The sequence below is a fragment of the Leucopleurus acutus genome (assembly GCF_964270905.1).
Source record: "Leucopleurus acutus genome assembly, chromosome: 16".
Classification (NCBI taxonomy): domain Eukaryota; kingdom Metazoa; phylum Chordata; class Mammalia; order Artiodactyla; family Delphinidae; genus Leucopleurus; species Leucopleurus acutus.
In genome coordinates, this window is record NC_139158.1 from 37,889,130 (window position 1) to 38,029,309 (window position 140,180).

The window sequence follows — 140,180 nt, forward strand, 5'->3', positions numbered from 1 at the left end:
TAAAATTTACCACCTCAGCCATTTCTAAGTGTCCAGTTCAGTGGTAATAAATACATTCACGTTGTTGGACAACCATCCCCACCATCCTCTCCAGCACTCTTTTCATCTTGTAAAACTGCAACTCTGTTCCATTAAATACTAACTGCCCATCCCCCTCCCCCAGGCCCTGGCGACCATCCTTCCACTTTCTTTTTTAAATTAATTAATTAATTAATTTATTTTTGGTTGCATTGGGTCTTCGGTGCCGCGCACAGGCTTTCTCTAGTTGCGGTGTGTGGGCTTCTCATTGCAGTGGCTTCTCTTGTTGCGGAGCACAGGCTCTAGGCGCGCGGGCTTCAGTAGTTGTGGCACGTGGGCTCAGTAGTTGTGGCGCATGAGCTTAGTTGCTCCACAGCATGATCTTCCCGGACCAGGGGTTGAACCCGTGTCCCCTGCATTGGCAGGTGGACTCTTAACCACTGCGCCACCAGGGAAGTCCCAGCCTTCCACTTTCTGTCTCTATGAATCTGACTCCTGTAAGGACCGCACAGAAGTGGTATCGTACAGAACGGTCCTTTTGTATCTGGCTTATTTCACTTGGCATAATGTTCTCAAGGCTTATCTATGTTGTGGCAGGTGTCAGAATTTCCTTCCTTTTTAAGCCTGAATAATATTTCACGGTATGGATGGACCACATTTTATTTATTTATTTATTTTTGCCGTACGCGGGCCTCTCACTGTTGTGGCCTCTCCCGTTGCGGAGCACAGGCTCCGGATGCGCGGGCTCAGTGGCCATGGCTCACGGGCCTAGCCGCTCCGCGGCATGTGAGATCTTCCCAGACCGGGCACAAACCCGTGTCCCCTGCATCAGCAGGTGGACTCCCAACCACTGCGCCACCAGGGAAGCCCCGACCACATTTTATTGATCCATTCATCCACTGATGGACACTTGGGTTGTTTCCACCTTTGACTATTGTGAATAACGCTGCGAAGAACATGGGTGTACATGAAAGCAGAAAACATTTAAAGAGCAAAATGCTCTTTGACAGTATTTGAAAACCAAAACCAAAACAAAGCCAACCTAATGCAACTCAAGGCTGAATTCCACACGGAGATAATTCGAAATCAAAGATAGTCCCTCTCGAGGCTGAACCAAGGTGTCAGCTTAACTTTAACGGGTGCAATAATTAATACCTAACTGGCTGGTCCCAAGTGTAATGTGGGGGTAAATAAACCTTTCACTTTCTGTTGGTGCTGGAACCCTTTCTGGAACGTTTCTGGTAGAATTAAGTCCCAGGAATAATGATCAACAGTCCCTGGGGGCTTCCCGCAGGCAGGCATGGTTCCAAGCACACTACATGGATCACTTTTTGCTCGTGACAACCTCCTGAGGTAGGTACTAAAACCCCTATTTTCCAGATGGGGAAACTGAGGCACAGAGCCTGAGGCCCTATAATAAGCAGGCGGCGGATACAGGATGTGAACCCAGGCAGTGTGGGTCCCTCTGCAGCCCCAGTGAGCCCAACACCCTGAGAAGGGACATTCGGAATAGGAACAGTCCTGCAGGGTGACTTAAACCTCGCTCAGTGTCAGGAAGGCAAGGACACTCTTGACTAAGCACAGGGCTTCGGGCAGAGACCAGCTTCCTGGTGGGAATTCAGAAGATGCTTTGATCAAGAATCCCCTGCCTCATGGAGCTTTTGCACACTCCTCTCTTCAGGGGACCCCTTTCTGTCCCCATCTCAGGTCAACATCCTACCTGCCTGAGGGCTCAGCTCAGCTGTCCTCAGATGCTGAGAGGGGGTCATCCGCCTCCCTCTGCCACCCCACCCCCTGCAGAGAACATGCCTCCCCAACTTCCTGTGGAACCACTGTGCTCCCCTGGCCGCCCTGCCCACCTGCCGGCATAGAACCCACCTGCCGCCCACTGCTGGTCTTACCCTCTACCATCTGGGCACCACCTGCCTCGCTGTCTGTCTAGCCTGGGAAGAGTGGGGCCCAGTCCATTCTGTCCCCCAGCAGCACAGGCCCCGCCTCACAGAGGGCTCTGGACAAAGGATGAATCGTCTTATCACATGGCTGGATGTTTACGCTGGAGTCTTTCTCCCCATCCAGACGCGGCCAGCCCTGTGTCCCCCAAGCCTAGATCCGACCCAGTGGGCCAGGGCTGAGCAGAGAGGGTCTGCGGGACTGAACAAAGCTCCCAGGTGCATGGTCCTCTCCCCCCAGGAGCCAGTCTGGGTGGGGCCGACACCACCATACTCTCTGTCCTCATGGCCCATCATGTCTCCTCCTGCTTCCTGCGTAGCTCCGTGAATCTGCAGGACCTGACCATCCAGCTGGGAGAGTCTGTCCTGTACACCAATCCCCAAGACTCCGTCTCCACAGCCGTCATCAGCATCGTCCGGCACCCCTCCTTCAACGGGAACGTGCTACAGGGCAGCGACGTGGCCCTGGTGAAGCTGGCATGCCCCGTGCCCTTCTCCTGCACCATCAGATCGGTCCCTCTGGCCTCACCAGGCTCCTACTTCCTGCTGGGCACCCTCTGCTGGGTGACTGGCTGGGGGGACCTCAGGCAGAATGGTGGGTGAGAGGCAAGGGGCTGGGGCTGGAGGGAGCTGCCCCAAGGTGGAGCAGAACGCACTGCGAGGAGGCAGTGAGTCACCCGCAGCTTCTCTGCCCGACCCTGTCCCCAAGGGCCTGGCCCAGCCCTCATCTTGCACCACCACTCACTCGGGTCAGGCATCCGCCTCACCGCCCACACGACGTGCAGCTGGCCGCCTGGGGAGGGGGCGCATCCATCGCTGCTCCTAGCCATCCCCAGAGAGCAGGCGTGGTTGCACACCCCACCTGTGGTCCCCGAGGACCCCTTCTCCCACCCTGACGCCCACTCTGCCCTCAGTGGCTCTGCTGGAGCCCCCACCGGCTGCAGGAGGGGATGTGCGCATCGTCAGCCTGCAGGGTGCCGCAGGTTCTACCGCCCAGAGCCCATCGCCAAGGAGATGCTGTGTGCTGGCTATTTCCAGGGCCAGAAGGGCTTCTGCGAAGTCGGACCCCTGGCCAGTGCTCCTGGCCCGATCCTCCGCAGGGCCTGGGGAGTCACTGGCTCCCTCTGGGCCTGTTTCCCCTTAAGTACAGTGGGGTGAGGCCCATTCACAGAGGATCTGTGATGCACCTCCCCAGTGCTTAGCCAGGCTCCCCAGGTCCCCTCTTACCCTACGTGACCCCAAGAGGCAGGCTGGGTCCTGGACTTGGGCCAGGGGGGACATATTACAATCTTGCTCCATGAGGTTGGGGGCTTTGTCTCATCCCCGAGGTAGAACAGTGTCTGGCTTGGAGTCAGAGCTCGATGAATACTTTTTACAAGAATGGGTCCAGAGTCATTCTGACAATAAAAAGCCAGAAAATTCGGGCTCCGGCTGTCACAGGGAGGTGAGCAGGTGCCGCAAAGACACAGAGGAGTCCAGGCTCAAAAAGGCCACGTGACTAGTAAGGGAGGCAGCATACATCGGAGGAAGCATCCAGGCTTCAGAATAATAATAAAGTGATTGAATTTCAGCGATGCTGTATACTAGCTGTGTGACCTTCAGCGAGTTGTTTGACCTCTCTGAGCCTCAGAGGCCTCAGCTCTTAAAAACAAAAAAGAGGCAGATAGAGCTGATATGCAGGGCTGCTAGGAGGACCAGATCAAGGACAGAGATCCTGCCTGGCTACCTGGAGCCTCAGAGAGCTTGCCCTGTGCGTCCCCCCACTCCCCGCCCCAGCATCCAGCCGTCTTGGTCCCTGTGCTCCCCGACTTCAGCCTCAGTCTGAGAGCTCGCACCCCCTGCAGCGTAGACCTGAGCCCCACTGGACTTGTCTGCTATTCTTGCTTCTTTCAGGGTGACTCCGGAGGCCCCCTGGTCTGCCAGCTCCAGGCCAAGCGCTGGGTGCAGGTGGCAGTGGTGAGCTCCATCAGGGGCTGCGCTGAGCCCAGCCTCCCGGGGGTGTATGCCAGGGTCTCTGCCTACCAGCCCTGGATCCAGCGCCAAGTGTTCCTGCCAGGGCACCTGCACAGGTGCTGACCCCTCCCCAGGGCTCGGCCTGCCATTCTTGCATCGTCTCTCCCAAGTTGCCCGTTTCTGCGCGACTCTTCCCCACTCTGCCTTGCTGTCCCTGCCTCTCCCAACCCCCACCCTGACCCCCATGTGGCCAGCGGACAAAAGATGGCCAAGGCATGACAGCAGTTTGACTTGCACCTGTTTAAGGCAAAGAGCTGGGCCAGGATGGAAGCACAAGCTGGGGGGTCCCTGGGGGCTGCCGGCACCCACCCGCCTCCCACCCACCAACACTAAATGCTTGGTAACCTGTTTCTCTGGCCTGTTCATTTGAACTGTCATGGGGCAGGGGGGTGCTGCTGGACCACTTATCCTCAGCAGAGACCCTCCAGGGGTGCTCTGTGTGCCCGTGGTCTGGGGTGGGGTGTGTGTGTATGGTGGGGAGAGGGGGGCAGGCTGTGGACGGTGCCAGCTCTCAAAGCAGAGGCCTGGTGCTCGCCCTAGGCGGGGTAGGGTGTAATTGGCAGGGTCTCTTGTTTAAAAAGCAGGAAATGACTTTTTCCCATTCTTTTGGTGTCTCTCCACGAGTCTCGCTCCTCGGGGCACGGGACACTGCAGGGCGAGCGCGGAGCTTCCAGGGCGGGCGCAGCCGGGAGGGTAGGGAAGCAGGCCTGCCCCACCTTGCTCAGTAGCTCCGCCATCCCGGGACTTTACCGGGACTTTTCACCAAAACCGCCCTGCTCAGCCTTTCCAGGCACAGAACGTGAGCGCCCCCCCACCCCCACCCTGTGGTGTGCCTCCCGCACCCCCAGTTCTCAACCTCACCTGCAGCCGCCCAGTTGCCTGTGCCACACACCTGAAGTCAGAGGCTCTGCCGGCGTCCTACAGAGAGAGCAGAGAGCTCAGCGGTCTGCGCCTGCGCGCCCGGCCCGCCCTGTGGCGCCTGGCGAAGGAGGGAGGGCGGCCCTGATTGGGTCCCTGTGCGCTCTCGGTCCCCAGGACTTGGCCTAATCCCGCGGGCCTGGCTGGGAAGGGGGTCTCGGCCCCGCTTCTTGCCTATACCCGGACCGGGCACTGGCTAGGAAGAGGGTCCGAGGGGACCTTCCTCAGTCCGGGGGTTGAGCAGGCAGGGCCCCAGCTCCTGGGTCCAGACAAGGCCGAAAGGGGACTGCGGTGGGGTCTTGGGGCCTTGGAGTCCCTGGTGGAACCGCGAGGCACCGCCCCCTGCCTCCTGTCCGCGTCTCAGCGGCCCCCGGCTGCCCTGCCTCCTGTGCGGAGGGCAGGCCCGGCTGCCGTAGCCTGTCCCAGCCTGGTGAAGGCCTCTTCCCTCCCTGGAAGAATCCAGGGTCATTGTTGAAAGCCTGCTGGGGCCCCCCCACCAAACCTAAAAACTGTGGTGGAGCCTCTGGATTCCCGATGCTGACCAGCTAGACTGACCTTGGCGTCCGTACGGAGAAAGGCCCAGTGCACGTGTGTGCTGATTGGGTGTGAGAAAGAGGCTGCTCTTAGGGGACACTTGGGTGAGGGGCTGCATGGATCCTGAGAACCCCCGGCTCCCGCTGTCTGCTGTATGGCCTCAGGAAAGTACATCCCCCCTGGTCCCCAGACTCCTCATTAATACGAGGATGGTCTGGGATAGATGCTCTAACTCAGCTCCTGGGCACCTCTAACCTGAGCCCCCAGATCCTCCTCCCTGGGTTCTTGGTGTCAACTCCAAGCCCTGGGATTCATCCCCGGGGGCAGGGTAGCCTACGTGAGAGAGAGATGCTCAGACACAAGTGCATAGGCACCTGTACACACAGCCCTGGCTGGAGGCGGGAGACCTGCATTCCCTCACATCACCGATGCCCCCGACCACTGGGAGAAGGGCTGAGCTAGCCGCAGGCATTCCCTTTTGTCCAGGTCCATCACCCTCTGGGACCCGGGGTCTCCTTTCCAGCCCTGGAATCAGGCTCTCCACTGACTGAGGCCCCCTGGTGCTGTGGCTCAGGACGCCTCTCCTGATTAGGGTGCAGGCACCTCATGGAGACTTCTGGGTGCGTGAGGCGTCTCCCAGCATCTCAGCCACATCCTACTCGGTAGCAAATTGCTGTTGTGAGCTGAGTGAGGGTTGGAAGGGAGGGGGTGATGAGAGGGGCTGGTAGTGGGGTGGTGGGGGCACTGGGAGAGGCTGAGGAGCAAGCATGACGCAGCAGTGGCGTGGGTTAGGCACCTTGCAAGGTTTCTTCTGAGCGGGGCCAGAGTTCCCAAGGGCCAGAAATTAGGAAGGAGGAAGGGACCCGTGAGCCCCAGGGCCGCCCACCGCTCCAGACCCACACATGACATGCTTCATCCACCACGACCCCAAGGAACGACGTCAGTTCCCTTTTATAAATGAAATCAGGAAGATTTGCTGACTGGCCTGAGGTCTCACAGCTAGAAAATGACCACATCCCAGGGGCTGCTTTGTAGATATTCATTAGCTGAAAGTCTGTGTGCCCACAGCTCAGTCCATGCTAAGTTACTGTTTTTCCGGGACAAATATGGGTTTGTGCTCACATATCTCAAGACAAATACCTTTGGAAAAAGACTTCCATGATTCAAACTTTTTTAAAAAATTCAGCTTTATTATGGTATCATTTAAAAACACACTTATTGGGACTTCCCTGGAGGTCCAGCGGCTAGGACTCCATGGTTCCACTACAGGGGGCATGGGTTCGATCCCTGGTTGGGGTACTAAGATCCCACAAGCTGCAAAGTGGCAAAAAAAAAAAAAAAAACCACTTATTTAAAATTTGCCAATTTTAAGTCTACAGTTCAAAGACTTGGACAAAAGTATACAGCCCTGTAACCACCACCACCATCAAGTTTACTACATTCCCACCATCCCAAACATTCCCTCCTGTCCCTTTGCAACCAGTCTCCTCCCCACACAGAAACTGGAGAGGGAGCAGGGAAGTCCCAGGATGGGGGAGGAGGGATAGAGGAGGAGCTGAAGGCCAGGCTCTACTGGCAGGCTCCACCTGTTCCTTCTGTACACCCGGCAGGGAGGGCCTGTCACCTGCATTTGTCCCTATGTGGACACTGTGGCCTGGTAGCAAGTGGCCGACTCAGGGCCACACAGACTACAGCAGGGCCAGGTCAGACCCTATGCGACCTGGCTGCAAAGCCTTTTCTCCCCACCTGGGCAGGGATTGGAGTCAGTGCCACCCCCTCCAGGAAGCCCTCCCTGGTTCCTGCTGAGCAGACCTGCTGTCTCCTCTCCTCAACGCTGGTCTTTGGGGTTTCTCAGGAGGGTCCCAGTTCAAGGTCCAGACTGAGCCCAGTGGAGACAGCTCAGGACCTGTGACTGGAGTCTCTGTGCCAGCTCACCCCCTCTCCCCATTGTCTCTTTCCCCCCACCTTTCCCCAGGTCCCATGGTCTCCATCAGTCAGGCACAGCACCAGCTGCCCAGCTGCCCTTCCTAACTGTCCTCTGTCCGGCCAGGGCCTGATAACAGCTGATTAGGGCCCCTGGGAGGGGCTGGGACTTTCCTGCCCCTCCCTCCTTCCTGCCCCAGCTCCCAACCCAGCTTCTAAGCACCGGGACCCTTGTGGGTCCCTCTGAGACCTTCTAGGTCAGCCACCCCCTCTTAGGTGGGGGGAAACTGAGGCACAGGGGTGGGTAGAGAGCTGCCTGATGATCCACAGGGTGGGGGAGGGGGGCACAGACTTGTCTTCTTCCCACCAGCACCAGGCCCGGAGCCACGGCTTGGACATGTGTGCTCCACGTTTGACCTGGTGACAAATAAGGACAAATAAGGATGACAGTGACACCACCTCTGTGTGGGGGGCCTGTGCTGAGCCCTTGAGGACCGCACACCTGGGAGGCTGTCCCCATCAGCCAGGCACGGGGTGGGGGAGGGAGGATTCGGAGCCCAGGCTGCCCCTCCTAGGGCCCAGGAGGCCTGGGGTCACCCTGTATGGAGGGCGGAGGCAGGTCTGGGAAGACCCAGGTCCTCTGACTCTGGGAACCCCAGTGCCATCCCTGGGTCCCACTTCTGGGCCCCCACCTGTCCTGGCTCAACTCACTCCAGCACTGGGGACCTCTCTCCCTACCTGCACCCCATCACATGGCTCCCTGCAGGGCCCTTAACACCCCCAGGGTTCCAGCCTGCTGTTGAGAAAGAAACTCAGAATTCCATCCCCTCGATGTCCCCTTGATATCTTTGTGACACGGTGCTGTTTCTGTTCCCACTTGACAGGAGGGCAAACTGAGGCATGGGGCATGGGAGGGGTGTGTCCTGCCCGAAGTGCTCCCTCCCTGGGGATGCCCTCGTGGCCCAGGACGGGGTGAGGGGCCCTGTCGCCCAGCATAACTGGGTCATGTGGGCCCACATGTTGGGAGGACACCTGGACAGTCCCAAATCTAGGACTGGACCCTCCTCCTGGCTCCCACCCCTGGCACCAACAGCTCACCCACTCAGACTGTCCTCTGGCCCGAGCCCTGACCCTCCCAGATTGAGCCGTGCTCACTCTTACCTGTAGTCAGTATCTGGGTCTGGTTTTCAGGGATACAGGGACACCCCGGGTGTAAGCTCATGCCCTGCCCTGTTCCTCTGCCCCACCCCCGGCCTGCAGCATCTCAGGTCTGCAGCTCCGGGACTCCAGTGCCCAATTCTTACCCTCCCACCTACCTGATCCCCTGAAATACCCCTCCCTCCACACTCCATCCAGCCCAAGGCCATGTTGTACAGGCTTAAGAAAATTCTGGAAGTCATCACCCCAACAACAGATAGGAATGATCCCTGGTGGGACAGGGGAAGGAGGTTTCTTCGTAACATGTATGTATCCTTCAAGGGTTTACAGTGGGCATGCTCCACGTTTGTAATTAAAAATGATTCAAGACTAAGAGGAATAATGAGTAGCCTTGGCCCCTCCCCCATTACGTAGCTTCAAGTCAGAGTCGGAAGTTGGGGGAGAGCCTGTGTAGAGCCAGGGCCCTGGTCCCCAGGGCTCTGCTGGGTGGACCCTCAGTGCCCCTCGGTCCCCAAGTCTCGGCGGGGATGCAGGAACAGAGGCCGGTGGGGCTGGGGAAGGACTTGGAAACACAAAGGAAACTCTTACCTCAGTGGTTCTGGAGCCTCACCTGACATGGAAATCGGTTCTAGAGGATTAACGTCAAAGTATGTCTGTGTGTGTGAGTGCACACACATGTGCATGAGTGTATCTGTGCCTGTGTGTGCAACAATTCAAATCTTCAATCTGTAAACACAAACACCTCCAACTTTGCAAAGCCAACAAAACAATTTTCAGCAACTGTGGAAGACAAAGTGTTAATGCAGTCATTTCATTGAATACCTTAAAATGACGAAAAGAAACCGAGGACTCCAAGAGCCTCACTAACAAGGAGAAGCAGAGCTGCTGGAGGAAATGATCTGTTAGACAAACACAGGGAGTGTTCACCTCCCCTCACCCCAGGAATGAGATAAATGCAATCTGCAAAATGAAACAGCAAAAGGATGCTACTCATTACAAGAATTTCAAATGCTGAATATGGATGATGCCTTTTTGCCCACAGTGTAGTGTATGATACATTGATTTGATTATGTTTTGTGTATTACATGTATTACACTATGTGTCTTGTATCATGTTTACATTATTACACTTCGACATGATATATTACGTCTCACATTTGTATCCAGTGTGTTTCACATTGTGTCACGGTGTTGGATTCAAAGAAAACCAGAGCAACAGGGGAAAAGAGACCCCAGTACAGAACTGGGCGCCATTCCGAAGAAAGCAGGGACAAGTGGGGATTGTAGCCAAGGAGCAAGGGGTTGGTGGTCAGAGAATTTCCAAGAGGAGACAGCAGGTCTGGGGGAATTCTGTTTAAACCACCCTAAAGAGGCTTCTACTGACACATCCCAGGGAGATGAAACCTAGGGCGGGGAGAGAGGGGTTTTGATCAGATATCAAGGGAGATTGGGTACCAAGGGCAGGGGTTCTTGCTAAACCAACTCAGCAGGGTTCTTGGTAAAATGGGAGATAACCAGGAAGGGCACAGTTGGGCCCAGGAGAAGGTTCAGGAGCCTGACTAAAGTTTGATCAAGCAAAGAATCTCTGTCATTGGCAGTTATGAGGGGAGTGCTGTGATGTGCACGGGTAGGAGGAGACAGGGGAACAGCCTTTCTGGAAATGATGTAGCAACGCCCCCGGGGGTTGTCCGGGAATTTGCTCCAGAACACAATCACCAATAAGGAGACGGTGCTAGAATGCAGATCGAAAAGCAGCCTTGTTCATAAGTAGGAACACACTCCCAATAAAAGCCAGATGGGAGATAGGGGAAACGGGCGTGACTGTGAGATGAAATGAGACAATCGTGGGGGGTGCAGTCCTCTGGGGACTGAGATCTGACAATAGCAGGGGACGGCTCTTCCCTTTAGGAGATGTGTGCTCTATACAAGCCATATGCAGAGAAGTGGGCCTGGGTGCAAGGGGCAGGGCAGGGCCATCCCTACAGCAAGGCAGATGCTCAGGGCCCAGGGACCCACAGAGAGGGTGGCTGCACCTGGCTGGGCCCTGGACCCTTTCCTCTCCCTCAGCGACACCCACAGCCAGAAACACAGCGACGACCACATCTGCTTTCCATAATCTTTAATGAGCGTTAGTGCCCACTGCCTGCTCCCTGGGCTCGGGGCAGGGGCGTCAACAGGGGGTGCTCAGGGCAGGGGGCCAGGGAAGGTGGGGAAGGATGCCGCCTCAGCAGGAAGCAGCGGTGTGGGGACAGGAGGGGACTGGCTTCTCCGCTGACCCAGGTGGCAACCCTGGGGACCGGGCTCAGGGCTCCTCGGGGACGTACTGGTGGATCCAGTCCAAGTAGTGCGTGATGCGGGTGTAGATGCCTGGCCGGTTGGGCTGAGCACAGCCGTTGTCCCAGCTGACCACACCCGCCTGCAGCCAGGTGCCATTCACCTTGCAGACCAGGGGCCCTCCGGAGTCGCCCTGGGGAGGGGAGGGGTCAGCGGTGGCTGTGAGGCCTGGGCGGCTGGGGGCTGCAGGGGGACGCGAGACCCACCTGGCAGGAGTCCCTCTTGCCATTCCCGGCACAGAGCATGTCGTCCCGGACGATCGGGATGTTGTTCCCTGTGTACAGGCCAGTGTGGTATTTCATGTCACAGATGCTGTTTTCCACGACGGGGACCTTCACCTGCTTCAGGGGAAATGGCGGTGGCAGGGGTTCTGGGGGTGAGAGGAGAGGAAGGATGCTGCATCAGGAGAGTGTGGGATCACCGCCCTGAGCCGGCCGGTTGGGACCCTGTTCCCCAGAGGAAACCCCAGGTGGTGGAGCCGCGATGTGCCCAAGTCCCCCTCCAGCGGTCCCTGACACTCACGTCCCCTGTGCAAGTTGCCCCAGCCTGTCACCCAGCACTGAGTCCCCGGGCGAAAGGTCTCCGAGGCAGGGGGCAGGGTGACCGGATGGACGTGGCTGGAGATGTTCACGGGGTCCCCAAGCTCCAGCAGGGCGATGTCCGCCCCGTTCTCAACTATGTAGTAGTTGGGGTGGGGGATGACCCTTCTGATGGGCAACAGCTCGTCCTGGTAATAGAGGTGCTGCTCCCGCAGCTGCACCCTGAGGACTGTGGGGTCTTGGACTTGCCTGGGGAGAGAGAGGGCCACCTACTCAGGGGCTGAGCCACCTCCGGCACACCCAGGAGCGTGAGTAGAGCCCCAGGCCCACCCCTACCCGCCAGGCCCTGTGGAGACTCACGGTCCGACGCAGTGGGCCGCGGTCAGCACCCACCAGGGGTGGATCAGGGAGCCCCCGCAGATGTGTTTCCAGTACTGGGTGCTGAATCTCAGGCTCACCTGCCAGGGCCACTTGCTCCCAGGGGCCTCCCGTCCCCCTACGATGCCTGCTCGCTGCAGGGCCTGGTCTGGGGCTGGGGCAGGAAGGGCCTTCAGGACATGACACGACCCAGCCATCGGGCTCAGCCCTTCCCTGTGCCAGCACCACCCTGGGCTTCTCTGAACCCACCCACCCATCCCTGGGCTTGTGGGGGGTGGGGTGAGGGGACAGAGACAGAACGGGCCCAGGGTCAGGACTCACCAGCGGTCGCATGGACCAGGCTCACCAGGAGGGTCAGCGCCAGCACCAGCAGATGGAGCATCTGGAAGGAGCGCGGAGGGGCAGCTGGAGCTTGGCTGGGGGTCTGTGGGGTTTGGGTTCTGTGGGGTGGGGTGTGTGTGGGGTGCGGGGTCTGCAGGGTGTGGGGTCTGCAGGGTATGGGGTGCAGGGTGTGGGGTGGAGGTGGAGTCGGGGCCCCTGGTGATCAGGGGCTCTGTCCAGGCCAGGGGGTCTGGGGCCTCAGTGCTCCGGATCTGAGGCTCGGCCACCCTGCTCCACAGTGACACCCAGATGTTGGGGTCCCGCTGGGGGTTCTCACCTCGGTGGGCCCAGCTGCTTTTGCCCAGCCCTCTCTCCCTGCCTCTTATCCTCACAGAGCAGGACAGGGTCAGGGGAGGGATGCTGGTCATCCAACCCAGAGGGAGGAAGTGGATGACTCAGACCCAGTGCCCGAGTCCCTCTGGCCAGGAAGGGGCCCTGCCACACATCCCTGCCCCCCACCCTGCGATGGCAGAACCGATTCCTCAGTGAGGTCAAATAACGTCCATCTCTGGGTGTTATCTGAGCAGTTAACTCTGCCATCAGTGGAACCTTATTATCTGGGGATCTGAGTGCCATCCGCAGAGGGAAGTGAGGGGGAGACGACAGGAGAGGCCAGTGCCAGCCTTCGCTGGACACTCCCCACCAGGCCCACCACCCCTGTCCCCGGTCCTGCAGTGCCAAGGCGACCACTGTACTTGTCCGTCCATCCGCCCCACCTCCTTACTCTCCCCTGAGCCTGCTGGTCACCCTTGGCTTCCAGCCCACTGCCCCACCTCAGGCCTCCCTCTAGCAGACGGTGCTCACTTATTCTCTCAACAAACTGGTCCCAGCGCCTCCAGGTGCTGCATCCGGGTCCCATGCACCGGATTGATGGAGATGGGACCCTAGGAGACCACGGTGGAGGAGGCAGGGACAACAGGTGACACCCTGGTGCCCAGGGCCCGCCAGGGGACTTGGCGGGGCTTAGGGAGCACAGAGGGCCGCACCTCCAAGGAAGGCTCTGATTGGCTCAGCCCTGGGAAGCAGACCAATCAGCAGCTCGAGGATGTGATTGCTCTGACTGGCTAACATTGGACCAACACCTGGCCAGACCGAAGGGGGTGGGAGGGGGCTAGGTGATGGGAAGGAGTTAACAGATCCCACATGGGTCCCCCTGAAGACCCTCTCAGGTGAGTATCCTTAGTACACAAGGACCACCTCCTCACTCTTGCAACCCAGTAATAACAAAAAGTTTAAGTCCCTCATATAAAATCAGTAATAACCAAATAAATAAACAATTCATTGAAGAAATGTAAATGACCATGTGCACATTAGAAAGATTTCACCTAGTTAATAACGAAAATGCAATATAAACTGAGCGATCATCTTGGGGGTCACGTTTGCAAGGTTTCTGAGACGCAGTTCCCTGTGTTGCAAGGTTGTGTCCCACGTGTCCCACGGGCTTGGGAAGAGATGCTGTTGACAAGTGGTGTCGTCAAGGGCCTTAAAACAAGTGATCTCTTGACCTTACTGTGGATTTCTAACTGTGGAATGAGTGAGTGACAAGTGAAGATCATGGGTGCATTCAGCTCCAGGGTAGCCCATGGGGAGGTCTCTGGCTGAGGCTGTGGTCTTTGGGGCCAGACACGGGGGTCCTGCTTCCCCAGGCGTCGCAAGCCACTGGCCTGAGGTGGGACCTGAAGTGAGAAGGGTCAGGGGGAGGACTCCCAGGGAGGAGCCTGGGAGATGCCCAGAGAGCCTCAGCCAGCCAGGGACAGGGGTACCCAGAGGAAAGTGGGGCTGGGCCACCCTTGGTGGGTGGGCTGCTGCCCTGGGGAGGAGGGACCTGGGGGGTGGGCCTCCCCAGGGGTGGGCTCTGGGGGTGACAGGGGGAGCATGGAGGAGATCAGAGTTGGGGGCATGTGTGTGTGTGTGGGGGACTGTCTTCTGCAGCCCTGGTGACAGCCGAGTAAAGGAAAGACCTATCCACCGAGGACATGGCCTGTGTCCCATGGCACTCATCTTCCAGGACAGGCACAGCCACCCTGCCAGCCATCTCAGAGAGAGAGATGCTCCTGTCCCTGGACTGTTGGCCCATATTCTCCAAACTACCTGGAGTTCAGGGTCCCTGTAACATCTGGGACAGTGTGAACAGAAGGACAGAGGACACAGCCAGCGCAGGACCCTCAGGGTCTCCACCAGGCATGCTCCAAGCGCTGTTCTCGTGAAAAGAAGAGATGAAGAGGCTCTGCTGTGTTGGGAGGGGAGCTCGTTCCGTGTGAGGGTAACGTGTGCTCCAGGCCGTCTCCACCTTTCCGAATCCAGCCCAGTGAGGTCAGTAAGGATCCTCCACCCAGGATACCTGCTTCCGGCCAAGATGGGGTTACAGGGGACATGTGCAACCCCCCCACTGTAGGCAGCTAGACACTGGGGAAAGTACACGAAATAGTGGTTTCAGACATTGGGCAAGGGGCAGCGTGGGACTGCCCCTGAGAGAAGGGCAAAGGGTGAGGCGAGAGCCACAGTGACCACAGTGCACCTGGAGGCAGCTGTGAGGGGGTGGGGAGCCCCAGGCAGCCAGAACTCGTGAGGCCGCGAGCCAGGGAGGAGACACCTGCACACAGTGAGTTCCAGAGGCCCCCGGAGGGGTCCCCTGGGGTCCTGCCAGTGCTTGAGAGGAAAGCATCAACACCAGGAACAAGGTCAGGGACAAGAACCATCTGAGGGGAGCAGGCAGAGGATTCTGGGAGCTCACACAGGCCTGGGAACGTCTCATGGTCCCCCAGCTGATTGGAGAAACCTTGTGATACCCGGCTCTGGCCAAGTCCCATCAACTTAGCAGTGGAGTGAAGTTAGCACAAGAGGGACCGCTTCTCCAGACCCACCCTGACAAAGTTGACGAGCAAGGCTCAGAAGGATCTGGCATTCAGGAACACAGCCCCAAACGTTTGAAGTAACATAGCAAAATCCAGCCACCAACCATAGAGTGTGCACAAGGTCTGGCGTCCAATCAAACACTACTAGACACGGTCACAAAAAGATGAATTCTGTATGACTCTCCTTGCATGAGGTCCTTAGAGATGTCAAATTCATAGAGACAGAAAGTAGAAAGTTGGGTGCCAGGGCTTGGGAATGGGGAGGGGGGTTGTTTAGTGGGGATGGAGTTTCAGTTTTACAAGATGAAAAGAGTTCTGGAGATTGGTTTACCACAATGTGAATGTACTTTACTGAACTGTCACTGAAAAATGGTTAAGATGGTCAAGTTTATGTTATATGTATTTTGAAACAATTAAAAAAAATTAGTTTTTAAAAATTACCAGGCATGAAAAGAAATTTTAAGAAAAGATGACCTGTAACCAGAAAAAAAGTCAGTCACTCTAAACAGATCCAGAAATGATGGCGTTCACAGGCAGGGATGCTGAAAGAGCTGTTACAAGTATGTTCAGGTAGAGGAAACGTGAGTGTGATGAGAAAAATGGAAGCTGTAAAAAGACCTGAATGAAACATCTAGACACAAACGATAAAATCTCTACATTGAAAACAATATATCCTAGATGGAGTTATTGACGGATTACACACAGAGGAAAAGAACAGTAAAACTGAAGACATACTAATAGAAACCATCCAAAATGAAGCACAGAGAGAAAAGGCCAGGAAAAAATTAACAGAATCACCTGGGAGTATTGAACAGTCTCTCATAAATTATCTGGGGCCCCAGAAGGAGAGGAGGAGGAATAAACTAAAATGATATTTGGGGAATTAATGGCCCTGAACTTTCCATATTTGGTGAAACTATAACCAGAGATCTAACCATCTCAATGAATCCCAAATAGAATAAACCTAAAGAAAAACATGCCAAAGCACGTCGTGTATTGCTGAAAGCCAGTGAGAGAGAGAGAGAAGATTAAAAACATCCCCAGGAGGAAAAACACAGTACACAGAAACAAAGACAGGGGACTTCCCCGGTGGCGCAGTGGTTAAGAATCCGCCTGTCAATGCAGGGGACACAGGTTTGATCCCTGGTGTGGGAAGATCCCACATGATGTAGAGCAGCTAAGCCTGTGCACCACAACTACTGAGCCTGCGCTCTAGAGCCCACAAGCCACAACTACTGAGCCCACGTGCTCTGCAGCAAAAGAAGCCACCGCAATGAGAAGCCCACACACTGCAACAAAGAGTAGGCCCCGCTCATCGCAACTAGAGAAAGCCTGTGAGCAGCAACGAAGACCCAAAGTAGCCAAAAAAAAAAAAAAAAAAAAAAAAATCTGAGAGGGAGTCATCGTTAAATCAGTAAAAAAAAAAAAAAAAGAAAAGAGAAAAAGAGACTATGTACATTGAGTTATTTAACCAGAGTAAATATCGTTCAAAAAAGGAATGTGAAACAAAGTTTTTCAGTCAAACAATGGCCGAGAGACTCTATTGCCAGTGTACCTGCACTTCGAGAAATGTAAAAGGATGTTCTGGAGACAGTAGGATGTGATAGCAGAGGAAAACTCTACAGCTGGACAAAGTAAGACAAGCTCTGGAAATGGAAATGCCTGAATAAGAAGACATTTTTTTTCTCATTTAAAAAACATTTAAAGGATAAAAGTTACTATTTTAAAGCAACAACTGAAACAGTGTACCGTGTGGTTTATAGCCTACTTGGAGGTAAAGTATGTGACCACAGTAACACAAAAGATCTGCAGACATTTAAAGCCTATTGTTATGAAGCGAAGTTGTATGTGAAGTTGTATAATCATCTAAAAGTAACTAAAATTTTATTTTTTAGAGCAGTTTTAGGTTTACAGACAGTTGAGCAGAGAGTACAGAGTTCCGATACACCCGCCCCCCACAGTTTTCCCATCATGAACATCTTGTGTTAGTGAGGTATATTGTTATCATTGATGAGTTGGTATTTTTTAAATATTTATTTTATTTACTTATTTAGGCTGTGCCAGGTCTTACTTACGGCATGCGGGGTCTTTAGTTGTGGCATGCGAACTCTTAGCTGTGGCTTGTGGGATCTAGTTCCCGACCAGGGAAACTTGGGCCCCCTGCGTTGGGAGCACAGAGTCTTACCCACTGGACCACCAGGGAAGTCAGTCCTGATGAGTCAGTATTGATACATTATTATTAACTAACATCCACAGTAGACATTAGGGTTCGCTCTTGGTGTTGTATATTTTATGGGTTTTGACAAATGCATAATGACATGTGTCCACCATTACAGTATCATACAGAAGCGTTTCACTGCACTAAAAAATCATCTGTGCTCCCCCGATTCATCTTTCTCTCCTGAACCCTTTGCAACCCCTGATCTTTTTATTGTCTCCATAGTTTTGCCTTTTCCAGAATGTCTTAGAGTTGGAATCATATGTATGCAGTCTTTTCAGATGGGCTCCATTCACTAAGCAGTATACATTTAAGGTCTTTTCATGGCTTGAAAGTGCATTTCTTTTTTATTTTTGAATTTTATTTTATTTTTTATACAGCAGGTTCTTGTTAGTCAATATATGTCAATCCCAATCTCCCAATTCATCCCACCACCACCACCACCCCCCGCATTTCTTTTTATCACCAAATATTCCACTGTCGAGATGGTCCACAATTTGCTATCCATTCACCTACTGAAGACCCTTTGGTTGCTTCCAGTTTTTGGCAATTATGAATAAACCTGCTATAAACATCTGTGTGCAGGTTTTTGTGTGGACATAATTTTTCAACTCACTTGCGAAAATGAATACCTAGGAGCGTGATTGCTGGATCATAGGGTGAGAAACTGCTAAACTGTCTTCCAGAGTAGCTGTTCCATTTTGCATTCCCACCAGTAATGAACAAGAGTTCCTGTTGCTTCACATCCTCGCCAGCGTTTGGTGTTGTCAGTGTTTTTGATTTTTAGCCATCCTAATAGGTGTGTAGTGGTAGCTCATTGTTGCTTTAATTTGCAGTTTCTTAATGACGTATGATGTTGAGCATCTTTTCATGTGCTCATTTGCCATCTCTGTATCTCCTTTGGTGAGGTGTCTGGTTAGGTTTTTTGCCTATTTTTGTATTTGGATTGCCTGCTTTGTTATTGTTGAGTTTTAAGAATTCTTTGTATATTTGGATAACAGTCCTTTATGTGATTCATGTTTTGCAAAGATTTTCTCCCATTCTGTGGCTTGTCTTTTCATTCTTATAATTGTGTCTCTTACAGAGCAGAAGTTTATAATTTTTATGAAGTCCAACTTATCCATTTTTTTCCTTCATGGATCTTGCCTTTGGTATTGTATCTTAAAACTCATCACCAAACCTGAGGTCATCTAGATTTTTCTCCTATGTTATCTTCTAGAAGTTTTATATTTTTTCATTTCACATTTAGGTCTATGATCCATTTTGAATTAATTTTTGTGGAAGGTCAGTGTTAAGATTCAGTTTTTGCATGTGGACGAGCAATGTTGAGCACCATTTGTTGAAAAGCTTGTCTTTTCTCCATTGAATTGCCTTTGCTCCTTTGTCAAAGATCAGATGACTGTTCTATATGAGTCATTTTGGGGCTCTCTATCCTATTCCATTGATCTATTTGTCTATTCCCTCATCAATATTATCATAGCTTTATAGTAAGTCTTGAAGTTGGGTAGTGTCCGTCCTTTAACTTTGTTCTTTTTCTTCAATATCATGTTGGCTATTTCGTGTCTTTTGCTTTTCTATGTAAACTTTATTTATTTATATTTTTAAACTTTTTTTAAAAATTTATTTATTTAACTTATTTTATTTTTGGCTGCATTGGGTCTTCATTGCTGCACGTGGGTTTTCTCTAGTTACGGCGAGTGGGGCTACTCTTTGTTGCGGTGCATGGGCTTCTCATTGCGGTGGTTTCTCTTGTTGAGGAGCATGGGCTCTAGGCGCGCAGGCTTCAGTAGTTGTGGCTCACTGGCTCTAGAGCACAGGCTCAGTAGTTGTGACGCACAGACTTAGTTGCTCCACGGCATGTGAGATCTTCCCGGACCAGGGCTCGAACCCATGCCCCCTGCATTGGCAGGCGGATTCTTAACCACTGCGCCACCAGGGAAGCCTCCCCGTAAACTTTAGAATCAGTCTGTTAACATTCACAAAATAGCTTGTTGGGATTTGGATTGGGATTGTGCTGGACCTATGATCAAGTTGGGAATGTTCGGCATCTTAATAACACTGTCTTCCTATCCATGAACATGGATATCTCTCCATTTATTTAGACTCCTGATTTCTTTCATCAGAATTGTGTTGTTTTCCTCATATAGATCTTGTACATACTTTGTTAGAGTGTTCCTAAGTACTTAATTTTGGGGAGTGTTAATGTAAATGGCATTGTGTTTTTAATTTCAAATTCCAATTCTTCACTTCTGGTATATAGCAATATATAAAATATAACAACTGACTCTGTAATATTAACCTACCCTGCAACCTTGTTACAATACCATATTAGTTCTAGGAATTTGTTTGTTGTCTATTCTTTGGGATTTTTCTAAATGGACAATCATGGCATCTTCAAACAGAGAAAATTTTATGTCTTCTTCCCAATCTGTACACATTTTGTTTCCTTTTCTTATCACATCATTGAGGACTCCAGTAAGATATTGACTGGAAGTTCTTCATTTCTGTTACAGTGTTCTTAATTTCTAGCATTTCCTTTTGGTTCTTCCTTAGAGTTTTCATCTCTCTGATTACATTACCCATCTGTTCTTGCATAGTGTTCACTCTTTCCATTAGAGCCCTTAGCATATTATCATAGTTATTTTAAGTCCTCAGTCTGATAGTTGCCAATCTCTGCCTTATCTGAGTCTGGTTTTATTACTTGCTTTATCTTTTCAGACTGTTTCCTTGCTTTTAGCATGCCTTGTGATTTTTTTGGTGGAAACTGGCTACAGTGTACTGGCTAATAGGAGCCGAGACAAATAGGTCTTTAGTGTGAGGATTTGTGTTTACCTGGCTGGAGTTGGGGTGTGTTGACTGTTTGTGAGGCTTCAAATTCCTCTGGTGTCCTTGTCCTTTCTCTTCTGTTGCCTTTGGTTTCCCTAGAAGCTCCTCCTTAAATAGAGCTTGTGTCCACAGCCCTCTCAGTTGTGATCCAGTGTTATTATGCTGGAGCCCTGTTGATTGGGTGGGGGAAAGGTTCAATAATCCCATGAGTAAGTCTCAGTTTTTTAGTGGGCTTACAGGAAGGCTGGAGGGGACTGAGTGGCCTACCTGTCCTTCCCCAGGTCTGGTGAAGTGGTTTTCCTTGAGGGCAGGCTTCTGTCACAGACAACAGAAAGCTCTAGGTGCATTTCTAGTTGATTATTTCCGCTCTCCCTGCTTGAAATCTGAAGGCTTTTTTTCTTGGATCTTCTCCCTGAGAGCCTGGTGCAGCTCCTGCAGGAAACTCTCATCAAAGTGCAAGCACGCCCAGGACTGGTGCCCCAGGAAGTTTTAACGCCCAAGCTTCCAGGCTCAGTGTCCAGCAGCCACTCTGCACGTGTTCTCAGGCTCTGCAGCTTCTGCTCAGTGGGAGCTTCTCTGTAATCATCTGCCTGTCCAGTTTGGGGACAGAGGTTTGCCCTGTGACCTGGATTCTCCCATGGGACTTCACTTGGCCTTCAGTTTGTTCTTCACTTTCTTGTTGTGAGGATGGAAATCATGACTTCCAAGCTCTTTATGTGTCAGAGCAGAAACCGGAAGTCTATAGATGTATATTTTTCTGAGATAACGCTAATATACAACAGAATTCACAGACTGTGAGACTCCAGTTCAATGAAGTGTGACGATTGTAACACCTGTGTGACCACCACCCAAAACAAGACATATCACCTGGAAGGTTTCCTCATGTCTCCTTCTAGTCAAGACCCTCCTCCACCACCCTCAGAGGCAGCCGCTGTCATGATTTTTGTCACTGTGTGTTAGTTTTGCTGATTCTAACGCTGCACATGGAAGTGTCACATGTGCCGTGTGGATGTCCTCTGCTCAGCGGAACGATGCTGAGTTCTACCCAGGTGGTTGTGTGCATATGGAACTGACTCCATTCTGTGGGTGAGAAGAACTCCATGGTACTGAAGATACTCTCCTGTTTTGTATAGAAGCTTCATTGTGTCAACACCCCCGTTTCACATAAACCCATCGTGAATTAAGTTTTGTGTCTGGTGTAAATGGGGCCCCAGTTTCACTTCTTCCCACACGCTTATCTTATCAGCCCAGCACCATTGATCGAAAAGGCCACCCATTCCCCATTCAATATCAGTGACATCGTGGTCATGAATCAAGTGGTCCTGCAGTTCTGGGATCTATATCTACTCTGTTCTGTTCCTTTTATCTTTGTGTGCATCCTTCCCCAATGCATGGTCTTGGTTATTACAGCTCTAGAGTATGTCTTGATGTTGGAGAGGATGAGTGAGCCATCTTTGTCTTTTTCCTCTAAATTTTCTTGGCTATCCCAGGTCCTTTCCCTTTTCATATTAACTTTTGAATCAGACTGTCAATCTCTGCAAGAGGTAGGGCCGCTGGCATATTGATTTGGATTGCATGAGGCTATAAACCCAAACGGATCTAATTGATATCTTAACAATCCAGAAACATGACACATCTCTCTTTAGGGCTCTTAAAATGTCTCTCAGCGACGTTTTGTACTTTTTGTTGTATTGACTTTGCACACCTTTCTTTAAATGTATCATTAGTGGGTTGTTTTTTTTTAATTCTATAGGAAATTGTTTTGTGTTTTTTATTTTCCAATTACTGGTGGATGATATTTAGAAATACAGTAATTTTTGCATATTGATTTTGTGCCTCACAGCCTCGCTGAATTCATTTATTCTGGCGTTTGCAGAAGATTTTTGTTTTTCTATTTATGTGATCGTGTCACCCACAAGTAAAGTGGATTTATTTCTGCCGCGAGCTCAGCTCCGTCCGGAGTCCTGCAGTTTCCCGCGTGTCCACCAGAGGGAGCGCCTGGCTTGAAAAGCAGAGGCCCCGTAGCACCTGCCGGGCAGGGCTGGACAGATGCTGGGACAGGAGGGACTCGACGCCCGGCCACCCCTTACCTGCCCACTGGGTCGCGGTCGCAGAGTGGAGGTCCGACTGCAGCTGCGTCCCTGGCCTGGGACCTCCGAGGAGCAGGCGGCACTGCGCGTGGGCGTGGGAGGTGGACAGCTGGACCTGGAGTTCTGGGGTCTGCAGACTCTTCTACGTGTGACCTTGGCCTCAGTTCCCACGGGGGGAGGATGATGAGCTGGGCCGGACCCAGGGCTGCTGCAGTGGTTCTTCCTCCAGGCCCAGCCTGTGGTCTGCGCCCTCCCTGCCAGGAAGGGTCATAGGTCAAGGGTCAGAGGGCGGGAGGGCAGGAGAGCCTGGGATGTGGGTCAGTTAGGGTGGCCAAAGCCCTCACTCAGTTCACCACACCACCTGCAGTCAGGTACTGGCCGACCAAAGGTCCTTCAGGTTGTCCTGGGGGCAGGGTGGGGTTAGGACCAGGATGCCAGGGAGTCAGGGAGTCCCCATCCTCTGCCTCGCACGCCTGGGCTCGCCTGGCATGCCTCCCCAGGCCGTGGGGACACAGCATGTCTGGCCAATTGGGGCTGCCCCCTGGGCCGGGTATTCCTGGCTGGTGGTCTCTGCGGGACAGTGGGGGAGGCTCTGGTGTAGGGGACAGGCTGTAGGGAAAGGGGGGCAGCAGCCCTGTGCTGTGGAGTCACCCAGATACAAGTCAACACATGGGACCCCAGGCACCGACTCACAGTGTGGATTGCACACTGAGCCCTTGGTGACTTACTACAAAGATGCAGTAACCATGAGAGTGTGGTATTAACGGAGGGTAATGTACAGATCAATAGAACAGTAGCCCAGAAAAAGACCCACACGTACATGGTCACTTGTTTTCAAGAGAGGGTAAGTGTGGCCTTCTCAACAAATGTTTCTGGAACAACTGTGTCACCTGTGTGGGAGAAGACAAGAGACTTGATGTTCGACTTGTAATTCATTCCAAATGGATCTTACACTTAAACGTAGAAATTAAAACTGTAAAACACCCAGAAGAAACCATAGCAGAAAATCCTCATGACCTGAAGGAAGGCAGAGGGGACTCAAAAAGCACTGAAAGAAACAAAAAATTGGTAAATGGGACTTTGCCAAAATTTAAAACTTACACTTAGAGTGACACTGTTAAGAAAATGAAAGTACAATCCCCTAACTGGAGAAAAATATCTGTAATGCACATATCTGATAAAGGACTTGTATCCAGATTTAGAAAGAAAGGAGGGAGGGGAGAGAACTCTTACAACCCTCTGAGACAACACCCAACATGATTTAAATGGGCAACAGCTTGTGTAGATACCTCCTCAAAGATGAACCACAACCAAGAAACACCTGCTCACTCATCAGGAAAGTGCAGATGGAAGGAGACGCTGCCACACACCCTCTGAAATGCTGGAAAGTCACGGGCTCTGCCCACAGTCTCCCCCACCTTCCTCTGAGCCGTGCAGTCCAAAGCCTGGGCTGGGCAGATTCGGGTGGGAGTTGTGCTCGCCCGAGAGGGGGTCACGCTGCAGAGAAGAGGCGAGCGTGCTGCTGAGCGAAAAGGCTTGTGCTCGGGAGAGGGTAACGGGTGGGAGATGGTGACACGTGAGCACTACCCAAACAAGTTGAGGGATTAGGGACTGGAACCGGGTTTCACCTGCCAGAGAGGGCTGCCGGTAGGTGAGGGGATTGCAGTAAACCCCGCAGTGTGGAACTGGGACTGGGGAGAGCTGGTGGTTTCAATATAGATACTGAACTGTAGATGTGAGGTGTGGGAGCCCGTGTGTGCTCACGTGTCAGCCCGTGTGCGCATTCCCTAGCTATATCCCAGGAAACCCCAAGAGCCTCAGCGTTACCCATCACAAGGTTCGGTTTCTAAGCACCATTTGCCCCCGAGGCGCTGGGCTCCCTGGAGAAGTGACGGGAGGGGCCTGGAATCCTCTTGTTCAGGGAAACATTCAAAGAGAGTTGAGACCTCCACAAAAAGACTTGAACAGCACCGTTCACAGCAGCTCCATGTTCATGCCCCCAACAGGAAACAGCAAGAAGTCCCCCCCCAGGTGCGAGATGAACATCCTGAGGTGCAGTCCTGCTACCCAAGTGCAGACAAGGCAGGACAACCCACCGTTCACGAGTGTTTGGAACCACCTCCGTGGGCACCAGGTGCTGCCTGGGTCACCCTAGGACTGAGTGGGACCGTGAGACTAAGGGCTAAGGGACCACACAGGGCATGCACTCTGTTGATGAAGTCAGTTCCCATGGGGTGTAGGGAGTAGTCTCCACACTGCCGTCCAGGCTGGACGTGAGCAGCTGAGGGACGGGATGGGGACCCGAGGGAGCCAGCTTCTCGCCTGGGTGGGAGGTTCCAGATCAGCAGGGGTGGAGGCTGGAGTGACCCCTGTGCTGGTGCATCCAAGGTGGAGATGTGAGTCTGAAGTAGAGTGCAGCTTCACGTAGACGCAGGTGGATGCGTATAAAGTTACCATGGCTACGAGGATACACACCAGTCAGTATACACACAGCCTTGCTCTGTCAGCCGTGGGGGCCTGAGGGCAATGACGCCCCAAGAGCAACGAGCACATCCCGTGCCCGGATCTGGGTCTCTAAGTCCTGCAGTAAAGGGAAGTGGTCTCCTTGGAGAAATGATGCTGGGACTGATACTGGGACTGAAGCAGGAAATACACCAAATGAGCCTGGAGACTCTGTCCCAGCCCAGAGGGGCCCAGGGAGACGAGACAATTAAATGTCAAGTGGGGCCTGGACAGGGGGCCTAGGACAGACAGAGGACACTAGGGGAAAAGTAAGTAAATGTGAATAAACTATGGACTTTAGTTAAGTAATGTATCATATTGGTTCATCATTTTAACAAATGACTCATACCAATGGAAGATGTTAACAAGAGAGGAAGGGACTTCCCTGGTGGTCCAGCGGTTAAGACTCCGCGCTCCCAGGGGGCCTGGTTTCGATCCTTGGTCAGGGAACTACTAGATCCCACAGGCATGCCACAACTAAGAGTTCGCATGCCACAACTAAGGAGCCCTTGAGCTGCAACTAAAGAGCCTGCCTGCTACAACTAAGACCCAGCAAAACCAAATAAAACAAAACAAAACAAGAGAGGAGCTTGGATGAGGAATACACGGGTGCATCTACACTAACGTTGAAATTTTTCTATAAATCTAAACTTGTTCTAAAAAATTACATTAAAAAAAAAGAAATACAGAATACAGTTTGAGGCCCAGACTGAGCCCAGTGGAGATAGCTCAGGCCCTGTGACTGGAGTCTCTGTGCCAGCTCGCCCCCCTGCCCAGTGTCCCTGTCCCCAGGTCCCGTGGTCTCCATCAGTCAGGCACAGCACCAGCTGCCCAGCTGCCCTTCCTAACCGTCCTCTGTGCGGCCAGGGCCTGATGACAGAGCTGATTAGGGCCTCTGGGAGGGGCCGGGACTTTCCTGCCCCTCCCTCCTTCCTGCCCCAGCTCCCAGCCCGGCTCCTAAGCACATGCTTGTGGGTCCCTCTGAGATCTTCTAGGTCAGCCACCCCTCTTAGGTGGGGAGAAACTGAATCCCGGGGTAGGGTGGAGAACTGCCTGATGATCCACAGGGTGGGGGAGGGGGGCATAGACTTGTCTCCTTCCCGCCAGCACCAGGCCTGGAGCCGCGGCTAAAAAGCGCATGCTCCACGTTTGACCCGGTGACAAATACGCATAAGGATGACAGTGACACCACTTCTGTGTACGGGGCCTGCGCTGAGCCTGTGAGGACCACACACCTGAGAGGGTGGCCTTGGGGGAGGAGACCTGTCCCCATCAGCCAGGCACAGGGTGGAGGAGGGCGGAATCGGAGCCCAGGCTGCCCCTCCTAGGGCCCAGGAGGCCTGGGGTCACCCTGTGTGGAGGGCGGAGGCAGGTCTGGAAAGACCCAGGTCCTCTGACTCTGGGACCCCCAGTGCCATCCCTGGGTCCCACTTCAGGGCCCTCACCTGTCCCAGCTCAATTCACTCCAGCACTGGGGACCCCACTCCCCACCTGCACCCCATCGCATATGTGGGGGGCAAAAGGATGGCCCCTCCAAGATGTCCTCGTCCTAATGCCCGGAACCTGTGATCCTGCCAGTTTACAGGGCTTCGCAGATGTGCTTCTGGTGATAAGATGGGAGGTTACCCTGGGTTACCTGATGGGCCCAATGTCATCATGTGAGTCCTTAAAAATCACAGACTCTTCCCCAGCTGTGGTCAGAGGAGCCAGGAAGAAGGCTGCAGTGTCAGAGAGCTGCACCACGTGGCTTTGAAGATGGCAGAGGAGCCAGGAGCCCAGGAACGCAGTGCCTCCAGAGGCTGCAAAAGTGAGGAGACACATTCTCCCCTGGAGCCGCCAGGAAGAGCACAACCTGCCGACACTTGACTTTAGCCCAGGAGACCCATGTCAGACACGTGACCTCCAGAACCATAGGGTAATAAATGTGTCGGTACACGACAAAGTTTGGTAACTCCTTCCAGAGGCCATGGGAAAGGAGCACACCACACTCCCCGCAGGGCTTCCTACCTGCAGGGCTCAGGCCTGCTGCCTGGAAGAAACGCCACAGGCACCCATGATCCGCTGTGTAATCTGGGTGGGGTGGGAGAGGTGGCAGCACAAACTGAAAATGCAGGGCCCCTTGTTGAAAAATTATTCCAGATCCCAAAACGGTGACAGCAGAGCAGTGAGTGGGCACGAGGCCTTCTGAGTGTGGGGCTCCAGGTGGTGGCACAGCCCACGGGCCAATGAGGCCATCCTGGCACTGTTGTGTGGTCCCCTGGACGTGGTCTCTGTGACATGGTGCTGTTTCTGTCCCCATTTGAAGGCAAGCAGGCAGAGGCACAGGGAGGGGCATCCTGGCCCCAGCGATGCCCTCCTGGCCTGGGGCGGTCTCCTGCAGCCCATAAGCCCGGGGCCCCGGAGTGCAGGGCCCTGAGCACCCAGGTGCCATCCCCTAGGGAGGATGCTGGTTCAGCTTGGCCCCTCTCTGGGGTAGAAGCGCCCCCGAGCCCTGCCGCCCCTTTCCAAGGCCCAGGGTGCCCCCGACATAGAGAACCCACAAAGCGGGGGCGCTGCTTGCCTCAGATCTTGCTCCAGTTAGGAGCTTCCTCCGGGAGGCCACCATCTGCCCATCCTCGGGGAGAGCAGCCTGACGCCGGGAGGGGGGCTGGGGCTGGGGCTGTGCCATGACCCTCTCCTTCTCCCTCCCCCAGGCTGCATCCTGCTGTGACTCGGTCTCTACTGAGTGACCCTGGGATCCGCCAGGGCAACAGCAGCCTCTTCCAGCCATAGAATAGCTGCAAGGGCTCGCTCAGGATGGGGAACCCCGGGGCCCTCAGCACCCACCTTGCCCGATGGACCCTGGCCCTCCCTACTCTTTGTCCCAACGTTCCGGGAGCCCATCTGCAGGGACCTTTGTCTCCAGCCCTCAGCACCCCAGGCTCTTTCTCCTGCCACCACCCCCTGCAGTGACTGATCCCCCTCCATCTGGCTGGGCAGGGTCCTGGTGGTCAGATCCATCAAGGGCCATCTGCACAGAGGCGGATCCTGAGAGAGCAGAGCCCTGGGGCCTGAGTTTGGTTGGGGTCTGTGAGGGCACAGGGCCAAGAAGGAGGGCAGGAGGGGTCTGGAGAGGGCCAGGTGCCCCTCCCCCTGCCCTGTGGTCACCCTCAAAGGCCTGCCAGCAGCAGGAGCATCAGCGTGCTCGCCTGGTCACTCCGAGGCCCTCACGTTCTCCCACCAAACTGTGCAGCCATGGCTGTCAGTGGGCGCGTTCCGATCCAGATGAGAGGATGCTGCAGGAGACGCAGCCAGTGTGGAGGAGGGGCAGGGGGTAGATTTAGAGCCTAGGCCTGGGATCCTGGTGTGGCAGGAGCTTGCCTTCAAGACTAGACAGGGGGGACTTCCCTGGTGGTGCAATGGTTAAGAATCTGCCTGCCAATGCAGGGGACACAAGTTCGAGCCCTGGTCCGGGAAGATCCCACATGCCGCAGAACAATTAAGCCCGTGTGCCACAACTACTGAGCCTGCGCTCTAGAGGCTGCGAGCCACAACTACTGAGCCCATGTGCCACAACTACTGAAACCCACACACCTAGAGCCTGTGCTCCGCAACAAGAGAAGCCACTGCAATGAGAAGCTCGCACACTGCAATGAAGAGTAGCCCCCGCTCGTCGCAACTAGAGAAAGCCCACACGCAGCAATGAAGACCCAACACAGCCAACAATAAATAAACTTATTAAAAAAAAAAGACTAGATGGGGGTTGAGCAGGCAGAGAATGAATTCATGTGCTGGCTTCTGCCTGGGGACCTCAGACACTCAAAAGAGCATCACTCTCACCATTAAAAGAAAACAAAAAGTCAGACAAACTGCAAGCTCACAGCTTTTCTTGAAGCCTCAGGAACTGGGGCTGCAGGGCAAACAACCAACCTGAAATCCAAGGCAAGAGAGAGACAGCACGGGGCTCGCTCTCTGGGAAGTGACAAAGAAGAACCCACGAGCCCAAGAGCTGGCTCTTTGAAAAGAAGCAAAGTGGATTAAATGTCATCCAGACTATACTAGAAAAACAGAGAGAAGACCCAAACCCCAACGCCCGGAAGGAAAGAGGGGCGTCATTGCAGACCTGCGACATGTCCAACCGATAATAAACATTGTCAATAATCCGTACCCAGAAATTTGAATTGAACTAAGTCCTTGAGAGATACAAACTACCACAAAAACACTTAAGAAGAAATAGATACACTCAGTAGTCCTATGTCTATTTTTAAAATTGAATTTCTAGCCCCCCCCTCCCAACTGCCCAAACAAAACTTCAAACCCAGGTGGTTTCACTGGTAAATCTACCAAACATTTAAGGCAGAAATAACATCAAACCTACATAATTTATTCCAGAAAATAGAAGAGGAAGAAACGCTTCCCAAATGATTTGATAAGGTCAGGACTACTCTGTCTACCAAAATTAGACAAAGACGTTATAGAAAGGAAACTACAGACCAATATCCCTTATCAACATAGATACATGAATTAAACAAAATATTAGCAAATTGAATGCAGAGAAATACAAGGGAGATAATACATCATGACCAAGAGGCGTTTTGATAAGAAAACCAAACAGAGACATTATAAGAAAAGAAAACCACAGACCAGCATCTGTCCTATAAAGAGACACCAAAATACTTAATACAATTTTAGCAAATTGAGTTCTTAAGAATATAAAAAGAATGACAGATCATGGCCAAGTACAATTCATTGCAGGAATATAAGGTTAGTTTAACATGTGAAAATCAATCAAGGTAACTCACCATATTAACAAACTAAAACAGCAAAAGTATTATCGCTTCCTTAGATGCAGAGAAAGAATTTTACAAAATTCAACACCCATTTGTGGCGAACAGAAGTTCTCAGCAAACTAATCTCAACAGTGCGATCTAGTTAAAATGCGCGGAACTGGAGAAAGCCTGAAATAGACGTACACAAGGCCAGGTGATTTGTGAGAAAGATGACAAGGTAATTCAGTGGGTAAAAGGATGTTTTTTTCAAAAATGTGTTAAAACAGCTAGACACCTTGATGGGAAAATCAGAGCCTGGGTCTGACCTAATATCATACACAACTCAGAGACTCAGAGATGTCCACAGCCAGACAGAGCATTGCTCACACCCCAGACAAACTGCAAATCAACACACTTTCTTGATCCCATTAGAGACCCGAGGTTACAGGGCAAACAGCTGACACAAAATCTGGAGGGGGCAGGGCTGAGCACTTGGTCACCTGGGACGGATTCTGCTATAGCCAGGGACAGGCGGGCCCCAGAGCCAGGTTGGTGTCCTGGGTGGGGACAGGGCAAGGCTCCCTTAGGGCACAGGAGGAGCCACTTGGGTGGCGGTGTCGGGGGAAGCAGGGGTCCAGGATGCCGTAGGGTGAGGAGGTGGGCTGGAGGCCCTGGGTGACGAGCAGGCCCAGGGGAGAGTAAGGAAGTGGGGTCGATGGACGGACAGGGACAGGGGTGCTGGGTCTGGTGGGGAGTGTCCAGCGAAGGCTGGCACTGGCCTCTCCTGTCGTCTCCCCCTCACTTCCCTCTGCGGATGGCACTCAGATCCCCAGATAATAAGGTTCCACTGATGGCAGAGTTAACTGCTCAGATAACACCCAGAGATGGACGTTATTTGACCTCACTGAGGAATCGGTTCTGCCATCGCAGGGTGGGGGGCAGGGATGTGTGGCAGGGCCCCTTCCTGGCCAGAGGGACTCGGGCACTGGGTCTGAGTCATCCACTTCCTCCCTCTGGGTTGGATGACCAGCATCCCTCCCCTGACCCTGTCCTGCTCTGTGAGGATAAGAGGCAGGGAGAGAGGGCTGGGCAAAAGCAGCTGGGCCCACCGAGGTGAGAACCCCCAGCGGGACCCCAACATCTGGGTGTCACTGTGGAGCAGGGTGGCCGAGCCTCAGATCCGGAGCACTGAGGCCCCAGACCCCCTGGCCTGGACAGAGCCCCTGATCACCAGGGGCCCCGACTCCACCTCCACCCCACACCCTGCACCCCATACCCTGCAGACCCCACACCCTGCAGACCCCGCACCCCACACACACCCCACCCCACAGAACCCAAACCCCACAGACCCCCAGCCAAGCTCCAGCTGCCCCTCCGTGCTCCTTCCAGATGCTCCATCTGCTGGTGCTGGCGCTGACCCTCCTGGTGAGCCTGGTCCATGCGACCGCTGGTGAGTCCTGACCCTGGGCCCGTTCTGTCTCTGTCCCCTCACCCCACCCCCCACAAGCCCAGGGATGGGTGGGTGGGTTCAGAGAAGCCCAGGGTGGTGCTGGCACAGGGAAGGGCTGAGCCCGATGGCTGGGTCGTGTCATGTCCTGAAGGCCCTTCCTGCCCCAGCCCCAGACCAGGCCCTGCAGCGAGCAGGCATCGTAGGGGGACGGGAGGCCCCTGGGAGCAAGTGGCCCTGGCAGGTGAGCCTGAGATTCAGCACCCAGTACTGGAAACACATCTGCGGGGGCTCCCTGATCCACCCCTGGTGGGTGCTGACCGCGGCCCACTGCGTCGGACCGTGAGTCTCCACAGGGCCTGGCGGGTAGGGGTGGGCCTGGGGCTCTACTCACGCTCCTGGGTGTGCCGGAGGTGGCTCAGCCCCTGAGTAGGTGGCCCTCTCTCTCCCCAGGCAAGTCCAAGACCCCACAGTCCTCAGGGTGCAGCTGCGGGAGCAGCACCTCTATTACCAGGACGAGCTGTTGCCCATCAGAAGGGTCATCCCCCACCCCAACTACTACATAGTTGAGAACGGGGCGGACATCGCCCTGCTGGAGCTTGGGGACCCCGTGAACATCTCCAGCCACGTCCATCCGGTCACCCTGCCCCCTGCCTCGGAGACCTTTCGCCCGGGGACTCAGTGCTGGGTGACAGGCTGGGGCAACTTGCACAGGGGACGTGAGTGTCAGGGACCGCTGGAGGGGGACTTGGGCACATCGCGGCTCCACCACCTGGGGTTTCCTCTGGGGAACAGGGTCCCAACCGGCCGGCTCAGGGCGGTGATCCCACACTCTCCTGATGCAGCATCCTTCCTCTCCTCTCACCCCCAGAACCCCTGCCACCGCCATTTCCCCTGAAGCAGGTGAAGGTCCCCGTCGTGGAAAACAGCATCTGTGACATGAAATACCACACTGGCCTGTACACAGGGAACAACATCCCGATCGTCCGGGACGACATGCTCTGTGCCGGGAATAGCAAGAGGGACTCCTGCCAGGTGGGTCTCGCGTCCCCCTGCAGCCCCCAGCCGCTCAGGCCTCACAGCCACCGCTGACCCCTCCCCTCCCCAGGGCGACTCCGGAGGGCCCCTGGTCTGCAAGGTGAATGGCACCTGGCTGCAGGCGGGTGTGGTCAGCTGGGGCGACGGCTGTGCTCAGCCCAACCGGCCAGGCATCTACACCCGCATCACGCACTACTTGGACTGGATCCACCAGTACGTCCCCGAGGAGCCCTGAGCCCGGTCCCCAGGGTTGCCACCTGGGTCAGCGGAGAAGCCAGTCCCCTCCTGTCCCCACACCGCTGCTTCCTGCTGAGGCGGCATCCTTCCCCACCTTCTCTGGCCCCCTGCCCTGAGCACCCCCTGTTGAAGCCCCTGCCCCGAGCCCAGGGAGCGGGCAGTGGGCACTAACGCTCATTAAAGATCATGAAAAGCAGATGTGGTCGTCGCTGTGTTTCTGGCTGTGGGTGTCGCTGAGGGAGAGGGAAGGGTCCAGGGCCCAGCCAGGTGCAGCCATCCTCTCTGTGGGTCCCCGGTCCCTGAGCAAATGCCTTGCTGTGGGGATGGCCCTCACCCTGCCCCTTGTGCCCGGGGCTGACTTCTCTGCACACTGGCTTGTGTCTCTTTTTGGTGAGTGGCATCGTGGTTTTGGGACAGATAAAGAAACACAGGCCATTTAGATGATTCTCGGGGCACCAGGTACCCAGCAATGGGGTCAAGGGCTGGAGCATCACCCCCCTCAGCCAGGTCCCTCCATTTCGCTTTTGCAGCCTGTCCCCTCCCCCAGCGCCACCCCACCCATCCCAAGACCAACAACCAGGACTACCCAGCCCAGGGGATGGCCCCCGGGGAGGGCTGGCAGGCAATCCCCGGCATGCGAGGCTGAGGATGGGGACTCCCCGACTCCCTCTGCCTCCAGGATGACCTGGAGGGCCTCTAGTTGGCCAGGGGCCAGGTCTTGACTGCAGGCGGTGTGGTGAACTGGATAGGGGCTGTGCTCCGCATCCTTGTTTCTACACAGAAACTAGTCAACTGTCCCATCCTCCTGCCCTCTAACCCTTGACCTATGACCCCTCTCTAGCAAGGAGATTGCAGGCCAGAGGCTGGGCCTGGGGGAAGAACCACTGCCGCAGCCCTGGGTCCGGCCCAGGTCAGCATATTCTCCCTGTGGGAACTGAGGCCAAGGTCACATGCAGGAGAGTCTGCAGACCCCATCACTCCAGGTCCAGCTGTGCCCCGCCCCGAAGCCCACACCAGGGCCGCCCACTCTGGGAAGCCCTGCAGTTCCAGGAGCCTCCACCAGAGGGAGCCCTGGTACCTCCTGTGAGGGGCTGGGCAGGTGGGGAGTGGGGGAGGGGCTGGGTGCAGCCCTGGGCCCTATGCTGGGGACTCACTGCCCACCCGTGTCAGAGCAAATAGGCCCCGGCCTCAGCCAGGTAGAGTCCTGGATGGCACCTCCCACCACCTAGCCCAGCCCAGAGGCAGCTGAAGAGCGTCAGGGGCCTGCCGTCCCAGTGTCGCTGGGCTCCTGCTTTGCTGCATGGAGAGAAGGGCTTGGACCCTAACCTGAAGCCAGCTCTGCGTTGCGCACAGCCCCCCATCGTGTTCACAGCCACGGTCTGTGAACTTGTGGAGGATCACAAGTTCTATCCTGACCCAGCCCCCTTCTGTACCTGCTCTCACGGGGAAGGGGTGAGTGGGGGTCTGTGCACTAGGGCTGCGGCCGAGAAGCCAGCAGGGCGTGGGGCGGGTGTAGGGTCAGAGCCTTCAGGTAGGGAGACAGCAGAGAGGGGGGTGGCCCCTGCAACCCCAGGTGACTGCCCAGCTGGGAAGCGCTCCCACGGGGGCCTGCCCCCTGCTCCCACAGCACCCATTCCTGCTGGAAGCCCTGGCAGAAACTTGTTCCTAATTGGATCAGTCCTTGTTTCTCCAGTGTGTGAATGATATCACATGGTTCTGGCTGCCAAGATGAGCTCTACTTTTCCAGGGAAGGAGGGCTTTCTATCTGCGATCTGCCCAAGTGGGGGGCGGGGGGAGCCTGCAGGAGGGCTTTGTGGAGCCCCGTGCCGCTGCTGGTGGTGGAGGCATCACCCAGGTTGGCCCTCACCAAGGCCATGGGCTTGCCACCTACCCACGTGAGGGGCCGATTCTGACAGTGGAAATCCAACGCATTTCTTAAATAAGTTAATATTTATTCCACTCTGCTTTGCCCCCCTCCCCTCCCCTTGGCTTGAGAAGCCGAGTTTTCTGCATCGGATTATTGCAAATGTTTAACCTGAATTTATAACAGAAACAAAATGAAACAAGGGGGCATCAGCTGAAACTCTCGGCCCAAGCCCCACGGGCAGTGAGGGTCTTATTGCATGGTCCCCACTCCCTGGTGACCAGCTGTTTCCCAGAGACCAGAGTCAAGGGCATTCTCCGGAATCCTGAGGGGGACAGAACGGTGGGCAGTGGGTATTGGAGGGGGGATGAGACAGCAATGAGCAGTGGAGACAAATGGATGAGAACTCAAACTGTGAGCAACGTGAAGCGTGACCACGGTGGCCTTGGGGATGAAGCTGGAGGGCATAAATGGCCCTAAGCATGTATAAAAATAAGCGGATGTGAGAATGGGGCTCTGCTAGGTGGCCTCTGCCTTTCTACTTCTGGTGTTCTCTGGTCCTTGTCCCTTGGACATAGCTCTCGTTATGGGACTGCTGACCAGGCTACTGGCACGGCCTGGGACCATGGCAGCAGACTCGGAAATCCCCAACTTTAACTGAGGCTTCGGGCTGTGGGCTCCCCCTGCTCCACTTCGCCCACAATTGCATCTGCCTCCTTCTCCCTGTTATGACATCCTTCCGGCACCTTTGCCTTCAGTGGGGCCGGACCCAGGGTCCATGTGTAACCCTGCCTGGGCCACCACCCTGCTGGGTGCACCCCAACCCCAGTGCCAAAGCCTGTGGGCACTGCACCCCGAGCTACATGGGCTTGTCCACACTGTCACCCAGGACTGGGGTGGACCCCTTCTTCAGTGGGCTCTCAGGGACTGTGAGGTGCAGCCCCCACCCTTCCTCTGGGGGGTCTCCCGAGGCCATTGGAGGCTCCGTCTGCTGGGGTTCGGGAGGTGCCGTGATGCCTGAGGAGGAAGGTCTGGGTTCTGGGGTGACACCATGGCCACCATCCAAGAACAGGTCCCCCCTGGGGCCCCCCACATCCAGCGGCTCAAAGGCAAAGTTCGGGATGGTCAGGTGCTCCGTGCGGCAGGGGACCTGGACCCGCCGTTCCCCCTTGGCGGCAGTGTCCAACCCTGCACTGTCTGTGGGCTCCAGGGGGTCCCTGTGGGGCACAGCCTCGCAGGATGGGGTTCTCCGCCGCAGGGTGGTGCTACCGCCCTCCGCTGCAGGGGCCCGGGCCGCACCCTCGTCCTCCGCGGGGGGCTCTATGGAGATGCAGGGGGGGCTCATCTTCTTCTTCCTGCGTGCCCCCAGGGCCAGCTCGGCCTCCAGGGCCCGGGTCTTCACCTCCCCGGCCTCTGGGCGGCTGTCCCCACAGCCCTGCTCCACGGAGGGCCGCCTCTGCTCGTCCGCCCAGCCTGGCTGGTCCAGGAAGCCCTGGGCATTGACACTGTAGAGCCTGTGCAGGTCTGGCTCACCGCCCACCACCCCACAGGCAGCAGGTGAGGCCGAGGGGCTGTGGGCAGAGCTGGTGATGTGGCTGACCTCCTCGTCAGCCGGGTCTGGGGCCTCAGCCTCCTCTGCGCCCAGGACCGGTGGCCGGCTGGAGATGTAGTTCTGTCCAAAAGTGTGCTTGCGGATGCGGATGCTGGTGGGCCGCGGGGAACAGGGTGGGGATCGCAAGGAGGGCCCCAGGGGCGCCTGCCTCACAGGGGTCTTCCCACCAGGCTCTCCCCAGCCCGGGCTGCTGTCCCTGGGACCATCGACCTGCCCTTCTAGGGACTCTGTGCAGACTACCTCCTGCAAAGACATGGAGTCATATGAGACCAGCCAGAGCCCAGGCAACAGAGACCCCACCCCCCACCACAGGCCAGGAAGACCTCGTGACCCCCAAGGCTATGGGCCAGGGTGAGATGGGGCTGCGAGACACTGGTGTGGAAGCACTGTCCCCCAGCCCTAGTGTAGGGGCCCCCACCAACGCTGGTCATGCTGGGGAGGGGCCGTGAGGAGCAGAGGGCTGGAGCCCAAGCTTCCATGGGCAGAATCTGCCATGGGCCTCTGGAGACCTGATGGGGCACAGAGCCAGGCTGCAACCACTGCCTGCCTGGCACCACCAGCTCAGCTTGACATCTCAAGGAGGGAGGAAGGGAGAGGGGCTGAAGTCTCAGGTGAGAGTGGTCTGTGGGTACATCCAGGCCCACAGGAAAGGTTGCTGGGGGGGCCTGAGGGAGGGCGAGGCTGCCACCTGAGGGGACACGGGTCCCCATGGCCAGGTGGCATCATCACAGGCTCCAGGGACACAGCGCCTACTTCCCCAATGTCCCTGTCACTCATCCTTCAAAAGGGGAGGGAACCCCCACGGAGCCCCCAGGCCTCAGCTGCGGACCGGAAGTCTCCTCTTACCTGTGTGCAGAGCAGCCGGCTGAGACTAGGGGAGCAGGCTGCACCCAGAGGAGTCAGGGCACGGTGGGTGTCGCCGCCCCTGGCCGGGGAGGACATAGCCGACGGGACCTGGAGGGATGGGCAGGACTCCACAGGCGGCAAGTGGGCGGTGACTGGGCCTGGGGCAAGAAGGTGCCTGAAATGTGCATTCGCCGCTGGCCCCACCCCTGCCCCTGCCGGCCCTGGCCGGCCCCGCCCGCCCAGGTCCTGGCTGTCTCCACATGGGGCTGTACCCGAGGTGCCCGAGGCGCCCGCGTAGGTCTCCATCTCCACCTCCTGCAGCGGGTGGGGATGAGCGGCCGCAGCGGGTGCCACGGGCCGGAACATGTAGCTGTCGTTGGGCAGTGAGAGCATCCTGGACACAGACACCTTGCGTACGACCAGCAGGTTGGGGGCGTCCGGCGAGGCACCTGGGCTCGGCAGGGCCGTGGGCCTGGGGCGGGCGGAGGGCCCCTGCGCCATCTCCAGCTCGACCTCCGCGTCCAGCTCGGCATCCTCGCGGGCCTCCTTGTTGCTCTCCTCCAGGTGCTTCATGAGCACGGCCACCACCACGTTGACCAGCACGAACTGGGCCACCAGCACGAAGGTGACGAAGTAGATGGGCGAGATGGCCGGCAGGTAGCTGAGGCAGTGCCTGTCCTCACGGGCACACTCCCGCAGCGTGTCCTGCGGGTGGAGGGCGGCGGGCAGGCTCCCACCTCCGTCTGCGGGGCCTCTCGTGGACTCCCACCGCCCCGCCCACCGCGTGGGCCGGTACCTTCATGATCCCGTTCCAGTTGTCCCCCGTGGACACGCGGAACAGTGTGAGGAAAGCCATGCCAAAGTTGGAGAAGGTGGCGTGTCTACTCAGGCCCTCGCAGGGGTTGTCCTCACTGCACTCTGCCGGGACGGACCTGGTCAGCCCGCCTGTCGGGGCCAGTCCGCACACAGGCCCTGCCCTCCCACAGGGAGAAAGGCACGCTCCTCTGGGATGCAGGGTGGTGGCACAGTTCAGGGGCCCTGGCAGGTGGATGCCTTCAGCACAGGCCCAGCTCTGCATCAGCATGCCCCCCTTCTATTCTGAGGAGTAACAGGGCTGCCCTGGGCATGAGGCGGCCCAGATCCAGGTTGTGGGGCACTAGCTGCTGGGTCTGAGGAGCCCCTCTGGGCAGACCCTTGAACCCACTGAGCCTTCATTGACACCCAAAAGGAAGGGTGCTCCCACAGGGTCTGGGCTGCCACGAAAGGTCCCCACGGACCCCTGCCCGGACTAGCCAGAGCCTCACGCCTGGGGGTCTGAGGAAATCCTTGGTGACAATTAAGGACTTGCTGCAGCATGTCCCCTGGGGACCAGGTGGAGTTCAGGTCACACCTGCGTGTGGGCACGTGCACGCACACTCATGTGCAGCTCTGTCCTCCTGGACTGGGTATGAACACATGTGCGTGTCTGTGTGCACGTCATGCGTCTGTCACAGCACTTTCGCATGTGCCAAGTCACCTCACAGTGAAGGGCTGACAGGAGCAGGGGCCAGGGCCTCAGCTTGGCCAGCACCTGGAGCCATCCGCGGGCTGTGTGCTCGCGCGTGATGCTGCGCCTTCTGGGACCCCATGTCTGGAGTGTGGGCCACGGCGCGGCTGCACTCACCGAGCCTCCCAAACAGCTCCACTCCCAGGGCAGCATAGATAAAAAACAGGAGCATGAAAAGCAGGCCGAGGTTCCCTACCTACATAGGAGAGAAGCAGAATGAGATCAGTGGGGCCTCAGTCTCACCCCACCCCCTTTACCCAAGACCCGCCCAGCAGGGCATCAAGTTCCTGGGGACTGCCTTGAGCCCTGTTCTTAATCCATCCCTCTTGGCTTCGGAGCTCCTGTGGCCCCCAGGGCTCCCTGTCCTGCCTGGTGCCCAAGGCCCCTCTGCTGGCCTCTGCCCCTGCTCGGCTCCTCATGCCCACCCGGCACCCAGGGTGCTGCCTCCAGCTCCTCTGCTCCCCAGAACCTGGGAGGCCTCCCGAAGGCTCTGGTGGACTCTGTGCAGGGCCTGCCTCCAGCCTCAGGGTCCCCACCTCAAGGTGAAGGCTGAAGCTCTGCAGACAGTGAGGTCTGGTCTGACCCCTGCCCGAGGCTCTTCTGTGAACTTGCCGCCCACCCTCCCAGCATCTGCTCACGCTCACTCTGGGCTATGGGGTGGGGGGGCGGCGCAGGGGCACCCTCACACGCCTTCTCACCCTGATGTGGCTGCTCCCCCTCTTCTCCAGCACCTGCTCCGGCCCCCAGAGGCATGGCACTGGGGCGTGGCCAGGCCCGGGTTTCCCATCCTCCACCCCCACCCCTTCCCGTCACTCCCACAGACACTGGGCAGGCTGCAAGGAGAGCTGCGTATAACTCAGGTCTGAGGAATGCTGCTAAGGGGACCAGTGGGGGCCGGCTGAAGGTGGAGGGCGTGGAGGGCTGGGGGGTTAGTGGGCAGCTGGGGAGGCAGCTGGGTGGATAGAAACATGCTGGGCTGGTGGACAGACAGCTGGCCAGGAGGGCTGGATGCTGGACAGCTGGACACCTGGTAGATGGGTGGACAGACAGCTGTGTGAATGGATAGACAGACGTGTGGGTGGCTGGGTAGCTGGAAGGCTAGTTGAGAGGGCTAGATCCACGGCCAGATGGACATGTGGATGGATGGATGGTCAGGTGGACTGGCAGAGGGACTGAGTACTGCACAGATGGGGAAATAAGACTTTCAGCTCAAGAGACCACAAAGGATCAGTGTGGTGGCTGTTGGGCACAGGACGCGAGGTCGCAGGGCCTGAACTGGCTCCAGAGGAGAGAGGCCTGTGGCCAACACCTGAGCCCTGGGTGTGGTCCTCCAAACTCGACAAGCACACCTTTGCCACAGGCTCTGCCCTCTGCCCAAATCCCACTGCGTCCAGAATTGCACTGGGGGATATGGGCACGGGTCATTGGTCTTCCCCAGAGAGACTAGACTGAGGCCCGGAAGGCAGGCAGCACGCCCCTCTCACAGCACAGCCCAGCAGCTCAGTTACTCCTTGCACCCGGCAGGGAGCGGGGTTGGTAACTGCAGTTGCCACGAGACGGGGCGACCAGGTGAACGAGTGCTGATTGACAGTGAGTGAGGCCCTCCCTGCAGACTGTCCTCTTGGGGGTGTCTGTGATGCCCACCCTAGGAGCAGGGAAGCCAGACCCAGGCCCAGCCCCCGAGCTGCCGACCTACCTGGGGCAGCGCCTGAACCACTGTGTCCAGCAGGGCCCGCATACCCGTGGCCATCTTGAGCAGCTTCAGCACTAGGGCCGGGAGCCGAGCATTAGCGGGGAGGGGGTGGGGCCGGCCAGACCCGGACCACCCGTCCCCTCACTTCCCGTCACCAGCATAACGCACCAGTGTGGGCTGAGGAACGACACGGGGTAGGTGGACCCCTGAGCCCTGTCTACCGGCCCTCCTGACAGCCCGGAGACCCTGGCGGGATGGGCGGGCGGCCTACCGCGGGCGATGCGCAGCACGCGCATGATGCGGATGATGGTGGGGTTGATGGGCAGCGCCGCGTTCATCTCTATCTCCTCCAGTGTGATGCCCATGATGGACAGCAGGACGATGGCCAGGTCCAGCTGGTTCCACCTGGGCCGGGCGGGCAGGCATGATTCAGTGCTGGCCACTGCCTCTTCCCCAGCACCCCTAGCCCTTCAGAGCACCAGGAGTCCCCTCCCTGTCCCCTGGAAATGTCCTGGTGTCACCACAGGGCATCTTGCACCTCTACTCAGCACCGTCACCTCTGCAGGCCTCAGGCCACGGCTCTTTCCTGCCCCTGCTCCACACACCTGTCCTTGAAAAACCTCCGGAACCCAAACGCCACCAGCTTCAGCAGGGCCTCAAAGACGAAGACGATGGTGAACACATAATTGCAGTACTTGAGGGCCTCGTCCAGAGACTGGGGATGGAGTGTCAGGCTCCTGAGTGTCAGGCTCCCTGCCCGGCTGCCCCTTCCCACCCATCCTCCTGCCCCCTTGCAGCACTAGACGCCCCCCCGCCGCCGCCGCCCCCGCACCTGTGCCCTGTCCACCCTGCTCCATCTCTCTCCTCTGCTGACCTGGGCACCTCCTCAGATACGGGACAGGTCTCAGCTATTACTGGATGCAGGTCTGTGCTGGGCTGGGGAGGGCCGCCTGGATTTACGCTCGCGGCATTCTGGCAACAACTCTCAGGTGGGGGAACCTGCCCCTCGGAGCCCAGACTTCTGGCCTTGCCTGGACCAGAGCCACCCACAGCCCAGGGCAGGGGCCAGCCCTCCGGATGGGCTCAGCTTCAGCCAAAGAGTCAGAGGCTCTCTGCTGTTCTAGGAGGAGGGGGCGTCCCCGTCCTTAATGAAATGGTGGCGATGCGATCAGAGGACATCTCCCTCTCTCAGTCTGGCCTTTCCTGGACTGTGAAATCCACAGTCTGGGAAGCTGCTGGACTCGGGGACACTCCCTTAGCCAGCATGTTGGATGGGACTTCTCATGGGGTTGGGGAGGCCCTTGGGGCAGATGTGCCCTGGGAGTTTCCACTGGTTTTAAAGGAAGGAGGACCCTTTGTTCCAGCCACACATCCATGTACCCCATAAACCCCGGTGAGGGCTCAGGCACTGCTGCAGACCTGGGGCCCCCAGTTCTTAGTGTGGCACCACCTCACTGAGCAATGGACCCCACCCGCGGCCCTCCCCGCTGCAGGCCTAGAGGCAGGGTGGGTGGGGTATCCAGGCAGCGAACCCCACCTTGGGCTGGTTATAGTGCTCCATGGACATGGTGATGACGTTGACGCCGATGATGAAGGTGATGAAGAGGTCCAGATAGTGGCTGGTGCACAGAGAGTGGATGGAGCGACGCGTGGGTGAGTAGTCCGCATAGTAGGGCCGGCGCTGGGCCTCTGTGGGAAGAGGGCCATGGTGAGGGGGTGGGTGGGGTGGGGTGGGAGGGCTGCCTCCCAGGGGCTGGAGGGTAGAGGTGCTGGGGGAGGGCCCAGGCTCAGACGTGGGCCTCAGGGGCAGGTCACCCACTGACCTACTCCACCAAGAGGGCCCCAGCCCCAGGGCAGACCCCAGGAGTGGGCCTGGAAGCTGAGACCCCACCTGTGTCCTGCCGTGGGGCCCTGCCCAAACCCCGCCCTGCCGGGAGCTCCCAAGCCAGGGCCTGTGTGATCTACTCTCCTGAGCTGGCATCAGGGTTCAGAGACACCTCAGTGATGAAGGGTGGGCAGATGGGAGCTTTCTTGGGGGGCAGGGCAGAGTGGCTACCACACCCCCATCTTCCAGGCTGGGCATGTGCTGCCTCCTGGCCCCCAGGCCCAGAGTCCCTCCACTCCCTGTACTCCAGGAGGCCAGTGGGCAACTGCCTGCTGTCTGGAGTCTGCCCGCTCTCTGGTACATCTGAGGTTGATGGCCATGACCTGGGTGGCGGGGCGAGGTTGTGTATCTCCCAGCAGGTCTGTCTGCCCTAAATGCTCCACCTGCTGTAACTCTTCAGGGCAGATCAGTGCCCACTGAGCTCCCACTGGGTGAGCGCATAGCTGCCACCACTGCATAGGGGACCCACCTCGGCCACAGAAGCCCGTGGGCAGGGACCAGGTAGAGCGGGGGTCGACAGGAACCGACCTCTCCCTGGGGCCCGCATGCTCCTTGGTCTGGCATGCGGTCACTAGAAAGCTTGGCTCAGCTCTTGCAGCCAAAGGGGCCAGTGACCAGTTGGGCCAGGCCAGCACTGAGGACATGGAGTAGCCACTGGCCGGCAGGCTTCCCAGAGTGCAGCAGAGAAGCAGTCAGGCATGCAGGCCGGGCGGAGGAACACACACGAGCTTGAAGGCAGCAGCATGGACACCAGGCAGGCGAGCCAGCAACCCTTCCTCCCACTGGCGCCCGGCGCCCACCCCAGCCGTCCTGTGCCCACCCTGCGGTGGACCCCAGTGGGCTTGGCACCCGCCTGCGATGTCCACCCTTCCCTGCGGCAGTGGCAGAGGGATGGAGGTCAGGCCAGTCCGCAGCCCTGTGCAGTGGCCTGCAGAAGTGGGGGTTAAGGCATGCAGGGCGGGGGCAGGTACCTGGGTTGGGGAAGGTGCCTGGAAAGACAAGGAGATGGTCTGAGCTGGCCGCGGTGGGCAGGGCTAGGAGACTCCACGGGGTGGGCGGGCAGCTCAGCAGCCTCTCCTGGAAGAGGCCCTCCTTGCTCCCCAGCTGGGTGGGGTTTTCTAAGACCCTCTCTCTGTCTTGGATGGCTCTGCTTGCTCCCCCCACCGTGGCGTGAAACTCATGGGGTGAACCTGCCCTTGCGGTGGTGGGGGGTGGGAACTGGGGCCTCATCCATCCCCTGTACCTCCTGGGAAGGGACCCCACCTCCTGCTGCAGCCATCCTTCTCTGAGGGCAAGAAGGGCAAGCGTGCAGAACCACTCGGTGAGGCCGGAGTTGCGGGTGGGGCAAGGGGACTGGGGCCAGGTAGGGGGCTCTGGGGCCAGGCTGCTGAGCTGCTGCCTGCACAGCCCTGCGCCGAGCACAAGGGAGACCCGGGCTTAGGCCAGCAGCAGCCGGGTCTCAGAGCCACCCCTTGGCTGGTCCCCCGGTCCCCAGCCACCCACCCACAGGCGAAAGGGGGGCCTCAGGCAGGTGGAAAAGGCTGGGGTGACGCGCAGGTACCGACCCGCCACCGCCACCGGGAGCGCCTTACTCCTGCGTTTCCTCTCCAGGCGCCGCTGCCGCTTCTCTTCCCGCCGCCGCGCCTCCTCGGCCTCCTGGTGCTGCCGGCACTTGTGGAAGTTCTCCACCACGACGCCCACGAACATGTTGAGCACAAAGAAGCTGACGATGAGCAGGAAGGAGATGAAGTAGAGCAGCATCCAGGGGTTGTGGTTGGGCACCGGCTGCGGCACAGGAGTGGCACGTGGGTGCCTGCCCACAAGGGCGCCCCTCCCGGGCACGGCCTCTGCCTGCAGGGTAGCTCTGACCCCTGACGTGGAACTCTCCAGAAGTTCTCAGAGGCCAAATGCGGCCTCTCGGGGGACATTCCCTGAGATGACCAAAGGACACGGGAAGAAAGGTCTGCTTGAAGGAGCAGGGCTGCCCACCGCCCACTGCACCTGCTGGTCTATGCCCACGGCGTCCAGCCCGTCGTACATGATGTTCACCCATCCGTCCTTGGATGAGAGCACGAACAGGGACATCAGCGCCTGCGAGGCCAGAGCAAGGTGGTTACTTCTGGACGTGGCCTCCTGCTGGGGAGACGCCCCAAAGGACCACACCCCCTACCACAGCCCCACGCACAGCAGACCCACCCACGACTCGCAGACCCGCCATGCCGCTCCCACCTTACAGATAAGGACGAGGTTAGGTGAGGTCACCCCTGCCAGGCTTGCCCCCCATCCCGACCACCACCCCACCCCCCAGCCCTGCCCACCTGGCCCAGGTTGTCGAAGTTGTACTTGCGTCGCACCCAGCGGTAGTGCGCAGCCCAGCACTCGGCTTTAGTGGAGATGTTCCTGGTGTCAGCGCCCTCGCAGTAGTAAAACTTCCCCTTGAAGAGCTGACCAGGGCGGGGTAGTCACCCAGAGGGCCAGGCCTTGCACCCCCACGCTCCAGACCCACCCCCACAGGGCCTCCCAGAGCAGCCGGACAGAGAGCAACGTCTCTCTCGCTGCCTGCCTGGGCCTTGGCCCTCCCGGGGCTGCTATGCTGCTGCTGACCACAGACCACCGTCCCACAGACAAGCAGAGCCACGCACCTGCACCCCTAGGATGCCGAAGATGATGAAGAAGGCACAGCAGATGAGGACAATGTTTCCGATGGGCCTGAGTGACGATATCAGAGTCTCCACCACCAGTTTGAGGCCTGGGGCACGGCTGATAACCCTGCACGAGGAGCAGAAGAAATGTGCTGTTGAGCCCACCCAAGGGAGCTGCCACCAGACAGAAAGCCCAGCGCTGCAAAGACCCCACCCCCTGCTGGCCCCAGGCCCTTTCCCTCCCCAGCTCTGCCCCACCCTCTGGCTCCGCCCCACCCTCTGGCCCCACCCCAACCAGTCATAGCCCCGCCCATTCATACCCTTACCTTCCCCAAACTCCACCCCGTCCTTCCCCAGCCCTGCTCCGATCCCCGATTCAGGCCCTGCCCCACCGCCCAGTCTACCGCAGGGGCCGCAGTGTCCGCAGCAGGCGCAGCACACGCAGGATGCCCAGAATCTTGGCACCACCGGCCGACGCCATGGCCACGATGATGTCAACCAGGGACACCAGGACCAGCAGCCCATCCAGTATGTTCCAGCTGCTCTGCAGGTAGGCATGCTCACCAGAGACCAGGCCCAGGGCCACCACCTAGTGGGTGCAGAGGAGGGGCTGGTGGACATACATGCTGCACACGTGGCCAGGGTGGGGCCACTGGGCAGGGCTGTGAGGCCGGATGGACAGATGCCTGGGCTCCCCTGGACACCCTGTACCTTCACCATCATCTCGGCCACGAAGATCGCCGTGAAGATGTAGTTGGAGATGCTGAGGAAGACGCGCTCCTGCAGAGGACAGGATGATGGGAGGGGCCAGCCGCAACGGCAGGACCCCACCCCTCCCAGGCAAGGAGGGTGCCTCACGGTGCTGCCAGGGTCAATGTCGGGCCTCTCCAGGGCGATCGTGATGCAGTTGAGGAAGATGAAGACCAGGACGACGTGATCAAACATCTTGTGAGCAATGATCTTCTGGCAGGAGATGCGGAACCTGGGGGCCGGGGGTGGGGGTTCAGGGACAGCCCTGGCCAAGCCCTTGCTTCCCGTCCCCAAGGTCCCAGAGGAGGAGCACAGCGCTCACCACGTGGTAGGGACGCAGGGGCCCAGAGGGAGGGGTCAGCTTTCCCAGGTTTCTCCCAGGTGTGCCCCATACCTGTTCTGTGGGGAGAAGAGGTACAGGGCCCAGGGCTCGCGGCTCCGACAGCACTCGGGCTTGTAGGGCTCCAGCACTTTCTGCAGCCGGGAGCAGCAGCTCTGGGGAGGGGGGGGGTCCTCAGGGCCCCTCCCAGCCTGGGCAGCCCCCAGCCTCTCCTGCCTTCAGGCTCAGCCCTGTCCACCCACCCGGGCACTGGGTGAGGGACCTATGCTGCGAGTCCAGGGGGGTGCCGGTAAGTGGCCATCCTCAGATCCCTGCCCAGGTGGGCCTCCCAGCAAAACTGTCCAGGGCAGCAGAAGTGCCTAGCTGAGAAGGTGGTTCTGCTCTCTTCCCCTCTCCTCCCATGGGGCTCTCCTTGGCTGACTGACTCCAGCTCAGAGCAAGCCCTCAGCTGGAGGTGGGGCTGACCCTGGGGCGAATCCCACTCCAGAGCTCCCTGCGGATCAGCTGAGGCCACACCAGCCGGATCAGCTCCTGCCCAGCTTGTCCTGCTTCCCTCCCCCGTCCCAAGGGCCTCCCACGAACGCTGCTCCCGAGTCCCCACCTGGGAAACCAGCCCACGACAGGGGGAGGCGAGGGGCTGACGTGAGGCCCACCCCCACTCACATCCTCCACATCATCGTCAAACTCGGCCGTGTCCTCCTTGTGGCTGTCGATGCGCAGGAATAACTCGCTGGGCAGGGCCAGCCCGTTGCAGTCGTGGAGCTTGGTGGGCAGCAGGGCAGCCGGCCGCAGGGGCCGCAGGTCAAGCGTGCTGCGGTGGTCCAGGGACTCGGTGCGCCGCAGCAGTGTGGCACGTGTGTCTGGCGAGGCTCCCACACCAGGCCTGCTGTCCTCGGCCTCCTCGTCTGTGCTGCCGCTGCCCTTGCCCTCGCCGGACAGCAGCGACTCACGCTCCCCGCACTGGCTCCTGCGCTTGAGGCTAGGTGCGCGGCCCAGGCTGTTCCAGCTGGAGCGCCGGCTGCTCCAGGCGCTGTTGGGGCCCCAGTGGGTGCAGGGCGAGCTGCGGAGGCTAGACTGCGGGGAGGGGGCAGGAGTGAGCAGGTCGGACGCCCCCCCCCCCAGTTACCCCCAAACATCCTGGCCTCAGGGGCACCTGGCACAGGGACCTTTCTCATCCAATGGCATCACCATTGACACCCATGGGCGACATCTGTACATGGATCATCTCCTTTAACGAGCAGACAGCCCTGCTAAGGAGAGACACTAGCGGCACTGAACCTTCAGTGGGGCACCTGTGGCACACAGTGGGTCAACAGCTAGCTGGAGAGACGGCCAGCAAGCGTCAAGAGCACTGAGTGGGCCTCCCGGGCCTGCTCGAGGACCAGAGGGTGGGCGAAGGTTATCAGCGGGCCTGGGACCAGCCACGGACCAGGCATCCTCAGATGCCACCGAGCAGCTGAACTGGATCTCTGGGGCGGGGCCCCACATCAGTTTCTAGTTGGCAGACTCTGGACTCACAAAGAGAAGCCGGGTGCTGCTTATCCAGGAGATAAATTGGACTGTGGTCCGGGGACTTCACCTTTGCTGCACCTACCCTCTTTGCCCTTCATCGTTTTCACCTCAGGGCTCCAGCAGGAGCTGAGCTGGAATCCTTGCTCAACAGCCCTTGTCCTCCTCCCAGAGCGTCCTAGCAGTTTGGCTGTGATGCATCTTGTTGCTAGATCACTCGGCCCACCCAAGGCTCAGCCCTGCACCTTTTCTGTTACAACACACGATCGTCCTGCCTTGATGGTTTGCCTGGACTTTCCTCCAGGTTCATATCCCTGTGCTTTCTCTCCACGGTTAGCTTGTCCTGCTCTGCCCACCCCTCCCGGGCCCTTCTGAGAAGCCCAGAAGCCGGCTCTGGCTGTGTCTGCTGTGGGTGGTGTTTTCTGGGTTTGTCTGGAAACACCCTGTGGGCTCCAGCTCCACAGGGTGCTGTTGGTCGTGATGCACGGAACTCTCCACCCGGCTTCTGTCACCTGCTTCACATCCTTAGTTTTTTTTGTATTTTTATTTTTGGTTGGGTTGGGTCTTCACTGCTGCACGCAGTCTTTCTCTAGTTGCGGCGAGCGGGGACTACTCTTCCTTGCGGTGCGCGGGCTTCTCATTGCGGTGGTTTCTCTTGTTGCAGAGTACAGGCTCAGTAGTTGTGGCTCGCAGGCTCTAGAGCGCAGGCTCAGTAGTTGGGGCACACGGGCTTAGTTGCTCCGCGGCACGTGGGATCTTCCTGGACCAAGGCTTCAACCTGTGTCCCCTACATCGGCAGGAGGACTCTTAACCACTGCGCCACCAGGGAAGTCCCACATACTCAGTTTTTTACACCTTTTTGCCATCCTTCTCTGTTTTCCCCATCTTGTATGCTGTGCGCTTTGCCAGCTTTTATCTATGATTGCAAATTGGAAGATAAACTTCCGGCCTGAGAGTCTACTCGTCTGTTCATACTCCTCCCATAAAAACGGCAGTTTCTGGCTCCATTTATAGAAAACAAAGCACTCAGGGCCAAGGGATTCCTGGGGTATGACTGGGGGTGTGTGTGCGGGACCCTCACTCATCTCTGGGGAAGACCTAAGGAACTGGGTGGGTGGAGCCTGAAGGTGCCCTGAGGCCAGGGCGGGGGACCATCCCTACCAGAGACTTCTGGTCCCCCAGCTGGGGGTCCACGGAGCTGCTGCTGCCACGTCGTGAGTCCAGGAGGCCAGGGGCCGCATCCAGGTGTGGGGAGCTCTTGGGGGTGGGCATGGGTGTGGCTGCCGTGCGCATGATGAGGGGAGGGGGTAGGCTGGCCTGGCCCTCCAAGTGCCCGTTGGGGGTCACCGCCAGCGAGTACATCTTCATCTCTGGGTGGGGGGAGGAGGCCGCTTGAGCCTGCAGGGCTCCCAGGAAGGATAATCTGCCCGCCCAGGACCCGCCCACAGGAGTCCCAGCTGTGCCCGGACAGGCAGGCAGCTCCCTCTCCATCCTGTCCCCGCCCCGCCCCCTCACCCGCATGCGCACCTGTGGCCCTGAGGTCTCTGAACTTGTCCAAGTCCTCCTCCAAGTGGGTGGAGGTCTTGTCTTCATCTGTGTCGGACCTGGTAGCATCACCCTGTGCCCGAGGAGCACACAGTACACGTGAGGCTCCCCTCAGGTGGAACCCCCCTACAGGAAGGCCAGGCCAGCACGGGGGCAGGTGTGGACGGAAGGGCCCAGCGGGTGGAGGACGGAATTCTCTCCATGTTGGTCTGCCCAATGTGCCTGGCTCCCACTGCCTCCCCTGGAAGCCCCCCTCACCTCCGCCTGGAAGCCCTCCACAAGGATGGCCACCAGCAGGTTGAAGAGCACGTAGTTGCCAAAGGTCATGAGGGCCACGAAGTAGAGGGCAGCCCAGGAGGAGGTGGAGGCCATGCCGTTGTAGAGGACAACGTTCCAGTCCTCCTGGGTGAGGATCTGGGGGAAAGGGGTGGCGGGGCAGAGTGGGCCCGACATGGGGCCGAGGGGGTGCCAGGACGGTGGGTCTGGCTGTAGAAATGCTGACAGGCCCTTAGGACCAGAAGGAGCTCTGGACAAGTGAGACCAGGTCCACCACCCCAGGGGCCAGAATCAATGTCCCTGCTGCTGTTCACAGCTCGTCACTCACTGTGGCCTTGGACAGGCCTTGGCCCGCCCTGGGGCTGTTCTGAGCAGGGCTGTGGCTCTCCAAGGACTACCATGTACATGAGGGGACGGCCCCACCTGGCTTTACCTGGAACACTGTGACGATGGCCCACAGCAGGGAGTCAAAGTTCTTCCTGTCAGGGACCGTGTCTCCAGTGTCTGTTTTCAGGCTGAATTTGCAGCCAAACAGGTGCATTCCGAGGATGCTAAGGGCGGCAGACAGGGATGTGGTGAGTGCGGGGGAGGAGGCACAAGTGGAGGGATATGGGGGGTGCTGCCTGGTCACCTCCACACCCAGCAGCTGTTCCTCTACACCTCCCCCTGGACCCCCAGCTTTCTGATTTGCAGGGGCCTCCCAAGTGCCCACAGCCGAGCTGTTTCCATTGTATAGGTGGGAAGACCAAGGCCAGCAGTAGGAGGGAAAACCAGAGGCCACTCTGGCTTCAGGCAGCAGCCAGGACCTGAGGTGCCTGTCTCACCCAGCTTACCTGGGGCTGCCCTCTGCCCTAGCCCCCTCCCCAAGGCCTGAGGCCCCGGGCCAAGCTGGCCCACGGCAAGGGCTCAGCAAACAGCAGCTGAAGCAAGAAACTCCAGCCTGGCTGCCCCGCCCCTTCTCTGCCTCCGTCATTCTTGGCTTTTGGGGAGGGCACGATCCCCAATCCATCCATCTGGGGGCCGGTCCCATCACCCCACTCAGCTATGAGCTGTGGGAGCAAAGCCCAGTACGCCGGTGCCTGGCACAGAAGGTGCCCAGTCAGTCCTGTCGAAAGGAACCAGTGACTGAGTTTCTGCTGCCACTTTGAAGCTCCTGGCACCCCGGGCCCCAAAGCCACAGCACGGGGCCAGCGCGGTGGGAGGGGCCTCCCCTCGGGGGCAGGCATGTGCTCAGTGCCCCAGGCCTTTCCCCCTGGGCGCGCCCACCTGAAGATGAAGATGAACAGCATGAGCAGCATGCAGAAAGTGGCCACGTTATCCATGGTCTTCATGAGCACCACCAGCTGGCGCCGCAGCGCAGGCATGAAGCGCACCAGCTTGAGCACCCGCAGCAGCCGGAAGGTCCGCAGCACCGACAGCCCGCCGTCTGCCTGCCCGATGATCTCCCACACGCTGTGGGCAGGCCGAGGCTCAGGGGGGCCTTCTCTGGCCGCGCATCCCTGTGCCCACCCTGACCTTGGGATACCCTCTTCCCAGAAGCAGGAACACCAGCCCGGGAGCCACCGTGGCCTCCGCTCAACCCCACTCTGGGAGCAGGTTCAGCTGCATCAAGGCATCGACAGGGCTGAGGGATGGCGGTGACACCTCTGAAGCCTCCTAATCAGCTGCTGTCCTGCTGGCTGCCCGACCCCTAGAAGCTGCCCAGTCAGAAGCTTCCCAAGTGAGGGCCTTTCCTGCTCCTCCGCCTTTCAAGCTGTGCCTGGCTTGTCTATTCTTGTTAGGGTGGGGGATCCCTTGACTCCTGAGGGCCCTGCTTCCTCCTGGGGAAGGGAATTCCCCCAGATTCTCCAATTCATTTCTGAGTTGATTCTGCTGCAGCAGACACCCCTCAGGCAAGCTGGCCTTCCTCAAAGGTTCTGAGCCCTGAGTGGAGTCCGGCTGTGAGGCCGAAGGGCCACCGAGTGCCCACTCTGTTCCTGCAGGAACAGCTCCACGAGGTTCTACAAACTTTCACCTGAGTTGCAGCTGACATACCTGTGTGTACCCGACAGTGCTTGTGGGGAGGGGTGGGGATCCTGCCCCAAGACATCCCATCCCATGAAATGCTGCTGGCAGGGCCTCTCCTGCTGGCTAGGACTCTGCTGTGTGTGGGGGGCTGTCTCCTGACACTGGCGAGCCAGAGCCTCCCCGGCCCCTGTGGGCTCCCAGGCGGTGGTGACCCACCTGATGACCACGATGATGCCATCGAAGATGTTGTAGGGATTCCGGATGTAGCCCAGCGGACCAAAGGCCAGCAGCTTCAGCAGCATCTCCAGGGCAAACATACTCGTGAACACGATGTTGCTGATCTCCAGGGCGTTGGTCAGCTCGTCAGGCTGCGGGCAGCAGAGACGTCATCAGGGCCCCCCCACGGCTCCCAGTGCCCCTCAGCAGGGGTGGGGGACTGCTCCACTGAACTAGGAGCAGGTAAGTCTGCATCAAGGGGCCAAGGGGCTGTGGCAGCATCTCAGAAGGAGCCCAACTGGCTGCTGTCTGGAGGAGAAAACAAGGACCCCAGCGATGTCCCCTCCAGCTGGACCCCAACCTGCCTGGCCCTCCCTATCCTGACTGTCCCTGGCCCTCCCCAGGCCCTGCCTGACCTTCCCACCAGCATGTCTGAGAAACAGTCCACAGACTTCCCCAGACCCCACAAGCACAGGCCACGGGAAAAGGGGCTGGAGCATCTGCCTCAGGGTTCCAGGGTGGGCATGTGGGTGCACGGGGTGCAGGGCACACAGTTGGTGCCTCCCAAGAGCTGCCCTGATCCCTGGTGGCCTTGTACACCCTTCCCTGTCAGCAGAAGGCCCCAGAGGTCCCTCTCTTACTGGCGATGTGCTGGCCCGCCTGTGTGTGTGCACACCTGCACCAGTGTAAATGCTGGTATGTGTGTGTGCCAGTGTGTGGCCTGTTTGTGCGCACATGTGAGTTTGCATGTACCTGCATGTGCCGTGCATGTGCACAGGGCCTCCCACGTGTACACATCTGTACACATGTCCACATCTGCACAGGTAAACCTTGCGTATGTGCGTGTGTGCACGTGCGTGTGTGTATACACGTGTGTGTGCAGAGGCTCTTCCTAGCCGGGGATTCCCTCCAGCCTGCTGCTGTCCCTGCCTAGGTCTCACCCTCACAAAGAGAACCTCCCTGCCGGGGCTGCTGGAGGCTAACACTACTGGCATTTTCCCTGAATTGCTCCAGGATGAAAGAACATAGCTTAAATGACTTGAAAGGCCCAGAGGGTGGAAAACGAGGAAGGCAACCTGGTCATTAAAAAGTGAACTGGCTGCGGGGCTTCCCTCGTGGTGCAGTGGTTAAGAATCCGCCTGCCAATGCAGAGGACACGGGTTCAAGCCCTGGTCCGGGAAGATCCCACATGCCATGGAGCAACTATGCCTGTGTGCCACAATTACTGAGCCTGCGCTCTAGAGCCCACGAGCCACAACTACTGGAGCCCGTGTCCCTAGAGCCCGTGCTCCACAACAAGAGAAGCCACAGAAATGAGAAGACCGTGCACCACAACGAAGAGTAGCCCCTGATCGCTGCAACCAGAGAAAAAAGCCCGCATGCAGCAATGAAGACCCAATGCAGCCAAAACAGAAAAAAAAAAAAAAAAGTGAACTGGCCTTGGTCCCCAGAGTGGACGCCCTCTCCCTGCCGGACCCAGCCGCTGCTCCTCCCTGGCGAGGCCCCAGTCCCGGGCAGGGGCTACTGGGGGGCCAGGCACCACACATACAATTCCTCCTCTGGGGGCCATTCCATACCACTGGCCTCTCCGGGCCACCCAGGGGCATTCCAGTGGGCACATTCTGGCTCATGTAAGGGGGGGCCATTCTCTGTGAGAGCTGGGCTGTGGGAGTCCCATCCTGAGAAGAGCACTGGGTGGCCTGGTGAGCGCCCTCAGCCCCCTGCTGCCTCTGGGATTGTGATTTCAAACCCCCACCCCAGACAGGAGGACCTCCAGGCGGGAGCCACGGTTTCTCCATTCACCCCTCAGCAGAGGCCCAGCCAAGGAGAAGCACGAGCGTTTGCTGAGTGGCTGATAAAAACGGCCACAACAGCTGACATTCAGCTCTAATGCCATCCCTGTTCCCCATCCCCCAGAAACCCCTCTGTGGGGCCCTGTAAGAGACTGAAGTCTCAAGGAGACACAAGGAACACGCTCCCCGGGGGTCGCTCCAAGGGCTGTCCATTCAGGCCCACTTCACCTCTGGAGGGTGCACCGGGCCGCCTACCTGCTCATGGTACTCGATGCCCATGCTCAGCGTGTTGGTGAGGATGGCTACCATGATGCCGCGGTTGAAGTACTTGCTGTCCACGATGCGGCACAGCTTGCCGCTAAAGGAGGCCCAGACGCGGCCCAGCCCTCCCTGCTCGCCTGCCACCGCCCGCCGCTGTGCCCTCCGCCGCGTTCCTCCTGAGTCTGGCGTGTCCGCCGCTGGGGGTGGCTGCATGGGGTCACGGCGGTCTCCATGCCGCACATCCCGTGTGAATTCGTAGACCCCGTTGCTGTCCGAGTCTCCGCTGTCTGAGTCGCTGAACTCCAGCTCGGGGTCCTCCAGGGCGCTGGTGCAGTACGGGCAGCTACTCAGCTCACAGGTCAGCGTGCCCGCCTGGGGGCTGGGCAGGGGGCAGGGCACGCTCAGGCCTGACAGACGGCTGGGGGCCTGGCCCAGTCCTGCAGGGAGAAGGATGTGGGCAGCCTCAGGCCGCTCAGCTGCAACACCAGGCGCCTGGGACCCACATGCACAAGCAGGCTGCCATGGGGTGAACGGTGTCTGTGTAGACATGCACATCGTACACATGCACACGCCTGGGCACTCACACCTGGGTATATGTGCACATGTGGGAACATTCATACACACCTCGGCACACGCCTGAGCACATGCACAGACACACATGCCCACGCCTGGGCACTCACACCTGAGCACATGCACGTCCTGCACAGGTACTCTCTGTTCACTCAAGGCTAAAAAGAGGCAGAGGGGCTCATCCACCAGGGGGCCACGCCATCCACAGAACTGTGACGTGAGCCACTTTCCAGCAGTCACGTTAAACGTATGACGTGACTGGGAACATTCCAGGTCACGATGCGCAGGAGCCATCGTCGCTCGGTGCTGCCTGCCCGGCTGAGTCTCTGGGGCCCAGGTGACTGCACCGGCGGCGGCTTAGACGCCCCACAGCCAGGAGCCCTGCGGGGCCAACCTGCCCCAGCGGGCAGTGCAGGACTATAGGCACGTGCATTTTGACACAGTGCCTCACTGTGTGAGGACACACACACCTCTACCCACTCCAGGCACCCTGAGGGCTACTGCCCACGCATGCCACCTGGGAGGGCCTCAGTCTGCATGGGACGCCAGTGTCTGGGGTCGCAGTGTCCTGCCCGTCCCAGGTGGGTGAGGCCGGCACCTCAGGTGGGAGGACCGAGTATACTGGGAGGCACCCCGGCCCCTCTCTCCTCGGCCTTTGGGAGCTCTGTGACCTCGGCTTTCCCTTCCCTCTGCCCCAGCCTCAGTCTCCCCACCTAGAAAGGGGGCCGGCCACTCCTCCTGAAAAATGACCAGGCCATGGACAGGTGGTCCCTCTCAGGGCCAGGCGTGGGCAATGGAGCACAGCCCCAGGTTTTTTTTTTCTAGCTTCAGAATTCTCATTTCCACGTGGCAAACGCTCAGGGCTACAGGATGGATGGAGGTGGGGGGGCACCTTCTCCCATCTGAGGTGCCCAGGACCTCCCCCACCTTCTTCCCTTCATCCAGGGCTCCAAGGGAGGAAGGCTGAACTCACGAGGGTTCACACACAGGCGGGGATGTCCCAGGAGCCCATCCCCCACTCCCCACTGCTCCCCACAGGGTGAGGTCCTTACCGTGCTCCCCGACCAGATGCTGGATCTTCTCGCAGGGGTCGGGGCTGCTCAGGCTCAGTGGGCTGTGCCCCCCGGCTCCCAGGGGTCCACCAGGACGCTTCCCCTTGGGCCCGGGGCCACCTTTGCCACTGCCTGCGGCCGAGGGCAGGATGGTGGGGTAGTTCATGGCGCCCAGCCCAGTGGCCAGCTTGAGGCCGGCGGTGGCGGTGGCCACAGCATGTGCCGCCCGGGCCCTCTCCTGTGGCCCCTCCACGTGGCAGTCTGCATGGTACACGCTGTGCACTGACTCAGCGTCAGGGGGCCCATGTCCGGGCGAGGGAAGTGCTCCGGCCCGCACCAGCCTGGTGTCACTGCCGCCTGGCTCGGGGCCTGGCCGGCGTGGGCTGCCATGGCTGAAGTGGTAGTGGTGGTGGTGGTGGTGGTGGTGGTGGTACACAAGATGGTGGATGGAGGTGGCGCGCCCTCCCGCCCGCCGTGGCCGCCACCCAGCGCCCTGGCCGTGCGGCACGCCGCTGGGGTCCACCTTCTTGCGCCAGCGGCTCTGCCAGCGGGCATAGAGGCGGAGGCCACGGCGCTTCAGCTTGCGGCACACGTGGCCCACGTACCGGAGGAGCTCCTCATAGCAGCTGCCAGGCTCTGAGAAGCTGGCCAGCGTGCTGTCGTTGGACAGGTAGCGGGCCCGCTGCTCCCGCATCAGCTGGCTCTCCCGCTGCTTCGTCTCCGAGAACTGCGTGGCGATCACCACTAGGCACAGGTTGATCATGAAGAAGGAACCCACCTGTGGCGGGCGGGAGGCAGCGAGCTCACCGGACGAGTGCCCCAGGGAGGCAGGGAAGCGGGGACACTGGGACCCACCGCCCTGGGCGTCAGGACTGGGCAGGGCAGGAGACCAGGACAGCAGCTGTGGTTTCTACACAACAATCAAGCCCCTGATGAGAGAAATACTGAGCCCCACTGTGCGCTGCCCGTTCTAGGGGCCCGGGATATGGCCCCAGGGTAGCCGGCGGCGGCAGGGCACCCTGTGATGGGCAGGGTCCTTGCTGATCCGATGTTGAGCCCCAGCATTTGGGATGGGTGGTGCAGGGTAGGTGCTCCTTGCCTGTTTGTGGACAGTTGCAGGACATGTGGGGAGACCCGCCTTCCCGTCATCTGTGTGGTTTGTCCCCTCGTCCTTCAGCTCTGTCCCCAGCCACACCCTCCCGCCCGGGTCAGGTCTTCCTCAGCCCCCACGGCTTCACTGTCCTCTGTGGCAGGGTCACCGGGTGACACTCTGCTGTTTGTGATTATGGTCTGAGATAAGGCAGGACAGGTGCCTGATTTAATTCACTGCTGGTCTTTTCAAACCCCGCCCCAGGCACCAGGGGCCACTGAGAGAACCAAGTGAGGGCCACCCCTGGGGGCCACAATCCCTGTGGAGGGCCGTGCCTGGGGGAAACACCTATACTGTGGAGAACTGTGCTGAGAGCCCATGTACACTGTGGGGGGACTGTGACCCCAACAGGTGATCCTGACTCTCCTGCAGCCTCCTGATAGGACCTGGCCATGGAAGGGCCTGAAGGACTGTCTGAGGTCTCTCTCCCCTCCCCCCCCACACACAGGCTTCTCTGTCCTCCCAACCCTGCCCACCTCCTCCTGGGGCTGGACAGAGTCTCCCCCCAACTCCACCAAGGGCCCCCACCCACCTGCCCTGGACACAACGGCCCTGGGTCTCTGCTGCCCCCGCCCTGCCCTATAGCTCAGTCAAGTGCAGAGACCCAAGAGGGCCAGCAAAGGCCAAGATGGCGCTGCACCAGGGGCACAAGCAGGATCTCGCTGGACCCCGGGGACAGGACGATGCCTGCTAACAGAGGAGGAGCTTGGGATCTGAGACAGGGCTGTCGCAAAGCGGGGGCGCCCCCCCACCCCTCGCCCCGTGCATCCCACTCCGCCCCTGCACTTACAATGATGAGCAGGATGAAGTAGATGAAGTTGTAGAAGGAATGAGCGTCCATGACGTAGTACATGATGTCCACCCAGCCCTCCAGCGTGATCACCTGGTGGGGGGCAGGTGGCTGGACACACGGACGGCCCTGAGAGGGCAGTGGGCCCTCCACGCCTGCCTGGTACCAGCCCCCAGGCCCCGCATGCTGGGCGCCCAGTGCAGGGGAGACCCAGAGCCCACCTGGAAGATGGCGATCCAGGCATAGCCGATGTTGTCGAAGCTGATGGCCCCGTTGTGTGGGTTGGAGTCGCCCGAGCGGCACACATTGTAGTACTGGTTCCAGTTGATGCAGGTGTGGTGGCCCGTGCCACCTGCACCCTCAGCCTGTGGCTGCCCATAGGCCTCCCAGCCCAGTGTGCACTCCACGCGCAGCTCGCGGCGGCTGGGGATGTGCGAGCACTTCTGCATGCCGTTGTCCCGGCGAGAGGAGCAGATGAAGGGGTTTTCCTCACCCTCCTCCGGCTGGTAGTATGGCCGCAGGAAGCTGAGGTTGCTGTTCCTGAAGGCACAGAGATGGAGAGACAGAGAGAAGCAGACAAACGGACACAGTCAGACAAAGATAGAAACACACATAAAAACCAAAAGTAACAGAGACAGACCCAGGCCCACCAGTGCTAGTGCTGCTCCAGGAAGGGTGTGTCCCTGGGAACAGGGCCTGGAGGAGGCCTGTTAGGGGATGAGCCTGGAGAAGGAGGAGACTGTTGGTGGAAGAGCCCGTTAGGGGAGGAACCTCTGGGTGGGGAGGGGAGAGGCCTGGAGTGGGAGGAGCCTGCTAGAGGAGGAGCCTCTGGGGGCAGGCCCTGGGAAGAGCAGATTGGGGCATGTCCTGCAGGGTGGGCAGGGCCCCTGCACCTGGCGAAGGTGCTGTCCAGGAAGCAGCGGTTGCGCAGCAGTCCAGCCCAAAGCTGGACACCCACGATGCCGAAGATGAAGAAGACAAAGAAGCAGAGCAGGAGGACGTTCCCGAGCATGGGCAGCGTGTCCAGCAGCAGCGTGACCAGGATCCTCATGCCTGCAGGTGGCAGGGCAGCCGGTCAGTGCAGCAGAGCCCTCCTGGGAATCCCTGAGGCGCCAGGCCCTCCTGGGAGCCCTGAGCCCTCTGCCATTCACAGATGGACACCAGCACCTCTGTGAGGGACATGAGCTGGGCCCCCCCAAGTCCAGCATGCCCCAAAGGACAAACATCTGCGGTAAGACACCACAGAGGGGAGCAAGGCCATGGCCTGGACGGGCTCAGGGCCGAGGTCCCTGATCCTTGCGAATGCCGTATGGGAACACACTGCAGCCAGGCAGGCCCCCAGGGTGACCAGACCAGGAGTCCCGCGGCCCCAGGCTCCTGCATGCGAGCAGCAGCCTGGGGGTCTTGCAGCAGATACTGGGTTCAGGAACCAGCGTTTCTTTCCATTCTCTGTGAGAATCACGTTGAGCAGAGCCCTTCACTGGAGGGGAAGCAGGGGCTATGGGCACCCCAGGGCAGGAAGCGGCTTTTGAGAGGCAGTTTTGAAGCTCTTGTTCCTGGGTGCGATCGGCTGCGTGTACACAGATTATTCGAGGGAGTGGGTCAGCCAAGCCCCATGCGCCCCTTGGTCCTGGGCCTGCCCCCGTCCCAGACCTCAGTGAAGATAAGACTTGTTTCCAGAAACAAGCAAGAGCTGACCTAAGGGTGCAGGCAGAGCCCTGGGCCAGGGGGCTGAGCCAGGGGGCCTCGTGGAGAGCACCCTGGAGCTGTTGGATGGCAGAGGTGGGACCCCTGGGGTCACAAGGGGGAATCACAGCTGGGAGAAGCACTTAAGTTTCAGAAATGGCCAGGAGGAAGATTCATCAGGGACAAAGTGAGCACCACCCTGGCCAGACAGCAGCTGGCTCAAAAGGCCACATGTGGTCCAGCATCAGAGTGGACCCCAGGCAGCCAGAGTGAGACACTGGGGGCTCACTGCGAGGGGCACATGGTCCTGTTTGGGACCAGGGCATGTCCCCAGAGCAAGGCCAAGCGGCTGGCATTTGGTCTGAAAAGTGAAGATCTGTGTTGTGAAAGGGGTTGTATTATCACTTCACACACTGAAAGGGGGTCCAGGTGAGCAGACTGAGTGGCTGATGGTGCTGGGCACAGAGCCAAGAACCACGTGTGACACCTCACCTCAACCCACAGCCATCCTTGAGGAGGACCACATTCAGAGTTGGGTAAACCGAGGCTCAGAGAGGTACAGTACTTGCCCAGGATCACATAGCATCTGAGCCCTGTCTGATCCCTGAGGGTATAGCCAGGTGGCAAGCAGAAGGAAGGCCCAGGGGTCTCACAGCATAAACCTCACCCACCTGCCCTTTGGTGGAGCTGACAGCCCCAGGGGGAGGGAGTGACCCACACTGGGGGTGTATGACTTCTTGGAGGGGCCGCAGGACACACCCTGACCACCCGGACTTCGGTGCTGAGGCCACCAGGACCCAGGCCAGGCAGCCAGAAAGGCTGTGCACACCTACACAGCACACACAGACCCACATGCACGTGTGTGTATACTCACTTTACAGTCACACGGGCACCACCCACACACAACCCCAGGAAAATTAACGGCTGAATTCGATCACATCCCTGAAGACTTTGAAGACACAGAAACTCCCAAACAGCCCCATGTGGGCAGATGACCTGGGTCCGGACAGACCACATTCCAAACGAGCAGCCACATGACCCCCTGGAAGCTTCTCCACCCTTCCCTGAGCACCAGACCCTTTGGCAGAACTCAGACCTGAGAACCAGGGTGGGACAGACAAGAGAGCAACCAAGTCCTGCACAGCTCCTGGGCACGACCCCAAACGCTGTGCAGATGAGGAATCTGAGGTTCAGAATGGCCCGCCACCCAGCAGCACTGTGGGGAGTCGGGACCCCACACAGTCTGACTGCGCATCACACCCCAACTCGGCCCAGGGTTGCTCTGTCCTCCCCAGAAAAGCAGTGGCAAATCCTCAGGTTCCCATGGCGAGTGGCAGGAGGCCAGCCTCTCCTACCCCGGCACTGGGGTCTGGGCTGGGGCCAGAGCGTCCAGACGCCACACAGGCAGTGTGGCCTACTGGCCTTGTGCCCCAGTGGGTCCTCAAAAGCTCTCATCAGGGCTGGCAGGACACGCCTGTCCCAGGCCCGGGTGTGACGGTCACTTACTGGGCACACGGTTGATGGCACGGAGGGGCCGCAGCACACGCACTGTCCGGATGGCCGAGAAGCTCACGTTGTGTCCATCCAGAGAGTACTCCATCATGCTAGGAGCGGGGCAGAGGGAACAGGCGCTCAGGCGGCCGACAGGTGCTCTGGGGTCAGAGCCAGGCCAGCGGGCACACGGTTCTCTCCAGGGCACCCTGCCAGCTGAGGCCAGGAGGCCCAGGGCAGGTGAGCACATGCCAGAGGCCTGGTCCCCACACCAGGCACCCAGCCTGGCTAGGCTCCAGGGCAGGGGAAGTATAACCTTAGGTTACCACTGGGGGCTCCTCACCACTCACAGGCCACTCCATCACCCTGTGTCTGTCCTGCTGTCCCTGGTGCTGGCACAGGGAGCCCTGGACAAGTGTCCTGCCCCTGGCACCCCAGACCCAGCTACCCCCCAGACCCAGCACCACCTGAGTACACCTCCCCATCCCTCTTCCTGGGGGACCCAGGGGCTGCCATGGGGTCAGAGGGGGGCAGGGCTCCCAGCCAGGCCTGGCCAGGCACAGGGGCTGCCCTGGTCTGGTCTGCGGTGGGGCAGGGCCATACCCCGCCATGACGATGAAGAAGTCCAGCCTGTTCCACGTGTCGCCCAGGTAGCACTTCTGCCCGAACAGCCCGAGGGCGATCATCTTGATGACCATCTCCACCGCGAAGAAGGCGAAGATGAAGTCGTCAAACGCCTGCAGGAGAGGGGCCTGAGAGCTGGGCCTGCACCCCTCACACCCAGCCCAGGTCACCTGTGGCCAGTCCTGCCCCGCCTGCCCCGCCCCGCGTGCCCCGCCCACCTCCAGGATGCTGCAGCGCTCCGAGCGGCACTCGACGTCCTCGCAGGGGCGGAACATGCCCAGGGTCACGCAGTTGAGCATGATGACCAGCATGCTGACGTGCTCGAACCATGTGGGGCAGGTGCCGAGTTAAGGGTCCATGTGGCAGGTGGGGGAGCCCCAGAACCCGCCCCCAGCACCCCCTACAGCTGCCACAGGGACAGTCCCTCAAAATCCGCGCCCCCGTGCCCAGGCCATCAGCTGGGCAGTGAGGGACAGACCCCCAACACCGGCCTCTGGACACTGCTGCCAACCCCTCATGTACAGCAGGACCCTGGATGGAGGCGGGAGGCCAGCCACTGCCCCTCTGCCAGACTCCCCCAACTGTGATGCCCTAAACTGAGATCAGCCTCTCAAATTAGCAGTCTCACCAGCACTGTCCAGCTGGGACCCCAAGTACCACAGACACCTCATGAGAGCAGCCCTGAAGACCCCTCCCCCTGGCCCTGCATGAAACCCTCCGTGACCCCAGCAGAAGGAGAACGCCCTGACCACAGCGATGGGTGATGAGCAATGTGGACTTGAGCCCAGCTCAGTGCCTGGGCCCGGAGGACCCGCAGCCCTACTGTGTGCCCAGATGAAGGGGGCCGGGACATGGACGAAGGACAGGTGAGTGAGGACACCCTCCGCCCCAAGTTAGTCCTGGGAGTGGAAGCCGCCAGCCCGTGAAGGGTCCTGTCCAGGAGAGTCTTCCCTTTGGCAGGAGGGTATCCAGCCAGGACTTTAGGGCGCCGGGCCAGCAGCCAGGGCTGCATCCCCTTGTGCTGTGTGAACCTGGCCACCCTGTGGGGTCGCTGGCCCTCAGAACGAAGTCACCCAGGATGCCAGAATGCTCAGCCATTCTGGGAGTGGCCACCAGGTGGCACCGTGGCTCCACAGAGGCCATGGCATTACTTTGGCTATGACGCCCTCAGTGGCTGTCTCCAGACAGGGATGCACCCCCATGTTCGCTTCCGTTGGCTCATCAGGAGATCGGGGAGCCCTGTGGTGGGCTGGCCGTGTCATGTATGAGGAAGGGACCCACACCCCAGGCAGGTGACCCAGGGGCTGCCCGATGGGGGATAGGCTGCGTGGGGGGGATCCCCAGCTGGGGGACTGGGGCTTCACCCAAACTCCTGGATGCAGGTAAGTGCCCGTCAGATGGGAGGGCCCTGGAGGCATTCCTTGTACCCCACACACCACCCCCATGTCAAGAACCCCCTCCCACCGGGACCCACCCTCACCCTCCAAGGCGGGCTTTCTGTGGGGCTGCCTGCCTGTCCTGCCCTGTGCTGGAGAGAGCGAGGGCGCAAGCAGGAGGCCCCCAGAGGTCTTCTCTGGGCTGGTGCGGGGTGGATGGGGGACTTTCCTTTAAAGAGAGAGAAGTCAGCACTTGGAAAACACCGCGTGTCAGTAGACAGCCTGAGAAACCTGGTGTTGAGACCCTGCACCTACCCACTTGGGGACCACCCCGTCCTGCAGTCCCCACCCTGCCCTGCAGCCCCCAGCCCGCCCGGCGCTGAGGGGCCTGAAGCAGGATGACAGGGACAGCGCATCCACCCTCAGGTTCCTTGGCTGCAGCACATACTGGCTGTGTGACCTGGAGCCTTGGTGCCCCTCCGTTTCCCCTGTGTTCCTCCAGCTGGGTAGGTGGATGCGTATCTCATGGATCAACGAGGTGACCAAAGCAGCAGGGCCCTGCTCCCCAAAATGAAGGTCAGTCCCAGGGCCATGAGTGCCCACTCCATGCTCCACCACATGTGGGCACTGGGCCAGGGGTCCATGCGGCCCCACCTGTGAGGAGCTCTGATGCCAAGGGTACCTCACAAACTGGCAGAGGCTGTGCTGTGACTGGAGTCAGGGAAGGACAAGGCCTGGGGAGGTTCAGGGCCTGCATGCTTATTCAGGTGTACAGGCCCCGGGATCAGGGCAGGAGGAAGGCCAGGCCATGTGTGTCCTTCCTTTGTGGGGCCCGGCAGCCTGCCCCGCCCAGACCCCTCTCCCCCTGCCTCCCTGCAAGGGCAGGGCCAACAGTTGCCACTCTGAAGCCCCTGGCCCTTGGCACACTGCACAGCGTGGCACTGGGCCACCAATGTAATTACCCGTTCCCACTGAGAGCACCATAATTACACTTAATGGGTTCAGCAGTAACAAGTGCCTTTGCTGTGATTCGGCTGCAGAAAAACAGAAATCAGCGTCCTGCTAAGACAGCGCTGAGGGCCCAACCCCACAGGCCTGTGACAGCGCAACGGGAGCTGGCCGAGAAGGGCTGGCAGGGTGGCTCAGCGCACAGTCAGGGCCTGTGGGTGCTGCAAGGTCCCCGTGGGTGGGGTGGGGGGAGGAGAGAGCTGCAGCCGAAAGCTGCTCCAAACACCCATAGTGCACCTACTGTGCGCCAGCCCACGGGGCAGCCAGCCCAGCCCGCCCTGCACAGACTGGGAGCTCTGGTGGCTCGCCCGAGGGCACCGGGTGTGGGTCCCAGGCTGTGTCATGGGATGCTGAGGCCACACACTGAAGCCAGTCCTAGGGCACCGCAGCTCTCCCCGTGTCCTGACCCCGCCGGCTGCAGCCCCTGGGAGCTGCGCACGGCTCCTCTGTCCTTCACTGCTGCAAACAGCACCTCTGGAAGAGGGGCTGCAAGGGTGTCATTGTGTGTCTCCCAGGAGTGGGGGTGGGTTCTCAACACTAAAGCTGTGGATGACATGCCTGAAGGACAAGCACCCCCAGTCCCACCAGTGAGGACACTGCCACACAGCAGGGAGCAGGCAGCTCTGGGTCTGGGCGCACGATGCTCAGATGCTCCCCAGGCCTGGCTGGACCCTTGGTCTTGCAGGCACGTGGCCCCCCCAACCCCTGCAGGGAGACAGCACAGAGCAGCCTGGGCCCTCAGTTTGCCCATACAGGCAGTGGGGGTGTGGGGACTGTCTGCTCCTGGGTCCTGGGACCCTCCTTCCTTGCCCCACTTCTTCGAGCTCTCCCCTGACCCCGAGTGCTTCCGCCGGGCCAGCTCCCACCTCCCACATGGCGAACATCCTGCTCCATCCCGGAGCATCAGGGTTTCCAGCCCAGCCCAGCCCAGCCCAGCCCAGCCCAGCCTGCCTCTGAGCCCTCAGCTCTTCCCTTCTTCCACCAGCTTCATGCCCCTCATCTCAGACTGGTGTCGCGAGCCTGCTGCCTGATATCTCCCAGGCCCATGCCCATGTTCACTCTGGGATCACCGTAGACCCCGGAGCTGGCGTTGAGCAGAGCTAAGAACCTTGGTCCTCAACGGTGCAGTGTATGTCTGGAGCCCTGGGCTGGGCTGGGCCAGGACCCATGAGACGTTACTTGATCAGGGGCTAGGGGGGCCCAGTCTCCAGCAAGAGCCACAAACTAGGCTCCCAGCAACTTGCAAAGATAGCCCAGCTTGAGGTCCTGGGCCGGGGTCCTACCTCGATACCTTCCCAAACCACTAACAAGCAAAAACCACCCACCAACCTCGGCTTTCTCCTGACCCCGCTGGCCCCATGGCCCCACCTGCCTCCCCTGCCCTGGAGGCAAGCCCTAGGGGCTCAGGACAACCCCCACGGCCACAGTGACCCCATGCAGCAGGATGAGCACAGGTTTGTGTGTGAGGTGGGGACACTGTCCATGTGGCTGGGGTGACCAACCTGGTCAGCACGGCCCAGAAAGTTCCCTATTCATCCTCATGAGCATGCCCCCTTTGGGGTTACTATTCTATGATACACCCCAGCCCCCCTCCCCCACCACCCCAAACACCCTGGGAGGGACGAGCTCCTGGGGTCCTGCTCATCTTTCTGTGCAAAGTGCACACAGGAGAAGCACTTAGAGCCACCCTGCCCAGGGAGGAGCTCCCCACGCACAGGGTCCCACTGGCCCTGCCCAGAGAGGGGATCCGCCAGCGGTGGGGGGAGGGCTCGTTCAGCCCCACACGTCACAGCCGTTTCCTGGTCACGCCTGTGTGGGCAGCTGAGGACAGGCGGTGCCAACCGGACTCTCATCACAAGGCCACTGACTTCCGGAGGCTTAATTACACAGATGGATTTTCTGAGTTTTAATTCAAAATCCTTTAGGTTTTGAACCAAATTCTACAAATTAGAGTCAATTTCCACTGTGGGTCCAGAGAAGCCAGGCTGATGTGTGGCTGGGAAGAGGCGGCTGTGCCAGCACGGCAGGGGGGCTGTGGTGCTGCCTGAGGCCTGGCCACACACAGAGGGGCTGGGGGCATGGGTCTCTCCATGGGACCCCATAGCCAGGAAGGCTCTGCCCAAGTCCAGAGGCTGAAAGAAGCGCAGAGAGCCCCCTGACCCATGTTCCTACACCACCCTAGGCCTTGACCCATTAGGACCCAGGGATGTCCCCTGGCCTAACAGGCCCCTGGTGTCCAGCCTGGGCAGGGTGGGGCATGGAGTGACTCTCCCTGGGGCAGCCTGTCCCCAGGCTGGGGACTTGTGAGAAACTGGTCCCCAGAGAGGCGTGGAAATGAGCCCAGAGCCAGGGCTAGAGCACGGATCAGCAGTGGGAGCAGAGCACTGGTCCGTCCAGGGACCCCTCAAATGCTGTACCCCCCCGTGGGTCCCACACTCCACCCACAAAGCCCTCCCAGCATTTGGCCGACCTGTCCCAGCATCAGCCTCCTTCCGGTCTCCTCCCTCCTCCCTCCCTTCTCGTTTCTGCAGCCTCGGTGGGGCTCAGCAAGGACTGACCCACCTTCCCACCCCAGCAGCCATGCCCGTGGGCCAGCCTCCCCCAGTCAGTGCAGAGCAGGTGCTGGCTCCATGGTCTCCCAGACCATGACAGCAATGCACCCCAAACAAATCCGATGCCCGGCCCCGAGGGCCAGGAGGCCAAGAGGGATGGTGGCCGCTGTCCGTGGTGCTGAAGTGGCCACGTCCCAGCAAGCTCAGGGCTGGGGAGAGGCACTCGCCCAGCAGCCAGAGGGCCTGCTCACCCAGGGCCTAGGTTTTGCTGCACACCACTCCAGAGTTTCTAGTTCCATGTTCTTTCTTATTCCTGGACTTCCAGATGGTTAAAAGCACACCAAGGGCTGCTTGGAACATGGCACTGGCCCGCCTGGAAGCCAGCTCGGAAGTGGGGCCACCCCAGAGGGCAGCAGGGCAGACATGGTCATCTCTGCACTATGATGCCGCGAGGTGGGGAGCTGGCGTGCAGGGAGTGTGTGTGGAGGCCAGAGGGGCTCGAGGCCAATCAGCACACGTCAGGGGCTGCCAGCACCCCACTGGCAGCCATGCCACTGTCTCTCACCAATGATGGTGGCCTCCAGGGTCCTGGAACAGGGTGGGGGTCCCCGAGGCCTGTGTGGTTTAAGGTGGTGTGGCCCAAAGGGTGGTCCTGGACCCCCCAAACCAAATTCTCATTATTACGCAGCTGCCCACAGCCCACCCAGACCTGCTGGCTCAGGGTCTCTGGGGCCCACAGATGGGCCATCTCTCACTCCATGAGTCCGGGGATGAGAACCCGACCCCCAATTCTACCACCAGCCACCCCTCACCCTTTCTTAGCCTGTTTCCCTACCTGTAAAACGGGGGTGACAACAGTTACTTTTCAGATGCTGAGATTCTCCCAGACCCCCTTCTATAAAGTATCCCCCATCCCGTCCCTCATCCTGATGAAGGCCATTCGGCCCCTCCCCCTGCTGGCCCCAGACACACGGAGGGAGGGGACGTTATGTCTTCCCCATGCTGTGGATGCTGAGGACGCAAGCAGGATCTGCGGGACGAAGGGCAGGATGCTGTCACCAGGAGACAGACAGCGGAGCTGGGCGTCCCTCATCAGGAGACACCGCTCCAGGACCCAGAGCCACAAACCAACGGGGAATACGATGGCTCGAGGGCCGCAGGGAGGGGTCTCCAGAAGTGGCTGAAGTCAGGCCCCCCAGTCACAGTGGCCCCCACACAGGCTGTGTAGGGACGAGGCCTTGACCCCACAGGCCATGCTCCCCCCATGGCCATTGTGAGATAACACAGAGGCAAAGCTCTCAGGAGGATGAGAAGGCCTGAGCTGGCTGCTCCCCGTAGCAAGCTGCTGGGCCAGCTCAGCTCCCTTAGGCCCACCCAACCCGCGACAGTCCACGTGAGCGTCCACGTGCCCAGGCCAGTGATGCAGCAGAGGGATCCCGGCAGCAGGAAAATGGGAGCCCAGGGTAGGGTGGCCCAGAGCCCCCGACTCAGGACGCCTGGGTCAGCACCTGTGCCCTCCTCACCATGGCCATGGCCACCACCCAGGCAGGCCACGGTGGCTTGAGCTGGGACCACCGTGGCAACCCCCTCTCTCCCCCTGCTGTATGCCCTATTCCCACAGCAGCCGTCCAAGCCCCATCCTCCCCGCACTGCCAGGGCCCAGGACACACATACGAAAGAGGTGGCTCTAGGTGATTTCGATCCCTAGCAGACAGGCAGGACCAAGCTGGACACACCATATGGGAGGCCCTCAGGGCTGCTGTGCATGGGTGGGGAGCCGGAGATGGCTGGGCTTCCAAACCCACCCCAACATCCAGCGCCGTGACCTCCTGTGTGGTGTGGATGAGCTGCCCCAACGGACAGGGAGATGTGAGGACCAGCTTGAAGGGTGGACACCAGGCTGGTCCTGGGGCTCCCGACCGGACCTACACCAGACCTGCGTGTAGACACACAGCCCGGGGAGGCGGGCCCTGGTGGGTAAAACCTTCCCTGCCCTGGGGGAGGGGCCCTGCGGCCGCCCCTTCCCTGCTGCTCTGCGCCCGGGCACCTTCAGCCGGCACGCCCACGTGGCCCCAGGTTTCATCTCTGGAAGCACTCAACCTTGCGCTTCCAATCTGCTGGAGGAAAAAAGCACGTTTATTTATGGGGGAGGAGGCACTGTCTTCCTGCGTCTTGCGGAAGAACCACCTGGGCCACTGAGGAGGGGGCATGAGTGCGCCCCATGCCCTAAGGCCTTGGCTGAGGCAGAACGACAGCCCCGGGGCCCCGATACCCCACGGGGCCCAAGCCAGCCGCGACAGAGGATCAGTGGGAGGCATGGGAGACCCCAGGACCGGCCCCCTCTTGGCACAGCACGGCCCTCAGAACTGACCCCTCTGTCCACACGTTCACCAAGAACCGGGCAATTCCCGGAGCCACCGAGGCTGTGGGCCCAGATACCCTGAGGTCCACAGCCCAGGAGCAGTGGGCCCACCACACACCAGGCAGCAGCATCTGCGATCCCAAGACCAACACGTCAAATGTCTCAATGTGAGGGCGGCGGCAGTGCTGTCCTATCGGCACAAACACGTCCTGCGATGGAGCAGGAAAAGCCCACGGTGGGGAACAGGGGACCCGTTATGGAGAATGCGCAACACAGGAGGCTGCTTTGCAACGTGCACGCCAAGCTCTGCAAAGGTCCAGAAGCCTCACTGCAGGGAGAACGTGGCCCGCTGCGGGTGAGGTAAGATGGGGCCAGGGCAGGGGAGAGGAAGGGGGACACTGTAGTCGTGCATTGTTGGTGCAATGACAAAGGTGAGGTGTCAGGAAGTCCAGGCGCTGTGGTCCGTGTGGGCTGTTGACAGACCAGTTTCCTGGCTTTGGGGCTACCCACCCACCCAAAGCAGACACACTTAGCCCCATGCTCACCAGGGCAGCAGGAGACCACGGGCCTCCTGCTCTGCCCCTCAGGTGGTGACCCACATCTCCCAACGTTGCCACGGAAGGAGACTCACAACAGCCTCCCCTTGCCAGTATCTGAACAGGGAGCTGCGTTCTTGTTTTTTTTAAATCCGATACACACACCACTAACAAGAGAGGATGCCCTAATCAGCCTCACACTGGCAGGAACCCCACTGAAGGACCGGTGGCACACACCCCAGACCCACGACCGTGGCCCTGTGATGGCCTCCGCCCAGGCTGTTCTGAGCACCCCCCAGAGGAGCAGGCAGGATGGTGATGGCTGAGCTGGCCAGCAGGGCCCTCTGTGGACCACCAGCTCACATAGACCTCAGAAGGCTCCTGGCAGGGCCTATGGCCACCGTCCAAGTGCAGCTCCCACTCTGGACACCCGGGAGGCTGGGAGATGAGGAGTCAACCGCCTGGAAGTTCCTCAGACGGCTAAACCCTAAGTCCCCATACAGTCCAAGTTCACACCCAAAAGACCTGAAAACCAGTGATTAACACACATACACACCCATTCACAGCAGCCAAAACGTGGGGACAACCCCAAGGTCCAAGAGGCAAATGGACAGAGTGTGGTCCATCTGTGCACTGGAGCGTTACTCAGCCATGAAGAGGACTGAAGTACCGACACCTGTGACAACACAGATGCGCCTTAAAAATGTGGTGAGCGAGAGCCCAGACACAAAGGCCATGGTTTGTATGGTTCCATTTGTATGAAACACCCAGAACTGGCAAATCCTGAGGCAGTGAATCAGTGGGTGCCAGGGGCTGGCAGAAGGTGGGCAGGGGTCCCTTTGAGATGAGAAAATATTCCAGAATTAGGGAGACGTAGTGATCGGCCACATTGTTAATGTACTAAATGTCCCTGAACCGTTCACTTTATAATGGCTAATTTTATGATATGTGAACTTCATCTTGGGTGATGCTGTTTGAAACGTGCCTCCCATGGGCAGGCCCAAGGGCAGTGCAGCCTGTGGGAATGGGAGGGGTGGGGCACGGCGGGGCATCCAGAGCTCAGGGTTGCCCAGGGTCAGCAGCTCACGGGTGTGGATGAGACGGGGCTGGAGCTGCAGCTGATGCCCAGCAGGCAGGGGCTGAGCCTGACCAAGCGAGAGCAGGGCTCCTTGGACACGGGGGACCCTCCGCCGCCTTCAAAGGCAGGGCAGCAGCTGCACACATGGTGCTGAGGCCATGCCATTTGGCATCCACCCTGTCAGCATGGGTATCCCCAGGGCTGGGCCTGGCCCTTCGTGCACCCCCCAGGTCCCAGCAGGGCCCAGGGCTCCAGGCCTGCACTCCAGGGCCTCAGCAGATCCCCACCTCTGGGGGTCTCCACCCCTCCCTCTGCAAGTGATGCCCAAACCTCCAGGGACTCAGGCTGGACCCTCAGGCAGGGATCTGCTCCCTGGTCTCAGGGCCCTGGCAGGTATCCTGCCCGTGTGGCAGCCTGGGGGCTTCCTGGGACTGAACCCCCTCAGCACTGAGAGGGCAGATGGTGTGCATGGAGGCCTGTGTATGCCTGCCTTCCCCCACCCCAGGGTGGGCTTTGGCCCATTTCCCCGCTGCCAGCCTCCACATGCAGCCAGAGGGTCTAGGCAGAGACAGACCCCTGAAACCTGAACGTTTCTGCCCTGGCCTGGGGGTCTGGTCTCACTTGTAGCACCAGTGCAGCACCCCAGGGCACATGCACCTTCCCCAGAGGCTGGAGACAGTTCTTCCACAAGCACTCTTGGCTAATTAGTTAGCGAAGTAATTCATTAATTAAGGTTCCTACTACAGTGATGGGGCCCTGCCGGGGGCAGGATATTCTCCTGCAGATTTGGGGGTCTCCAGACAGTGGGACAGAACAGGCATCTGGGTCACCTGGCACATGTGTGTACACACGTGCACATGTTCACGCACGCTGGACTGCAGACAGGGGAGACAGGCCAGCATGGCCAAGACCGGCAGGTTGAAACAAGGGGATCTGGGTGGCAAAGGGGCCCCAACACAGCTGTGCTGCGTCCACCAGGAGCCCCCCAAGTGGACACAGACATCTCTGCAGCTACACCCCTCAGCTGCAGCTTGGCGGGTGAGCCAGGCCAGCTGCCTTCATTCCCTGGGGGGTGCCCAGGCCACTACCTGCAGGGACATAGAAGCAGGGCCCCTGCCCCTGAGGGTGTGCTGATCCTCCTAACGTGGAGGGGTCCTGACTCCAGGGCCTGGTGGGGAGCAGGTGTCTGCCCCCAAGGGCTCAGAACAAAGCCAGCTGCCAGGGACTCAAGCCCACTGTGCCATCTAGGACCTGTCTCAAGAGTCAGGTGACAAACCCAACAGGGTGCGGGAGCCACTGGTGCCCGAAGGACTTCCAGAGTAGGGCCTGAGCACGGCCATCCCAAGGCCAGGAAAGAGCAAGGTGGGTCTCCCAAGGGGCCTCTGAGGGGGAGAGGGAGGGGGCAGCTCAGGACATGATAGAAGGAAGTTTCCCTTTCCCCTGACGCCGTTGCCATGACGACAAGCTGCTAACAGGTGAGGGGGACCTGGGCCAGCTTAGGGCTGGCGGGGGCTCCCGCAGCCCAGGGACCCCCTCAGTTCAGCTCCCAGTCTCCACCACCTGCCCACAGGAAGCCACCACAGGGTTTTAATTTGGGGAGGGGGTGGGGTCCAGAGGGATGCTGTTAGTGTCTGAGAAGTGGGGAGGGCAGGAGGGGGACCCAAGGGACCAGTGAGGAGCAGGGTGTGTGGCCTCATGGCAGTTGCAGGCAGAGTAATTTGAAGTTAGAAATAAAAGGGGCCCGTCGGCCCCCTCCCTGCCCACAGCAGCTCTGCACATGGAAGGGCCCCAGTCTTCCATGGGCAGCTCCAAGTTGCCCCCTCATCCACACCTGTGGGGACAGACGACTGCCAGTCCCCAGAGGCCACTCGTGCCCCTCGGAAGCACAGGTCTGCCTGCCTATCCTAGAACTCCCTGGACGCAGCTCACCCAGCATCGCAGCAACAGGATCCATCCAGGCCACTGTGGGGCACAGTACCCCACTCTCCTCCTGCTCCGTCCCGGGGGGCCAGGGGCCTGCCGTGGTCACGCGGGGCAGGGGTCTGGGTCAGGAGCAGACCATGAGGACCAAGGCGGGCGAGGGTCCCACCTGCGGGCTCTCCTGGCCCCTGTGCCCAGGCGGCATCCGTTGGCCTCCCCTGACTGTCCCTCTGCTCTGACCCCTGCTGCAGGGATCTGGCCTCCCCCCACCCTGGTCCCCCCACCACAGTCTGGGCCCGTGTGACTCACTAGTTCTACTCAGCCGGGTGGGGAGCGAGGAGAGCCAGCCAAACATGGAGCTGTTTGTTCTCAGCTGAAGATCGAGGTCACGCGGGGGGGGGACTCGGGGCTGAGCTGTCCCTGGGAGGGCAACCTCCCTGGGAAGCTGGGGGGCTGCAAGCCCACTCCCCACGGGAGCCCGCCACCCCCCCCCCCCGCCCCCAGTGATGGGAGCTCACCGCCCCACAAGTGGCTGGCCAAGGCTGCTGGAACGTTCTTTCTCCTCCTGGACCCAAGTGTGTTCCTGAGAGCTTCTCCCTGGGCCAGCGGCCCTAAGAGGCTTCCGGAGCTGTGCCCAGAGGCTCCTCTGGAAGCCAGCTCTGACCCAGGTCTGCACGGAACCCCTCCCCCAGTCCCCTGGGCACTCGGGCCTGCAGGATGTGACCCAGGTCTCCAGCACCAGGACACTGGGTCTGAATTGCCACGTCATCCTGAGCAGCTTGGGCGCAGAGCCCCCACCCCCACCCCCACCCCCTGTGAGATTTCTGAGCTAATCCGGGCAAAGCACTGTTCTCACCCTGGTGGTCCGCACCCATGTGCCATGGGAAGGGCAAGCAGGGCAACGGGACAGTGGGCAGCCCCTCGACTCCAGTCAGGTAGGGCCAGGGGGCGGGTGCAGCCCACAAAAGCCAGGCCCCAGCAAGAGTGAGCCTGTGCCCCTGGCACACATGTGCTGGGTGTGTGCATGTCTGTACTCTGCCTGTTCCTGCGAGCCATACACGGTCCAGGTGTGCATCCGAGCAGGACTGTGCATGTACACGCTCACACATCTGTACACCAAACACATGATCACGCACACACACCATCACACACATATACACATGGTCTTGTGCGCGCGCGCGCGCACACACACACACACACACGTGCACATCTTCCAGGTGGTGGCCCCGAAGGCCTAGCGGTCATATTTCTCAGGGAGGAAGATCCCCACCCCCAGGACTACAGGACACCTAGGAGCCGAGCACATGCCCACAGCTCCCTAATTGCACGGGATTCTAAGGACCATGCTAATTAGGAAGAGTGCTAACGTCTCTATTCAGCTCTTAATAAAGAGCTGGATTCGGGAGTTTTTCAAGGCATAATTAAGTGGAAAAGTGCCCTGTCTCCACCTCCAATCACCATGCCGGCAAGAAGCCCCTGTGTAGGCCATGGAACCTTGTGAAGACCCCGTCAGCCACTTGGTGGCAGCATGCACAAGTGCCCTGGGGGCCCAGAGCCGCCGCCGCCCCCCCCACCACCATCAAGGAATGTTGCTGCCTGAAAGTGAAGCCAACCCCCAGCCCCTATTCTCTCCCTCATTTCCAGCTTTCTTGACGGAGCTCCAGGTCATGGCTCTGGCGTGGCTCCTGCTGGGAGCAGCTGAAGGCTCAGGAACTGTCCCCCAGGCTGCCTCTGTCCTGGGATCGAACGCTGGTGAGGCCTCCTTCCAGCCACACCTCCGCCCATCTTGGTCTCTCTGTGGGGGGCTCTGCACAGCCCATGGACCTTGGAAGGGAAAGGCGTGGGCAGGGGGCACAGAGCCAGGAGGGGCCAGGAGGGGCCCCTCGGGAAGATGACCGCCCCGCTGAAGGGACAGGCTTGTGGGGCCTGCTCTGGGCAGGAATTCTCCAGGCCAGAAATAACTGCCTCAGCGCCACTGCACAGCTGCCCGCGGCCGGAATTAGCGACCCCGGGGGACTGCTCGCTCCTTCCATGGGAACGTGGTCTGGAGTGCCCTGCCCCCTCAGCCGGCAGGCCATCCCCAGAGAGGGGGCCCAGGGTCTGCAGAAGGCTGGCTACAGGAGGCTCCTTCCCACGGGGGAACTGGGGTGAGCGCACCTGGGGCCCCCCTGCTGGGCCCCCACAGCCCTCCTCATCCTGGCCTCCCCCTGCTCTGCCCGCCAAGCGCGGGATCCCCGGCAGCTGAGTCCCTCATGCTTCTGCACACTTGGACAGTAACGCCACAGTCTGACCCTCTGTATTAAGACTCAGCTCACACCCGGGAAGCCTGGTGACCGTGGTGGGAACACACTCAAGTGTGGACATGTATCTCTGCACACGCAGTACCTGGTCACCCCAACAGCAGGCACCCGGGCAGCTCCGCAGCAGGCGCCAACCCTGTGCCCACACCCCACGCTGGCGGCTCTCTGCAAACCCAGCTTCCCCATGAGTGTTGCCCGGCAACCGGGCACTTATTAAGGAGGAGGAAGGCCAGCCCTGGCCTGCCAGGGGCCTGCCTGCTCTCCCACAGCACCTGGTACATGCCGGGTTCACCCAGGCTCCCTGCGCTGAGGGCTGGGTCAGCCAGGGCCTGTTCTGGGGTGGGGGTGGGGTGTGGAACAGGAGAACGGCCCCTCAAGGCTGAGGTCAGGTACCCTGGAGCCCCCCCCGCCCCACCACAGATGGGACTAGACACCTTCACCACCAGCCCCCGGGCACCTTTCCAAACTTTCTGGTGGTCAAGATTCCCCCAGGATCTTGGGTAAAAATGGATAGAGCTGGGATGCCAGGTGTCCAGCCTCAGCCCTGCCTCTGTTATTAACAGCAGTGACATTTTAAAAAGAAGACCCAAACCCTCAGAAAGTCAATTTCAAAATGAAAGTAACTGGACCTGGGCTCAGTGTCCCAGTACTGCTGTCTCCCCGCACCTCCCAAGGCCGCTGCCCCTCCAGGGCCACCGGGTGCCCCGCTGCTCCCCCTCCGCCCAGCACCTGACCATGACATTTACACACTACCGCCACCACTGGCATCCTTGGAGATCCTGCCCAAAGTTCAGGGCCGGTGGTCCCCTGCTGTGCGGGGCTGGGGGGTGGGGGTTGGACAGAACACAGTCCTGACCATGGGTCAGAGTCACGTTTACCTCAAGTGTGAGGGTCACGTTCTGGCCCAGGTCGTGGTCACCTTCCCCGCCTGGATACCCCCATGGGCTGTTCCCTCTCACTCGAGACCCCTCCTGGCCCCGGCCCCCAGCCCTCCCTGGTGTGAGCTGAATTGTGGCCCCTCCTAATTCATACACTACCCCCAGGACCTCAGAATGTGATTGTTATTTGTAGATGAATCTGTAAAGAAGTGATGAAGGGAAAATGAGATCATTACGGTGGGTTCTAATGCCATCTGACTGTACCTTATAAAAAGAGGAGATTGGGACACAGATACCTACTGAAGGAAGGCCACGTGAGGACAGAGGAGACAGCCCTTTACTAGCCTAGAGAGAGGCGCCTCGGGAGAGAGCAGCCCTGATCTTGGACGTCCAGCCTCCAGGACTGGGAGGAAATAAACATCTGTTGTTTGAGCTGCCCTGTCTGTGGTGCTTTGTCACAGTCACCCCGTGCAGACAAATACAGCAAGTGCCACCGCATACTTGGGAGACCCTTCCTGTCCCCTGGCTGGGAGTTCCTGGGCGGGGGGGGGCGGCATGGCTGTGATGCCCTGTCCCATAAGCTCCATTAGCTGGGTGAAGAGACTTGGCCTAGTGGCTTGGTGGGGGAGGCGGTTTCTGGTCGCCCAGACAGACAGCTGGACCTTGGGGACTCCCCTGCTGCGGGGGGCCCTCCCAACACTGAAGTTTTCCCAGTGGATAAACCAAGGCTCAGGGCACGTCACCTACCAGGTCACAGAGAACCCAGGCCTGGCCCAGCCCCAGGCCCCAGTGGACACTCAACCCTGTGTCCCTTGTCCCAAGCTCTTGTGTCTGGAATCATTCCCAGACACACAGACTTGGTCCCTGCTTCCTGCTGCCTACGACTGGGGGCCACCTGCCCCACTGAAGACCCCACCCTTGGCCTCCCAGAGCAGCTGGGCCAGCAGTCTCTGGTGTGGCCCCACCCCACCCTCAGTGCCAAAGCTGCCTTCCCCTCATCCCACAGGAAGTCCCAGCACCTTGGGTCACACACACAGAGAGGGCTCCCTGTGCTGCCAGAGGCAGAGGTGGCCGACCGCCGACTCTACAGGTACAGGCCCCCAGACCCAACAGACCCAACCCAGGCAGGCCACGCACAGCTGGGCCCTCAGAGCTTCCAGAAAAGCCACGAGCACAGGCAGGTGGGGTCTGGGGCTGCGGCGTTTCCAAAACATCAACACGTGCTCAGCCCGGGACCCCCAGGACCCCCACACGCCGAGACAAGGGTGGGAGACATTCAGATGGGGGGCGGGATGGCACTGCAAGCTCCATCAGATGCTAATTAGAGCTGTGGGGGGGGGGGCGCGCGCTCAATACCATCAGAGGGGCGGGCCCCAGCACAAACATTTCAAATGGCACAGTATTTGCGTTTAATGGGCTGAAATTCTTTAAGCTGAGAACCCAACTGAGCCATTATGTTGGCCAATTTGCAGGGAAGTGGAAAGCACCAAATGGGAGCCCACGAATGGGGCATGCCACTTGACCAGAGGGGCAGCGGCCCAGCCACAGGGACACCATCCCCTGGACAGCCAACAGGATGTCCCTGAAGCATGGTAGCCCCAGGCCAGGTGTAGACAGAGGACCCAGGGGCACAGCCCAGGCTGTGGGGGGCGGGGATGATGGGGCAATGGGGAGGACCCAGACCCTTTGTGACGCAGGCAGTGGGACACACCTGCCTGATGTGACCTCCTGGGTCCAGTCCCAGTAAGTCTGTTGCCTGCAATACCCATCTACCTTCCTGCCTTGGGAAGACTCCTATCCATCCCTCAAAACCCATGCCGAGGGCTCTTCCTCCAGGAAGTTTCCTGAACTAGCCCAAGAGCTCCTCTGCCTCACTCAATCTTCTACTGAGCAACTACTGTGTGTAGGGACTACTCCAGGTCCTTGGACCAAGTGAACAGACAGGGGCAGCCTGCCTGGAGGCAGGCAGAGGACAGTGAACAGGTGATGCATCGAGCAGCTACATGTGCCAGCAAGGCGATCCATCTGGGGGCACTCCAGCCCCAGCCCAGGCCTGGAATGGGAGTGGGTGGGGGATGACAGAGCAGCAGGGACAGGAGGGCCCGGGCAGGCAGAACGGGGGCCAATGACACCAAGTCACTGAGGCAACCCCTCCTGACCACATTCCTCACCCGCCCCCCACAGCATCGGATAATGAAGAGCAAGGGTCCTGTGGGACACCCCCTCCCCACCCCACAACTGGGGCTTCACGGGGTGCGCACACACCTGCTGGGGGATGAGGGGCCCTCCTGGGCCTCCTGAGAGCACACCCTGCTCACCCCCCCAGTTAAGGGCAGCCCCTCGGGAGACCCCTGCACACAGCAGACTTCAAGTGGTAGGTACACCTATGCACACAGCAGGGGTAGGGCCTTACTCCCAATGGGATCACACACTCAGCAGGACCTCAAATTACAATACGCGGGGCTTGGATTTAGGCCTGTGCGCACAGTAGGAATTCACGCTCAACTGATTATGCACACAGTAGGGCCTCACATCAGGTGGGGCTGTGGACAGAAGCTATGCAGACAGTAGGACCCTTGTCCTCTGAGTCACGAACAAAGGGGAGCCTCATCAGGACATGCATGTGTGCAGACATACACGCATGGACCACACGCACAGGAGGCCCTGGTCCCGTGGCCCCACCTTCCACCACAAGCTGGAGGCCGGGCTGGTGGTGGTGACCACCTTCCACCAGCTGCCACCTGCCCAGCAGCCCCCTGAGCGCAGACCTGGGCCTGGGGAGCTCACAGCCGTGCAGCGTGCTGATTCGCCCATCCTGGCGCCCCTCCAGCCGCCAGCATCTGCATCGATCCCTTTAATGACTCGATCCATTATGTTGGAGCAGAATTCTTGGAAACTGGCAGGAAAAGGAAACCAACAATGGGGTGCCTCTCCCCTCCCCCGCACAGTGGGGCTGTCCACTCTCACTGCTGCCACTGCCGCCACACATCCAGGAAGGGGCTGGTGCCCCTGCTGGGGGAGGGGGCCACAGGTGTGGGTGGGGAGGGGCCGTGGGTGCAGTGGGGGAGGGGCCTGACGTCTCATCTGCAATGCGGGGACCCCAATGGCACCCCCACCAAGAAGAGGACCTTCAGAAGGAGCCTGGAGAATCCTCCCTCAGGTGAGCACTGCTGCCCCAGGCTGGCTGTCCCTGGTGGGGCAGGGGCCCACCCCTCCATTGCTGGCGCCCCCGGGCACACGGAGCAGAGGATCGGCTGTCTCTGGTTCTTCCATCAGGCCAGGCGGTCAAGAGACCTGCAAAACCCTAAATACGGCCCTTTTCTGGATAAATTTTTACATTTCAGAAAATATAGACATTTTTCATAAAAGGAAATGCTATGTTAATAACTAATGAGTTCATTATTGTTTTAAATGAATGACTAAACAGCCATTTCTAAATCTCTTCAACTCTAAATTCCAAGAAGATAAACAGCAGGACAGAGCCCCAATGCAGAGACTCCCTGGGGGCTTCAATTAATCACAAGGCCCTGGAGTTCGGGAACCTCTGTTTCAGGGGCTGAAGAACAGGGCAGCCGGCAACCCCAGGGTCTGGGTGCCCCACCATGCCAGTGGCTCCCACTCTCTGAAGGATGTCCCCTCCCCACCCCTGCCACCTGCGAGGCCCCCCCAGCCCCCCCCAACAGGGGGCTTCCTTCTGGGCCCACTGGGCCCGCCACCCCCAGGTCCTGGACCCACTGCCTCTCATGAATTCCCTATGGCGCCCTGCCCCTCCACAGGTCACCCCTGGGTTCCGACCCGCCCCAGGAACAAACACGCCCCAACACCCACAGGGGACAGAAGCATTTCCGGCCACACAAAGGCCCATTCCCACACCCAGTGTGGGTCAGTGGCCCTACCCCGTGCACCCCGAGGTCCCCCCTTCCTGCATCTGCCCAAGGCCTGAGCAGGTCACCACAGGGCTGGCTGGGGCCCAGAGTATCCCAGATGTACCCCCGCCCGGCCACCCAGGGCTCAGCAGGCCTCTCTGCAGGGAACAAACCCCACCCTTCCCACAGGTGGACCCTCCCGGGGCAGGGACCCCCACAGCCCGCCCTGCCCCCACAAGGCTACATCTGTCTCCGTGGCTACAGGAAGCCCCAGCGGAGGACGCCGGGCGCTTTCATAATAAATCCTTTAATTAGGAAATCCCCAAGCTCCCAGCACGCAGGTCACCTGCTGCTCCCATGTCTCGGGTTCCTGCCATGAGCCGGTGCCACGTGCTGCCTGGGGGAGGTGGACCAGGCCCCACTGCAGGGATGGGGGCTTGGAGGGTGGCCTGGGGGGCCTGGCAGAGCCTGGGGTTGCAGAAGAAGCCCCGGGAGGTGTCCTTCGCACTCCGACACTGAAGGTACGTTTCGGAGCCCCTCCCCCATTTCTGGAAGCTTCCATGAGGCCAAGGATCAGGGGTCTGAGGGTTTGGAATTTGGCAGCTGGCTCTGGATGGGGTGGACCTGGGGGCTGCGGCCAGCAGGTGGGCCGAGGGGAGGCTCGCTGCCTGGAGGGGCAGCTGTGGGGTCTGCAAAGCCTCCAGCAGGCCAGGACTGGCTCCCCCAGCCCAGATGGCCTTTCCAAGAAAAGCTGTCACCAGCCCCCCAGTTTGGACCTCACCCTCATACCCCTCTATGACCTCGTGGACACCTGATGCCCCACACTGGCCCACGCAGCCCCTCAGGCCCCCAGACCCCAGGGTGACCACATGCTGCCTTCTGCAGCATGAGGGGTACACTCGGCCCAGCGCCCTCCCAGCCGTAAGTTCCCACGAGTAGTAAGCATTTCACAGGCACCCCAAGGCAAGGGGACACCACGGCAACAAAGACGAAATACAGAGGTTCACACAGGAGACAAGAGCAGGTGCTTACTGGGGTCCCCCGCCAGCAGAGGGGTCCCGGCCCGGGGCCTGCCAACCCCCTGCCCAGCCCCCTCCACAGAGGATGTGAGGGAGGGACGTCAGAAGGGGTCCAAACCCAGTCAGCATGGCAACCAGGAAGCCAGCCTGGCCTTAACCAGATTGTTAAGGCTAGTGAAATAAATGTATTTTCTAATTAAGTGGGAGAGACGACACTGATCCTGGGGCAGTCGTTAACAAGGTGGGGGGACCTGGGTGGGGGGTGATGCAGGCTTGCTTTCCCCAACCAGGTTTCCTCCTGTGCCTCCCCCCATTTCTCCAGTCCCTCTTTTACTCTTTCACAGTAAAACTCAGAGGAGGCCACAGCTGAGTCTGCAGGGCCTCAGATTCCTCACAACTCCTAGAGAAAGGCCCAGAAGGCGTGGGGAGGGGGCCGTCCCTCGTGGAGGGCGGGTGGTGCCCAGCTGACGGTGCAGAGACGGCCGTCCAGGAAGCCACCAGGGGACTGGCGGCGGGGGGGTCCAGAAGCCAGCCCCCCACCCGTGCCCACCAGGCAGCTGGAGCACTTTGGAGGTGGGAGGCGCCTGGGAGGGGTGAGGCGGGGCACTGTCTCTTCGGCCCCGCCTCCAGAGCTCTGCAGATAAACAGTCTAAATTAGGAATTAAAACACTGCTTGCTCCCACCAGCCCGCAGGCCGGCCGTATTTCAAACGTGCAGGAAACACCCCGGCCTCCTCCTGGAGCCCCGAACTTCCCAAAGTGGTTCTGCAGGATTGGGCCACGCAGAGGGGAGCAGGTCAAACACCGCACAACCCGCTCACCCCAGGCCAGGGCCAGGTTGAACTGGCAGGCACAGAGTGGGGGCTGTGCCCCCAGCCCCCAGCAGAATCATGCCACCCTGTCCGGGCCTCCTGCGAGCCCCTGAGAAGGAAGCTGGGCACACGGCAGGCATGGGGACCCCTGCAGCTGTCGATGGGTGTGTGTTTGTGTGTGTGTGTTGGGGGGGGGCTCTGGGAACGTTGAACACCCTCCCCACTGCCCCGACCCTGGCCCCGGGAGAGGCCTTGGCGTGTGCTGGGCATAGAGGTCCACCCTCAAGCACTGCCTGGGGCCCCATGGAGGGCAGGGCTGCACCCCCTGCCCCAAGCTCCAGGGCTCACCTCCCCCAGCTTCCTGCCCACCCGCTCCCAGGGGGACTGTGGGGGGTGGGCCTGCCTGGAACTGGGTGCAGCCCTGGGACAGAGTGCACTCCACGGTGGAATTCCAGGCATCAGACATTCAACAGAACTTAGGGGCTAATTCCTGAATTCCAGCCGCCAGGCGTGGGGCCAGAGGCTGCCCGCTCCACTGTGGGTCAGCCTGTGGGCCAAGCGGCTGGTCCAGAGGACGCCACCTTCCTGCGGGGGTCCAGAGAGATGACGTAGGACCAAGGCCCAGGTGGGAGGAGGTGGCATGTCGGGAGCTGGGAGGGCCGAATAGCAATGAAGGGGCGGGGGGCTCCTGAGAGCCCCTCCCCCTGCACAGTGCCCCCTGCACAGTGCCCCCTGCACAGCCACCATCTGGGTCTGCCCCAGGCCGGGAAGGAGATGCTTCCCTGGGGTGTCCGCTGCCACGCGGGCTACTCCAATCCCTGAACTGACACCCCCACACAGGCCACGTGTCTGGGGAACAGTGGCCGAGAGATCTGCCTACTCTAGCAGCACGCAGAGGAAGTCACTGGCCAGTCATGGGGGCACCTCGGGCCCGTGGCCCCCCCCTCCACCCAGCCACAAAGGGCCAGCAGACATGAGCTCGGCCACACCTCAGGGCATAGCTACTGTGAGAGTGACAGACGGCCTGGGGGGCTGACCCGCAGAACCCAGATGGCCAGAGTGGACACTGGGCATCTGACCCCAAACACTATCCAGCCTGCCTCTGCCCTGTCCCGCCTTGGGCTGGGAGGGCCTGCAGAGCCCCCTGGAGACAACCCTCCACAGGCTGTTCACCCAATGTCTCTGCTTGGATGCCCCGGCCATGAGGGAGGCACGGCCGCCCAGCCCTCTTGCCTCTGGTCAGCACCTCCACCAACAGGTGAGATGACATTCCTTCCAGAAGGAAACCTGACATTGCCGGAGCAGCTGGACTAAGACCTCGGCAGCCACACAGAGGAATGGGGGCCCCGCACACCCTGGGCACTGCTGGGTAATGAATGAGGTGTGGATGGCTCCGTGTGGGGCTGCGGTCACTCCAGGCATTAACCTGTCTGGCTCGGGGACTCTGGAGAGCAGAGCAGGAGCACGTGGTCAGGAGGGGGCTGCTGTGTGACAAGCCCAGGGTGGCTACAAACTCCAGGGGACAACCCTCCAATCCAACAGCTGACCCTCGGCCTGTGGTGTCAGCCCAGGGAGGGGACACCCTGTGTGTGAGATGGCCTGGCAGTGAGCACAAGACACCACTCAAGCTTCGGGGTCTCACCCTCCGCCTGTCCATCCGTCCACCTGCCGCCGCTCACCGGAGGAACTGGAACAATTTCCAGACCCCACCCCACCACCCAGGACCCCATGAGGCTGTGGCCCTGTTCTCAGGGAGGGACCCCAGCCTCCTCTCCTCTCAGAACAAATGTCCCGTGGCCCCTGCCTCCCCTCCACCAGGGCCCCATGGGGCTGTGGCACAGGACAAGCACAGCTCCGTGGGCCTTGTTTCAGGTCTGTGGTTCAGACCCTCACTGGCCAGGTGCTTCAGAGTGGGGTGCTGCCAGGGGCCCCAAGGCTAGCAGCAGAGGGCTAACCAAGGGGTTGTGGCTGGAGGCACCCACGAGGGTTGGGAACCACTTGTCGGCAGGGTGTGGGGGAAGCTCCCCTCTGAAAGAGCTCTGCCTCGTGCCCCAGGGGGGCTGCCTGGGTCTCAGAAAGACCAGAGAACCCTAGAGATCAAGGGAGGGCCCAGCCAGTGCCTGGGGGCCTCTGCGGAGGTGCTATGGGCAGAGTGGCCTCCCCTGGAAATTCCTATGTTGAAGCCTAGCCCGCAGGACCTCAGAATGTGGCTGTATTTGGAGCAGGGGTCTTTAGAGAGATAAAGTAAAACGAGGTCAATGGGGACTTCTCTGGTGACGCAGTGGTTAAGAATCCGCCTGCCAATGCAGGTGACACAGGTTCGAGCCCTGGTCCAGGAAGATCCCACATGCCGCGGAGCAACTAAGCCTGTGCACCACAACTACTGAGCCTGCACTCTAGAGCCTGCGAGCCACAGCTACTAAGCCTGCGTGCCACAGCTACTGAAGCCCGTGTGCTTAGAGCCCATGCTCCACAACGAGAGAAACCACTGCAGTGAGAAGCCCACTTGCCGCAACTAGAGAAAGCCGTGCGCAGCAACGAAGGCCCAACGCAGCCAAAAATAAAATAAATTTCTTAAAAAAAAGAAAAAAAAAAGAGGTCACTGGGTTGGACCCTAATCCAGACCATGTCCTTGTAAGAAAAGATCAGGACCGACACGCACACAAGGTCACCATGTGAGGACACAGGGAGAAGACAGCTACAGGCCAAGGAGACAGGCCTCAGGAGGAACCAGCCCTGCCCACGCCCTGCTCTCAACGTCCAGAAACATGTTTGTGTGGTTTAAGCCGCATGGCCACCTGAGCAGGCTAATTCAGAAGGCACGGCTCAGGGTGTCCCAAACGCCCTGGAACAAGGCAGCTCCAGACTAAGGGGGTGAGGGAGGGTGTGCTCAGCAGTTCACGGGCTTTGGTGCCCCCAGCAGACCCCTGAGCTGGCGTCGGAGGGGCTCTCAGGGTAATCGGGGTCCACAGACATGCTGGGCATCACCCTGACTGGGACCCTGTTCTTACCCCACTGCTATCAGGGCTCTGTGGAGACCACCTCCTCCGGGAAGCCCTCCCCACCTGCAGCTATAGGGGGTGACCAGGGAAAGGGCCACCTGCCTCCTAGCCAGCACTCACTTGGGCAGTTGCAAGGTGCCCAACAGCCACGGGAGAGAGACCCCAAACCCCAAGTCCAATAGCCTCCCCACCCAGGTCGGTGGGGGGTCCACAGTGCATCCCAGCATGGCTGACCCTGTCCTAGATCCGGGCCCCCAGGGAGACAGAAGGACCACTGAGAGTGGGATCCATGCACTTCCCATCCCCGCGCCAGCACCTGCACACAGGCACACACACAGTAGTGCCTCAAATACTCAAGCAGGAGAAACAAAACAGGAAGGTCTTTGATGCCCACTGCAGACGCCCACTGCGTGCAGTCCTGGGCATCAGGCTGGCATCCGAGCAGATCAGACCATGTGGACTCCTGGGAGTGGGCTGAGGGTGTGGACGGTCACCAAGGGATCCTTCCCATCACATGACAGGGTGGACTCCACCTTCACCTCCCACCACACACCCCAGGCTTCTGGTCCATCGCTCGGGTACAGGAGCCCATGCTCCTGCTAGAATGTCCTCCCTTCACCAGGCCTGGGGCAGACAGAGGCATGGGTACTGGCCCTGGGGCCCCAGGCTGCCTGGGAATGAGGCAGCTCCCAGCCATGAGCACTCCACCCGCTGGTCTCCCTGGCATTCAATGAGCACCTACTGGTGCCAGCCCCCGGGCACCGCACACATGCTGGACCAAGCAAAGATCCGACCCTCCATGGCTTCTAACAAAACGCCAAACGCCACGGGCTCTGGCGCCTCCATTAGAATTCTGAGTCTGGGGAACCCTAGGGATGGCCCTTGTTAGGAGGTAGGACGGTGGGCAGCAGGGACACCCTGCAGACTGGTGTCCAAGGCGCTGGGTGGGTGGGCCAAGGGGTCTCTAATCCTGGAGCAGCCCTCAATGTGCTAAATCGCTTTATGTAACTCAGGCCAAGCCGGTAAACCAGGAGCCCAGCTGGGGATTAGTGACAGGCGTTGCCACGGCAACCTGATTAGTCGGAAACATGTCGTCTTTGGGAGCGCGGCTTGGGCCTCGAGCTGCTCTGCAGAGGTAAAAGGAAACCCCAGAGATTCATTAGCAACAGGTTCCCATGGCAACCGCGCCAAGCTCATTAATAATTTTTTTTTATTCCTGGTGTGGGTGTTGAAATTCTCCAGAGGGCTGTTGGAGGGACGGATGCCGGGCAAACACACCAGCTACTCCCACCCACAGCCTGGCACCACCCGGCCCAGGGCTTGGCGCCACCCCACCCGTGTGCCCGCCTGTGCGCCAGGATGTGCAGTGACTGGCAGGCCACATGGTTCCGATGGCCCTGCCTGGAAGGTCCATCGAAGGGAGATCCAGATCAGAAAGGCTGCTCAACCCAGGAGGCCACCAAGACCCCTCTTCTGCCCGCCTCCCAGGGGGACACCCCAGGAGCATCTTCAGGAGGTCAGGCAGGGGAGTCCTGCTCACTTGTGGGCTCAGACACGGGCTGGGTGTGGTGTCCGGTGCCCAAAGGCTGCCTTCTTGGGGACTACCGCGAAGGTTGCTGCAAACCCACTGGCTCAGAGACCCAAGTCCAGGGCGCAAAGGGGTAGGAAGTAGGCAATGTTTCAGAAAATGCTTTGGCATCTCAAGCAATCTGATGCGGTTCTGCATAACCGGGCAATTCCGCTCCTGGGTACATGCCCAACAGAACTTGGACATGACCGCTCACAGCAGCCCCACTCACAGCAGCTGAAAGGTGCAAAGAGCCACATCCACCAACGGGTGAATAGGAACACAACGTCCCACCGCATCAGCCCTAAAAGAAGTGACGCACCATCGCACTACAGCCTGGATGAGTCCTGAGGACACACACTCAGTGAAGGACGCCAGACACACAAGGTCACTTATATGAGATTCCATTTCTGTGAAACATCCAGAGCAGGCACATCCAGAGACAGAATGCAGGCCAGTGGGTGCCAGGGGCTGAGGGAGGGGGTTGACTGCTGATGGGGACGGGGTCTCCTTTTGGGGTGATGAAAAAGTTCCCAAATTGACTGTAGTGATAGTTGCACAACTCTGACTATAACAAAGACCACTGAACGAAGCACTTTATGTGTGTACATCTCAACAAAACTAAAAGAAAGCAGGCGTCTGGGTCAGCCTGCCTTGAGCTCCGAATCCTGGGAGCCATGCAGGGATCCACTCTGACCCTTAGTTTCCTCATCCGTAGACAGAACTCAGGTGCTGAAGTTCCCCCGCCCAGGGCTGAGACAGAGTGAAGGGCCCCCCACGGCAAGTGCGGTGAGCCTCTTCACCACTGTTCCTCTGCCCCAAGGTCAGAGGTGAGCAGGTGCCTGACCCAAAGGCCCCTTCCATCTGCTGCGTGCAGAAACGTGACCCAGAGCCCAGCATGGCCTTCCAGGGCGAGGGACATCCTGGGAAGGACCTGGCCACCCCATCCTGGCCACACTGAACGGCCTGCCCACCCCGAGTCCTGGTGACACCTGAGTGAGAAAACACACAAACGCGGGGAATCCCTATCACTCAGTCCAGGTTGCTCGGTTTGAATCGGGGGATGGGACACATGGCCTGGTGGCATCTGCAGGACGGCCGAGGAGTGGTCGCAGCATAGGAAGGTGACAATGGGTGACGAGGGGCCCCAAGGCTTGTTCTGAGCCCCTCACACCCGACGAGGGTGAGGGAAGCAAAAACGTGGCCAGTCACTCACTTGGGAGCCACACGGAGGAAGGGGCAGGTCAAGCTCCGAACCTCAGGAAGGAAGAGAAGCCCCAGGAGGCAGGGTGCGGTGCAGACGCCCCCGGGTCCTGGAGCCAGGCTGGGGGTGGCGAGAATACTCTCAGGAGGAGCCCAGCTATCCCAGACACACCCCTTCTCTCTGCCCCGGTGCCCAGGCGACCCCTCCCCAACATCGATGCCCAGGAGTCTGCTGGACTGTGACCAGCGCTGAACGGAGCAGGGGAGGGGAGGTTGAGGCCAGACCCCCTTCCCCGAGGGCACCTGCTTCTGCCCGCAGGTCCCTGAGCTGGTTCTGCCCTCCCGTCCTGTTCCAGCGACCCAGATTTCAATGGCAGGTTTTTTAATGGCTCTGGAACAGCAAGGAAAGAATGCCAGGAAGCCCGGCTTCTAAAACGTAAACCTGCGGCCCAGGGATGTGCTTCGTGTGCTTTGCCCAGGTCCACTGGATGGCCAATCCTAACACTGCTTCTAGCTTCTAGAACATTCCTCAGGACAATGGTGCCCACCCCCTGCCCCTGCCTCCAAGCACTCACAGTACTGCGCTCTGCGAATGGGGGGCTAGGCGGGGTCCTTCCCAGGAAACCTGTGTCTCCACATCTGGCCAGCCTCCTTCCCCCTCAGTCCCACCCCAGATGGCCCCCCCACCTGCTGCTAGCTCTCATGTCTCCCGCCCCCCCGGGGGCCCACCCTGCACCCCCTGCCCCCTCCACGGTCTGCACCCCTGTGTGGGGCATCCTTCACGTCCTGGAACCCCCACCGAACCACATGACCCTGAGACCAGCGCCTGGAGGGTGCTCCCACAGACCCGGAGCACCGAGCCCGTCATGCCCGAGGCACAGCGCACGCTGGCCAATGCGGCCAGTCACGGGGACGCAGCAGGCCCATTCCGCGGCCAGAGCCGGGAGGCTGCCCTGCCAGCAGGACCCGGGACATGTCCTCGTCCATCTTGACGAGGCGCTAATGCAGGCTGACTCATCAAACTGCGGCCGCCTGGTGGCTACTTGAAAGACAAAGGGACGCACGGGGTGAGCTACATGGCACGCACCTGGCTGGGAGAGGCCATCGCCACCCTTGTACTTTCCCGCAGGCTCCCAGGCTCGCTCCTGGACCTGTGGCAGGCAGGGCCAAGGCTTCAGAAAGCAGTGGGCACAGGTCAGAGGCTCCGTGGACCCTCCCGGCTTCCCCCTTCTCAGGAGACCACCCGAGGCACTCCTAGGCCCCGAAACTCTGTCCACATCAGCTGCCCCCCACACCTGTCTCCTTGCCTCTACGCCACGTCCCTGCCCCCCACCACCCTTCAGACAGGCACCCCGGGGCCCACCCCCACTGCTCACACCCACCCGCCTCAGCCTGCATGCCCCAGTCCTGGCAGACCATCCCCCAGGCCCGCCGTAGTCGGCCTCAGCCCTAGCAAGGCCTGGGTCTCATCTGTCTGCGTGTCCACTGCCTCCCCATCCCCACCACCTCCGCAGCCAAGCACAGCCCCAGAGCCTTGAATAGGCCAGAGCGGGTACCCAGCTGGGAATCTGGCCCATCGCCCGCTGTCCATCCCTGCTGCACCCTGCAGGATGCCCTGGGCCCAGCCGAGGGTCTCAGATCAGAGCCAGGTGAGGCTGGACACCAGGGACTCCCTCTATAGCTGCTGTACTTGAACTACCCCCAGAAGCAGCAGGAAAGCCCCCAAAAGCCCCCAACAGCATAGGGTTATTGGCTGAGTGAGGGTCCCAGACTCCTGCAGGGACAGGATGTCAGCCTCCATCCAGCAGAAAAGACCTGAAGGCCCACATCGTGAATGGACACCTCCTCAGGGAAACCCCCCAGCAGGGCAACCCCTCAGGAACCCCAGAGACACAACCGCTGGAGGTCTGACCAAATGACCAATTTCACGGTTGGTTTTCCCTCTCCCCAGGAGGCCCTTTTCCTCATGGAGAGGCAGACCCGGGATGGCTGACATGGTTTATCCCACCAGCCTGTCCCCATCTCCTGCCTCTTCCTCTGGGGGTACAGCAGGGAGCAAGCCCGGGTGTGCAGCCCAGGTGTGTGAGCTAGGGAGGTGCCCCCGAAACAAAGCACCACAGACCGGGGGACCTTACACTACAGGAATTCTTCCTGTCACGGTCCAGAGGCCAGGAGTCCGAGATGAGGGTATCAGCAGGCTGATCCTTCTGTGGGCTGAGAGGGGGAATCCATCCAGGCCTCTCCCGGCCTCTGGTGGCTTCAGGAGCCCTGGGCTTCCTGGGCGTGTGGCTACCTCACCCAGCATCCACCTCCACCTTCACGCGGCTTCTCCTTGCGTCCGTGTCAGCTCCTCTTAGGAGGAAACCGTCATCAGCTTGAGAGCCACCGCAGCCCAATCTGACCTCATACTAACTTGACTGCAGCTGCAAAGACCCCACCTCCATGTGAGGTCACATTCTGAGGTTTGGGTGGACACGAATTGGGCACACTCCAGCCAGTGCACTAGCCTACATGCGCCAGTTTGTGAGGACGATGGGCACACGCACAGCCACACCCTGGATGCTGCACCCCCATCCCTGACACTCTGTCCACCCTAAATGCCCACCCTGCCTGCTCCGGCTGCTCCCGGCCCCCCACGCCCACTGCCCTGGCTGCTCTCCTGGGGCCTGCAATGATGCCCCCAGCATAGGGCAGGGGGCCCCAATGCTGCCACCCTCACGTCTGTTTTTCTCCGTCCCCTTCAGGGGCTCCCCAAGGCCAGAAAGGACCTGATCCCACCCCACCCCCGGGCCAGCACCGAGGGCAGAGCCCGGGGTGTGCACACAGCTCCAGAGGCCTGGGCCACTCCACACGGGGCTCAGGGGACGTGGGTGTCCTGACCCACTGACAGGTGGGAACCTCCTTATGGTCACAGGAACCACCGAGATCAAGGCCAAGACAGGCAGCGTCTGGCCCCAGACCTCCAGGGGTGCCCAGCTGGGGCTCAGAGGTCACCCTACAGGCGCCAAGTGGGAGACCCGGGCCTGGCACCTGAGAACCTGAGGGGGAAGCTCCGTCCATAGGCACTGCCCAAAAGCCGTCGGTGGCCAGAGGAGTCCACGAAAGCCCCTCCCCCAAGGAGCCCAGGCCCACCAGCTCCTTGGGCATCCTCCTCCCACAGGAGAGAGAGGCGCTCAGGCCACGGTCCAGCAGATGGTCCCCAGCTGCCTGACCTCCCCCTGGGCAGGTGTGGATGGGGGTGCCCAGCTGGCACTGACTGCCCACAAACAACCGCAATTAGAGGCATCGAGGGGCACAGGCCTGCCCCTCAAATCAGAAAACCGAGGTCCAGGAGACAACTCCGTCCACCAAGGCCCCTCAGCTTTGGGGTGGTGGCCCTAGTGGCCCCAGCACTTAGGTACAATGGGACCCCAGCCTCTGACACCCTGACAGGGCCCAGAGCCCACTGCTGCTTTGCTGCATCAGGCTTCAGGGACACAAATTCAGCCCACCTCAGAAGCTCTACCACCTTCTGGAAAATCCCCCAGCTTCTCCCTCCCTCCATTAATGCATCCGACTCTGCACACCCTCTGTGTGGGCTGGGGCTGGGGGACCCCGGGCCACTCTCAGACCTGGGGAGGGGGCTGTGTCCCTGTCAGGCCTCCGGAGCCTCTGCTGCAAGACCCTCTCACCAGCCCGGCTAAACTGGACTAGGCCCTTCACCCCTCAAACCAGGGTGCCCAGCAAACCCTGCTCTGTCAGTGATGAAAAGGAAGAGGTGACATGAGGGAGAAACCAAGGCACGTGAGGGGCCACCACCCAGGCTGAGGGAGGGGCCATAAGACCCTCTTCCTGTGACCAGGAGACCCCAGTAATCCCAAAGGTCCCGGCCTAACCTCCCGGCGGGGGGAGGGTGGTCACTGACGTCAGGGGCCTTGCTCCCTGAAGAGGCGTCAGGGTGCCCCCACCACAGTCCTCAGGCCAGCGAGGGCCCGAAACATGACCACTCCCAGCCGGGGGCTCCGCCAAGTGCAGGTGGGGAGCAGAGAGGCCACTGCAGCCCAGAAAAGGGGCACTGTCCCCGCTGCACCAGTGCCCTGACCTCACCTGGAGGCCAGCTGCACAGGGGCACTGGCAGAGCCCAGAACAGGGAGAGGACAGTGTGACCAAGTAGGCCAGCCGCCGCCTGCCAGGTCTCTTGGCACCAGTGCCAGGTCGGGCTTTGCCCAGTTCCAGGCAGTGGATGCGGCCTGTGCCCACCCAAGAAGACTGGCCTGTTCCCCAGGTTCAAGCAGGTCAGGGGGCTGTTGGCCTCCTCCCTGCACTGCCAGCCTGCACGCCAGCCCTGAGCATCACCGCCTGCCTGGCCCACCTCGCCCAGACGCGAGCATCTCACTAACATCAGCTCCCTACGTGCCTGAGAGGTTCAGGCAACTGTGCTGGACGCCGAGGCTGAGGCCTGGCCGGGGCCCCATGCAGGAAGGAGAGCTGACCCCAGACACGGCTGGGGACACACCTGCACCGGTTGAGACACAGTGGGGGCAGCGGGCCAGTTTCACTCAGGCAGCCCCTGTGGAGGGGGTTCTGGGTCCTCTCTGCCAGATCTGCGCCCACCTTTGGCAAAGAGAGAAGCTATGGGTGAGATTGAGGTGGGGGCTGCTCTGGGACATGGCCTTGGTTCTTGTCAGCATCCCACTTAGGAAGAGGGGTACTCCCGAAACCCCTGAAGTCTGCACGCATCCAAGAGCTGCTCAGGGTCATGGACAGGCAGGATGCTCACACCACGATGCCCCCTGATGGCAACGTCCACAGAGATGGCAACGTCCCCACCGCATGCTCTAATTGAGCACATCCATCAACTGTCCACACTAATCAGAGCTCAGGGCTCTGCCAGCACTGCCGACACCCTGCTCCTCCCAGCAGCAGAGGCGAAAGCATCCCAGAAGCTGGGGACACTGGGGTCCTCCCACATGTCTGCTGGGCCAAACGGAGTAGCACAGCCTTGCCTCCCCTGGAGGAGGAGGAGTGTGTGTGTGTGTGTGTGTGTGTGTGTGTGTGTGTGTGTGTGTGTGTGTGTGTGTGTGTGTATGTGTGTGTTGGGTGTTTGGTGGGGCCCTCCTTAACAAAATGACAACGAGCCGCTACTCACTATGTGAAGACAACGCAGCCAAGCAGCCCCCATCTGTCATCCGCGGCGGGCGCAAAGCTCTGGCTCTGGGGACGGTGCCCGAACTCGCTGCCAACTTGCAAGGGCTGGGCTGCTTCTCTCCAAGACCGGTCCTCCCCAGGCGCTCCCCCATCTCCCCCCAGGGAGCCGGGCCCTAAATCACTCCTGCGGCTGCCAGGATGGGCGCCTGAGGCCCACGTGACTCAGAGGTGTTCCCAGTTCTGTCAAAGCTAACCGCTGAGGGGAGGAGAAAGCAACTGGTCTTTTGTGTCACTGAGTTAAATACCCACTTGCAAGAAGGAGAGAAAAGAAAATATTCCTAACTCAGCCGCAACAGCTGCCACCCCTTCCCAGGCGGTCTCTGTGCGGGCGGAGGCGGGGACGCATGTGCAACACTCATATAAAAGAAGGTAACGTGTTTCCCGCCCGACCTTGACTGCTGGGGCCAATGTCTAGACTCTGCAGCCAGAGACGGGCTGCTTGGACTCATCCCTCCAATGTTTGAAAGGCTGGCCCATCCCCCACATTCCTTCACATCCTGACCCTGGAACCAGGAGGGAGCAGCTGCCTCTGCCTGTCTGCCGCTGGAAGGCGCGGGGAGCACCCAGACCACCTCTGAGCGCTCCACTGTGCCAGGGAGGGTGCCCGCAGCCTCCCGCAGTCAGGACAGAGTTTGGGTGGTCAGAATGTGACACCCACTGCATCCACGAGCTTCCTTTGAAGGGGTGGCACTGGCCATGTCCTCACCTCAGGCCTCTGCCCCTGAGGTGCCCTCCACCTGCCCTCTCCTGACTTCTCCCCAAACCTGGTCCCAACACAGCCCCTCCCTCACGAGCCCCAACCCCAGGTGGAGGCAGACCCACTCCCTCAGCCTCCAGGCCAGCCCATCATCTGCCCACCATGCTCACAGGCCTTTCCTGGTCTCCCTCCCCACGACCCACCCTACCCTTCCTCCCCCTCACCTCACACACACCCCCCACCTGCTCCAGCTGCAGGGACACATTCTAGCCACCTCAGGGCCTTTGCATGTGCCATTCCTCTGCCTGGAACACCCCTGCTCCACGTCCACCCGCCTCCAGCTCTCCTCCCTCCACAGATCCCTGTGTCCATCAAGCAGAGTCTCCCTGACTCCCAGCCCCCAACAGCCTCCATGTGGCCCACCCAACCCACCCACCCAAGTACCCCCACCACAATCAGGATAGCCTTGCCGGGTACACAGTGGAAGCTGGCCGAGTCCTAGCGCGGGCCTGCTGGGAGAACCTGGTGGGCCCAGCACAGATCTCAGGACAGGAGAGGCTTGTATAGCGAGGCCACCCCACAGCGAGTGTTTGCAGGAGCCCCCACCCCGCTCTGCTCCGCTCTCCCCACCCCCACAACATTCCCAGGGTCCAGCTGGGCAGCAGATGTGGGGGTGGGGGCCACACTCGGCCTCACCATGCCACACACACAGGGCACTTAATCAGCACTTACTGGCCTCTGCCTACTAATCAGGCCACCAGTAAGCTGGAGGGACACCAACTGTCTGCCCAGATCAGGGCTCTGTGGGTACCTGGTGGGGAATGGCTAGAAGTCCAGGCCGCTGGGGAGGAGGTGCAGAGGGCTCAGCCAGGACGTTTCCTGGGCAGTCTAATGACACTGAACGTGACATGGACACAGCCAGGGCCCTCCCGGGCAGACAATTCCCAGCTCACACGAATTCCCCCTTCTACACCCCCCTGCCCCAAGGCCTTCCTGTTACTTCTCATATCCACCCAAACAGCCCAACCCAGCCTCACCTCCTCCAGGAAGCCCTCCTGAACACATAAGCCAAGAGGATGACACATCACAGCCCTGCTCCAAACTCAGGGTCCAATGGGAGCTCAGGCCCATGTCCAGGGACCACAGAAGCAGCCACCCCAGGGACGGGGCTCCCCCCACCCCACCTCCTGCAGGTGCTCAGAGATCTGCCACTCCACTGTTGCCCTCCCCAGTTGTCAGGAAAATGTCCCTCCCCAGGAAGCTCCCCTACTATGGACTCCTATCTCCACTGCTGGGGGTGTCTCTACTTCCACTCCCCTCCCCACCCCAGGGCACGACATAGGCCCTCGGAGCGTGGGGCGGGGGCAGATCCAGAGACACATGGACACACAGACACACGTACTGCAACCCCTTTCCTTTCCAGTCAGAGGAAGTTGGGGCGGCCTCATCCATCCCAGAGCCCTGGGGAGCCCAGAGCCCCTTCAGACACGTGAGCCCAGCCGGCCTAGGGCCGCGAGGCTCCCAGTCTGGGGACCGCGGCCCGGGAACTCCAGGTCCAGAGAAACAAACACACACTAGCGTCAAGGTGAGGGGCCCAGGAACAGGTACTGGGGGGGGGGGGTGTGGGCTCAGAGGAGGGAGTGCCCCCGGGCCTGTGCCCACACAGTGCTCAGGGGTCATGGCCACAGGGTCAGGAGGCTGAGAAGGACACAAGACCGTCTGCTCATGTCCAGTCTGTGGAGCCAGAAGAGGCTGTGGGGGGCAGGTGAGGGCAGATGGTGGCCCACCCTTTTCCACATCAATGCCCTGTGTGTCCTCGCTGAGGCACCCATGCCCGCCAGGAGCCCAGGTGCAGGCAACCACAGAGCGAGCGGCATGACAGTTTGGGGCATTGATTTTTACAAAATGCCTTCAAGGACCTGAATGCATCAGTCTCACCTCCCTGCCGGGTAGGGCCCAGCCAGATACTCAAACTCCAGCGTCGGGCCAGGCTCACCCAGCTCTGTCCTCCAGCAGCCGTGTGACCTTGTCATGTCCTTTGTCTTCTCTGAACCCTATGCTCAGGGCATTCGGTGCCCATTCCCTGGGACACACCTCCTGGAGGTGTCCACCATCCCCAAGCCCCAAAGTGCCTCCTTGGCCACCTCCTAGTCCCTACGCACCCCAACGGGGCCACAGCCAGCCCCTGTGGCTCACGTGGCAACCGCGGCAGGGCCCCCTTCCCAGCCGGCACCCCTGGGAGGCCCCTCCTGGCCTGGGTGCTGGGACATGGCAGCTGCATCACAGGCAGCGCCAAGTCAGGAACCCCAGGGGAGCCCGGGCAGAACACAACCCAGCCTCTCGGGCTACAACACATAGATCCCACCCACCTTCCTCTATAAATAAACCTGTGTAGGAGAAACAGCACTCGCCCCAAAAGTTCTAACACAATAATGTTTTCAAAAAGCAAACTAAATCATTATTGATAGGTGCTGTCCTTGGAAGCTCCTCTACAGTGGATCGGGTATCCCTTAAGGCAACGACAGAACACATGTGTTCATTTGTGTGTGGGGCCGTCCACGCGGGGGTTCCGGAAAGTCCGAGACTTAAGTAAGGCCTCTTCCTGTGTTCCAACTGCCTATCTCATCCCTGTTCAGGGCTGGGCTCAGCGGACCAGCTGGGACTCTGCCAGCGTCCAGGGAGTAAGGAGTTGCTTTACGGAGTGTGGGTTCCCAGAGCAAACCCAATTATCCCATTTCCCTCTCTGAATTTACCCTCCACAGCAGTAAAGCCTCCAGGAAAGGATGGTGGGCGCCGCCAACACGACATCCACCTGCAGGGCAGGAGACCAAGGCCAAGGCGCACACCCTCGGCCCCAGGACAGACAACAGGCAGTCCCTAGAAAACCACAGGCCGCCCTCTAAGCTCCTGCCTCTCTCAAGGCCACCACTCCCGACTCCCAAGAATCTGAAGCGCTCTGGAAAGCCTTGCTGAGGCCCACGGGCTTCCCCGAGGGGGCCAGTCCCCACCTGTCCAGGCGGGCTGGCTTATTTTAGACTCTCCCTGCAGCCGAGGCACCCCAGCACCAGGGCCTGGCATCTGCTGTGGGTCAGCAGCCGTCCCCACACGCTGGGGGCCTGACAAGCCCACCCCACTCAACAGATGCAGCATTTCCACGGCCAGTCCAGGGTAAAATGATCCTGGGACCTGAGCTCCTCCACACCCCTGCCAGTCAGAAGGGGTGCTCTTCCCTGGCTGAGAGCTCTCCTCCTGCTCTAAGCACCCTCCTGCTCCTGGAGTCATGAGAAGCCCAGGGACAGGGACACTGGCCCAGCCAGTCCCATCCCCCCTCCCTGGGCCTCACCCCACATGCATGTGGCATCCCCCCACCACCCCTGCACTAAGTAACACAAACAACCTTGTTAGATGTTCTGAAGGACGTAGCCCGCCAGGAACATCCAGAACACAGGGTCAGGCTGGAAGACTCCCTGGGCCGAGAGGGGACAGAGCAGCCAGACCAGGGGCTGTCAGGAAAGAGAAAGTGCAGGCCCACTGGGATCCCTCCCTATCTGGTCTCTGCGTATGCTTGGAAAAGACAGACACGCAGAGAGGGCAGCCTCAGGTCCCAGGGCCTTAGGTCACCCACCCCATCCCCTACCACCTCACCCAGCCAGGCCACCTTCCCGCCAAAATGAGGTGGCCTGGAAATGGCCAGGGTTCTAGAGGGAAGACTAGCCTACAGCCACCCTGCAAACTCAGCCTGGCAGCTGCTCCGGGGGAGGGGGGGCTGCCAAGCCCACCGAGGGGCTGCGGGACAAAGGCAGGCAGTGGAGCCTGCTGCCACACTGTGGCGGCCCCCGGGCCATCACCCTCTACCCAGGCCAGAACGACTCCCTTCACAACCAGGGGGCTAACCTGACTGAGCCCACGTTTGAATTTCAGAAAAGAAAAAAAGACACGGTTTATTACTTTCCTGATACAAATTCCTCTTCGTGTGTGATGTTTGTACAGTTAGACACACACGATAGGAAAAATATATACACGCATCGCTCATTCTGCCTGTCTCCTCCACACCAGACAAGGGAAGTTCATGTGCAAGGTCTTGCCCCTGTCAGCCTCCTCGCCTCAGCACCCCCACCGTGCTGTCATCCAATCCCTCCAGGCCAGGGGGAGGGAATGCCTGGCGCCCACAGCCCAGCCACCTGGCAACGAGCTCCACAGGCCAGTGGGAGAACCAGCTGGGACACAGGGCCTGCTGACAGTCCCCAAAGGCCACCTGCTGGGGGCCACCAGACTGCTACCTGCGTCCCAGAAATGCCCCCTACTCGACCCACCTCTGATCTGGAACCTTCTCTGAAAGTCTGTGTCCATCTCACCAAGAGCAAAAAGGGGGAGCCCCTTCCGGCTAGGGAAGCACGGAGAGAAGCGACACCAGTGTGCCCGAGTGTGGTGCCAACTGCCTCCCTGCCCCCCACCCCCCAGCTGCGCATGACTTAAATCAACCCCAACACCGAGTTCAGCCTGAAAAGGCGAGTTCACAACCAACGTCACTGCCTCTCTCCACGGAAAAGGACCAGCGAGAGCGCACCGCTTCCCGGCCCCCTAGGGTCTCCTAGGCTCTTCGAAGCGCAAGGAACAGGATGAAAACTTTGCTCTCTTATTGAGGTCCCGCCGGCCTCCTCCTCCACGCTAGGATCCTGCCTCAGGCTAGACGTTGTGTAAACCCAGACGAGAGAATTCCCTTCCTGACGAGCACCCATGGGGGCGCACGGAGTTCCGCCCACCCCTCCCTGCCGATCCCTCTCCACTCCAAGCCCGCGGTGGCCTCGCCTCTTCTCTTCCACCCTCTCCGTCCCGAGCTGGCTGTGAAGAGGGAACACCCCATTCGTATCAAGAGAGTCACCCCTGCCGCCCCGCAAAGCGCGGCCCGGGGCCGCCTCTCTCGGAGGAGCGCTGCTCTCGCGCCCCTGCCCTGCGTCCCCAACGCACCCAGCCCGCGCTGAGGCCAGAGAGCCCGAGCGTGGGAGGCACACGCGGAGGAGGTCCCGCGCCCCAGACCCCCATGCCCCGGATCCCCGCACCCCCGACGGCCCGGGAAGGATATGGGTTACAGACCAGCCGGAGACACCAGCTGCGCGGCCGCGTGGTCTGCCCGAGGCAGAAAAAGACGGTGGCCGCCAGTGCCGGGTACGGGACGGGCTGCTCCTCGTCGGCGCCCAGCTCCGCGCCGCGCTCGGCCGCCGGGCTCTGGGGGGGCGACGCACCGGGCCTCGACCCCCGCTCCGCCTCTGGCCCCGCGGCCCCAGGGCTCGCCGGGGACGCCCCCGCCGCAGGGCCCAGGGCTGGCGCGCCCAGGGGCACTCGGACCTCGTCGGCCGCCTGCACGCTCTCTGTCATGGTAGCGGCGGGTAGCACCTGCGGGGGACAGCCGGTAACCGGGTCCCGAGAACAACACCCTCGCCCGCCTCGGGTGGAGCGGGTCCGAGGAAACAGCCACGGCGGCCGGGATGTCTTTGTCTTTTCTCATTAGAGACAAATGCGCCCCCCGCCCTCGCCCGCCCCCTCCCTCCGGCGAGGGCTGGGCGGCCCCTCCCCCACCGCCGGGGCGGGGGCAGGCGCCCCAGGGGCTCCCTCGCCGGCTGCCTCAAGTTGAAGAGGGTCCCGGCGCGCAGTGGGGCGCGCGTCCTCGCCGCGTCTCACCTCGCTCCGGCGGCCGGCGGCGTCCCCGCGGGCATCGCCCGGGCGGCGCGGTCACCGCGGACCGGCACGGCACTCGGCCCCGGCTGGAGTGCCGCAGCCCCCGGCCCGCGCCCCCGGCCCGCGCCCCCGGCCCGCCGGATCCCGCTCCTGCTCCCGCTCCGGCTGACCCGGCAGCGACGGCGGAGGCGACCCGGCGCAGAGGGGTCCGCGGGGCGGACGGGCGCGGGGCGCGGGGGGCGCGAACCGGGCGGCGGGGCGGTGAACGAGCCCGGAACCTGTCCGCACTCGGCGCAGGAAACTTCAGAGTGAGCTGGGGGTTGGGCGGGGGCGGGGCGTGGCCGGGCCGGCGCGGGGGGCGGGGCTGGGCGGGGGGCTCGGGGAGGGGCCGCTCCGCCCAGAGGCGCGCGCGCGAGCCGCCCCTCCCCCGTCGCGGAGAGCGCCCCGCCCCCCACCGGGGAGGGCGGAGCTGGGCCCGCCCGAGCCCCCCACCGCGCCCCCACCCTCCCACTCCTAGCCAACGGGGCGCCAGGGGGCGCTGGCGGAGAAGCTTGGCGGGGGCGGGGGAGTGGCGCCGGCGTCTTCCCCGCCCCCAACTGCGGGGGCGCCCGGAGCCGCGGAGGCCGGCCCTCCCCCTCCCCGCAGCAGGGCTCACCCCCCGCCCCTCCGCGCCGCGGGCGGGGGTCGGCGAGGGGGCGAGGCTGGCGGGCTTGGGCGGCGCGCTGAGGCCTTGACCGCGGGCGGCGTGCCCCTCCCCCTCCGCATGGGTGTCCTGGGTGTGACCGCGCGTGTGATGTGCTGCTGTATCCGTGGGTGGGATTCTGGGTTCTCGTGCATCCGCATCCCCCCAACACACGCGCGCGCGCACACAAGCGCACCTACGGCAGCTTCTTTGAACTTGTCCCTCGCCTAGCCCCCTCCTGGACCGACCGAGACCTGTGGGACCCTGGGGAAGGGGCCAGACCCTCCCGTAGCCCCCCACTCTCACACTGAGACGAGGGATAGAGCACCTCCTCCTGTGCTCTGGGGTCCCTCCCGGCCCCTTGGCCCCTGAGGATCTGCAGGGCTTTCCACTTCCCCACGACCACAAGTCTGCTGGCTCCGAGTGTGACCTCACTCCTTCCAAGCCTACTCTCAGCGCTGGATAAAGAGCGGGGCGGCTGGTCCACACAGGCCGGCCCTCCTGGGGCCTCAGGCCTCACCCATTGCTCGGGTGGATGGGTGGGTGGGAGGGCCCACGTGAGGACCCCCAGACCTGGACAGGCTCTGGCAAAGTCACTGCCAACCCGGGCTTCACCACCTGCGCGGTGGCTCTGCAAAGAGCGCATCCAGAATGGGATGGACGTGCTGTTCGGGGAGAAGGGAAGGCCCCAGGAGGCCCTGTGCCCTCCTCCAACGCTGGGCCCTGGGGTGAGGAAGACCGGAAGGCAGGACCATGGCAGCTCCCATGCAAGACCCAGGCGGTGTCCTGCGCTTGCCCATCACTGCTCAGCAGCACCTCCTCTTGTATATGTGAACTTTTCAAGAAAAGGAAAACATTTACTCTATCTTAATGCTACTACTTAGAGATGGAGGGCCATGACCAGTAATTAAGGCCCTCAAAGAGCAATTAGTGATCCAGCCACCTAAGAGAGGGACTGGGAGAGCCCTGGGCCTAGGATGGAGCCCTGCAGGGAAGCTTGCAAGGGTGGGGTAGACATGAAATCCTCAGCAGGATCCTGGGCAGGGGTCACCTGGACCTCCTGATCCTTTTCACAATGCCCATCTCATTAAACGTTGCTCAAGGTTGGTTCTAGCTGGGGAACTGTTAGTGATTTGCTGGACAAAAATTAGTGGGAGGTCGACAGTGTGCCAGGCCTTGCGTGGAACTGGGGAGGCAGTGGCGGTGGCCAGTACAGGCCCTGTCCTTGTCCCTTGGAGCTTCATTCCAGCTGGGAGGCAGCCACAAACAAATTTGTGGCTAGAGGAAGAAAATAGTTAAAAGCTGTGTTAAGTGCCATTCAGAGCTGAGATAGGGGGCAGAGGATCTATTTGAGGACAAGAAAGCAGCTGGAAGAGAAGCAGGGCGTTCTTCCCAGCAGCAAGAGCAGACTGTGCAAAGGCCCTGTGGCAGGCAAGAGAGAGCTGAGGAGCAGGAAGAACCAGAGATAGCCTGAGGTGCCCTGCAGGGACCCCGCCATGAAGTGGGGTGGTGAGGGCGGGCAGGGCAGGGCAGGGGTTCCCACGGGGCCCCATGGTGCAGGGAATTCTAAATGTGACAGACTGTCACCCTGCTCTGCGCACTCTGTCCTTTGGACATCTGCGGAAGGGACAGGGCATGGATTTTTTTAAATAGGTGTTATTTTTTAAAGACAGCATCTCTAAGCTGACAAAGCCTGTAGCCTTCAGGTGTCCCATGGCCCATTTATAGACCGGTGAGGCTGCACAGACACTGGAAGGGCATTATCCACCTGAAGGTCCTGGAAGGAGACCACCTCCCACCACCTCCGGCTCCAACCAGCACAACTGAGAACTTTGTTCTTGAAGGCGTTGAGTTCCCTGGACTGATACTCACTGACTCTGTGTGTGTGGCATCCGATGGCACCCAGCCCGCGTGGCAGGCTCAGCCATGAGACTGAGGGTGATGCGTCTCAGGCCTGAGTTGTTCAGCCAGAGGGAGACTGCACCGCGCGGGGGACAGCTCACCCTGCAGACGGGAAATGAGGAACAGATCATGGATTGGTATGAGACGGGAGAATAGCATTAGAAACAATGAAGCAGTAATACATTCACATCGCTAGAAAGGAATGTTGGAGAGATGAAGCACAGGACAATTTGGAAATTGGCATTAAAAGTATTTAATTAAACTGAACAGAGCGTTCAGATTGTTTTTAATCCTCCTGGCCTTGGAAAATTTGGTTCTGCTTTTTGCTATTTCCTCTTTTTTTTTTTTTTTTTAAGGGCAAAGCTTTTTCTTGACAAAGATGGGGGCGGAGGGCAAATGGCCCATTGGTTCAGTCAGCAGCAAGTAGAAACTAGACACCTCCCCAGGAGTGGACTCGTACCCTGGGGGCACATGGCTGCAATGGGGGGGGGGTTTCAGGCTACCTTGGGGGCCCTCCACCTTGGCAGGCTGGGCCGTGGGGCAGTGGGCAGCATGATCACCTCCATCAGGACCTGTGGGTGCCTGCCCAAGCTCACCACCCCCACCCAGCCACTCTGCTCTGTACCCAGGCACCCCATTCCCCCTCAGGCTGGCTGGAGCCCACAAGACCCCTCATATCACATCGGTCCCTTCTCCTGCCTTTCAGGTGGCCTCCTCTTTCCCTCTCCAACCGTCCCCCTCCCCTCCATACACCTCTTTCCATCTAGAAGACCCCACTGGGTCAAGCCTCCTCAAGTTGGCATGACCCACTTCCGTCCCACTTCCAGCCTGTCCTGCCCCACTGTGCCTTTGGACCACAGACCCACCAGCCAAAGTCCCCTCCAGGCCCCAGCCCTGGCCCTGCAGTGCCCACTGCTGGGATGCTCCTGCCTGGCCCATGCTTAGCCAGCGCCCTCCTGCCAGCGGTGCCTGCTCCAGGGCCTCTCCGACCCCACATACCTCCCCCACAGCACTCACCTCGCGGTGTTCAGGCCAGACTGGGGCTCCCGAGGGCGGCCACGGTGTCATGTTTAATGTGCCTGCGATGCCTGGCAAGTGCCTGTCCCGGAGGTTGGGGGGTGGCCAGGAAACACTGAGCGGGTGCATGAGTGGCAGGAGCGGTGACCTGAGCAAAGGCTGACAGAGGTGAGGTGCTGGTTACCCAGCAGTTGAGCACGTCCAGAGGAGTGAAGGCTGAGCCCGGATCCCTCCCAGCCACTGCCGGGGGTTCATACCTCAAAGGTGGGGGCCTGGGGCTTCTGCAGGTGGCCGATCCACCTCAGTCACTCCCCCACCCCAGCCATTCTGAGCCCACCTTACACCTCTTGGACCTGCCACCGTCACCAAGGAGCAGGGCCCAGCTCCCCGCTACCTGGAAACCAGGCCCAGAGGTGCTTCCCTCGGCGTGTGTGGGGCTGGAGGCCAGGCTCTGCAGGGAGTGGCCTTCAGGGCAGGCGGCAGAGCCAGCACAAGCCTGGACCCCTGCGCAGCTGAGACGCCTCCAGTGACAAGCGCCTTACTCCAGATCCATGCTTGCCTGGGCCTGAGCATCCTCGGCTGTCGCCCTAGCTCAAGCGGTGACATGCTGGACATGGTACCCCTGCCCCCAGGACGAAGCAGGCACTAAAGGTGAGGCTTTTCTAAATTCTTACTTGAAACTCACAGCACCGATTGACACGGGTGTCCAGATGATGCCATTTGTTGTAATGCACAGTGGTTTCCTTTGCACTTCAGTGTCCTGTCCATTTCTCAAGCTGTTCCCGCAGAATCAGCCTGTTCTGCCCCTGCCAGTCTCCCCGACAAGCCACTCCACTGCCCCCACCCCCCTCCCCATGGCCCTGGCTCCTCTGCCTCCTGGGTCCCCACAGGGCAGTACTGGACCAGGGACAAGAAGGAGGAGGTGTCCCAGCCCTCAGACCTCCCTCTGGTCTCTGGCTGCAGAATGCGCAAGTCCATGCTACTCACAGACGTCTCCGATTTAGCAGATAAAAATACAGTTTGCCCAGTTAACTTTGAATTTCAGACAAACATGAATAACATTTACTATAGGTATATCCCATGCAATAGTTGGGATATATTTATACTTAAAACATTTGTTTATATCTGAAATTCAAATTTAACTGGGTGCTTTATATCTTATCTAGTGCGTCTACTTGGGATGGCACGACAGGTCTATGAAGGGCTAGGAGGGAGGGAGGGAGGGGGCTGGGTCCCACCTGAGCCAGGTGCCCGCTGCAGGGCTCTGGGGTGAAATAGCAGGTGCCCGGGGAGGGATTGTTAAACTGGGGTGGGGGGCACCCTGAGTGTGTATGCCTGCGTGGCCAGCACCCTGCAGGCTGGCCCTCGCTCGCCTGCCTCTGCCCATAGAGGCTCAGAGGGCTTGGTCCCCACCCCTGGCCAGCCAGCTCAGGTTCCCTAGCGTCAGTGTGGGAGGGAAGGGGGACTGTGGGGTGTGGCCTTTGAGCTCCCAGACTTCAAAAGCAGGAGAAAGCGTGGTAGGTCACCCTGGAGCATGGAAGCTTCTAATTCATTCTCCAGCTGCACGACTCCATGGCTTTGGACACAAGACCCTCGAGGGTGGGAGCAGTGAGTCTCCTTTGCTCAGTGCCTGACATACAGTAGGTGCTAAATGAATGTGTGCTGACTGGACAGCGGCAGGGGCTTGTGCTTGCCTTGAACTACAGCCCCCCCACCCAAGTTGTGCTGGGTGGGGTGACCCCCCCCCATGGTGGGCAGGGGCCTGGAGACTGCCGGGCGGTAGGCACCCAGCCCCCAGCTCACAAAGGGGGCTGCCCTTTCTCCAAGGACCTCAGATATTGCCTGAAATTTTAACTCAGCAACAATTTTTTTTTTAAACAACTTTTTTAAAAAATATTTATTTATTTATGGCTGCGTTGTGTCTTCGTTGCTGTGCACGGGCTTTCTCTGGTTGTGGCGAGTGGGGGCTACTCTTCATTTTGGCGCGCAGGCTTCAGTAGTTGAGGCACGTGGGCTCAGTAGTTGTGGCTCGTGGGCTCTAGAGCGCAGGCTCAGTAGTTACGGCGCACGGGCTTTGTTGCTCTGCAGCACGTGGGATCTTCCTGGACCAGGGATTGAACCCGTGTCCCCTGCATTGGCAGGCGGATTCTTAACCACTGCACCACCAGGGAAGTCCCACAGCAACAATTTTTGAAAGTTTCAATATGAAATGCCTAAGCCTTAACAGTACTGAGTGCAGAATCATTCCGCCTTATTACAGCGAGGCTCAGGGCCTTTCTCGGGCTCTGTAACCACAGGACCTGGGTTCGAATCCCAGCTCTGCCACCAACTGGCTGTGTGGCCTTGGGCAAGTGTCTTGACTTCTCTGACCCTTAAGTTGCCTCCTCTGGGAAAAAAGACCTGCATCAGGTGAAAAGTGTTATTGAACTGGTAGTTCCTGTCAACGGTTAAACACAGAGTTACCAAGCCACCAGCAATTCCACTCCCAGGTATGTGACCAAGAGAAGTGAAGAACTACATCCGGACACTTCATACGAGAGTTCACAGCAGCAGGATTCACTGCAGCCAAAAGGTGAAGCTACCCAATGTTGACAGACCCTCGGATGAACTGCACGTGGTCGGTGCATGTAGTGGAGTCCAACCCAGCGACGAAGAGGAGTGAAGCACAGACACAGACGAGTCTTGAAACCATGATACCGAGTGCCAGCAGCCAGACACAAGGTCACGCGGTGGGGGATTCCACAGACGTGGAATGTCCAGACCTGGGAAATCCATAGATTGCCATGGGGTGGAGGGAGGGGAATGTAGTGGAGTGTCCTTTTGGGGTGATGAAAATGTTCCCAAAGTTGACTGAGGTGGTGGCCGCCCCACTCGGAATATCCTGAGAACCCCACCCAATCTGGTAACTGTGTGGCATGGGGACAACATCCCAACGAGCTGGGAGTGGGACAGGGAAGGTGCAGCACTGGATGAACACCTGTGACCGTGGCCATGGCCATTTTTATTGACCCTGAGACGGGGGTAGGGGGGGAGATGGGCAGTCCTCGCGGGGCTGCCCCGGGATGGAGATGGGCCCGAGGGGACCAGAGCTGGCACCCTTTGGGGTGCCCCCTGTTCCTCAGGGTCCTCAGGCATCGAGGACTCTGGAGGGCCAACTTGCAACATTATGGGGCCAGGGCCGAGGCCTCACAGCTGGCCAGGGAGGGGGTGCACACATGGGAATTCAGCCTCCGCCCCAGTAAGTCAGGGCAGCCTCCAGGAACTCCTCCTAGGGGGGTGTCTCAGACTTGAATCTGGGGGTGCAGCCCCCTCAGGGTGCGGTGGAGTGGGTACAGCCCCTCCAGCCTGAGCTGCTGAGTGCCCCCCGACAAGACCGCTCCTGAGCGGGGAGAGACGAGGGCTGACCTGGGGGGAAGAAATGGGGGGCGTTGAGCCAGCCTGGGTGCTTCCAGAGGACCTTGAAGGGGCCATGGGAAAGCGGGAGGCTGGATGCAGATGTCAGCCCATCTTCTCCCCCCCAAACCCTGTTTTCTCCACAGGCCCCCCAGCTCTACCCGCCCACTGCCTGCAGGCAGATTCACTCACGGGGTCCCTTCTGAGGTTTGGGACTTTAGCAGAGGACCAGCGCCAACTCCCGGCTAATTCCCAGCTAGGAGGGAGGTCCTCTGATTCCTGCCCCCTCTTCACACTGGGTACCGGTACATCGTTGATCTTTTTGGCTAAATGGGTTAAGTTGTCAACTGCCCGTATTCAAGCAGCCCCTCCCAAGGGACGCCCCTCCAGGTGTGAGGACGGTGGGGCAGCCTCCCCAGCTGCAGCGTCAGGGAACTGCGGTAGCAGATGTGGCGCCTGCACCCGGGCCACCACCAGGGCCTGGCAGAGGCGGAGGCTCCAACAGCATTAACATAATTTATTGTAAATCGTTCCTGCTTTGTTTAATGTTCCTTTGATTCCACTTAATACTACCTTCTCCAGTGCCTGCCACTGGACATTGCAGGAAATTCACATTTTCTGAGCAGGGGAGACACTCCCAACGCAAGACGCTGCCGTGACAACGGGCTGCCAGCCCACCAGGAGCCATGGCCATCTGTGCCTCGACCACCCAGCACGCCCGGCGTCCCTCCCTGGACGGGGGACCCCTGCCTCCCCCGGAAGGAGTTTCAGATTGTCTGGTGGTGGAGCGCTAACTCCCGACAAGCCTCAGTCTGGCTGCACACGTTGGGACCCCAGGGCTTTGAGGAGATGGCCTGGGATATACGGAGGCACACAGCGTGGCCGCCTAGGCTAAGCTGGCCTGGGCCAGCCCCTCAGACGGGCAGTCAGGGCTCATGGAGCTGAGAAAACATGAGCAGAAGGTGTGAAAAAGGCCCGTGGGGTCCATTCCTGCCCAGAAGTGGAGGCAGGAGGCACCCCCGGCCAGGCCACCACCTCCCAGGAGCGGCCTGACCCACCAGGGCCAGGAACTGTCTCCGTGGGCCCCAGGGGCACCTTGAATTCCCCCCATCTCATTCTGAAAATCTGAGTCCTTGAAGCAAAAGTGGGTGGGCTGGCACCCAGAAGGATTCAACCCTAAGTGGAGACTTTGGAACCTTCTGGCTTCCAGACTGTGGGCCATAGGCCTGGCCAGACCAGCGCCAACTCCCGGCTAATTCCCGGTCATGTCTACAGCCATCCCCACTTTGCCGCTGATCTGGGGACCCTGCCGTCATGGGCCTAGCCGTGGGGCCTTAGAGACTGTGGGTGGAGATGGAGGCCCAGCCAGGCAGGGTCTCTTGGCCACATCCTGGAGGCTGGGGGAGGACACCTGGAGGCAGGGTGGCCACAGACCTCAGGGCGAGAGGACAGAGAAGGTCCAGAGTGGCCCTCTGGGCCCAGCGGGCAGCATCCTCCTCTCTGTGTCCCCATCTGTCCATGGTAGCGTTGGCCCCTCTCCCCTCCCCAGCTCAACAGGAAGGGGGAATGTCCAACACTGGATGAGCACCTGTGACCATGGAGGGGGAGGAGATGCCCAACTCCAGAGCCTGTGCTTGGGGTGGTGGGTCCCCAGAATTCCCGGGGGGGCTCCTGAGCACATGCAATCTGGTGGCCATCCAGCTCACCTGGGTCCCTGGAGGTGGCCTGCAACCCCCAAATTAGTCTTGTTGTACCCCAAAGAAATGGGGCCACTCAGACCGCACGGGGTTAGGGTCTGTCTGCCCGGAAGTGCATTTGTGCAGGTGGGTGGGCCAGGCGGGAACAGCGGGGGAGGCTGCAGGGCCGCAGGTGAAGGGTAGGTAGTGCTGGGAGGCAGAGGGAGGACACGACCTGCATGGGGGCAGGGCCTGGGGTGGCCTTCCGAGGGGCTTGGTGCAGCCCCAGGATATTCCAGGACCCCGACGGGGACAGGGTTTCTCCTGAAGGACCCAGGAAGGTACCCAGCCCGTAGAGACCCAGCCTGGGGAATTTGGGGTCTCCCTCACAAGCAGCAGCAGGGCCAGGCCTGACTGAGCCTCTGGGCCCCAGGACCGACCCCCTGCAACATGGAGTCCTGGCTGGTGAGTTTGGAGGCTGCCCACTGCAGCACTGGTCCTTCTTCCCTGCCTCCAGTTCCCTATTGCACAGTGTTGAAGCATGAAGAGACACAGCCTTTCTCCTGAGTCCTTCGAGGCTCTGAGCCCCCAGGCCTCCAGCCCCTGCTGGGGTGGGTCCTGTCTCCCCATCACTGGAGGGGTGACCCTCACAGCCAGTTCTCCGAGAGGCGTTTCCCAGGCCAGGTTCCAGGCGCGGCCGGAAGCTGGGGAAGGGTGGGACCAATGGCTCAGTGTTCCTGGCTCCTGGACTAACCCTGCAGTCTCTGAGGCCACGGCCACACTAGCAGACCCATGCCAGGCCCCACTGTGGCCCCCAAAATCCATCTTGTCACCAGCATGCTCAGGGTACAGCATGAAGGGTGAGAGGGCAGCCCCAGCTTGTCGAGTCTCAGAGAGTGCCAGGCGGTGCCAGCCTTCTTGGGGAGTGTGGCTGGGGGAGCAGCAACCCCGTGAGAGCCACTGTAGGGCTGGGGCACAGGATGGCCGGGAGATAAGGTCCCTCAGAGTTACCAGCCTCCAGCAGCCTCGAAGGCACCTGCCTCCCAACCAGTCAGAGAGATTGGCACCCAGAGAGGAGGGGCCTGTCCACGAGGGCGAGGGGCACTCTCACAGCACCAGCCCTTGGGCTTGCCTCCTTCACCCCCTCCAGATATGAGCTGCCCCTCACCAATAGCTGTGCCAGCCTCTGAGGGTAACCAGGAAAGACCCCCACCCAGAACCTGTTCCCAGCCTGCCCAGTCATTCTGAGTGTCTCACCCACCAGGGTCTGTTGCCAGCTGCAATGTCATATTCCCAGTGGAAATGGGCACTCCAAGGAGCTGTCCTCACCCCCCAGCGAAGCTAGCATTGATGGTCAGTCATCGACACTTTAGTATGAATTAGTGTGTCAGGCCGTGAAGTGGTGGCTCAGAGGCTAGGGATGAGGAAGAGGTGCTGGAGAAGCTGGCCTGGTTGAGGGTTCAGGGTGAGGAGGAGGCTGTCAAGGTGTGAGGTCAGCCCAAGACTGAGGTCCAAGCAAGCATGTGTTCCTTCTCCATGTACCCAGGACCTTTGGTGAAGGACTGTGCAGGGGGTGGGGTGAGGACGGCTCCAGGTCTCTGGCTGGGGTGGGCAGCACTGGAGCAGAAGGGCCGTGCTGAGTGAATGAGGCAGCCTCGGAGTTTAAAGGGCCTGAGAATAAATCATATAAAATGACAGGTTCTGCCTGAGAGATGGGTTTTCTCCTGGGCAGCTGGACTTTCCATGGGCATCCAGGCCTCAGTCCTGCTGGGCCCCCACGGATCAGGTAGATCGAACCCCGGAGTCATCCGCTGAGGGGCGAGAGAGGGCGGTGTTTGTCCACCTGCTCCTGTCACCACCGTTGGGTGCCCGGGTCTTCTGGCCCCTCCCTGAATTGCTGGGTGTCGCCCTTGCTCAGCCAAACCTTCCTGGGTTCTTTTGCCTGCCTGTTTCTTGAGCACCTACTGTGCTCCAGGTGTGACTGCCCCAACACTGGGCGCCTCTGAGTGCAGACCTCAACGCTGTTAGATCCTATACTGTGCCCCCTCCACGCCCGGGCTTTCGGGAGGTGGGTGTCAGAGCCCCGCCCTCTCCCCAGCACACAGCAGTAGGTGCTCAACTGGCAGCTCCGTGAGCCCAGGGGAGGGGAAGGGATGGAAAGACTGCTGCGGGCGTCAGGGGCTCCCTCCTGTGGGCCCTGATGTAGGTCTGAGCGATGACTCCAGCTGGCCTTTCAATCACCCTCAGGCTTCAGACAGCAAGGGGAGAACCGAGGCTTTTTTCCTTCCCGTGTTTATTAGTTAATCATCTTCTAACTGTTGTCAGAGCAGGTGAAGGTAAAAAAAAACAGCATCATTTGCCGTTGTAACAAGTGTGCTCTGGCAGCGGCTGTGATAAGGCGGACGTCGCTGAGCTGGCATGGGCCCTCCTTGGCTGGCCGCCATGGCCTGGGGTACACATGTGCCTCGTTGATCTCGTCCACGCCTCTGCCGGCCACCAGCATGCCCTGCTAAGTTAATCCAACCCAACCCCCACCGGCCACCAGCCTGCAGGACTCACGGGTGCCTCATCCTCTCCTGGAGGGAGGGACTCACAGTGAGTGTGTGGAGCATTGGAAAGCCTTTCCCCTGAAGTTCCAGTATTGGGTTAAGCATTGCCCCACTTGGGCTCTTCTTTTCAAAAACCACATCCTTCTGGGAGGGGCTGTGTCATGAGCTGTAGCAACCACTGACATTTTAGTGTGAGTTAGTCTCTCAAATCCTTTCCCCATCACACCAACAGCGATGAGAGGGGTGATGAGGGTGGGGAAGGGCATAGAGGTGCCGCTGGGGTGAGAGACAGTTGGGGCCGAGCAGTCTGGGGATTGGGCAGCCCCAGTCCCCGAGGAGACCCACTTTAGTGCAGAAGCAGGGCCTGTTTCAGGGTCACAGGCTGGGTCTGCAGAGCTAGGCGGGATCAGGCCTCCCAGGGATGCTTTTAGGGGATGAGGGCTTGGGGGCAGCAGGGGTGGACTGGGACGCACAGGGGTCCAGCTGGGGGCTTGAGCCAAGTGCTCCCAGGGGAGGGGGCTCCAGGGGCCTCTCCATGTGAAGTGGAAGTTCCCCTGAGCTGAGAGCAGCCCACCACCTGGGCCTTGGGGAGGGACGCCCGCACACCTGGACTCATGCTGGGGTGTAGCGGGGGGTGGGGGCGAGTCTGGGACTGAGCTTTGGACCCGTGCTGGCAGCTCAGCCCCTCGGGGTCCCTCTCTGGTCCCCAAGCCTCTGTGAAACACCTCGCCTCCACAGGCTGGGCCTTGGGACAGGGCCCTGGACACTGGAGGTCCCCAGGCTAGTCCAGGAGGGTTTGTGTGCGGGCTGGAGGCAATGACCGCACGGCCTCTCCAAGCACCCCGCCCAAGTGGCAGGAGCCTCGTCCAGCTCCTGCCCGCTTGCCTGGCCAGAGAGCAGCTGCAGGAGATGGGGATTCTGTCCCGCAGATGCCGATGCTTTAATGTCCCTGGATTTATAGCGGGTTCTGCGGCTTCATTACCAAGATAAGATGGAGCCCATCGCTGTCAGGCTCCACTCGGGATGTGCAGCTGCACCGCAGACCAGCACTGATGCTGGGCATCCTGCACAGGAGGCAAGCGGGCCCGGGCCTCAGGGCAGCGGCCAGGGCCTGCTGGTCACCTGCTAGGTATCCTCCCACTGGGGCCAGAATAGCAGACACTTCGTCCACCTGACCAAGGCATCTGTGAAAACCCCACAGTGGACCTCACAGTCAATGGTGAAAGGCTGGAAGCTTTTCCCCTCAGATCAGGAATGAGACGAGGATGCCCGTCCTGCCCACTGCTCTTCAACACGGTGCTGGAGGCCTAGCCTGATTTTTTGTGGTTTTGTTTCTTTGGCTGTGCTGCGTGGCATGTAGGATCTTAGTTCCCCTACCAGGGATCGAACTCATATCCCCTGCCGTGGAAGCACGGAGCCTTAACCACTGGTCCGCCAGGGAAGCCCCCCTAGGCCGTTTAATTAGGCAAGAACAAGAAATAGAAGGCTGAAAGTTTGGGAAGGAAAGAGTAAAACCGTTTACACAGACATCAGGACTGTCTGGAAATCTTGCAGAATCTGCCCCAAATCAGCCAGAACCAATATGGAGCTTAGCAAGAGCACAGAACCACATACAAAAGTGTGGATCGGCACCAAACAGCAAAGTAACATTAGAAGCACTTCCATTTAAAATATCACAAAACAGGGACTTCCTCAGTAGTCCAGGGGTTAAGACTCCGTGCTTCCACTGCAGGGGGCATGGGTTCGATCCCTGGTCAGGGAACTAAGATCCCACGTGCCACACAGCGCGGCCACAAAAATAAATAATCAAATAAGTAAATAAATAAATAAAACATCACAAAACATAAAACATGTAAAAATTAATTTAACAAAAGATGTGCAGACCTCTGGAGTGAACTGAGTAGCAGAAACTTGCTGCGAGAGGATCCAGATCTCAACAGGAAGAGACGCAGATTTCTGTCCACAATCAGGGGCCAGGAGCCTTGGTGTCACCAAGCTGTCACCCCTCCCACGTTGCCCTGTGAGATTTGGGACAACCCCAAACAAAACCCCGAGGCTTTTTTGTAACAATTAACCAGCTGAATCCAAGATACACATGGAAATGCAGAGAGCATAGAAGAGCTAAAATAACCTTGAGAAAGACGAGCAGAGTTGGAGGACTCACACTCAACTAACCATGATCTGCGGGGAAGCTTTGGTGATCAATGTCACATGGACGCCACGACAATGTCACATGGATGCCAGGGGATGTGCAGAACTGAGGGCAGACGTGGCCTTGACGGAGCCAGGGGGTGGGGGTGGGGGGTTCAGTGGGAGAAAGGAAGTTTCTCCAAAACTTGTGCCAGAAAAACTGGCAAACTCAGCAGGAAAATGACCCGGGGACACACGAGACAATTTGAAACAAAGCATAGACCCCACATAAAACCTAAAACTATGACTGTCCGTAGAAGTTCTGGGTGAATATCTGCAACTTTGATGTGGAGAAATATTTCTCAAAGAAAACACAAAAACATAGCCATAGGGCTTCCCTGGTGGCACAGTGGTTGAGAGTCCGCCTGCCGATGCAGGGGACACGGGTTCGTGCCCCGGTCCGGGAAGATCCCACATGCCGCGGAGTGGCTGGGCCCGTGAGCCATGGCCGCTGAGCCTGCGCATCTGGAGCCTGTGCTCCGCAACGGGAGAGGCCACAGCAGTGAGAGGCCCACGTACCGCAAAAAAAAAACACAAAAAAACAAAAAAAAAACATAGCCATAGAAGAAAAATTTGATACATCGAGCTTCATCAACTAAAACCAGCCCATTAGGGACTTCCCTGGTGGTCCAGTGGTTAAGACTCTGTGCTTCCAATGCAGAGGGAGGGGGTTCGATCCCTGGTGGGGGAACTAAGTAAGATCCCATATGCCACGAGACCATAAATAAATAAATAAATAAATAAATAAACTGCCCATCAAAAGAAACGCAAAGGAAGATACAGACTGGGAGTGGGCATTCACAGTGCAGGTCCACAGGAAAGGCTCACAACCAGGATGGATAAAGAAACACCAACGTTCACATTAAAATGATAACCCAGTTTGGAAATGGTCAAAAGGCTGCAATAGACACTTCACCAAGGAAGACATGCAGATGGCAGAGAAGCGCACGGAGAAAAGCCCAACATCACTAGCCACTGGGTAGACGCAGACCCAACCCGCAAGCCACAGGAGAGACCCTCTTCTGTCAGGTGGGCTGCAGTGGGGGCCCACTGTACCAAGTGTCAGCCGGAGCTCTCACACTGCTGGCAGGATTCAAAAGTGGTGTGACCACCTTGGGGAAGAATTTGGCCATTTCTTAAAAAGTTAAATGGACTCACACATGCAGTCTGGTCTTTCTGCAGCTGGGTATTTACCCAGGAGAGACGAAAGCGTTAAGTCTTACAAAGACTTGTCTGAAGGTTCACGGCAGCTTCCTTGTAATCCCCCGTCCCAGCCGGCTCAGGCTGCCAGAACAAAATACCACGAACTGGGTGGTTTACAAACAGCAGACATTTATCTCCCACTGTCTGGAGGCTGGGAGTCCAGGATCACAGCGCCTGCAGGTTCTGTTTTGCCCATCTTCCTGCTGTGTCCTCACAGGGTGGAGGAGGCAAGGGAGCTCTCCAAGGTCTCGTTTATGAGGACACTAACCCACCCTCCTGACCTGATCACCTCCTAAACACCCCACCTCATAACACCATCACCTGGGGGTCAGGTGTAAACGCGTGAATTTTGGAGGGACACAAATATTCAGACCCCAAATTCAAGTCCCACACTGGAAACTACCCAAATGCCCTCACCAGGGGAACCCCAGAGCACGAGGATGCAGCAGGGAGGGGTGAGTAAATGCAGATGGAGCCCAGAGCAGAGATGCTGAGGGAAAGAAGACAGACAGAAAGGGGACACACTCTACACACCATCCTGTTCACGCAAGTCCAACTGCAGTGACAGAGCCAGGTCGTGGGAGGGGGAGGGGGAGGGCTTGCGACTTCTGGGGAGATTGGCATTTCTGCTGTCTTGATTGTGGTGACGGTTTCACAGGCTTCCGCGTGTGTCAAACTTCAAACGTGCGCAGCTCATTGCACGTGAATCACACTTCACAAGAGCGCTTGAAAATATCTGTGCTCAGTGGTTGAGAGTCCGCCTGCCAATGCAGGGGACACGGGTTCGTGCCCCAGTCCGGGAAGATCCCACATGCCGTGGAGCGGCTAGGCCTGTGAGCCATGGCTGCTGAGCCTGCGCGTCCGGAGCCAGTGCTCTGCAACCGGAGAGGCCACAACAGTGAGAGGCCTGCGTACCGCAAAAAAATACACAAACAAACAAACAAACAAAAAAAAAACATCTGTGCTCAGAGATAATGGCCCCCCACCTTCAGTGAATTGAACACTTTGTATCAGTGCATTTCCTCTAGGTCTCATTGTTCTCATGCATGAAGAGGCTCCCAGAGAGAGAATCACACGTGCTGGAGGACAGAGGGGGAAGGCAGCCCCATTACGGGCCTGAGCACCAGGCCGCATGTCCTGATGGGGCGGAGGTTCCCACCGAACAGGGTTCCCGGAGAGATTTTGATTTCAGGCCACACACATCCTCTCTCACTCATGCTCTTATCTTTTCCTTCCCCTCTGATCCTGCACCTGAGACAGAGGAAGCAACATCTCAGCCCTGAGGAAGGCAGCAAAGGGCTCAGGGACTTGGGACCCTCTGCCCTGGGGCCCTGCAGCCTCTAGCATGTGCTTCCTTCCGTGGCCAGGGGAGGGTTGGGTGCGGCCCTCCTGGAGGACAGGGGTGGTGGGCGAAGGTGCCCAGGGACCTTGGGCAGTGGGTTTCCTCCTCCAACGGCAGCTGGGGAAGGTCCGAGGGAAGGGCTGTCGTGAGGGGCAGGCGGGAGGCCCCTTCTCAGCCCCCACCTCTTGAAGGCCCCCTCTAGCAGAGTCCCGTGTGTCCATCTCAGCAGGCTGACCTTACCTTCAGGGGCAGACACCCCTCCAACCTGAGGTCAGATGATCCTGACACCCCACTCCGTGCAGGGCTGGGTTCAAGAGCCGACTCTGTCCCTGGGGCCCACATCACCAGGGCTGAGGGGCTGACCTCTGGGAGCCTCGGTTTTCCCTCTGAAAGTGGGAATAGTGGTCACTCCCCCACAGGGCCCTGTGACCGTGCACGGTCTCTACACGGGAAATGCTGGGTGAGTGCCCAAAACAGCGGTGTTCGTGCTCACCAAGGGGTCTCTGTTCTAGAAAAGCCCAGTGTGAGTGTCTGGGGGCCATGGTAACAAACCATCACAAACCAGGGGGCTTAAAACAACGGGCATCTATTCTCACGGTCTGGGCGGGAGATCCAACATCGAGGTGTTGCAGGGCCACGCTCCCTCGAAGATGTGGGGGGAGGCCCTGTCTTGCTGCCTGCAGCTCCTGGAGGTGCCAGCATCCTTGGTGTCCCTTGGCTTGTGGCTTCATCACCCCCATCTCTGGCTCTTTGTCACCCAGCCGACTCCCCATGTGTGTCTGTGTCTTATCTCTCCCTCTCTTACCGTATAAAGAACTGGATTTAGGGCTTACCTGGATAACCCAGGATCATCTCATTTCAAGATCCTTAATTACATCTGCAAAGACTCTTCTTCCAAATGAGGTCCCGCTCACAGGTTAAGGGATTAGGATGGGGCCGTGTCTTTGGGGGGCAGCATTTGTCCCACGACACAGCCAGGTGGGGAGCAGATCATGGGGCTCTCTCCGAGGTCCCTACCCACATGACAGCCCATCGCCTGACCACTGAAAGAACCCCCAGCGTCCACCACCGACTCCCCTCCGCGTTCAGCCCTCCTTTGCCCGGTCACCCTTGGAGACCTGGCCTCATTCTGACCCGTGCACAAGCCTCGTTGTGGCCTTGGGGGAGGCCTGGGCTGTCCCAGGCATCCCCGGGAAATGCCCTCCACTGTCACATGGGTCTCCTTTGTTGCAGCTTTTTGGCAGCTTTATCAAGCAGCCGCTGCAGCCGCCTAGCCAGTCACCTCCCGGTGGTGCCAGACCTGGCCTCCTCGCTCTCTTTTCTTTCTCCTCATCTGGAACGTGGACAGTCTGTGTCTAAGAGCCCCGCTGGGAGGAGGACAAAGCCTGCTCTGTGTCCCCAGAGCCCACACTGGCCACTGGGTACCTGTCTGAAGCTGTGGACTCTGCCTCCCTGTCTTCAGGGGAGCTGGGGTCTGGCCTAGGGGCTCCAGGCTCTGCAGGCATATACAGGACGGACCCGGGGTGTCCCGGGCAGCAGCAGTGATGAGAAAAGTGTAACCTGAAAATCCCAACCAATGACACCGAGAAATGCTGCAGAAACCACAACAGACTTTAAGGGCTACTTTAAGGGCTTAGCTGGGCTCACCAGGAAAGAAAGGGGATAATAAATGAAGGGGGTGTCATGGTCGCTTGGGCAGCTGTAACAGAATGCCATACTGGGAGGCTTATAAGCAGGAGAAATTCACGTCTCACAGTTCTGGAGCCTGAATGTCCAGGACCACGTGCCAACGTGGTCGGATTGCCGACAGCCAACCTCCCTCTGTGTCCTTATGGGGAGGAGGGGCTCTGTGGGGTCTTGTTTCTAAGGACACTAATCCCACCGTGAGGCTCCACCCTCACAACCTGGTCACCTCCCAAAGGCCCCATCTCCTGACACCATCACCTGGGGGTCAGTTTGCCACACATGGATCTAGGGGGACACAGACACTCAGACCACAGCTGAGGGTACGAAGAACCAGGTGATGAGCCTGGAATCTGCATCCACAGTCTGGATTAGGGGCTGAAGCAGCATGAGTTCCTGTCTCCTAACCAGGGTATTTGGTGCTGACTGCTATGAGGAGACAAGGCTTTGCGTCCAGGCGAGGCAGGATTGGAATTGGGGTCCCAGGAGGCTGGAAAGATCCAGGCACAGGCATTGTCTGTGTCCGCCTGGCCCCTGGGCGGGAGAGAGAGGTGTGTCCTGGAACTTGAAACCACAGGCTGGCTTGACACAGGCCCTGCTGGTCTAGAAATCCTCCAGCCAAGGCGTGACATAAAAGCCGGCCAGCGACACCCCAGGCCCTTGGACCACATGCTGTCAACTCCTCTGAAGGGATAACCCTCCAACCAGGTCCTGCTGGGGCTCAGTTCACAAGGAAACCAGCACCGTGAGCTCAAAAACATGAGCTGGGGAATCCCCTGGAGGTCCAGTGGTTAGGACTCCGTGCTTCCACTGCAGGGGGCATGGGTTCAGTCCCTGGTCAGGGAACTAAGATCCCACATGCCTTGCAGTGCGGCCAAAAATTAAATTAATTAATTAAAACAAAACATGAGCTTACACAACGTCAGAGACAAGCACCAGAAAGAGGGTGTCAAAGAGTGTGAAAAACACAAAAGAAGGAGCCAATACCCAAGGGAAAAATGAGACATCATGGGAAAGGGGAGTGGAACTCGAAGATGTGAAGACGACCTTTGACAGTACAAAGTGCACGGCAGGGTGGATTGCAAACTGGGCGAAGCTGCGGAGAGAATTAGTGAATTGGAAGAGAAAGGTTTGGGGACAACCCTGAGTGCCCCACAGAGGGGCCGAAAGACAGAATAAATGAAAGAGAGGCCAGGAGACCGGGGGTGGTGACCGGGGCTGCGTCTGCCTTCTCGCCCGCACTCCCCGCCGTCTTTTTACTGGAACCAACCTCACCCAGGAGTACACATGTTGTGAGTCAAATAGTTGACAAAGACACTTGGGCCCATGAAGCCTAAAATACTTCTGATCCCTGCCCTAGAAGGAGCTCCAGAGGAGAGAGAAAAGAAAGGAAGGAGATGCAAGCGTTGAAAGGATACAGGTGAGACTTCTCCTAAAACTGATGAAAGCTAAGAAGCCTCGGATTCCAGAGACACAAACATGGGTAAATATGATGAATAGGAGCAAATTCCCACCGAGGCTGGGCCAGGTGGGGCTGCAGGACCCAGGTGAAGACAGGGTCCTGGTGAAAGTTGAGAGGGGGGTTTGGTGATTCATGGAACGGCCAGAAGACGGACAGCAGACCCTGGAGATGATGGGACAGCATCCCCAAGGTTTGGAGGGAGGAGGGGCTGGTGAGACTCTGCGTGTGGCCACCAGTCAGTGAAGACGTGAAGACACTTCAGACAAACCTGGACCGAAAGGGTTTCTACTCCCTGACTCCTGCTGGAGGGACTGCTGAGGGAGAGGGAAGATGCTCATGACAATTACGAAGAAAACAATAAGAAATGTTATTCAAAGATATAAAAGAAGATCTAAAAAACTGGAGAACTATGAGGTCCATGGTGGGAATACTCAATATGGCAGAGATGGTAATTCTTCCAAAATTAACCTATAAACTCAAGGTAACTTCCATCAATAACCCAACACCTGAAGCCACGTGATGCATGTGTGTGTTTAATCTCCAAGGAGTGTCCAGGGTTAGCACTGTTATTTTCTGAACTTTCTAGCAGTTTGGAAATATCTCACAATTTGTTTTTGTTTTGTTTTTTTGGCCACTCCACGTGGCATGTGGGATCTTAGTTCCCTGACCAGGGATCAAACCCTTGCCCCCTGCAGTGGACGCACGGAGTCCTAACAACTGGACTGCCAGGGAAGTCTCAATATCTCACAATTTGAAACTGTTTTTAAACAGAGGTTGGTTTTGGCTCCCAGGGTCTCCCTTCCAGATGGGATTCCCCCACGCCCCACCTCCTGGGAATGTTTCCATCCACTTCCAGCTGTGACCAGGAAAGCAAGAGAGTCACAGGGGTTTGATGATCCCTGCTCCTGGAGCTCAGGGCTGACGCTTGCTTCGGGCTATAGAGAAACCTTCTCTGGTGTCCCAGGCTCCTTGGGAGCTGAGGGAGCCAGGGAGGAGCACCAGCTCCTGTCCCTGGTGGGTGCTGGGTGGCACTGCTGGGCCGAGACAGCACCTGTGGGGCCAAGGGCCGCCCTCGCCATGAGGCCCTCACCCCCCAACACCCCAGGCCAACCCGGGCACCAGGAGGCAGAGCGCCAGGGGGCAGCACAGCCATAGCCTAGAATCGATGTGATTATAACTGGGGCTTGGAAGAGGTTTAATATTTAACAGGATTAAATATTTAAAAAGGATGAGTTGACAGGGAGCGCTGTAGCCCCGGGAGACGGCGGGATAGGTCCTGAAGATGGGGGCAGGCCTCAGACACCCAGGCCCGCCTTCCAGGTAAACAGCAGGAGCTCAGGAGGTTCCCTTCAGAGGGGATGATTTGGTCCCAGCTCTCAGGGCTGACCAGAGGAGGTTCGTGCTGGCCACTGGCTGGTGAGCAGAGGACGTCTCCAGCCCCCTCTGTGGAGCCCTGTTTATTGAGTGCCAACTGTGCCAAGCAGGGCTGGGGGTTGGGACTGCCTTGCAAGTGCTCCTGTGACAGTGAGGCACTGCCTCCTCCGGGAAGCCCGCCTGGACTGGGCCAATTCCCACACACTGTCACCTCCTGCACGGGCCCCTGCACCCTGCCATTTGTAAGGACCCCAAATGCTGCGGGGTCAGCGGTACCTCTAGCGCCCTGCACGCAGTGGGTGCTCAGTTCCGTCCTCGACTGAGCAGCTCCCAGCCTGCGGCACGGGGGACCTAGCCAGAGGACATGGCTGCGAGGGAGGCCCAGCCCAGCTCCCCACCGCCGCCAGCTCTCTTGGGGCAGTGCCAGTTAGGGCTTCCCGTCTGGGGTCCCAGTGACCCACCAGAGTCTGTGACATGGGGGGAGGGGGTGGGGGTGGGGGTAGGGGGTGCAGTGGGACCAGACTTGGTTCACGTCTGGCACTGTCCAGCTGGGGAGGCTGCCTGGGGGTGGGCGGCTGGAGGGACAATCGCAGGGAGCAGGGTGAGGAGGACACAGGGCGTGTGACTCTCCTGGGGCTTCCAGATGGCCTGAAATAATGGAAGCTCATCCTCCCACAGTCTGGAGGCCAGAATCCTAGATCAAGGAGGCCCCAGGGGCTCTTCCTGCCCCTCCCAGCTTCCTTAGCTGGGAGCTGCGTCACTCCAGCCTCTGCCCCCGTCACCACATGGCCTCCCCGTGTGTCTGACTGTCTAAATCTCCTCTCTTGTAAGGACACCAGCCGTGGGACTAGGGTACCCCAAATGACCTCATCTGCAAAGCCCCTATTTCCAAATAAGGTCCCCTTTGCAGGTACTGGGGGTTAGGACCTGGACTTATCTTTTGGGGGACACAATTCAACCCAGTACCCAGGGTCACTTGCACTGAGGTGGGGGCCCAACAGTGTGTGGCCCTAGTCCCTCGATGCGGATTGGCAAGCATGGCCAAGGACGTGGGCAGAGGTTCCTGATTCGGAGTCCATGGAGGGGGCTGAGACCAGGGAGGGTATGGGCTTGTGCTGGGGAGAGCCGGGACCTTCAGTGACCAGAGACGTTGGTCTGTGCCCGCCACCCCGCCCCCAGACACTGAGAACTACCCCCTCCATTCAATCTTCCTTCTGAACTGGAAGGTTCGGTCTTTATCCCCCAAGAAAGCACTGGTGCCACCGGAACGGTTGTTCTGGAACTTCCAGGTGGCACCGTCCTCCCCGAACCCCATCCCCTGACTCCCCCAAAAGATGTCAGTGAGCTGAGCACTGGGATGGACTAGACAGCGGATGGCGCTTAGGCGGAGCTCCTGGGCCTTCAGTCTCCAGGCCCCACTGTCCCTGCATGGTCGGCAGGAGGCAGCCGTCCAGTTGCAGGGCCCAGGGTCCCCACAGGGCTCTCAGAGAAGCCCTCACCCCACGAGGCCTCAGCGACTCCAAGGGGGCCAGCAAGACCTCGTGGCCCTCAGCACCTGCGGGCCTGTGGGCGGCTGCAGACCTTGCGGCCGGTGTGCAGGAGGAACAAGGTTGGAGGGGCGCCAGGTGTCTGGCTCAGCCCCCGCCCCCGCCTGCTCGCTCCCGCCCTGGGGGGAAGCTTCCCACATGTAGCACCCCACGTGGCCAGCCGAGCGGAGTCTGCGGAATGTCAAGGCCGCACAGAGGAAGTGAGCAGGGCGGCCAGCCCCTCGTGATGTCTTGCAGACCCTGGGAACCGGGAGAGACAGAGCCCACACCACAGGCCAGGATGACGGCGTGTTCCAAGCGGACCCAGAGCTTCCTGAGGCCATGCAGGTCTGGGGCTGGACCCGAGGGCATGAACAGGGCTGAAGGAGACACAGAGCAGGGAGGGGGAGGCCCAGAAGGAGCCTGGATCCTCACAGGGGGCAGGGGGCACTCGTGAGCAGGCAGTCCCATCGCACGTCTGGTCTGGAGACACGTGCAAACCTGGCTCAACCCTCCTCTGGCCACTGGGAGCGGGTGTGGGCTCAGGCCTGAGGCCTGGCAGGGACGCTGTCTGGGCACTCTGCCTCATGGCTATGCGACTTGCCCCCTGAGCCTCCAGTTCCTCATCTGTAAAATGGGTTGGAGAATCGTGCTTGCCGCAGGGTGGTCACAGGGCTGTAAAATTAACAAAGCACTAAGGCTGGGCCCTGGTTATCTGTCAGGGTTTCCTGCCAGAGAGAGACAGACACACAGACAGAGGGAAGCAGGACAGAGCCCAGGAGGAGTGGAGGCCTGTTGGGAGGTGGCAGCCAGGCCGGGAGAAGGCTGCGACCCAGATTCCCCCGCCCTGCAGCTCTCAGGCAGGATACTCAGTTTGCTCACCTCCCGCACCCCTGCCACTCTGCACCCTGACTCCGTGCTTTCGACCCTCATTCTCGGCTCTGCCCTGCTCTGCGGGCTCCCCATCCGCGGTGGCAGTGGGGCCCTGGACCCTGTGGTCCAAAGGGGGCAACACTGTTGAGGTGGCAGGCAAGTCAGGGGTCAGGGGTCAGGGTTCATTGAGAAGGACCTGGGAACGGAACCACCCCCCTCCCCATGTCAAGTGGGGCGGGAGCACTGGGGCTGCAGGGAAGGTTGTGGAGGGGGCACGGGAAGAAGAGACGCTGCCTGCCTCACATCACCCTGGGTGAAGGGGGCCCCCCCATGCCCAGGGGCCCCAGAGCCCATGAGATGCTGTGTGGCGGGGAGCAGGCTGGAGGCGGAGACCAGGCGGTGACGCCGCTCCTGGGCCAGCTCTGTGTGAAGGCCGTGGGGACAGTGGTGGGGGGTGGGGGTGGGGGAGAAGGGCCTCTTTGCTCTCCCAGGAAAGGTCTTCAAGCTTCACGTGCAAAGTTGTTTGTCTACTTGGCGGTCACTGGAGTGTAACAGATGTTGAGACCTGGAAGAGGCCAAGCAAGGGGGTTAATTAGCAGCCTCTTCTTAGTTTCAGCAAATCTCTTTTGTAGCTCTGATAAATGGGTGACCGTAGAAGCAGCCTATAGCATCACTGTTCCCTCATGGTTCACATCAGCAAACTGACCTGCTGGGACTTCCCTGGTGGTCCAGTGGTTAAGACTCTGGGCTTCCACTGCAAGGGGAGCAGGCTCAATCCTTGGTCGGGGAACTAAAATCTCACGTGCCCCGCACATCGAGGCTCATCCCCCGCCAAAAAAATTGAAAAAAACAAACTGACCTGCTGCTGGTCAGTCTTTCTAGCAAGAATGTCCTTCCTCATTCTGGCCACCAGAACAAACTCCTATTCAGTCTTCAAAACCCCATGAGATCTGTACTCTTAAATTTTGAGCTTTTCACTGCATGCAGTTATTCCTCAATAGAGGTAAAGACCTCGGAAAAATTAGTGAAGTAGGAAGTGCCTTCTGTTTCCCTCTCTGGGAGTCGAGGTTGAGTGGGAAGGTGTGGACAGTGTGGGCCCCTGGAAGAAACCTGTTGGGTTGACCGTGAGCCACCACTCCTCCCTCTGAGAGAGGTGGCTGGGGGAGGCGTTATTGTCACCACAGGCGTCCCCACCAAGAGGAGCTGGAGGGGGTCCTGCTTTCCTGTTGGACTGCTGCTCCCAGGGTCCTGGGCCGAGTCCTGAGTTCTGCCTGTGTCCCGAGGGACCGTGGGGACTCTGGTCTGGCCTTAGTGCCAGCTCCTGCCCCCTCTCCCCTCAAGGCCTCGCTGTGTCCATCTCTGCCTCCATGGCCATCCTGGGAGTGGCCGGGGGGGTGGTCTCCACGGAAACATCCATGACGACCAGTCGTGGGTGGCTGCGGAAGGCCTCCTGACACCATCCAGAGGCAGAAAGTTGGCCAGAAAGAGGCCACGTGGGGACCTGGTGCCAGAGTTTGGGGGCATCGGCTGGCAGGCTGCAGGGCAGGTGGGGGAGGCCTGGGCTGGGGGCTGAAGCTGGCAGGCAGAGCTTGGCTCCCTCCTAATGCAGCCCCTTGGCCCCCACATCAGCCTGGTGGTCCCGCAGTGCCCAGGTGCTCCCCGCCCAGGTGGCTCCAGAGGGCAGCAGTGACAGCCCAGCAGGAGGGGCCAGCCTGGGAACGGGCTGCTCCGCGCCCCCCCCCTTCCCACCACCGACACCCCCCCTCCCCGCCCCTGCCCGTCGCCAGCCAGCTGGGCCTGGGGAGTGTCCCAATCACGTGCTCCACCTGGCTGCATGTCCAGACACCACAGAGTTCAAACACCTGGCAAGCAGCAAGCAGGCCACGCCCAGATCAGTTCCCTCCACAGCCCAGGGCTGAGCCAGCAGAGGCAGAGGCACTCTGAAGCTGCGTACAGAGCAGCACGAGTTTAGGGAGGCCCACACCTCCCTTCGTGGGATCCCTGTGCCCCGGCCCCGCACCCTGGGGCAACAGCACAAGTGATGAGCAGCACCAGCCCCGTGGACCCCCTGTGTCGCTCCATGCATCCCACCTGAGTGCCCATCACCCAGTGATGAGGTGGAGAGCCCACCTCTGACTCCTCAGCCGCCCCCAGACAGCCTGATGGGGTTGGGAGGCCCAGGGGAAAGAGTGTGCTCGCCCCGGGGCCGTCCAATGTTGGGGGTCCAGAGAGCGGAGATGGCTCTAGAGGCTCCTGGAAGTCAGAAGTGTGCTGGGGAGGGGGAGCTCTCACCTGGATAAATGGACCCCATGAGATGTGGGGGCTCCACCCCTCCTCCCAGAGGGGCAACTGAGGCTGACAAAGGCCGAAGTCTCGTCTGGCATCTCGGAGCCCAAGGTGGAGCCTCCTGGTGACCTGATCCCAGCCCCGACCTTGGGTTCTCCCAAGGAGGGTGCATGGCCAGCTGTGACTGCTGTAGGCCCCAGGGACCAAAGACCCTCTGCCCACACAATTCATATAAACAAGCTGTGCCTCCGGTCTGTGGGGGTAGACTGTTCAGTGCCCCAGGGAGTGGGCAAAGCTGGCCTCTGAGGCAGAGGGCTAGACTGGCTCAGCTAGAGTCTGGTGGACAGTGGGGCAAGAGGAGAACTTATGCTTCTCAGGGGCTGAACAGAGACCCCCGGCTACGGCGCCCTGAATCACTCCTTTATTCCCAAGCACACAGTGAGCGCCCGTGTGTGCCAGGCACTGCCCGACTGCCAGGCAGCATGGTGATGAGGACAGACAGGGTCCTGGGGACAAGGCAGAAAAGCAGAATCGAGCAAGGCAGGACGCCCCCCTGCCCCCAACAGGAAGTGCAGGTTGGGCGGACCTCAGGATTAGAGGTTACTGCTTCCACTGGCAATCCCTGCCAGGAGGCTCCTTAAACCGAGTCTCAGGACTTCATCCTGAAGGTTAAGTAAGATAACACCCTAGTAAATGTATTAGCACAGGATGAGCCCGGGGGGCTCTGAGGAGCAGAGTGGGAGAAATGGACACTCAGTGAGGCTTAGAGCCACTGGGCCCCTGAGAAGACGGTTCAGGTGGAGGCTTCCAGGAAAATCGTGGGGGCACAGGCCAGGTGCAAAGGCCTCGGAGGGGACCCCAGGAGCCCTGCGGATGGCTGGGGCTACACCCAGTGTCCCGGTCAGGCGCTCTTAGGGGTTGTCCCCCGAGTGTGTGGGTAGCAACCCCCCATGTCTAGAGGATCACCGTGAGGGGACAGGGGGGACCAGTAAAAGGTCACAGGGCACCACCGGCCAATAGGGGTGTGGGTGCCCCCACTTCGCTTCGGGGTGGGCACTCGGAGATGCCAGGGACCCTCAGAGTCTGTCCTTACCTCCGCCCCAAACTGGCACTGGGCATCTGCTCATCATGGTGCATGAGATCTGATCCCCAAACGAAATATTTGGTTTCCAGGGTTGACGGCCTTGAAATGCAAATATTGCTTCTCTGTTTCCAACAAACAGTCATATTTGGGCTCCTGGAGCCCTGAGCTGGCTCCTGGCTGAGATAACCAGTGTCTGCTGGCCCTGCCAAGAGCCAGGCAGGGGTGGCCCCTCTACCATCCAGCAACCTGGAAGTGGTGCAGGACCCCACCACCGATTTTGTGGGTAAGGAAACGGAGGCTCAGGCCCCAAGGGCCAGAAGAGCTCCCAGCTCTGGGTGGGGCCAGCCTCGGTTCCTTGAGGTTCGCTGGGAGCCCCAGGCTCTCAGGAGGGGCCCACACTGGAGGGGGCTGCCGGTCCCCAGGTGCTTCTGCCCAGTCCACTGGTCACACTGGTCTGTCTTGGCCAGATGACCCTGCCAGAGGCTGTTCACAAGTGGGCAGGCGTGGGGAACCACAGACGGCAGCTCAGTACCGCCTGGACTTCAGGGCCAAGACAAGGAGGGAGAGAGGCTGCCGGGGTGGGGGTGGGGCTGGGGCTGTGCACTGCCTTCGTGCCTGAATGGATGCGAGCCGGGATGAGCACCCACCCCACCCTTCCCCTCCAGGACCCAGAGGCCAGCACACTGCCTGAACACGGCTGGCCAGAAGCCTGCTGAGGGCAGAGGTCAGCCCTGCGCAGTGGGTCTGGGGACACAGAGGCCCGAGCCTGCTGGGGCCCCCCAGCTCCTCCGTTCTGTCTCCTCACATCCCATCTCTGCCAGCATAGCCACCCTGAGCCCGCACTGCTGTGCTGTGTTGTGCGTTCCAGCCCCTCCCCACACGGTCAGGGCAGCACAGGGAGGGGCTGCGTGTGGATTAATCCGAAGACCCTCAGGCATGTGGGCTCTGCAGGTGAGGACTCGGGGGACGACACAGAGGTTCCGCACCGAAAACCACGCTGTTTTCTCCAGAGGAGACCAGGGGAGTCTGAGGCAGGTTTAAGCGTGGAAATCTGCAAGCAGGTGTGGACTTTTGTTGTCCTGGCCCAGGGCGGGGGTGGGGTTGGGGTGGGGGTACCTGCCGAGTGAGATGAGGCAGGAAAGGCTGCTTCCTTCCCACTCAGGACCTGCCAAGAGATTCATCTCAGAAAAGCGGAACTCCTGGGCTCCTCAGCTCCAGCCCTGCTGGCAGCCCCTGAGGGGTGGATGGGGGCAGTGGCAGAGGCACAGACCCCACCCGCAGGGCCCTTCCCTGGGCTGTCAGGAGAGGGAGGCTCCTGGAAATTCCACACACCCCGCTCCCTGTGCTGAGGCCAGGAGCCCTCAGGGCGGCTGCATGGGCCCCGCCCCTGCCTGGAACACCTTCTCAGGTGCCGCAGAGAGGATGGGGCAGGAGGGCCCAGGCTGGCCTCCCTCCTGGCCCAGTGGAAAAAGCGGGGGACCCCTGGGAGGACGCCAGGCCCATTCAGGCACTCTCCACAATCTCCCCAGGACCTGAGGCGTCCTGCACAGCTAAGCCTAAAGAGCCCGTCAACCTCGTCCAGAGCTCAGACATCAGAGGAGAGATAAACAACACACGGGGAGTTGCGTGTCTCCGACGCGGTGCGTCAGTGGGGCTCAGGCAGGAGCAGCCTGGGCCCAGCCCTGCTCCCCGATCCTCCATCCCCCAGAACAACCTGTGTGGCCCCAGAGGAGAGGGCCGGCCGGGCCCCTCCTTGCTGAGGGGACACAGTCTTGGCCAGGATGCAGGGAGGCCCTGGGACCACGAGGGAAGAGCTGGTGTCTGTGGTCAGCCTGCCTCCAGGTAGACAGCAGCAAAACCCCCAGACCTCTGTCGGAGTGGGGGCTGCAGGGAGGGGAAGCCCCAGGCCCTGGGGGTGGGGGTGGCTGGAGGGCCACCCAAGGGCTTGTCTGGGCACCCAGGGCTGGGGAGGCCCTGCAGAGAGCAAATGGCATAAAGGGTGGGGAGAGGGCTCCTTTGTTCCCAGAGCCCAGGATGTGTGAGACATGGTGGGCCTGGTTCCCAGTCCCCGCTCTGGCCCAGTGTGTGACTTCGGGTGATGCAGGGCATGAGGGCTCCATCTCCAGGTGTGATGGGGCTGGGGGGGCCTCACCCTCTCACTCTGAAGATGTCACTGGCTCTAATTGGGAGCGTCATTCCGTACCAGGTGAGCTCAGATCACACTTCACATGTGAGGGGTGGGGCACATCACCTGCCGGCCTAAAATCGTGTTTCCACTTCTCAAAAAAGCCAGTCTGGCCTCCGACTGGGGCCAAGCAGCTTGAGACCTTGGCCCAGCACCGCTGCTTGGCCTCCGTCCCCTGGTCTGAGGCCACCCCAGATGCCTGAGTGCCAGGGACCGCTTGGAGGCTTAAGGACGTCCCAGGTGCTCCTGGTGGTTGGGGCCCCATTTGCTCTTCCTTTTCCGGGGATTGGGCATCAGACGTTGAGCACAGAGGGTGGACCAGCAGACACCCCATCAACCAGGACCCCTCCCCCCGGGGCCTGCAGCCCAGAACCCTGCCAGGTGACAGGGGTGAGGCTGTCTGGCTCATCTGCAGAGAGGCCAACCCCGGCTGAGATGCCGGGATGTCCTCCACCCACCATCCCCTCCCTCACACTGGCCTAGCTGGAGGTGCTGAAGGAGGCAGGACCGGCCTGTGTGGGCGTGGGGGCGCGGTGCTGGCAGTGGGGTTGCCACGCAACTGCCACATGCATCTGGTTGTGTCTGGGCTCCGTGGGGTGGAGGAGGCCCAGGTTTCAGTAGCCGTGCTTAGCTACTTGCTAAGGTGGCAGGATGGGACCATGTCCCAGACGCCCTGGGTCCCTGGAGAGAACGCCCCACGCCCCCAGTCCTGCTCTCAGGAGAGGGTCCCAGAAGTTCTCCAAGCAGCTTAGAGCTGCAGGCTGGGAAGCTGTGACAGTGGAACTCAGGCCTGAGGCTTTGCTGCAGTCCCCTCTGCCTGGCCGAAGTGAGGGACAGTCCCAACCCGGGCCCCAGCCACCCTGGTGGCCCTCAGCGGCAAGTGTCACACCAGCAGAGCCTCCCCAGTGTGGTGCTCTGAGCTTGACTCCACAGCCGGTGGGGGACCAGGGAGTGGTCCCCAGGCTCCCGAAGCCCCGGTTTTCCCATAAGTGCAAAAGGTGTCCTTGTGGCCTGGTTGTACCCTGAGGATTTGGGGTGACCAGAGACAGCCCTTCCCTGGAGGCCCAGCACTGCCCTGGGGCACTGACTACTTGCCAGGCTTCCTGGGGAGTGAGGGCTGAGGGCAGTGGGGGTCTCCATCCAGGCTTGGGGACAGCAGGACATGGACACTGCCTGCCAAGGTTCCAGCCTGGTCCACCCCAGTCCACTCCTTGTGGCCAAACCCCAGCACGTGGCCAGGTGAACTGGACAGTCCACCCTGCTGGGTGTCTGGGTTTTCCAGCACCTTCTGTGGTCCTGTTCCATCCCGCACCCCGGCCTCCTGCCAACCCAGAGTGGGGCTGAGGGTGGGGGTGGTCCCTGCTGGCACATGGGGAACGTTGGGGGCCGGATGAGGGAGGAGGCTAGCCTTGTAGGAGGGTTCCACTGGCTGTGACCCTATCCATCCGTGGGCGCCACCGAGGAGGACCACCCCCCACCCTGCAGGCAACACAGAGCCTTGGTCTCCCCACCCATCACGCAGGCCCCACCCCCTCTAAGCAGTTTGGAGGTGCCCTGATATGTGCCCCCGGGAAGCTCCCCAGGTCCTGGGCTGTCTGTGCTTGGCCGCACACCTGGATTACCTCTTCCTTCCATGTCCACATCCTCACACAGATCAGGGCATCCCTGATCTGAGGGTGTCCCCTGAGCAGGCGCTGAGCGCTCAGGCATCCCAGCCAAGGAGCGAGGCAAGCAGGGCCACTGGGGCCTGGCTGCAGGCTCTCCCCTACTTGCATTCGGCATCCCGCCCAACCCAACAGTGGGTCTGGTCCAGGCCACACAAGCCCGAGGCCCTCCTGTAGGTCTGGGAGTTTCAAGGAGAGGCAGGAATCAGAAAGTGCCAGAGGGAGCAGATGTAGTGTGTGTGTGTGGGGGGGGCTTTGAAGGGGGAAGTGACGTGATGACCCCCTTTGCTCTGGGGCTTCTAGGTCAGCGCCCTGGGGGGTAGGAGATCTCCGTGCCCCCCTATGCCGGGCCTCATTAACAGGTGGCCGCCTCTGAGGTCCATGTGGGGGTCTCTGCATCACGGGGACTCTCAGGTCTTAAGGATTGTCCAGGCACCGATGGGGTGTCACTCAGTGGGGCTCAGACAGCTGAGTCGACAAACTCTCCCTCCAAGGGTCCTGGAGGCACAGCCCTCCTCACACTGGCTCAGGGTGGCCGGGTATTAGGGCACCTGGACACCCCAGGCCTTGGTCTGTCTAGAGGCTGGCAGCCTCACCTGAGCCTCCCTGAGGGGTCCTGGGTTTCCCGAGGCCCAAGGACTCGCATCTCCTGGGAGTAAGGTCCCTCCCCAGCCCGTGAAGTCGCAGTCCAAACCGGCAGATGGATGTGGGCTCAGGAGGTGGGGCCGCCACAAACATGCAGATTTACACACGTGAGTCAGACAGACCTTCTGTTTGTTGAGCATAAAACGCATACATGAGATTTCTAAGTGCAGCCCTCCCTCCAGCCTCTGGACTGGGGAGGCTCACAGCTCCTACTGTCCCTCTGTGTAAGGCCCGGCTGCCATGGGTTTATTATTCCTTGGACAAACGCTGGGCTTGTCCAAGGCCCTGGGAGCAGACTGGGTACACCAGAGACCAGACACTGTGGGGCCCTGGAAAAGCTGGTGGGGGGAACCCTGGGACTGACACCCCGATAGCCGGGCCTCTCCGAGGGGCATTTGGAGGGAGACAGGGCCAAGCTGCATGTCCCCATCCCTCTTGCATCCAGGTCTGCTCCCCATTTGGTGGCTCTGCTCACACAGGCCTCTGTGAAGCCCCTGCAGAACCCCCTGCACCTGAGAGCTGGGCCAGCCCTTGCCCCTGGGGCGGAGGATTCAGGGTTTCCGTCCAGGCTGAGACACTCTGCTGAGCCCACCCTGGAAAACATGGGGCAGCCCAAGCCTCTAACCTGATGGAGGAGGTTAACCTGATGCACACCCCCACGTTCGGGGTAAACCAGCCCCAGCATCAGGCCACTTCACGCACCTGTTGGTCCAGCAAGAGCTGCCCACAAGCCTGGGAACCTGTTTCCTCTCTCAGATGGTCACTCTGCCCCATCAGTGCCTTCCTGGTACCCACCTGCCTGTGTGTGTTTGCACGCCACACTCTGAAGCAGTTTGTTTTAGTGTTTCATTGACCTGGCAGTGCAGAATCTCGAGGCAGAGGCCATGGAACCCCTTTCCTCAGCTCCACGCAGACCCCGGAGTCTCTGCCTGTCACTGGCACTTCATGAGGAGGACGCCTTTCGTGGGGGCTCTGAGGCCTTTGATGCCTCCAGGAGAATGGGAGTGGCTTGCAGACAGGTGGGTGGGGCTGCAGGCCATGGTGGTCGTGGGACACAGCCAAGCTCTCCCTACTCCCAACTCCACAACTCTGTCCTTCCAGAAACGATTTCCCAGCCACCAAGTCTCTGGAACCTTCTGGAGTGTTCCAGGCTGAGCTCGGGAGACAGCTCGGGGCTGAGGTGGGGCCACAAAACCCTGACTCTCCCCTATTGATCCAGGACAATTTCCGGATGGCAAACCCCATTAGGTCCTCACGCACCATTAAACAATTTAAAAATAACACTTTATCACTGATGCCGAGGCCAAAGTTCAGGGCAGGATGCTCTGCGGCTCACGGTGAGGGTGCCGCTCTGGACGTGGGGGAGGGGATGTTGTGAATCTGGTCACCCCGGCTGGGGGGAAACTTGTCTCCCCGGGTAGTCGCGAGGGGCATACCTTCTGCTTGGGAGCTCAAGTCCACTCAGGGCCCAAGAAGCTTTGCTCTAGCCAATCCCAACCCCCACCTCATGGGTCCCGGGAGCCCTGGATGCCCAGTAAGCAGGGTGTGCTCCCTGCTCAAAGATGGGGGGCCTGGCTCAGCCCCCACCCCCTCACCCCATTCCCAAGGCCTGGTGAGCAATTCTCCACCAAGACCAGGAGGCCCCGTCGCCATAGAAACGGACCACGTTCCCAGAGTAAACCACCGCCATCTGCGTCCCTCTCTGGCCAGGGCTGGGAGTGGGTGGGGACAGGTGGCCTCTCCCCACTGGATTTGTTAATGAGACATATAGGGTCAGGTCTCCGCTCGCACGGCCCCCCTGTGCCAGCTTCCCATTATGCAGGATTCAATCCTCCCCCTGACCCCAACTCCCCCGTCCCCCTGACGTGCCATGCTGGCGCCAGCCCCCAGCTGGCCAGCAACACGCTGAGCCCAAGCCCATCCTGGGCTCAGAACCCAAATTAGCCACAAGCCAAGGAACACCAGGAGCCCCCAGAAGCTGGGAGAAGTGGGAAGGATCCTCCCCTGGAGCCTGCGGAGGGAGAACGTCTCCGAGACACCTTGCCTTACAACTTTTGGCCTCCAGACTGCGAGAGAATGAATTTCTGGGTTAAGTCCCCAGGCTGTGGTCCTTTTTTAGGAGAGCCCTTGGAAGCTAACATTCTACCTTAAATAATGGTTATCATGGTACTCTCCAACATGGACAGTTACTGTCTCATGTAGAATATGAACAATGCATCTTTACATCTTTTGGTGCTCTTCTTGGTTTGTAATATACAAAGGAAACCTTGTATACTCAAGACAGCCCCCCCGGTTCCCCCAGGAATGCAATGCCAGCTCTCCGGGAAGCAGTGATGCTCGGGTGCCTCCGGCCAGGGTCTCCCTCTATCTGTGACGCCGTGCGGGTCCGTCAGCTGGCCACGGGGTGGCCGGGCCTTAGCCAGCTGGGCCAGGCTGGGCTGGTGGCTCGCCTAACCCACTCCGGGGCGGAGCTCGTGCTCACCAGTGTCCGTCCAGCCAGCGGTGGCCCCTCTGGCAGTGGTCACAATGTCACCTGGAGGAGGGACACTGGCTCAGCCTGGTGGGGTCCCTCCACTTAGTCAGCCTGTATACTCATGGGGCCACTCGCTGCTGGAGGCAGAGGTGTGGGCAGATGCGGAGGCCCAGCTGGAGGCCCAGGAGGAGCTGGGGCTGCCTGAGAGCTTACTGGAGGAGGGGTCCCAAGGCCGGTCCTGAGGATGGAGAGAGATGGGACGAAGAGCAGCCTGGGGGAGGCCTGGGGCAGAATGACCTGAGCTCTGAGGAGCCACGAGGTCGGCCTGACCAGCAGAGGGGCTGGGGCTGGGGGCTGGCAGGCGCCATTGTGGCGGGGGTGCGGAATAGGGCACACAAAACCCACCAGGAAGAAACTTTCTGTAAATCAGGAGTAAATGGTGTTTGTGAGGACGAGGCGCCAGCTCCCGTACAGAGGCAGGGTCCCCAGAGCACCCTTCCCGCTCTTCTCAGGAAAGCAAGATTTACAATAATGCAAAGTGCATTAGTGCAGCGGGGGCGGGAGGGGGTCTGGTCCCACCAGCTGGCGGCTGGGCTTCCTGACTGGCCTTTGTGTTGGCAGCGGGGCTGCGGTCGGTCGATGCCTTGGCTGACGGCTATTTAGAGCTGCCCAGGGTTGGGACGGAGGGGCGGCGCTAATGGGGGGCTGGGAGCGGGCAGAGGCTGCCCCCCACACCCCGTGCCAGTGCGCCCTCCCTCCACGGGCCTGCCTGGTTGGGGGAGAGGTCTTCCCCCCTCCTCAGAGGCCACATTTAACCTTACCTTACCCACAAAGAACACCCCAAGTCCCAGAACCTCCTTGCCCTTCTTGGGGGACCCAGAGGGTGGACGTTAGCTGGGTTCGTAGTCATGAGGCGCCAAGGTGCAAGGCAGGCAGAGACTGGGTCTCTGATGGGCTGGTGGGGTCAGGCCCGTCCAATCCCTCGCTAACTCCCAGAGCTCTGGGCACACCCTGGGTGCTCACAGGGTCTTAGAAAACCAGCATGACTCACTGCCATTGGCGGGCGAGCGTCACCAAGTGCAGGGGGGAGCCCCACCTGGATTCCATTGCCCACCTACCTCCCAGAGGTTCCCAGGCTGAGCAGACTTGGGCCTGTGGGGAGAGAGACGGAGGGCTCCGGCCTTGGCCAGGCCCACTTAAGGGTCTCCCCTTGGCCTCCGACAGGCTCAGGGCCTGGGACGGGGGCCTCCCTGTGACCCCCATGGCCCCTGCACTGTGGCCCTCCAGGATGGTCTCCAGGATGGAGGCCTGAACGGTGGTCCCCCCCATCTCTGGGAGCACCTAGAGTTCAGAGGGCAGCAACTAGGCCCCTGCCTCCTGGGGTCCCTGTCACTGTTGGGACACTGTGGCTGCACTGACCTCTGGAGCCCCAGCTGGCCAGCCCAGGCCGGAGATCCGTGTCCCAGCTTGCCTCGGCCTGCCTGCCTGGGAAGGAACAACACCCAGGAGCTAAATTTCCACCTGAGGCTGCTTCCCACAGCCACAGAGATCAAGAATCGAGGAGCTGAAGCAGGGAGGCGCACATTACCTGGGGACCATGCCTTCCACCCTGGCCCCCGAGCTTGGAAAACCAGGCAGGGCTGGGGGCTGTCAGTGAAGGGTGCACATGAGCCCGGAGCAGGGCAGCGGGTGCAGGGCTGGGGGGCTTTGTGGGAAGGATGGGTGTGCCGGTGCGGGGAGGCCAGGGAGTGAGAGGTCGGCAGGATGGGAAGGGTTACAGCTGACCCCTTGGCCAGGCCCTGTGGTGACCTTGCCCTTCTCCTCCAAGCACTTAACCGGCCGCTTGCTCCTTCTTGGACACTCTGAGTGGCCCTGGTTCTCAGCTAAGTGGCTCCACGCCACATCCACCACTCCCGCGAGGGCCTTTGGGGCTTGGTGTGCCGTCCAGCCGACGTCCTCTGTCTATTTTCAGGTCCTCTTTGGGCTAAGTGCTGGGTGGAGCCGGGCCTCCAGCCTCCCGCCGCAGCCCTGGAGGGGCTACAATGGGGCTGTTTGCATCCTTTCTGGGGCCACTGGTCTCCTGGCACCGCCTCGGGCCTGACATCCCTTCAGATGCACTTGGGATGCCCTTGGCCAAGGACACTGGGCTGGGGGTGTGTGGGCGCCGTCTCCTCTTTCTTGCTGGAAAGGTGTTGTCTTGGAGAGAAGGGAACCCTTTCTCTCAGGATCTCCCACAGGAAAAGCAATGTCCCTTCCAGGGTAGGGTCTCCCCGCCTCTGTGCACTGGGGCCCAGGGCTGGCTTCTACCCACTGGATGCCAGCGGCACCCCTTTGCCTGGCGTTGTGACAACCAAAAATGCTTCTAGACGTTGCCAAGGGTCCCCGGGGCAGAGTCACCCCCAGCTGAGAGCTGCTGCTGCAGGGGGAGCATGAGGTGGTCCCATGGGGCTTGACCACAGAAAGGTGATGGGAGGGTCCCTTGGGGTCCCCGGTGTGGGGATGTTTGGGGACTGGGGACCCCCCAGTCACACTGCATGTGGGACCCTGACTCCTCTTGTCTGACGGGGGGCGTAGTGCAGCCCAGCCCAATAGGCATCGGGCCCAGACCCCACTGCCAGCGCCTCGGGGTTACAGGAGGAGTGTCAGACTTCACCCACCTCCCTAATGGGTCCCAGAATCCCCCAGCACCGAGAAGACAGGAGCCCCTGGCCCACTGTGGCCTGCAGCCTGCCATGTAGAGGGCTAGACACCTCACTGTAGTTACCCCACAGCCAGAGAAGCAGACCATGGCTCCATTTTGCAGACGAGGCACAGACAGCTTAGGGGTTCGCCAGAAGCCACAGAGCGCTCAGGCGGGATGAGGGTTCACCCGGGAGGCCTGACTTCAGGGCAGCTCCATGCCCTTGACCAGAGCCTCCAGAGGGGCCGGAGGAGAGGGAGGGGTGGGCGGGAGGCAGGGGCTGGGTGGAGAGTATGCATTCTGCACCGGTCCTCTGTGTCTGCCCTCCAAATGACCCCTGGGCTCTTATCTGGAGCCTGCACACCCCTAATCGGCCCGATTGCCGACAGAGGCATTTCCAGATGCTGCTGCTGGAGACTCTTAACATCAGAAGCGGCTCCCTCGCCGACACTCCACCAGGACGGCCCAAGGTCGCTGGGGCCACAACTTGCGGGGTGCGGAGAACTGGGGGTGGGGAGTGTGGCTGCCTCAGGGGGCTGGCCAGGAGGGGCGGGGGTGCCGGGGCAGGCCAGCTGAGGTCAGAGTCGGGGGGGGCAGGCATCCCTGCTGCAGCCCGGGGTCCCCTGTGCAGTGGGGGAAAGGGGACCCCCCGACACCCCTTCCAGGCCCTGGTCCCCTGGATCTCAGGGTCTGCAGCTTACGGCTGGCCCAGGATGTGTTACTGCTGTGTGGCCCCAGGCCGCCCCAGGACCCCATACATCTTTCTTCCTGGGGCTGCAGAGGCATAAGATGGGGAGGGGTGTGTGAGCAGCCCCTGAGACCTGCAGAACGTCAGGGCATCCAGGACAGCCAGCGCTGAGGCCCGAGACACAGGGCTCAGACAGGGTTCGGGCCCGAACACTAACAGTGTCAAAATGGCCCTTCTGTCCCCAAGATGGGGCCTGACCTCACCAATAGCCCGAAAGGCCTCAGCCCAACCCCAAGCTGCCTGGGCCCCTCCTTGGGCCAGCCCCACTCCCCATCGCCCCGTCCATCCTCGCTCCCAGGAAAAGGCCTGCAAGTCCTGTTATTCTTGTTACAGAGGCAGCAAGAGGCTCCCGCAAAGTCCCCCAGTCGGTGGGGGGCTCGGTGGACCCTGGACCTGCTCATGACCCAACGTCCAACACCCCCGCTGCCTCCACCATGACGCCACATCTGCCACCCCAGGACCAGGGCCTCCAGGACGGGGATGTGACCATCGCTCGTCAGTCCAGTCACTTCCACGGGGGTCTGCTGGGCCCAGCCTGGCTAAGGGGTGACCGGGCAAAGGCGCCAGAGCCTGCAGTCCTTCTGAGGCCAGCAGAGCCCCCCGGTAGTGGACACCAGCCTGGGGTTGAGGTGCCTGGACACAGGGCAGGCAGTGCCCCCCCAGGCTCCCTGCCTGGCCCACCGGCTTCCACCTGTTCAGCCTGTAGGAGGCTACGAAGTTAGGGACCATCCTAAGACCCTCACTTCTGACCCCACTGCAAGCCCAGAGGTCCCCAAGACCACCCTGATGTTGCATGATTCTCCAGAAGGGCGCACAGCCCCATGATGCTCACGGGCGCGGTTTGCCTTGGGGACAGAGCACTGGTGGACAAGGGCCAGGGTGTGGGCCCCCTGGGGCAGGGTCCAGGCACCAGACACCAGAGCCCTTGTTGCCCCCCCCCCACGGAGCCAGCACACCTTCCCCCCTGGCACAGACTGTGAGGACACACAGGCAGTGCCAGCTGGGGGTGCTCCCCGAGCCGTGTCCAGGGATTTTACTGGGGATGTGGCGAGGTGGGGGAGCCCCGTGGGTGGGCAGGCAGGAGAGCCCTGCGGGAGCCTCTCCAAGACTGTGCAGCTTGAGTGCTGCATCTGAGGCCACGTCCCAGCACCCCAATACTGCCTGGGGTCTGAGAGTCAGGAGATGCCCTGACCTCACTAAGCCTCAGTTTCCTCACCCTTAAAAGGGCTGGTTGGGAGGTAGGTTAAATCCTGCCCTGCCCATGGCAGGACCACACGTGTGTCCACTCCAGCTGGGCGTTGGGGCCCAGGTGATGGAGCTTCTACGAGTTCTGAAAAGCTCACCAGTAATGATGGGGCAGGGGTGGTGAAGAGGAACGTGGGTGCAGGGGGCCTGTGACCCCTGCATGTGCCTTGTGGCCACTGAGCTCCAGGGCTGGGTGGGGGCTGGGCTGGGCACCCTCTGCCCACCCTCCCACACTCAGCCCAGGCGTAAGCGGCCTCGAGATGTCAGCCTGTTCCTGGCCCTGCAAAATCTCTCCTAAATCCTGTATTTAATTTTGTTCTCTGGGAAATTGTAGGAGGTTTTGGAGATAAAGCTGAGCTGATAAATCAGGGATTTGGCTGTTCTTGCAAAAACTCTTGGACTGGGAGGTGGGAGGCAGGCCCAGGATGCCTAAGTCGGCCAGGTCTGGCTTAGGAGTCCCCCCTCGGAGCACCCACAGGGCCCCCCTCAACAGGACTGAAGAGAGTCTACAGCTGGGTCAGCAGTCTCCCCAGGGTGATGGGCATGAAGGACACCAGGGTGAGCATGACACACATGGGGGTCAGACCCCAAGGAGCACCCCCAAGGCGCTGTTAGAAGGTGGGTCCACGCACTTCAAGAGCTTGAGGGGCTGAATTACGTGGGGGAGGGGGGTTGCTGATGCTCAGCCATCCCTTGAACCCTCTTCTCAAAGTTGTGCCTCCAAAGACCCTTTCCCTGGGGGGTGTGGTGTCAGTCCCTGCCCTCGCTGGCTGCTTTGCCCTGGGCATGCCCCACTTAGCCAACACTGCCACCCCTGAATAGTCTCTTCCAACCTCCCACACAAGTTGTGGCCAGTGTAGAGTGGAGTAGTAGGATGATAACCTCCCTCATTTGGGAATATATACCTCTTTTAATGTGACCCTGAATGACATTTGGTTTGTCAGCCTTGAAACCTATTGGCTGATGTCCACCAGGGGCCTCAGAAATCCTGGTGGGTAGGGCAGTTCTTGTCTGGTTTGCTCATTATTATTGGATTCGTCTTTTTAATGGGAGTGGTGTTCAGCAAGCGGGCAGGTGATGGCTCAAACCCAAGAGTGTGCTCTGTGTTGTGAGCTGCCCACGTGGCCCCCTTGTCCTCCCTTTGCCTCTTACCTCTCCCTTGCATACACCTCTAGCTGGTTTCTTGCATTTCCTTAGCTGGGTCTGAGTTCCTTTTACTCCAACAAAGGTTTGTGAATGCTGGGATGTGTCCCTGTCTCTGGACTACTGAAGGCAGAGGAAGGAGGAGGCCCGAGCCAGTTCTGAGACCGCAGGAGGCAATCAGGGCAGACTTCCTGGGGGAGGGGTGAATTAGAAGGAAGGGTGTTGGAGAGCATTCCAGGATGGGTGTGGATGTGGGGAGGGTGGGTGTGCTGAAGCCTGGGATGACCCAGGTCCTGGCTGGGCCAGGTTTTGCAGTAGTGACAGAGGTCTGGTCATCTTGGTGGCTTCCCACAGCAAAGGTATTTCAGGTCCCTGGTGGGCCATCCAGGGCCTGCCCCATGCCATCCTCACTCAGGGACACACCACCAGCCACCTAGCAGGGGCAGGGCAGGTGGAGAAGCGGCGCCAGCTCTTTAATGCTCTGCCCATGAGTGACTCGGGTCACTTCTGCTCCCCTGTCATTGACCAGAGTGGGGCCCAGGGCTTCACCTAGCTTCAGGGGGCTGCTGGGGCCCCCTGTGCACAGATGTGGGGCCACAGGCTGCTGCTGAACAGAGGATGCCGGGCACTCGGGGTCTGGCTCCAGCCAGGAGAAGAAAACCCCTGCTGTCCAGGTGGGTGCACTGGGCCCACCCCTAACTTCAGAGCCTGCAGGTTCCCCCACTGAGAAGCAGTGCCGGGGGGGCATGCCCTGGAGGAACAGACATCTGGGGTGGAACACAGCCTTTGGCCCCTGAAGTCAGAGAGTGCGAGAAGCCTGGCGGCCCCAGGAGGAAACATTTCTGGAAAGAGACATGATTTAAAATCTTCCTTGAAATTCCTGCCATGACCTTTCTCCTAACATTGCCTCTGGAGATGGAAGTGAAGTGACCCATGGCAGCCGAGCCTGGACAGCGGCAAGTCTGCTGCCCAGGGGCTGTCCCTGGACCCTCTGCTCCTGAGCAGCTGCAGACCCCCATTCCCAGAAGGCTGAGGAATTAAAAGAAGGGCAGGGGCCGGCAGTCCAGAGATGCCCCAGCAGCTGCCCTGGGAGAAGGTTCTAGAGTTGTCCAGTCCAGATGGATGCCAGCTGTGCAGCTTTGCCAGAGCGACTGCTCCTCTCTGGGCCTTGGTCTCCTCATCTGTAAATGGGACCCAGCGGCACTCAGGGTGACTGTCCAGCAGATGCTGGGGCGGGGCCACCGGAGGCCACAGGAGTGGGGGTCATCAGGAACAGGCCGGCATAAGTGAGAGTGGGGTGTGCGGCTCTGGACCCCATGGCTCCCCCAAAATTCCACCAGCCGGCATGCTCGAGGGACGTTCCTCAGAGCCCGAGGGTGGGAGTCCCGGGTCTCGGTGGGCCACACACTCCTGCACGGGACGAGGTGGAGTGGTGTGGACAGACAGGGACAGAGCCCAAGGACTGGGGACACCGGCAATCCAGAGCCCCCAGGAGAGACACGGAGCCGGTGGGCCCGGCGCAGGTCCTTCCTGCAGCGTCTGCCCGAAGGCCTCCCTCAACGGAGCGAGGTGCTGCATCCGAGGCTGGTCCCCTTCTCTCCAGGAGCAAGGCACATGTGCACAGGACAGGGTGCAAGCTGCCTGAGTGTCGCATGTCGGGGGCGTTGGAAGGAGACACCTGGTGGGGATGGTGACTCTGTGAGCTGCTTGGCGTCCCCCAGCTGTCCCCGATCCCTCTGTCATTCTGCAGGGTGGGCGGATGGAGTCCAGGCCCACTAGACAGTGGATGGAGGACCCCAGGAACTCATCTCTCGTGGGAGCCCATGGAGACCAGGGCAAGTCCTCCCTTTGTGCCGCCTCCTCCTCGGGATGGCCAGGGCTTTTCCCAGCTGCCTGGCCTCTGTCCAGCTCCTGTGGGCTGACTCCAGGTCCCACTCCCTTGCCTGCTGTGTGCTGGCATCCTTGCAGTGGGCGGTGTGAACTCTCCCAGGCCTCACGGACAGCCTACCCATTCCGGTTCCAGGCTTCTCCCTTGCAACCTGACACATGGCTGCTTGAACTCCTCCACGGATGGGGAGTTCACGCTCTGTGGGAAGCACAACCTTGTAGCACCATGCTATGATTAAGTCACCCCACGTCTCAGGGCCCTCTGTTTCATGAACACATCTCAGGCATTGCATCTGTGTCCAGATCCCAGACACTTGTGTCCTTGGAACTGAATCTTCCTTGTGGCTCCACTGGCCCAATTGTTGGATACACTGCTTCTTTCCACTTTGTTCTGATTATAAATTTCAGTGCTGTGCAGCTTGGTACAAGTGACTTTTTTCTTTTTTTTAAAGATTCCCCCTTATTTGCAATTCTTTCCTGGGACTGGATTTCAAGGGCTGGAATTGCCATGTCGGGTGCAGGAATGGCTCTCGACATCACCTGCCAAACTGCTTCCAGAAGAGCTGACCCAGCTGGCCGGGCCCACAGGACAGACAAACGTGGGTTTCTCCGCAGCCCGGCCTGCACTGGGTTTCAAACTGCTGTCGTTTCCCCTGGTTCGATGGGGGTGTGCTGGTGGCGGGAAGTCCTTCAGGTTTCTATTATTTTCAAGTGGTGTCTGGGTAATAAAAACAATAACACACTCCAAAGGATGGAAAGCAGTGTTCAAATAAAAACCTGATGCCCACGTTCACAGCAGCACTGTTAACAAAAGCTGAAAGGTGGAAACAACCCAAAGGTCCACCAGCTGAAGATGATAAACACAATGAGATAGAGCCACGTGGTGGAGTATTACTCAGCCGTGAAAAGAAGTGAAGCACTGACACAGGCTACAACCTGGATGCACCCTGAAAACAGCTTGTGCAGCAAAAGGAGCCAGATGCCAAAGGACGAATACCTATGATTCCATTTACCGAAAACATCCAGAACAGGGAACTCCACAGAGACAGACGGAGACTGGGGGCTGCTGGGGGCTGGGGGAAGGGGGCGGGGAGTGAGTGCTCATGGGGACAGGGCTTCCATCTGGGGTGACAAAAAAGTTCTGGAACTGGATGAAGGTGGTACTTGCACAGCCTTGTGAATGTGTTCAATGCTGCCAACTTGTACACTTTAAAATGGTAAACATGGTAAATTTTCTGTTATGTGTGTTATACACAATAAAGAAGCAGTGACAGTAGTAACAAACACTCCTTCAGGGCTTGCTCTGTGCCAGGCACGGTTCTTACCTACAGCGGTGGCTCGTTACTGCGATTTACAGATGCGGACAGGCTCTCCCGGGTCACCTCACTGGCGGGCACCCATCCGCGCCTCGTTCCTTAGGTCCCTGCAGCTCCGTCCCGCTCCTCTTCCTTGGGCAGAAGTTTCTCTGTAAAGCCATTTCAATAAGTATTCGCCTGTCTGTCCTGCGCCCAGTGATTCCTCCTCTTCCGTCAAGAGCCAGACATCCACATGCCTCCTGCAGTTGGGTTCTACACGCTATCTCGTCTGTTCTGGAGTTTTAAAGCTTCTTCTAAAACCTGTTTAGGAGAACAGGAGACAAGATGGCAGAGTAGAAGGACCTGAGCTCCTCTCATGATCACACCAAAATCACAACTAACTGCTGAACAACCATCGATCAAAAAGGCTGGAACCTACGAAAAAAGATATTGTACATCCAAAGACAAAGAAGCAACCACAACGGGATGAGATGGCACAACCCTTTATGAATGAAGCAGCCATTGTGGTTATGACTGTAAACTGGTTAGAACCAATTAGGCCCAAGGGCAGAAGATTCGACCTCCAGTAGACCTTGAGCCTCCTTATATGCTCATTGTAATACATTAGCTAAATGACAGCCCCACAGGTGCCAGGACAATTCTGAGGCTGACCATCAAAGGC

The 140,180-nt window shown here is 59.6% G+C and overlaps 3 protein-coding genes across 3 annotated transcripts; 1 reads left to right on the forward strand and 2 right to left on the reverse strand.

The window, feature by feature from the left end:
* Positions 1 to 10,814: 10,814 nt before the first annotated feature.
* On the reverse strand, positions 10,815 to 12,145 carry LOC309973201 (tryptase-2-like; the record flags this gene model as incomplete). Its single annotated transcript, XM_082857236.1, has 5 exons — positions 10,815 to 10,979; positions 11,053 to 11,216; positions 11,369 to 11,634; positions 11,746 to 11,917; positions 12,085 to 12,145. The coding sequence occupies 5 exons, from the start codon at positions 12,143 to 12,145 to the stop codon at positions 10,815 to 10,817; spliced, it is 828 nt and encodes a 275-aa protein (XP_082713362.1).
* An 18,627-nt stretch (positions 12,146 to 30,772) lies between these two features.
* LOC309972636 (tryptase-2-like) lies at positions 30,773 to 32,103 on the forward strand (the record flags this gene model as incomplete). The annotated part of the gene is made up of 5 exons (XM_082856419.1): positions 30,773 to 30,833; positions 31,001 to 31,172; positions 31,284 to 31,549; positions 31,702 to 31,865; positions 31,939 to 32,103. The coding sequence occupies 5 exons, from the start codon at positions 30,773 to 30,775 to the stop codon at positions 32,101 to 32,103; spliced, it is 828 nt and encodes a 275-aa protein (XP_082712545.1).
* Positions 32,104 to 34,828: 2,725 nt separating this feature from the next.
* Positions 34,829 to 97,392, reverse strand: CACNA1H (calcium voltage-gated channel subunit alpha1 H; the record flags this gene model as incomplete). Its single annotated transcript, XM_082857788.1, has 35 exons — positions 97,295 to 97,392; positions 96,699 to 97,009; positions 60,472 to 60,583; positions 60,233 to 60,366; positions 59,645 to 59,742; positions 57,346 to 57,505; positions 56,674 to 56,992; positions 56,453 to 56,545; positions 54,513 to 55,290; positions 52,885 to 53,327; positions 50,837 to 50,988; positions 49,880 to 50,065; positions 49,047 to 49,164; positions 48,596 to 48,751; positions 48,320 to 48,410; positions 47,954 to 48,162; positions 45,947 to 46,357; positions 45,338 to 45,438; positions 45,052 to 45,175; positions 44,905 to 44,973; positions 44,598 to 44,782; positions 44,194 to 44,320; positions 43,870 to 43,995; positions 43,553 to 43,642; positions 43,144 to 43,336; positions 42,523 to 42,540; positions 41,204 to 41,355; positions 40,272 to 40,381; positions 39,938 to 40,071; positions 39,670 to 39,740; positions 38,091 to 38,169; positions 37,224 to 37,345; positions 36,700 to 37,132; positions 36,428 to 36,585; positions 34,829 to 35,824 (listed from the first exon to the last, which is right to left on the reverse strand). Exons 2-35 carry the CDS (start codon positions 96,989 to 96,991, stop codon positions 34,829 to 34,831), a joined length of 7,041 nt encoding a protein of 2,346 aa, XP_082713914.1. The 5' UTR covers positions 96,992 to 97,009; positions 97,295 to 97,392.
* Between the last annotated feature and the right edge of the window lie 42,788 nt (positions 97,393 to 140,180).